At 35.6% G+C, this 122,660-nt stretch overlaps 3 protein-coding genes, 1 long non-coding RNA gene and 1 other non-coding gene across 11 annotated transcripts; 3 read left to right on the forward strand and 2 right to left on the reverse strand.

Annotated features, from left to right (window-relative positions):
• Window positions 1–6,762: 6,762 nt before the first annotated feature.
• On the reverse strand, window positions 6,763–38,349 carry LOC127874484 (thioredoxin domain-containing protein 12-like). 5 transcript variants are annotated; one of them, XR_008046941.1, is made up of 8 exons: window positions 38,192–38,349; window positions 28,500–28,560; window positions 28,225–28,277; window positions 27,296–27,369; window positions 26,202–26,271; window positions 25,307–25,387; window positions 21,071–21,947; window positions 6,763–9,260 (listed from the first exon to the last, which is right to left on the reverse strand). XR_008046941.1 is itself a non-coding variant. In XM_052418841.1 (7 exons), the coding sequence occupies exons 1-7, from the start codon at window positions 38,265–38,267 to the stop codon at window positions 10,067–10,069; spliced, it is 486 nt and encodes a 161-aa protein (XP_052274801.1). In that variant the 5' UTR covers window positions 38,268–38,349; the 3' UTR covers window positions 6,763–10,066. The 5 variants fall into 5 exon arrangements, 2 of the variants coding, with proteins under 2 accessions (XP_052274801.1, XP_052274800.1); XR_008046944.1 differs by having other exon boundaries at window positions 6,763–8,827; window positions 20,714–21,947; XR_008046942.1 differs by having other exon boundaries at window positions 6,763–8,102; window positions 19,993–21,947.
• On the reverse strand, window positions 24,367–24,438 carry Trnac-gca (transfer RNA cysteine (anticodon GCA)). Its single transcript has one exon. It is a non-coding gene; the product is annotated as a tRNA-Cys (tRNA).
• Window positions 34,014–36,294, forward strand: LOC127874485 (uncharacterized). Its single transcript, XR_008046945.1, has 3 exons — window positions 34,014–34,239; window positions 34,377–34,496; window positions 36,111–36,294. It is a non-coding gene; the product is annotated as an uncharacterized LOC127874485 (long non-coding RNA).
• A 263-nt stretch (window positions 38,350–38,612) lies between the features above and the next one.
• Window positions 38,613–84,988, forward strand: LOC127874483 (exosome RNA helicase MTR4-like). The gene is made up of 25 exons (XM_052418839.1): window positions 38,613–38,779; window positions 42,070–42,168; window positions 46,082–46,148; window positions 48,536–48,711; window positions 50,069–50,243; window positions 52,358–52,448; window positions 62,372–62,595; window positions 63,075–63,177; window positions 66,265–66,399; window positions 67,068–67,147; window positions 67,652–67,762; window positions 70,666–70,767; window positions 72,259–72,384; window positions 73,281–73,431; window positions 73,765–73,868; window positions 74,010–74,150; window positions 75,080–75,205; window positions 75,873–75,983; window positions 76,489–76,581; window positions 77,992–78,087; window positions 79,489–79,652; window positions 79,994–80,159; window positions 80,759–80,921; window positions 81,941–82,045; window positions 82,453–84,988. Exons 1-25 carry the CDS (start codon window positions 38,652–38,654, stop codon window positions 82,503–82,505), a joined length of 3,090 nt encoding a protein of 1,029 aa, XP_052274799.1. The 5' UTR covers window positions 38,613–38,651; the 3' UTR covers window positions 82,506–84,988.
• Window positions 84,989–93,747: 8,759 nt separating this feature from the next.
• LOC127874009 (neprilysin-like) lies at window positions 93,748–113,196 on the forward strand. Of its 3 annotated transcripts, XR_008046495.1 has the most exons (13): window positions 93,748–94,196; window positions 103,857–103,985; window positions 104,411–104,509; window positions 105,012–105,089; window positions 105,887–106,028; window positions 106,831–106,889; window positions 107,910–107,961; window positions 108,882–109,015; window positions 109,725–109,790; window positions 110,082–110,186; window positions 110,387–110,463; window positions 110,902–110,969; window positions 111,351–113,196. XR_008046495.1 is itself a non-coding variant. In XM_052418117.1 (5 exons), the coding sequence occupies exons 2-5, from the start codon at window positions 103,923–103,925 to the stop codon at window positions 106,013–106,015; spliced, it is 369 nt and encodes a 122-aa protein (XP_052274077.1). In that variant the 5' UTR covers window positions 93,748–94,196; window positions 103,857–103,922; the 3' UTR covers window positions 106,016–106,111. The 3 variants fall into 3 exon arrangements, 1 of the variants encoding a protein (XP_052274077.1); XR_008046496.1 differs by lacking the exons at window positions 108,882–109,015; window positions 109,725–109,790; window positions 110,082–110,186; ... (1 more) ...; window positions 110,902–110,969; window positions 111,351–113,196 and adding an exon at window positions 108,451–108,460; XM_052418117.1 differs by lacking the exons at window positions 106,831–106,889; window positions 107,910–107,961; window positions 108,882–109,015; ... (3 more) ...; window positions 110,902–110,969; window positions 111,351–113,196 and having other exon boundaries at window positions 105,887–106,111.
• Window positions 113,197–122,660: the final 9,464 nt, after the last annotated feature.

The raw sequence follows: 122,660 nt of genomic DNA on the forward strand, positions 1-122,660 counted from the left end.
ACTGCACGCTACTATGAGCCTAGTTCTTGGGATACTGCGCCCAGAGCCGGTGGTGTTCGCACAGGCTAACAGGCTCATCAAGGACGACACGTTCCGCTTTTATGGAATTTTTGTTGAAAGGGAGACCCTTCTTAGCGAAAATCCAGTGTAGGCGAAAAGCGTAGTCCCTTATTAGCCTATGCACAGGCTAATGTAGGACGACATTGAACGCATGTGCATTAAGCCCAGTTTTCCCAGAACGAAGCTCAAATCAACCAACTACAAAACTTATCATGAAATAGTACCGACACTTGTCGTGAATTTCACTGAGGAGTACACGAGTCATGCTTTTGGCTTGCGATCATACTTCTTTTTAATAAAAACACGCTCTTTAGTTTGTCATTAATTGGACTTGAATTTTAACATGAACTATTCGACTCATCTAAAAAAATGCTGTACAATAGACTCCCGGCCATGAAACTGGCCATACAGAGACAATCCCATTTTCCACAGACATTTCCGATTTCCAACCTTGGCAAAAATTATTAAGACTTTCATATTGCTATTTAAATTGACAAGTAAACTTGAAATATATCTGGCATGAACATAAAACGTTCATGAACTACTTGAGAATTTTCACTACTTCAACTACTTAAACTAATTGTATCATCTTTAATATCGACTCTTGAACAATTACGCGCCATAACGATTATTAGGCGGAAAAATAATGGCACAAATGACGACGCACAGTCAAAGATTAAAGCAGGTCTAGCATAAAAGGCACATGTGCATATTGAACCGAGCACGGTGGAATTTAATAATCACGAGCTTTATATTGACACAGCAGTGCGTTCAAAATGTTGATATTGAAAATTTAGCAAAATAAGCTTAAAGGTATTTACTAACATTTAATGACACAACGATCCCATAGGTCACATATTTCCAATGGTAAACATTCATTTTCAACAAATCTTGTTTACAGAAATATCCGAGTATTAATATTTGAATAGCACAATGGAATAACTTTCGGATGGTTTATCTTTTAGACATTGTAGCAAGCATAGATACTGACAGATGCCACCAAAAGCCGCCATTCCAACCAAACGTCTTACGAAAGAAAATATCGAAAGTCACAGCGAGGAAATGGCTTCCCGGAAGTCAATGGACGCTGGTGCTATGCCGCTACCGCAGACGACACAGCCGCAGATGCGGCGTCAGTCAAAATGGGATCCGCGTCTCTTGGCACACGTGAGCGACAGACGATATTCTACCGTTTCTAGAACGAGTATTTCGGGTACGTCGCAGACGACAAAGCAGGGACCTCCTGTGAAATATGAAAATACGTACCGAACGGACCCGGATGCAAAATTCGAGTCTCACAGAGCTAAGAACATAATGTCACAAACACTCAAAGAATGGCTAACCGGTGTGGAGTATTCGGCCAATGTTCGGAATCTGACCACTGGATTGACGGAAGAAATTAAAAAGCGTGTTAAAGCGCTGGGTTTCAATCGGTATAAGTATGTTGTAACAGTAACAATTTGCCAGGACGCTAAACAAAGCATGCAGATGGTGTCGCGTTGCATGTGGAATAAGGACACGGACACTTTTGCCGAGGCGGTGTTTCACACTGCTGATGTTCACGCCATTGCCACTTTGTATGCTCTGTATTTTGAGTAACATGTGTATATGATTGTGATATGTATTTATTTCAGCTGACTAACATTGAATTTGTATATCACACATGGCTACAATATCTTATTATCTCATGTTGAAACATCGTCATATATAAACATATTTTATTATTCACATATTGTATACGTTTTGCTAAAATCATTTTGGAATAGTTATACTAATAGATCATAAAACTTGTGATGTATGGAATAAACGAGAAAAAATGTTTGCAGACAAAATTAATTGACCTTAACAACTGTATTACTATGCCTTTGTGTTCGTCGAAGATGTCGTTTGACCAAGGGATTGATGCCAATGGATTGGTTTGCGCAAACGCGTGTAGTTGCATAAACCAACAAATTATACGAACCTATAATTGGTCAACACATTTATATTTTAACAATTATCAACCGGTCATTTGTGAATGTGACGGTTCTTACATTACAAGCAATAGGGAATACAAATTAATAAGGGATATTAGAAATTGGACTTTTACTAAGGGCAGGCAATTATCGACTAAATGACAGCCCCCCTACGCTGTAAGGATGACAGGCATGCAACTACGAAATAAATTATTCATCGTTAACCGAGACAGGTCACTTAATTACATTCGATTGTTATAGCAGCCCTTGTGACTAAGTGGCTTTCGTAGGATGTGATTATAAATATAATTATCCAGCGTTACATACCTTTCATCATGCGTTTCTTCAAGTGTTGCAACTTACCAATTAATAAGCCACGCTCTGGCAAAATCGGGCTTAATGCATTTGCGTAACGAGTCGTCCCATAATAATCAGGGACGACACTTGCCGTGTAGATTGGCGTTTCGTTTAAAAGATACTTCTTTAAAACGAAATATTCAATGAAAGCGGATGATGTAGTCCTGTGCGGACTGCGGCACAAATTTAGTTAAACGCGTAAGATACGCGTGGTCATGGATGTAAGCAACAGGTATAGTTAATCTGTCATCTTCTTTATGGACATACGTTGCCAAAATCTCGAAACAAAACATTAACTCTATAAGCAAACGTGAACGAAACTGATCTTGATTTAGATTCAGGTCGATGCTAGCAGCAATTGTATCAGTGTAGGCTGTTATCTTACACTGAGTGCATCGCTTCCATTATTTATACAAGTGGACAGGTTGTCTCCAACGAATCAGGTACACTATAATTGCATTCGATGGGGAACATGTTTGATAGTGCAAATCAATGTAATGGTCAAAGTTGAAACGTAGATGTCTTCAAACACAATCAAAGTGAAACATCAGCTGCACTGGCAGAAGTGAAATGAGCCTTGCTCTGTGAAAACCGGGCTTAATGCATGTGCGTCAAGTGTCGACTCAGATTAGCCGGTGCAGTTCTCACAGGCTAATCGAGGAAGACATTTAATGAACATGCATATGAGCCGCGTTGTGAGAAAACCGGGCTTAATGCATGTGCGTAAAGTGTCGTCCCAGGTTAGCCTGTGCAGTCTGCACTTTCCACTTTTATGGTATTTTTAGCTTCAAGGAAGTCCCTCTTAACCGAAAGTCAAGTTTAGGCGGAAAGTATCGTCCCTGATTAGCCTGTGAGGACTGCACAGGCTAATCTGAGATGACACTTTACGCACCTGCATTAAGCCCAGTTTTCTCAGAACAAGGCTCAATTATGCATTAATCCCCTTTTTCTCAGAGCGAGGCTCAAATGTTTCATAGCAAGAAGTCCTCTCTGTATTGCAAGTAACCGATTGACAACAATCTGATGTGGCTCACGGACACTAAACACAACACAAAATATGCAACAAACCTTAACTTTGCAATAAGATTTTCGTATTTGATTGGCTGCCCTCTGGGAAAACGGAGCTTTTTTATGGGCGGACATGTCGTTCCAGATTGGCCTGTGCAGTCCGCACGGAAATATTGGACGGAAATATGTTCATGCACTTACTATGTACATCATCAAATCTATTAAACAATGCTTATTCACCGGTATAGTGAACCAGTTTGAATCATTATGTGCAAGTATCAATAAAACAAACCATTTTGATTCATAATATGAAACAACCCGTTTGATTTATTATGTGCAAATACCACAGTGAAACAGACGATTTTGATTTATTGTGTGAACATATCACAGTAAAACATGTCATTTCGATTGATTATGATTGTGAAAATATCACGGTGAAACAGACAACTTTGATCAAAGATCACACCATTAAACGATACTGGTTGGACTTTTCGCCATTATAACCTTTTCCCAAAGTTTTTAACGAAACGCTTTACGATTTTTGTGAGTCAACCTATATGACCTACATATGAAGTTAGCAATTCGTTCCCGTCCATTGTTTTTTGGCGAATTTTTGGGTCTTACAATTAGAAATTTTCTCTATGATAACCGTTTTCCGGATGTGTTTTCTACGCAACGCTTTCAGATATTGAGCCGATATTTGGTACGTGAGTCTACCTATATGATCTGCATATGAAGTGTGAAATTTGTTTCATTTTTATGCTCCCCCAAAATTAATTTTGGGGGGAGCGAATTAGTCGCCGCTTCGTCTGTCCGTGCGTCTGTCTGTCCGTCCGTGCACAATTTTTTGTCCGGGCTATTTCTCAGCAACTAATGACCGGAATTCAATGAAACTTTATGGAAAGCTTCACTACCAAGAGGAGATGTGCATATTATCAGCGGGTTTTGGTCGGATGATTTTTCACAGAGTTATGCCCTTTTAAATTTTCCATTAACTATACATATAGTGCAGTTCTTGTCCGGGCTATTTCTAAGCAACTAATGACCGGAATTCAATGAAACTTAACGAGAAGCTTCACTACCAAGAGGAGATGTGCATATTATCAGCGGGTTCTGGTTAGATGATTTTTCACAGAGTTATGGCCCTTTGAAATTTTCCATTAACTGTACATATAGTGCAATTCTTGTCCGAGCTATTTCTAAGCCACTAATGACCGGAATTCAATGAAACTTTATGGGAAGCATCACTACCAAGAGGAGATGTGCATATTATCAGCCGCTTCTCGTCGGATAATTTTTCACAGAGTTATGGTCCTTTGAAATTTTCCATTGTACATATAGTGCAATTCTTGTCCGAGCTATTTCTCAGCAACTTAATACGGGAATTCAATGAAACTTTATGGGAAGCTTCACTACCAACAGGAGATGTGCATATTATCAGCCGGTTATGGTCAGATGATTTTTCACAGAGTTATGGCCCTTTGAAATTTTCTATAATAAACTGTACATATAGTGCAATTCTTTTCCGGGCTATTTCTCCCCAAATACTGACTGGCATTCAATGAAGCTTTATGGGAAGCTTTACTACCTTGAGGAGATGCGCATGTTATTTGTGGGTTCTGGTGAGATGATTTATTTAGAGAGTTATTGCCATTTGAAATTTTTAAGTTGCTTAACCATCCATCGTATTATTTTGTACAAAGTTATGCCCCTCAAGACGTTTGCTTTTATCTGAATATACATGTATATTGCAATAAAAAACCTTTGAGGAGCATCACCCGTCTCCGACGGTTTCTTGTTGGCGAAGTTATGGGCATTGGACTTAAAAATTAATTGTATTGTTACCTATTTCAGGATTTTTTATTACGCAAATGTTTCAGATAATGTGATGATTAGTGGTATTTGAGTCTATCCACATGGCTTTAAGATGAAGTGCGAGCTTCGTTTTGGTCAACTGATTTTTTTGGCTAATACTTATGAGCCTTGATTTCTCTAAAATTGCTGCTGTATGACTTCAAAGCGCATTGTGTTTAACAAACGCAGCTCTTGTTCCAAATGATATATGGGCCGAATGCAAAACTGTGTCACGTGGGGTCATAAACTAGGTCACTAGGTCAAATTAAAAAAAAAACAAGTCTATTGTTTTGCCAAATTATCAAGAAACTTGCTCAGAATATTTGTTAAACATCGTAATATATAAACATGCCTAGTTAAAAATGGTTCCCGTCCGTTGAAAAACATGGCTACCAGAGGACAAGACAGTTTTCCTTACATGGCTATAGTGATACCTTGTGAACACTTTAGACCTCACATTCTTTTGTCCGATCTTCTTGAAACTTCGTGTTCTCATCATATCTCAGGTCAATCCAGTTTGTTAAAAAAAACTATGACTGCGAGATGTTTCAGCTTGGCTATAAATTTTGTCAAATGTGCAATTTTGAGACACATGCTGCTTCTTTCTGAAGATAAGAACAACTATTTAAATGAAAACTATATTGTGTGGTTTTGTTGTAATTAACGATGATGATGATGATGATAATGGTGGTTTACTGGTTATGGAGCATGAAAAATGGACAACAAACAAATTTCTCATCATATTAATTTATATTCCAACTGAATATTCCAATTAATTAATTTTTTCCACACATTTATTGGTCAAACATCATGAAAGCAGATCATGTCAGAAAATATTCATTAAAGCGAGTATATACGATTTTTTTATATGTGTTAAATTGTAATAAATTGATAAAATATGTTACAATAACACAAAATAGGCAAGAAAAAGTATATGTTAAATACGAATTTCATAAAATGCAGCAAATGCGCCCCGAGTCGATTGTGACAAACATATTTTCTTACAATAACCGAAGCATTCGTATTTTTATTAGGAACACAGTTAGTGTTCGTGTGTCGTTTGAATAAATATCTTTGAATACATTAAAAATGAACCGTTGAACTAAGTTTAGATTCACATTGTACATGAATGATATACATGCTGGCGAATTTGACTGTACAGCCGTTTTTGATTTCAGAATTAAATATCTGGCTTATTTCGCATTTTTCGACACATGTTCTTCTGAACTTTTATTTTATTTTATATTGAAATATAAAGTTTTTTACACATCTTATATAAATTCATTTATATTTGACAAAATCGTATATACTCGCTTAAAGTCCCAGTGGAGTGCATTGGAATCATCTGCACTGTCGTTTCATTGACATGACTGATATTTATGTTTTATGGCGTTCGTTTTATTTATTCATATAATTGAAAGCAATAAAACATAATGTCAACAAATAAACATTTTTCATTTCTTCATATTACAGTTGCTTTTTAAAAGATGCTGGTATATGAGGAAAAAGCAAACACAACACATTTAAAAACACAGGTGAATTTTCATGTATTTCGTGACTCTATAATTGAAATTAAATAAAACATATGTTTAAGAAGATGTTCCACAATAATTACTCTACATTTTCCATTTAATGTCTTTTAAACAATGCTACAATATTATGGCTAAAGTTGAATCAATATTAATGCATTCATTGAGACACAAAACATGACAAATTCAAAATTTGTACATTTCCCCTCCCAAGACTGACCCAAGAAAATTTGAGTGACCCCACTATTTTCTTATTATTGTTTTTCTTCTAAAATTCTTGGGTCCCATTCCACTGCATCAGACCCATATCCCCGGTACCATGAGGTGGTGCATAGATGGAATCAGTACTGAAATTGTGTTGATTTATCAAGACAAGAGAGACTGATTAATCCGTTAATCATGATGAAATATGTGTATTGTATTGTTGACTTGAGCATACATATTCATGCTATAAATTTAACCACACTTAGTTTTGATATACCTTTAAATAACAACCATAAAAAGACACAAATGGTATTGTAAAACATACACAAACAATAGATAGTATAAATACGTCATAACATTTATTTATTTGTACACATACAAAGGCGTTGAATTAAAGACTGGGAGATAAAGACATACTGTGGTGGAAACGTCCCAAGCATGTTTTAGTAACAATCTCAATGCAAGATTGACATAAGGTCTATGCATTCCCGTTGTGACCCAGCCTTAAGTATCAATTTAACAGACTACATAAATATTGAGCAGATGAATATTTGCGATATGTAACTACAAAATCAAATAAGATAAAATGCTTCATTACAAACATATGTTTCGTTTTGTTGTATCTAACCAAAACATAAACTTTGAAATGAAATGGTAACATAATGTGTGTTAACATTCAGGGGTTTGGGTGTACAAAAGTCAAGCTTTCGCTATACAATTTTCATTGATACATTTGTGAGCAGGTCAACTTAATGAGACATGTGCATAAATGCTTAACATTAATATCTGATGTAGAATACCTTTAGTTTATAATTGGTTGCTTTTATAAGTTCATAATATGTAACATGATCATTATCTTTTTAAAGCAACATGTTCACCAAATAAAAATCCTTTATTATGAGGCACACTCTGTGAAACGGGACTTTAATTCATGTGCGTAATGTCATCCTATATTAGCCTGTTCAGTCTGCACGGGCTAATCAGCAAAACAAATTTTTGCTTTTATGGTAATTTTCATTTCTTAATGAAAATCCATATTAGGCAGAGAGTGTTGTCCCTGAGCCTGTGCTGTGCAAATCAAATTTTGGTACAAAATTAATGTTCATTTACCCACTGAATGACAGATAAACAAAACCTGTTATTCAAACACAAAATTAAAACAAGAGGGCCATGATGGCTCTGAATCGCTTACCTGACAGAAGTTTTACTATGATTTGACCAGATGACCTACTTTATGACCTCAGATGACCCATAAACAATCCCAAGTCAGATTTGATCAATTAATACATTCTGACCAAATTTCATTAAGACATGATGAAAACTGTAACCTCTATTGTCTACACAAGTTTTTTTTTAAACTTTGACCTTGTGACCTAGTTTTTGACCCTAGATGACCCAAATTCGATCCCAACCCAGATTTTAACAAGACAAACATTCTGACCATATTACATTAAGATCTGATGAAAACTGTGACCTCTATTGTCTACACAAGGTTTTTCTATTATTTGACCTAGTGACCTAGTTTCTGACCCCAGATGACCCAAATACAATCCCAATCTAGATCTCATCAAGATAAACATTCTGACCAAATTTCATAAAGATTGGATGAAAACTGTGACCTCTACTGTCTACACAAACAAATTGTTGACAGACGCACGCACGCACGCACAACAGACATCACACAGTCACATAAGCTCACCATGTCACTTTGTGACAGGTGAGCTAAAAAGGATAAATACAACAAAATACCCTTTTCTTCACCTGATACAATTTGCTTGCTAGATATAGTGTTATAAAATAGGAAGAGATAGATTGTTTCATATATTTACAATATTTGTATAACATCATATTTAGTCATACCTGCATCATGTTTGTTGTGTTATTTTGGCTGTGTACAATAGTAGGTATGTGTCAAACAAATTTACATAATTTGGTTTGGTTTTTTACTATAAAATCTTCCACCACCACCTTAAAGTATGAATTAAAGAACTTCATCATAAGAGTTGTTCATAAGGTAACACCATGTGGTTATCATTGCAAACACACCAGAATTTGGTCATGACCACTGATACAAAATATAGTCTTATGAGATGCATCATGCAAAAATGGGCATTCTTACATATCTGAAGAGAGTAGCTCCTGCTATGTCTCTGTATCTATATACTCTGATAGTGACTCATAATGTCAGTGAATGGGACCAAAAACAATGTGTAACTTTATAGCAGACAGGTAAGCTCCTCACAATCCAGAGGATTCTAGTCTGGAGCTACACTGGCAACATATTGCATAATACCTATTTTAGCAAAATGCAGCTAACATTTCTCTATTGCTTATGTAGAATTTGTTCATGCAAAATAAACAAATCACAATAAATAATATTTACGGAAGAAAAAGCTTTATAAAAAAAAATAACCTTTGCCCAAATAGCTAACATGTATTTGTAAATAGTGAGTAAATTCAAAGTTGAAATATAAAGTTATTAACATAAGAAATTTGGAAAAAAATGAAACAATAAAAACCCTTCTTCCAAAAACAAGTGTATAATAAAGTCTTAAATAGAAACCTAGCTTAGAAAAAACAAAACAAATTCTATATGAAAACTTTTAAGACAATGGAATGCCAATAAATACTTTAATAATATTTAAACCCATCATAAAATAGAATATCATATTTGCTGTTCTACTAGTTGCACACATATTGTTGCACTTCATTATTGATTTTAAGCCCCCACTTTGCCAAAACTTGTTCATTGAATATTAAAATTTGGTATTTAAGTCATAAGGAAGGAACATGTTGTTTTTATCCCTGAAACTGTTTTGTTTGAAAGATATACCTTAAAAGTATGTTTAAGTTCAAAAGCTCTTGGCACAAATGAAAACTATAGTCAACTGCACAAAATTAGTGTCCTCTTTTGTATTTCCCCCAGAGGCATCAAAAGCGTGCACATGTATGGAAACTGTATGAGCAGGGCATTGGGAAAAATGCATGTGCATTAATTGATGTCCCAGATTCCGAATTGTTTAATTTTCTAGTATTTCTAACAGTGGAGCTTTACGCAATAACAAACTTCACTGCAGTATGACTAGACTGTGAGATGGTCTACAGTTCATCTGATACATGTGAAAACCCCTCTTCCAGCTGCTTCAAGGCTCTCTCCATGCTGCTCATAACTGAAACATACCCCAATGAAGGTGTCAAAATAGGGGAAAAGGGTGTGATGTACATGTGCCTCAAGTGTGGTTCCAGATTAGCCTGTGCAGTTCCTCTTGACTAGATTTTCTTAAAGAAGAGATTTCTTTTACACGAAAAATACAATAAATGCAGAAAGTGACATCACTGATTAGCCTGTGTGGACTTGACAGGCTAATCTGGGACAACACTTTATGCAGATGACTTAAGCCTGTTTTTTTTAGCACAAGGCTTATTAATAAATGTTGTGCCATAGTACATGTATGTTAAGACAAGTGAACATTTTACCAAACTTTATAGAAAATTGCTTTATGGACAAGTCAAAAAAGCTTTTTTTTTCAAACATGGGCAAACATGAATATTGCCACTCCAGAAAATATTACATAAGGTGAAAATCTACAGATTATACCAGCAACAAACACAGAAAAGATTATACTTAACCTAATTAGTAAAAATGTTAAGATATACCTGATTTGTTTGTAACAGCACATCATAGACATGAAGGTTAACATAATATTTTCATGTAACACATTACCACAACCAGCAAGACTGATGTACATGTTCTCAGAACACATTACTAGTTTAATCTTCCATTTATTTTTTTAATTTGTTCCACATATTTAATTCTTTAAACACCAAAACAAGTGTTTTTCAATACCCAATTGTTGAAGCCGACTGAACATTTGTGTCTTGTTCTGATAAAACTGGGCTTCATTCATGTGCGTAAAGTGTCGTCCCAGATTAGCCTGCGCAGTCCGCACAGGCTAATCAGGGACGACACTTTCCGCTTAAACTTGATTTTTGGTAAGAAGGGACTTCCTTCAAACTAAAAATACCATAAAAGCGGAAAGTGTCGTCCCTGATAAGCCTGTGCAGACTGCAAAGGCTAATCTGGGATGACACTTTACGCACATGAATTAAGACCCGTTTTCTCAGAACAACACACATTTGAGCCTTGCTCTGGGAAAACCAGACTTAATAAATGCACACATACAGTGTAGTGTTGTCCCAGACTATCTTGTGCAGTCAACAAGGCTTCAAGGCTCATCTGGGACAAAATTTTCCACCTAAACTGGCATTTTTATAATAAGAGACTTCCTATTAACCAAAAATACAAAAAAAAACAAGGGCTGTTTGTAAAACATGCATGCCCCCCATATGAGCTGTCAGTTGTAGTGGCAGCAATTGTGTGAGTACGTTTTTTGTCACTGTGACCTTAACCTTTGACCTAGTGACCTGAAAATCAATAGGGGTCATCTGCGAGTCATGATCAATGTACCTATGAAGTTTCATGATCCTAGGCCTAAGAGTTATTGAGTTATCATCCGGAAACCATTCGGTGGACGGACCGACGGACGGACTGACATGTGCAAAACAATATACCCCCTCTTCTTCGAAGGGGGGCATAATAAGAAAGTGTTGCCCCTCAGGTTAGCCAAAGCAGGTAACAAAGGCTAATACACAAAGCATTAAGCCCCATTTTTCCAAAGCAAGGCTCATTTGCATTCACATCAAGTAGTGAGGCTGTAAGTATGGTAAGTATGATAAGGAAACAGAAAACTCTGGTAGCAAATATGGTTCCGTGTATTGGAGTATTGAATACAATAAATGGGGGGGGGGGGAGGGGAGGGGGTAATAATACTAAAGAAAAACATTTCACTATGTCTCTATACTTCTCAGTCATTTTTCTTATAAATTAAGATGCCTAATACAAAATTTAAAGCAACAAACTTCAAATGTATTAAACAAACGGTTTAACATATTCTGCACTAATGCATCTACTGGTAAAAAATATGTCTTATGTCATGGGAAGCATAGCTCCTGTCTCATGAGCTCCTGTCTCATGAGCGGACAGAGTAGCATCTGAGCAGACTGCAAGGATGCACAGTTTGGTCGGGGCAACGCTGGGCATATATGGTATAAGATCCATTTTCGCATGACGACTGGGATGTATAAATTACATTTTGTCCCGACACATGCTATTTGGAAAGCGGTTATCATAAATAAGCAAAACCTTAGCACGGATAATCATAGACCATCGATAATCCACTGTATGTCGTTTTACGCATCCAGTGGGTCGCATTGTATATAGCATACTATATCTAAATAATGCAAGCTCATATGATACTCTGGTCGAGCCTCCAGCTCTGGGCGCATAGAGAATCACTGATACCCGTATCAGTCAAATTTATCTCGCATTGTTTTATTTATACAGGTTCTGTCGTTGCTATAGAAGAAGGCACTGCAAATAAATAAACAGATGTAGTGTGTAAATCAGTTTTTTGACGCAGGTTTGCAATAGAATTTAGGAATTTAAGAAATTAAAATCACTTGGACTATCAATGCAGGTAAGCTAAGATTTTGTGTTGTAAGAAATAACAAGTCCCTGTGTTATTATTGCGGACGAAATGATACTTTTTCCGACTACTGTTCGATTGGTGTAAATATGTCCTTCACTAAGTGTTAGGAAATTATGAGCCTAAAACAATTAACGCTTTAACTGCACGCTACTGTGAGCCTTATTCTTGGAATACTAGGTCAAGATTAGCCTGTGGTGTTCGCACAGGTTAACAGGCTAATCAAGGACGACACTTTCCGCTTTTATGAATTTTTTGTTGAAAGGGAGACTCTTCTTAGCGAAAATCCAGTGTAGGCGAAAAGCGTAGTCCCTTATAAGCCTATGCACAGGCTAATATAGGACGACATTTAACGCATGTGCATTAAGCCCGGTTTTCCCAGAACGAGGCTCAAATCAACCAACTATAAAACGTATGCCGACACTTGTCGTGACTTTCACTGACGAATACACAAGTCATGATTTTATCTTGCGATCACACTTGTTATCATTAAAACATAGGATCTTTAGTTTGTGATTAATTGGACTAAAAATTTAACACGAAATGTTCTACACATCTCAAAATTGCTGTACAATGGACTCCCGATGAAACTGGTCATGCAGCAGACAATTTCCACGGACATTTCCTATTTCCAACCTTGTCAAAAATTATTAAGACTTCCAAAGGCTATTTAAATTGACAAGTAAACTTGAAATATGTCTGAACTACTCATTATATCCCATTTGGGTACTTAAGAATTAACACTACTTAAACTACTTCAACTAATTGTATCATCTTAAATAGCGACCCTTGAAAAATTACGCGCCATAGAGATAATTAGCAGGAAAAATAATGGCACAAATGATGACGCACGGTCAAAGATTGTTTAGCATGTCTAGCATTAAAGGCCCGTGTGCATATTGACCCGAGCACGGTGGAATTTAATAATCATGAGCTTTATATTGACACAGAAGTGCGTTCAAAATGTTGATATTGAAAATTTAATAGCAAAATCAGCTTACAGGTATTTACTTACATTTAATGACACTGCGATCCCATAAGTCACATATTACCAATGGTAAACATTCAATTTCAACATATCTTGTTTACAGAAAAATCCGAATATTGCTAAACAAAGCATGCAGATGGTGTCGCGTTGCATGTGGAATAAGGACACGGACACTTTTGCCGAGGCGGTGTTTCACACTGCTGATGTTCACGCCATCGCCACATTGTATGCTCTCTATTTTGAATAACATATGTATATGATTGTGATATGTATTTATTTCAGCTGACTAAAATTGATTTTCTATATCACACATGACTACGATATCTTATTTCCTCATGTTGAAACATCGTAATATATAAACATATTATTCGCATATTGTATACGTTTTGCTAAAATCATTTTGAAATACATGTATTTATACTAATAAACAGTAAAACTTGTGATGTATGGAATAGACGAGAAAAAATGTTTATAGACAAAACTAAGTGACCTCTACAACCCTATTACTTTGCCTTTGTGTTCGTCTTAGAAGTCTTAGATGTCGTTCGACCAAGGAATTGATACAAATGGATTGGTTTGCGCAAACACTTGTAGTTGCATAAACCATCAAATTTTACTAACCTATAATTAGTCAACTCATTTACATTTTTACAAGTATCAACTGGTCATTTGCAAAATGTGATGGTTCTTACATAACAATCAATACTACAAATCAATAGAGTATATTAGGCATTGAACTTTTACTTAGTGCAGGCAATTATCGACTAAATGACAGCTCACCTACGCCGGAAGGATGACATGCATGCAACTACGAAATAAATTATTCATCGTTAGCCTCTGAGACTAAGTGGCTTTCGTAGAATGTGATTACTAGTATATCCACCGTTACATACCTTTCATCATGCGTTTCTTCAAGTGTTGAAACTTACCAATTAATGAGCCACGCTCTGGCAAAAGCGGGCTTAATGCATTTGCGTAACGAGTCGTCCCATAATAATCAGGGACGACACTTGCCGTGTAGATTGGCGTTTCGTTTAAAAGATACTTCTTTAAAACGAAATATTCAATGAAAGCGGATGATGTAGTCCTGTGCGGACTGCGGCAAAAATTTAGTTGAACGCGTAAGATACGCGGGTCATTGATGTAAGCAACAGGTACAGTTAATCTGTCATCTTCTTTGTTATGGACATACGTTGCCAAAATCTCGAAACAAAACATCAATTCTATAAGCAAACGTGGACTAAACTGATCGTGATTTAGATTCAGGTCGATGCTAGCAGCAATTGTATCAGTGTAGGCTGTTATCTTACACTGAGTGCATCGCTTCCATTATTTATACAAGTGGAAAAGTTGTCTCCAACGAATCAGGTACACTATAATTGCATTCAATGGGGAACATGTTTGATAGTACAAATCAATGTAAAGGTCAAAGTTGAAACGTAGATGTCTTCAAACACAATCAAAGTGACACATCAGCTGCACTGGCAGAAGGGAAATGAGCCTTGCTCTGTGAAAACCGGGCTTAATGCATGTGCGTCAAGTGTCGACTCAGATTAGCCGGTGCAGTTCTCACAGGCTAATCGAGGAAGACATTTAATGAATATGCATATGAGCCGCGTTCTGAGAAAACTGGACTTAATGCATGTGCGTAAAGTGTCGTCCCAGATTAGCCTGTGAAGTCTGCACTTTCCACTTATATGGTATTTTTAGTTTCAAGAAAGTCCCTCTTAACCGAAAATCAAGTTTAGGCGGAAAGTATCGTCCCTGATTAGCCTGTACGGACTGCACAGGCTAATCTGAGATGACACTTTACGCACCTGCATTAAGCCCAGTTTTCTCAGAACAAGGCTCAATTATGCATTAATCCCCGTTTTCTCAGAGCGAGGCTCAAATGTTTCATAGCAAGAAGTCCTCTCTGTATTGCAAGTAACCGATTGGCAACAATCTGATGTGGCTCACGGACACTAAACACAACACAAAACATGCAACAAACCTTAACTTTGCAATAAGATTTTCGTATTTGATTGGCTGCCCTCTGGGAAAACGGAGCTTTTTTCATGTGCGGACGTGTCGTTCCAGATTGGCCTGTGCAGTCCGCACGGAAATATTGGACGGAAATATGTTCATACACTTACTATGTACATCATCAAATCTATTAAACAATGCTTATTTACCGGTATAGTGAACCAGTTTGAATCATTATGTGCAAGTATCAATAAAACAAACCATTTTGATTCATAATATGAAACAACCCGTTTGATTTATTATGTGCAAATACCACAGTGAAACAGACGATTTTGTTTTATTGTGTGAACATATCACAGTGAAACATGTCATTTTGATTGATTATGATTGTAAAAATATCACATTGAAACAGACAACTTGGATCAAATATCACACCATTAAACGATACTGGTTGGACTTTTCGCCATTATAACCTTTTCCCAAAGTTTTTTTACGTAACGCTTTACGATTTCGATCTGATTTTCGGTATGTGAGTCAACCTATATGACCTACATATGAAGTTAGCAATTCGTTCCCGTTCATTGTTTTTTTTTGGCGAATTTTTGGGTCTTACAATTAGAAATTTTCTCTATGATAACCGTTTTCCGGATGTGTTTTCTACGCAACGCTTTCAGATATTGAGCCGATATTTGGTACGTGAGTCTACCTATATGATCTGCATATGAAGTGTGATATTTGTTTGATTATTATGCTCCCCCAAAATTGATTTTGGGGGGAGCATATAGTCGCCGCTTCGTCTGTCCGTGCGTCTGTCTGTCCGTCCGTGCACAATTTTTGTCCGGGCTATTTCTCAGCAACTAATGACCGGAATTCAATGAAACTTTATGGGAAGCTTCACTAACAAGAGGAGATGTGCATATTATCAGAGGGTTCTGGTCGGATGATTTTTCACAGAGTTATGGCCCTTTTAACTTTTCCATTAACTATACATATAGTGCAATTCTTGTATGGGCTATTTCTCAGCAACTAATGACCGGAATTCTAAGATACTATATGGGAAGCTTCACTACCAAGAGGACACGTGCATATTATCAGCCGGTTCTGGTTTGATGATTTTTCACAGAGTTATGGCCCTTTGAAATTTTCCATTAACTGTACATATAGTGCAATTCTTGTCCGGGCTATTTCTCAGCAACTAATGAGCGGAATTCAATGAAACTTTATGGGAAGCTTCACTACCAAGAGGAGATGTGCATATTATCAGCCGGTTCTCGTCGGATGATTTTTCACAGAGTAATGGCCCTTTGAAATTTTCCATTGTACATATAGTGCAATTCTTGTCCGAGCTATTTCTCAGCAACTTATTACGGGAATTCAATGGAACTTTATGGGAAGCTTAAAGACCGTGAGATGCGCATGTTATTTGTGGGTTCTGGTTAGATGATTTATTTAGAAAGTTATGGCCCTTTTAAATTTTTAAGTTGCTAAACCATCCATCGTATTTTTTTGTCCAAAGTTATGCCCCTCAAGACGTTTCCTTTTATCTGTATATATAGTGCAATATTGTGACAAAAAAACAACCTTTGGGGAGCATCACCCGTCTCCGACGGTTTCTTTTTGGCGAAGTTATGGGCATTGGACTTAGAAATTAATTGTATTTTAACCTATTTCCGGATGTTTTATTACGCAAATGTTTCAGATATTGTGATTATTGGTATTTGAGTCTACCTACATGGCTTTAAGATGAAGTGCGCGCTTCGTTTTGGTCCACTGATTTTTTGGCTTACTTATGAGCCTTGTTTCTCTAAAATTGCTGCTGTGTGACTTCAAAGCGCATTGTGTTTAACAAACGCTGCTCTTGTTCCAAATGATATTTTGGCCGAGTGCAAAACTGTGTTACGTAAGGTCAAAAACTAGGTCAAATTAAAAAACAAGTCTATTTTTTGCCAAATTATGAAGAAACTTGCTCAGAATATTTGTTAAACATCGTAATATATAAACATGCCTAGTTAAAAAATGGTTCCCGTCCGTTGAAAAACATGGCTACAAGAGGACAAGGCAGTTTTCCTTGCATGGCTATAGTGATACCTTGTGAACACTTTAGACCTCACATTCTTTTGTCCGATCTTCTTGAAACTTCGTGTTCATATCATATCTCAGGTCAATCCAGATTGTTAAAAAAAACTATGACTGCGAGATGTTTTAGCTTGGCTATAAATTTTGTCAAATGTGCAATCTTGAGACACATGCTGCATCTTTCTGAAGATAAGAACAACTATTTAAATGAAAACTATATTGTGTGGTTTTGTTGTAATTAACGATGATGGTGATAATGGTGGTTTACTGGTTATGGAGCATGAAAAATGGACAGCAAACAAATTTCTCATCATATTGATTTATATTCCAACAGAATATTCCAATTAATTAATTTTTTTCCACACATTTATTGGTCAAACATCATGAAAGCAGATCATGTAAGAAAATATTCATTAAAGCGAGTATATACGATTTTTTATGTGTTAAATTGTAATAAATTGATAAAATATGTTACAATAACACAAAATAGGCAAGAAAAATTATATATTAAATACGAATTTCATAAAATGCAGCAAAGACAAATTAGCGCCCCGAGTCGATTGTGACAAACTTATTTTCTTACAATAACCGAAGCATTCGTCTTTTTATTAGGAACAGAGTTAGTGTTCGTGTGTCGTTTGAATAAATATCTTTGCAGAAATTTAAAATGAACCGCTGAACTAAGTTTAGATTCACATTGTACATGAATGATATACATGCTGGCGAATTTGACTGTACAGCCGTTTTTGATTTCAGAATTAAATATCTGGCTTATTTCGCATTTTTCGACACATGTTCTTCTGAACTTTTATTTTATTTTATATTGAAATATATATATAATAACACATCTTATATAAATTCATTTATATTTGACAAAATCGTATATACTCGCTTTAAGTCCCAGTGGAGTGCATTGGAATCATCTGCACTGTCGTTTCATTGACATGACTGATATTTATGTTTTATGGTGTTCGTTTTATTTATTCATATAATTGAAAGCAATAAAACATAATGTCAACAAATAAACATTTTTCATTTCTTCATATTACAGTTGCTTTTAAAAGATGCTGGTATATGAGGAAAAAGCAAACACAACACGTTTAAAAACACAGGTGAATTTTCATGTATTTCGTGACTCTATAATTGAAATTAAATGAAACATATGTTTAAGAAGATGTTCCACAATAAATACTATACATTTTACAATTAATGTCTTTTAAACAATGCTACAATATTATGGCTTAAGTTGAATCAATATTGATGCATAAATTGAGACACAAAACATAACAAATTCAAAATTTAAAATGTGTGCATTTCCCCTCCCAAGACTGACCCAAGAAAATTTGAATGACCCCACTATTTTCTTATTATTGTTTTTCTTCTAAAATTCTTGGGTCCCATTCCACTGCATCAGACCCATATCCCCGGTACCATGAGGTGGTGCATAGTTGGAATCAGTACTGAAATTGTGTTGATTTATCAAGACAAGAGAGACTGATTAATCCATTAATCATGATGAAATATGTGTATTGTATTGTTGACTTGAGCATACATATTCATGCTATAAATTTAACCACACTTAGTTTTGATATACCTTTAAATAACAACCATAAAAAGACACAAATGGTATTGTTAAACATACACAAACAATAGATAGTATAAATACATCATAACATTTATTTATTTGTACACATACAAAGGCGTTGAATTAAAGAATGGGAGATAAAGATATACTGTGGTGGAAACGTCCCAAGCATGTTTTAGTAACAATCTCAATGCAAGATTGACATAAGGTCTATGCATTCCCGTTGTGACCCAGCCTTAAGTATCAATTTAACAGACTACATAAATATTGAGCAGATGAATATTTGCGATATGTAACTACAAAATCAAATAAGATATAATGCTTCATTACAAACATATGTTTCGTTTTGTTGTATCTAACCAAAACATAAACTTTGAAATGAAATGGTAACGTAATGTGTGTTAACATTCAGGGGTTTGGGTGTACAAAAGTCAAGCTTTCACTATACAATTTTCATTGATACATTTGTGAGCAGGTCAACTTAATGAGACATGTGCATAATGCTTAACATTAATATCTGATGTAGAATACCTTTAGTTCATAATTGGTTGCTTTTATAAGTTCATAATATGTAACATGATCATTATCTTTTTAAAGCATCATGTTCACCAAATAATAATCCTTTATTATGAGCCACACTCTGTGAAACGGGACTTATATTCATGTGCGTAATGTCATCCTATATTAGCCTGTTCAGTCTGCACAGGCTAATCAGCAAAACAAATTTTTGCTTTTATGGTAATTTTCATTTCTTAATGAAAATCCATATTAGGCAGAGAGTGTTGTCCCTGAGTCTGTGCTGTGCAAATCAATTTTTGGTACAAAATAATGTTCATTAACCTACTGAATGACAGATAAACAGAACCTGTTATTCAAACACAAAATTAAAACAAGAGGGCCATGATGGCTCTGAATCGCTCACCTGACGGAAGTTTTACTATGATTTGACCAGATGACCTACTTTATGACCTCAGATGACCCATAAAAAATCCCAAGCCAGATTTGATCAATTAATACATTCTGACCAAATTTTATTAAGACGTGATGAAAACTGTAACCTTTATTGTCTACACAAGTTTTTTTTTAAACTTTGACCTAGAGACCTAGTTTTTGATCCTAGATGACCCAAATTCGATCCCAACCCAGATTTTAACAAGACAAACATTCTGACCATATTTAATAAAGATCTGATGAAAACTGTGACCTCTATTGTCTACACAAGGTTTTTCTATTATTTGACCTAGTTACCTAGTGTCTGACCCCAGATGACACAAATACAATCCCAATCTATATTTCATCAAGATAAACATTCTGACCAAATTTCATAAAGATTGGATGAAAACTGTGACCTCTACTGTCTACACAAACAAATTGTTGACAAACACACGCACGGACAACAGACATCACACAATCACATAAGCTCACCATGTCACTTTGTGACAGGTGAGCTAAAAAGGATAAATACAACAAAATACCCTTTTCTTCACCTGATACAATTTGCTTGCTAGATATAGTGTTATAAAATAGGAAGAGATGGATGGTTTCATATATTTACAATATTTGTGTAACATCATATTTAGTCATACCTGCATCATGTTTGTTGTGTTATTTTGGCTGTGTACAATAGTATGTGTCAAACTTCATCATAAGAGTTGTTCATAAGGTAACACCATGTGGTTATCATTTCAAAAACACCAGCATTTGGCCATGACCACTGATACAAAATATAGTCTTATGAGATGCATCATGCAAAAATGGGCATTCTGACATATCTGAAAAGAGTAGCTCCTGCTATGTCTCTGTATCTATATACTCTGATAGTGACTCATAATGTCAGTGAATGGGACCACAATACCACGTGTAACTTTATAGCAGATAGGTAAGCTCCTCACAATCCAGAGGATTGTAGTCTGGAGCTACACTGGCAACATATTGCATAATACCTATTTTAGCAAAATGCAGCTAACATATCTCTATTGCTTATGTAGAATTTGTTCATACAAAATAAACAAATGACAATAAATAATATTTACGGAAGAAAAAGCTTTACATAAACAAGAATAACCTTTGTCCAAATAGCTAACATGTATTTGTAAATAGTGAGTAAATTCAAAGTTGAAATATAAAGTTATTAACATAAGAAATTTGGAAAAAAAAATGAAACAAAAAAAAACCCTTCTCCAAAAACAAGTGTATAATATAGTCTTAAATAGAAACCTAGCTTAGAAAAAACAAAAATTCTATATGAAAACTTTTAAGACAATGGAATGCCAATAAATACTTTAATAATATTTAACCCATCATAAAATAGAATATCATATTTGCTGTTCTACTAGTTGCACACATATTGTTGCACTTCATTATTGATTTTAAGCCCCCACTTTGCCAAAACTTGTTCATTGAATATTAAAATTTGGTATTAAAGTCATAAGGAAGGAACATGTTGTTTTTTTCCCGGAAACTGTTTTGTTTGAAAGATATACCTTAAAAGTATGTTTAAGTTCAAAAGCTCTTGGCACAAATGAAAACTATAGTCAACTGCACAAAATTAGTGTCCTCTTTTGTATTTCCCCCAGAGGCATCAAAAGCGTGCACATGTATGGAAACTGTATGAGCAGGGCATTGGGAAAAATGCATGTGCATTAATTGATGTCCCAGATTCCGAATTGTTTAATTTTCTAGTATTTCTAGCAGTGGAGCTTTACGCAATAACAAACTTCACTGCAGCATGACTAGACTGTGAGATGGTCTACAGTTCATCTGATACATGTGAAAACCCCTCTTCCAGCTGCTTCAAGGCCCTCTCCATGCTGCTCATAACTGAAACATACCCCAATGAAGGTGTCAAAATAGGGGAAAAGGGTGTGATGTACATGTATGTGCCTCAAGTGTGGTTCCAGATTAGCCTGTGCAGTTCCTCTTGACTAGATTTTCTTTAAAAAGAGATATCTTTTACACGAAAAATACAATAAAAGCAGAAAGTGACATCACTGATTAGTCTGTTTGGACTTGACAGACTAATCTGGGACAACACTTAATGCATATGACTTAAGCCTGTTTTTTTAGCACAAGGCTTATAAATAAATGTTGTCCCATAGTACATGTATGTTAAGACAAGTGAACATTTTACCAAGCTTTATAGAAAATTGCTTTATGGACAAGTCAAAAAAGCTTTTTTTCAAACATGGGCAAACATGAATATTGCCACTCCAGAAAATATTACATAAGGTGAAAATCTACAGATTATACAAGCAACAAACACAGAAAAGATTATACTTAACCTAATAAGTAAAAATGTTAAGATATAACTGATTTGTTTGTAACAGCACATCATAGACATGAAGGTTAACATAATAATTTCATGTTACACATTACCAAAACCAGCAAGACTGATGTACATGTTCTCAGAACACATTACTAGTTAAATATTCCATTTATTCTTTAATTTGTTCCACATATTTAATTCTTTAAACACCAAAACAAGTGTTTTTCAAATCACAATTGTTGAAGCCAACTGAACATTTGTGTCTTGTTCTGATAAAACTGGGCTTAATTCATGTGCGTAAAGTGTCATCCCAGATTAGCCCGTGCAGTCCGCACAGGCTAATCAGGGACGACACTTTCCGCTTAAACTTTATTTTCGGTAAGAAGGGACTTCCTTCAAACTAAAAATACCATAAAAGCGGAAAGTGTCGTCCCTGATTAGCCTGTGCGGACTTCTCAGAACAACACACATTTGAGCCTTGGTCTGGGAAAACCAGACTTAATAAATGCACATATAGTGTTGTCCCAGACTATAGTATTGTCCCAGACTATAGTGTTGTCCCAGACTATAGTGTTGTCCCAGACTATAGTGTTGTCCCAGCCTATAGTGTTGTCCCAGACTATAGTGTTGTCCCAGACTATAGTGTTGTCCCAGACTATAGTGTTGTCCCAGACTATAGTGTTGTCCCAGACTATAGTGTTGTCCCAGACTATAGTGTTGTCCCAGACTATCTTGTGCAGTCAACAAGGCTTCAATTCTCATCTGGGACAACATTTTCCACCTTAACTGGCATTTTTATAATAAGGGACTTCCTATTAACCAAAAATACAATAAAATAAGAAAGTGTTGCACCTCAGGTAAGCCTGTGCAGGTAACAAAGGCTAATCTAAGACGAAACTTTACACAAAGCATTAAGCCCCATTTTCCCAAAGCAAGGCTCATTTGCATTCACATCAAGTAGTGAGGCTGTAAGTATGATAAGGAAACATAAAACTCTGGTAGCAAATATGGTTTCGTGTATTTGAGTATTGAATACAATAAATGGAGGGGGGAGGGGGCACTAATACTAAAGAAAAACATTTTACTATGTCTCTATACTGCTCAGTCATTTTTCTGTGAAATTAAGATGCCTAATACAAAATTTAAAGCTACAAACTTCAAATGTATTAAACAAACGGTTTAACATAATCTGCACTAATGCATCTACTGGAAAAAAGACAAATAAACAGTTTTAACAGTATGTGAAATAAATTATACTACATATTACCAAGGCAACGTTAACAAATGAGGCCCGTCTATACATTGCTCTATAATGTTTGCACCAGTAGGTAACTCTACATGTTTATATCACAGATAAAATAGTTTACATGTAGCAAGTGCCTCAACATATATCTTTCTATGGCCATTTTCATAGTTCTCACAACTGAAAATGCACAGAAAACACAGCATAACATAACAATATCACATTAATATATAAAAATTGCCATAGCAGAATGCTAGCACGTGCATCTAGTAACACTTGTAACTAGTTTTGTTGAAGTAGGTTTAAGGCCTTATGTCCTGCATTTAGTTTACAATAAAACATAAAGCATTGCATTGTGAAATTGTATTTGTGTATTGTGTTGTACCTTAAAACTATTCCTGTTGGTTCAGAAACAAGTTTGTAACAAAAGAAAAAATATTTTTGAAGTCACATAACATTTATAATAAACAAGATTGATTTTCAGTTAAATTTGCAAAACATTTTTAAAAATGTACTATTATAAAATATTCTTTTTCCACAATTAGCCATTTAAGAGAAAGTTCAATACTTTAACAAAATGTGTATGCACAAGCATATGCAAACTGAAATGCATGATATTGGAAATATCTCTTAAAGAAAAGGAAAACAATAAAATATAAGTTCTTAACAAACATTACAGAATTTTTTGCACAAACATTGGCATCTCTTTAAAAAAACAAAGAAAAAAAATTAGGGGACACCCGGGTTCGAACCGGGGACCTCTCGATCTGCAGTCGAATGCTCTACCACTGAGCTATATCCCCAGCTGATTACAAGCAGATATGTATATGATTAAAAGCAGAGATATATCAGTATATAATCGTGCATTCATAATTATTTCATTATAGTTATGTTTTTGTCAATATTTATTGTTAATTTTTTGGCTTTTTCCTACATACAATTCAGCAATTGTTCTATATAGAGATTTTATATACAAAATATAAACTAACAGATTGTTTTGACAACTATAAATACTACCTGCCACATCATAACATTCTTGGCTATTTATAGAACATAGATTTTTTCTACTTAAATAATTTAGGGGGAGTAACTCAATGTTTACCAGATATTATGTATTGAGTTTTAACTCCCTTTGTATATAGATGCTTACAGTGAACCACATTTTATAAAAAAAATACATACAGGAAACTACATTATCATTTTTAACACAATAGTTTAAGAGTAAGGGAAACAACATAATCATTTTTAACACAGTTAAGTGTAACAGAAATCTGTTTAGCAGAAACATTTTTTTGTATTAACTAATTACATTTAAAATACTTTGTTTACACTGCCAATTAAAAATATAATCAGTAACTTTATGATTAAATTTATTTCAGCTGTATAACCTACTATTTCTGTTTAACCCTTTACCACTTATATGCATATTTTGAAGCATTGGTAGTCCCATAGTAAGTTAAATATAATAAAAGACCTTCATTACTGGATACAAATTTTAAAGGCTTCATTTTCAACCCTTAGATACTGATGAGCAGCAAACAGCAAAAAACCTGAACTGTGAGTTACTCGCAGGCTGTTCTGGTTTTATACTGTTTGCACATAGCCATTTTCACTTTGCTTGAGTGTTAAAGGGTTAATTTAACAACCACACAATGTTACTGTGCCACTTACTGTGATCAGGACTGTGATAGTAATATTTGTATTTTGGGTTCCCAGACTCGTTGTACAAGTCTTTCATGACATCTCCATGATCTGAAAGGGACATTGTACATATAAGTTAACATACAGACATATAAGCAACCATAATAAAGTAAGTATGAATAAAGTAAGTATGAATATCTCACAAGGGGCCTTCAATACCATATACCACAAATAAAAATTGAAATGCATTATTTTAATTTTATTTGAAACGGTTCCCGATTATATTGACTAATATATTAAATATTTCTATTTGGCCCATCGAATTACAGGCTTCTTTTACCTTAGAAAATTTATCCTGAACTGGATTTTTAAGTTAAGACTTCCTTTAAATGAAAATTCCATATAAGAGGAAAGAGTTGTCCCTGATTAGCCTGGATGGACAAATCTGAGATGGATTTTTACCTTTACCACATAGATACGTATTTTGACACATTTGTAGTCCAATAGAAAGTTCAATTAAATTAAACAGCTTTCTTATCAAATTCAAGTTTAAAAGGCATCATTTCCAACCCTTAGATACTGATGAACAGCAAACAGCAGAATAAAACCTGCACCGACATCGAGTTACTCACAGGCTGTTCTGGCTTTTTTGTTTGTTCGGATTTTTCACTGATTCCAATTGTATTTCAGTCCTAGGATAAGTTAACCTACTAACACTTTCACTGGGGTAGCTTGTTGAAATTCTTATCTCATTTATGATTAACTGACAACTGCCCTATTTATATCAAAGGTAGGGCTAGAATGTCTGTAGAAATAAGATTATGACCAAATCCCTAAAATTATTGAACTCCACATTACGCACATGAACTAAGCCATGTTCTCCCAAACCAAGGCTAGTTTGTGTCAATCATAAATAACATAGTACCTATGAAAAGAATGCGGGGGATGTAACCACCATCAGGCTTGTACTTGGCATCTTCTGGTTCATCATCATCCTAGAACACACATACAAGAACATATTCAAACCTCCACAATCACAATCAAATCTAGATACATTAACAAATGCAATATTTTCAAACAAAAGTGCTTGGTTAGATTGTGTACGTCTTAAGCGGTGAACAGCTTACCTTGAAGAGCAAATGCATTTTAAATATGATTTGGAATGAAAACATAGTAGTGTTTTTCATTTCAGAAGAATGGAACATTTATCTCTCAAAATAGTTCAAACTTTTCTGGACGAATTCTGATCAATCTATTCCCGCCATTACTTCATAAGTGATAGTACTCATGTATCTAGGGACAAAAACACAAGTAATATACTAGTAATAATCATACACTTTAAAAAACAGTTTCTCTCAAATAAAGCAAACAGTTTAAACTTTTGTTAAAGATGATGATGGTGAAGAATAAGGAACACATAGAGTAGCTTAAAGTATAATGAGATCCATCCTTGGCAGTATAGAGTGATGACCCAGAGCATGCCCCAGCAGATCTACCTAGTTTACTTCCTAAACTCAAGTTGGGACAAATCTTGATCTACATTGAAAGATATTCAAATTTATGTTTGGTCAAGTTTTGTGGGGAGAAAACTTAAGTACACTGAGGAAACCACATCTGTCTTGTATTGTGACCACCAACCAAACTCATATGTGTCAGAAGTAGGCCTTAAACCTGGGTTCCCTAGGAGAAATTCACTGCATTAACCCCACTGTCCTTATTGATTGATTGCCCTTTAATAGCGATATAGAAGAGTTTGTGTCTTGCACCTGGCTTTGATGTTTTGTAACAATTTTCATTACCAGTGAACTTGACCTTTAACCAACCCAATTACAATCACAAAATATGAAAGTTTGCTTTATCCAAAGTTTAATCATGATCAATGAAAACAAAAGTAATTGAATGTGATTACACTGGTTTAAGTCATTGTTTAAGTATTTTATCAACCATCCACCTCTGAGGTACAAAAGCCTGTATAATTATATAATATACAGGTAAAAGTTTTGGCCTGATTTTACTTACCATCACATTCACCATGACAAAATTCTTTGAAAGCGTTGCTATTTCTTCCGACTCTGCAAATTTGGGTTTCAGATCTGAAACCAAAAATTTAAATCAGTAAAAATATGAACACAAGTATAGAAACAATTAATAGATGCAATTAGGTATATAATCAAGATAATAAATGTATGCATTCAAATGAAATACACATTAATAATGACTAGCGTTGCATGGCGGTGTGAATACGATGTATTACTCGCAATAAGTTATTTTAATAAATAACTAATAAACACAACCGTAACCGTCAGATGTCTTAAATAACAATACAAACAATTGACAGATAAAATAAATAAAAGATTCAAATAAGTTACCTGCAGGAATATAAAATGTCCTACACAAATAATATAATGTTTCAATCAAAGATTGAATGGCTGTCTGAAGCAACCTTCAGCAAACAACTGAATAAAGGAGGGAAAGTGTATGATTGGTTGTTAAGTGCACATGCTAAATTAGGTTAAATTCAACTATATGTTAACTATAAAATAACTAAGACTACAGACTTTATATCAGAGCTACCTAAAACTACTGGACATGAATAACAAATAACTTACTAACAATAAATATGAATTTATACCCTGTGACACATCTAAGCGGGAAAGGTTAAAAGAACAAGATTCAGAATAACAAATTCCTTGGATTCATAAACTACTTAGAACATTCACAAGACTAGTCTCGCCATCTACTCTGTTCCTATTTTGCAGCATCATGTCACAGTTTTATTATCCTAGATCCAAGATCTTCCTCAGACAGCTGTACTACAATCTACAAGGCATTGATTTCTTCTCAATGACTGATCTAACTTAGAGAATGGCGCATTTCACTTTACAATGCTTATCTGTTTCAAGAATCAATATATTATCCTAATAAGTACAAATTCAGGCTATGCTTACTTTTACACGCCCCGCACCATGATTTGTGTATCAGCAACATCACTGGCTTATTTCTGAAGAAAAACAACATACACTTAAACCAAGGCTGTTCCAAATACCATAGCGTGGACAGAGAGATTTGTTCATATTCCTTATAACTTACTAAAAATGTTTCATCAGCATGATCATTATCATGCCTGTATTGGTCTCTTAAAATTTTAACTTAAGCTCATTTGCAAGCAAAACTGTTTAAATGATCTAGTGCTTATATTTAGCTACATGTGTAAGTCACTTACTCTTCTTCTGCTATTTTAAAAGCATCATCAAATTTCTGCCAATCAATATGTTCACCCCAACCTGAAATAGAACATAACAAAAGGTACAGTACAGTCAAAGCGGAACAAACGTATTTCGCGATCCGCGGCGGCAAGGCGAAACGAGTCGATGCCGCGTCAGTCGTTGAAGCCGCGTCAGTATGCGGCGGCAAGTCGCATTTCGCCGCGAAACTTCGCATCTGTCCGCCGAGGCATGCCGCGGTCCGCGACATGATGCCGAGTCGATGCGATCATGAATTTTTTTTTTTTTTAATTATTAGTTACATGTAGTTAACAAATTTTGAAAGAACAATTATAATAATAATTAAAATCATAATAAATTTATTGTGCGCGGATTGTATTAGCATATACATGTAAGCATGGTTAAGTCTGGCCAATTATTAAGTTTGTTTCCCGCCCGTAGCGTATGTATTTCACACATAAACAAGGTCACGTAATTATGTTTTCGCACATACAAGTGGTCAAGGCTCCAGCATATGGTGGATTTATAAATTAATTGCATGTTGATTCCGCTATTATATTTTAGCTGAGAAAATTAGCAGTTTGAAGCCACATCAATAATCAAGACGGTGACGACGTATTTGTAGTTTTGTTAATTATCAGCTTATTATAACTATTGTTTGAATATGCGTATATAAACACGTTTTATTTTGTTCATATTATACAGTTAATATCGCTACTAATTACCCGATAATCCCGTATATTCCAGTTTTAAAGCAAATGCTGGTTAATATTTACGATACACAAACATTCTCGATATTTCCTTAAGTATCAAATACATTTTGGCATTTGTTACTATTTATAGAGATGATGAAATAACGTCTAATCGGGGCGTTTTTTTCTCCACTGAACACGCGATTTACGCCTGACGTGATGTTCATGTATTTATACAACACAAAATACACCCAAACTTTCCAAACGACGTTCTACATGTCTGCATAATTTTCGCGCGCTTTTTATGAAACAAAGGATATTTTAGCACTGTTTATTTGACGCTAGAATTTGCCAAAGGACGCGTTAGCATTAAAATTCGGAAGTGTGTTTCGGATTACAAATTTAATAATGATAATCGAACGAAACATAAACAGTTGCGCGTAATTAATTCTACGCTACACATACATGTATGTACATGTAGGTGGATATCTTTTCACTCGATCCGCCGCGTACGTATGCGGCGGATTTACTCCGCGAAAGTACGCGTGGTTAATACAGACTCGGCGTCGTTGCGCGGATCGATGCCGAGTGCCACGGCGATACGCCGCGTGAACACACGATTCGGCCGCCGCGGACTAATAATCTGGCCGTGGCGTAGCCGCGGATTATGTTTGTGCCGCTTTCATCTACATGTACGAAAGTGCTTGGTAAATGACCAGTCTACATGTACTTAGTCAAAAGTAGGCTTTTTCATGATTAGGGGATGAAACATTTTGCCACTATTTTAGGGAGATGGTGTCTCTGGACTTATGGTGGAACACTGCATGATTTGACAGATTAGTGAGAAGGTTACACCTTATAATAGCCCAATTATAGTAAAGACAAAGTCTCATAATATTATCTGGTATATATAGGATCTGGCGTGAGTTGTCATATCATACCATATTTTATTAAGCGAGTTTAGGAATTTTGTTAGTAAGCGAGCCTTTGGCGAGCTTACTAACGAATTTCTTGGACGAGTTTAATAAAATATGGTATGATATGACAGCGAGTGTCAGATCTTTTTTATCACATGCTTTTAAATGAGTAAATTAAATAAATACATGTATTTTTGCAAACATAATGATTAATCCGGAATGTTGTTTACATTTTGTGATGTCATTGGACGTTGCAACGTCATTTCAGCAACATAACAAAATGCGATTGGTCAATAAACGAGAACTAAGCCAATGAAAACGCTTAAAAATGTTGTATTACACATGTGTAATATAAAAAAATATGTAATGGTTGTATTTCGTGGGAAACAGGGTATAGCATGTGATAAATGGTATTATAGCATTTTGAAAATTTGGAAATTGTTAGTTAGTGTCTTATAGGGCTAGTAGTTGGTTATGTTTTTTGCAAGTTATTATGGCACTGAATATGTTATGAACAGTTATTGAATTATATTTACCAGGAATAATCAATTATCAACAATTACATGTCTACAGCTACTCTAGAAATATGTCAATAGGAGCATTCCTAACAGTAACAGCTGTACATGTTTTGATGAATTATTCATTACTAAACTACTGAAAATATCAATAACACAAGTGTAAAGAACTACAATATAAATCAATTTAGTTAAGGAAGGGATTGATTTTTCTTTTATACAGGGCCTGAATTTGTCTTTTTGCCACTGGCATGTTTTTGTTAGGCATAACTTTTAAGTCATGAAAAAAACAATAATAAAGATTGAAAAACCGATGTGTTAAACAGATAACAGATGTAAATATTTAACAAAAAACAGTTACAAGTGTAATCAACCTGTTAGTTTAGTTGTTAATGTGCACAAGTCTCAACAACAGGTTCCAGAAGAGACAACCAATAGTTGTACACACCAGTCCTAGTCTTTACGTGCCCATATAGCCAATCAACAAACATAAGACCAAACAAGAGATGTGTTTGTCAGAAACACAATGCCCCCTAATGTGCCGCTTTTTTTTAACCTTTGACCTTGAAGGATGACCTTGACAATTCACCTGTCAAAATGTGCAGCTCCATGAGATACACATGCATGCCAAATATCAAGTTGCTATGTTCAATATTTCAAAAGTTATTGCAAAACTTTACTGTAAGGTTAAAGTTTTGGGACAGAATGACAGAATGACGGAATGACAGACAGACAGGCCAAAAACAATATGCCCCCGATCATTCCATCCGGGGGCATAAAAAGTTATGAAAATTTATATTTTATGTGTTGACCTTTGACCTTGAAGGTTGACCTTGACTTTTCACCACTCAAAATGTGCAGCTCCACGAGAAGTAAGTAAGAGATTGAATGGAGAAATGAAGAATATATTTTTTATTTTTGACCTTTGACCTTGAAGGATGACCTTGACCTTTCACCACTCGAAATGTGCAGATCCACGAGATACACATGCATGCCAAATATTAAGTTGCTGTGTTCAATATTAAAAAAAATATGAAAATTTAAGTTTTTTATATTTTGACCTTTGACCTTGAAGGTTGACCATGACTTTTCACCACTCAAAATGTGCAGCTCCACGAGAAGTAAGTAAGAGATTGAAAGGAGAAATGAAACATTTTTTTTTATTTTTGAACTTTGACCTTGAAGGATGGCCTTGACCTTGACCTGTCACCACTCAAAATGTGCAGCTCCACGAGATACACATGCATGCCAAATATGAAGATGCTGTGTTCAATATTTAAAAACTTATGATAAAACTTTAATGAAGGTTAAAGTTCAAGGAAAGAAAAATACAATAATATTTGACCTTTGATCTTGAAGGATGACCTTGACCTTGACTTTTCACCACTCAAAATGAGCAGCTCCATGAGACACACATGCATGTTGGTATGTTCAATATTGCAAAAGTTATAAAACTTTAACCAAGATTAAAGTTTTGGACAGACAGACAGACAGGCAGGCTGGCAGGCAGGCAGGCAGGCAGGCAGGCAGGCTGGCAGGCAGGCAGGCAGGCAGGCAGGCAGGCAGGCAGGCAGGCAGGCAGGCAGGCAGGCAGGCAGGCAGGCAGGCAGGCAGGCAGGCAGGCAGGCAGGCAGGCAGGCAGGCAGGCAGGCAGGCAGGCAGGCAGGCAGGCAGGCAGGCAGGCAGGCAGGCAGGCAGGCTGGCAGGCAGGCAGGCAGCAGGCAGGCAGGCAGGCAGGCAGGCAGGCAGGCAGACAGACAGACAGACAGACAGACAGACAGACAGACAGACAGACAGACAGACAGACAGACAGACAGACAGACAGACAGACAGACAGACAGACAGACAGACAGACAGACAGACAGACAGACAGACAGACAGACAGACAGACCAACTGACAGACCAACTGACAGACCAACAGACAGACCAACAGACAGACTGATCGATCCTGGGGCATAAATAAGCAAAATGATGTAATGAAATGTAGTGGTAAACTTGATTTAAGTAACCAATTTATGTATGCGAGTGTTGAAGTATGTGCTCTAAAAAAATTAAATAGGGAGTCAAGTTTTACACATACTGACATTCACTATCTTATAATTTGTGTTGCTAATAGGACCAGAAAGACTTGGGCATTCAATATTATATCTCTTTGAAAAACATTTGAGAAGTTTGAAAATGGAAGGTCACAATGATTTTTGAAAATGACAGGTTACATGGAAATTTTCAGTGTTTTGTCAATGTTTTACTAGCAATTTTTTTAGCATTAAGACTCTGTACTCACAAACCTTTGTTTTAAACTCACATTTTGTGAATGTTATTTTTTTTAGACCTTATTCAATATTCATATACATGTAATTGTTGTTTCAAAATATATTATGGTTTCTGTCAAGATCATAAATTTTCTCTGTCTTGAAAAGGATATACATTAGAAAACATCTGCTAGTTTTCCGAAACAAATATATAGGAACATAACCAGGGGTATGATTGAGGTGTTAAGTCTGAGGGGAGGAAAATTCTGTAGACTGATTTTGACTACGCGAATCACATTGCATAACGCAATGACCACCCTTAAAGCAGACATTTAAATAAACACAATCTTACACTTACCAGTATTAACAAGGTTTATTTATGAAAACCTTTTTAAATGAACATTTAACATATTATGAAAAGTCACCAGTTTTCATTCTGATCAAAATCAATGTGTGTTAAAAATCCCCATGAACAATGACGGCAATCTTTCGTTTTAGCTCAATGTCTTAAAATTTGAAATAAGGTCAACAATGTTACAGTGTTCAAATATAAACAACAATTTACCACAGGATCCGACATTTAAGATTTCTTCACATGGAATATAACTTAAGCCTCACCAAGACAGTCGATCTTCTGTATCCATTCAGAAAGTGGTATCTCATTTATATCCACTGTTGTTTCTTCCCTTTCCCATTTATTTTTTTTACGAATTTACGCCAATCGCTGAAATGACCCCTGTACAACCCGATTAGCGGAAAAATCACACCCCTGCATAACATATTAAAATTACATTTTATTAAATACATTCCAGGCTTAATATAAAGCTCTGTCAAATTGTGGAAATTGCTGCTTTCTGTTTTACTATTGGAACTGAGGTGTTATAACATTCTTATTGAAGGGGCAATATTGCTTTTTGTCATGCCTGATTTCAACTCCAAAAACAGCTGTATATCAAACAAACATTTTTGGAAGTGCATATTTATTGTTGAAACACTTAATTCAATACATCATCAGACTTCCCGAAACTCTGTCGGACCTACGGACATGTCCGACACAACCAGTAAAGGGCCGATCGAAATTCTTAACTCGTCAGCCCAAAATGTCTGACACAAATATTTTCAGGTTTTCCCAAGAAATTGAAAGTATTTCTAGAACATCGGCAAATACGGCGGAAGTCTTGTCAAAAATCAGAAATACTCTGTCCACATTAGGTGAAGAATGTTCTAGAAATATATTTGGTTCCCTGCATATTGTCGACGAGTAAATAAGTGCATGCTTCAAGCCAAGATCAGTACATTTGACCTTCATTCGATCAACTTTTAGTTTAAACAAAAGTGAAAGTTAAACAAAACAACAGGACAGGTAGGAGATTTTTATTTTTATTGAAGATTGCACATTATTTTTTTATACATAACCAATACTTACCAGTCTTGCCGTGACAAATTTGTTATATAATTTCTTAGCAAATTTATAATACATAATATCTTTTCTTACTGCAGCAAATACTCCAAAGGATCCCTAGCCTGGGCAATCACAGAACGATGCAGAAGACAACGACACAGAGGACAGTGAAGATGACATTAAAGGGACTGTCAACCACGAAGACGAAGAAAAGAAAAGTTGTACAATACCGTATTTCTTTACAATTATTAGTTTATATTGATTAAAATAACACGACTGGTCTATTACATTACTTGAAAAAAGTTGTTAAGTTATCATATTTTCAGTATATTCGGTAATACATTTTACTGGGTATGTCTACCAGGTAACTACCAGTTAACTATAAATAACTATAAATAACGCCAGTAGATTGATCATCATCGTCACGTGGTAAACCCAGGAATGCAAATTGTGCATGCGCAGTGAATTGTATATATTATATATATATAATTATCAATCTTCTTGCATTATTTATAGTGTGCAGTGTTCTGCCAATCTGTGCTGTTGGGGACAGGGACCTTTTAGGGTTAAAAAAGTGGGGACAAAAGGGAAAAATTTGGAGACAGAGAAATACATTTGTAGCAGAATTAAATTTTCAGAAACTAATTACCTTTTACTTGCACTCTTAAACTGTCTAGATTTATTCCTACAGCCAGTCCACAGGATGTAACATTCTAATTCAAACTTGAACATTTTTTAAATTTTTTAAAACTGCCAAACAATTGTCAATATATTAACAAAACTTTGAACAGTTACATGTATTTAATGTCTACATCTATGTCTGTCTACATCTGCTTCAATGGAATTAGAGGCAAAGATTCACATTCGCTTTACACTTCTCCATTGATCTAAATTTTCTAACTTTTCAAATTAGAATTACCGATAGTAAAGGCTTTTCTTGTTTGGGCTTTATGCACAAATTGCATGTCATTTTGTTGTGTCAAACAGTAAACAAGAAAATTCTCAAAGCCAATTTGCTTGGAATGTACGTTTAGGGGCAGACTTTTTTCGTCATTGCTAAACGATGTTGGTACTTGGGAAGACTCTGTTTGGGTGTTATTAGTTATAAAAGTAACTTATTACTATCGATATATTTTCTTATTTTACTTGCCGGAGGAAAAAACTCAAAATGGTTTTTGTTTTCTTCGGCTGGTCACTTTCCGCCATTTTGATAGGTGTGGAAATTTCCTTGATAATTGATTGGTTGTTATAGTCTCATTTTACCAATGAAATAAAGTGTTATTTAAGAAAATTAAAGAATTTGGCAGCAAAATGACGTCATGTCCAATGAAATAATTCTTTCTAATTACACATTTACTCGATTTCTTTAACAACTTTCAAATTTAATCGATTAATTTTTATTCCTAATTTCTGTGCGCCCGCGGACCCATATACGGAAAACGGGTGGGGACAAATCTCTTTTTTTTGTGCCAATGACGCAAGGGTGCATCCACAGCAGAACACTGGTGTGTATATCATGATGTCACCTATTTTCGATTTCACATCGCAAAATTTAATTACCGAATATACTGAAAATATTAACTTTTTTTCAAGTAATGTAATATACCAGTCGTGATATTTTAATCAATATAAACTAATAATTGTAAAAAAATACGGTATTTTACAACTTTTCTTTTCTTTGTCGTCGTGGTTGACAGTCCCTTTAAGCGTTTAATTCGGTATGATAATTATAGTGATTTCTGTAGCGACTTTCAAGATGAGGAAGTGAATTTAAACAAATTACTTTGTTACTCAAAACAATGTGATAAAATGATGTCATCTTTTCTTAACAGAGCAATTGCCCCTCAGGAGCCCGAGCCTGGACACTCGCAGAACGGCAAAGAAGACTGGGAACAAGATGAAAGTGAAGATGACATTAAGCTTTTTAATAGATACAATACAGATACTGTGATTTTATTAGTGACTTTAATTATTAGGAAGTAGATGTTAACAAACTTTGTTACTTTTCTTTGTTAGTCAAAGTAATATGATAAAAAATAAAATGATAAAGCAATATTTCCGTATTTCGAATTATTTACATTTTTTTCAGTTTTTCTGACAGAATAACCTAAGGTCTTATAGAAAATTCTGACCAGTCAGACCAAATGTCTGACTGAAGGCTGTTGAGTTTCAGGAAGTCTGCATCATTGTGCAACTATATATGGCTTATTCTAAGATGTGTATTATTTGGAGAAATACTGTGTATATTTTCATCTTGAACATCAGAAAACAAATTAATGAATTATTTTACAAAATTCAGTGATATTTTTTATACTTTATAATTTTTAAAATTTGATTTATCTTATCTGATTTTTTTTTTTAAATCCACAGTCAATACTAAGGCAACATTCATATAGGCCATATATGGTGTGACCTGCCCATGATGGTTCGTGGTTAAATCAATATGGGTTGGACATATGGGACCCAGATGGCAGTGTTTTTTTTCAATTTTGAGGTTAAGGTTGTGGCCTTTCAGATTGGGAATTCTAAAAAAAGAGTGGAATTATATTTTTGATAAGCATGATAAAATGAATTCCACTTGTCATATCGTTTTTACTAGCTAAAGAAACTTCAGCGTACAGTTTATATAGTATTGACATACCTGTATGCTGAAGCCAACCCCGTATCAAAAGTCAACCAGAGTGGTAACATATTTATGTCACGCTATAAATCAAAGAAGGCTCATTTTCTTGACTACATTACTACGTATATTGGTGAATGAATATAAATTTCTGCATCGGGGAAAATTTTAAGGTTCAAATGTTTCAAATGCATCTTACAATAGATTAAAATAACTCATCAGTCTGAAATTCACAATTTTGATGCCATTGTCGCTTTGTCACGTGACAACTTTTTATTTGGATACTTTCGATCGACCTTGACATTTTTTGCTGAAATTGTAAACATTACTTTCGTTTTCTGAAATCTATTATTTGTGATTAACAACTTAAGTCTGGTGGATTATAAGACTGATTTCAGTGTGAATCAGGTAGTTTTAAATAATATTTACCTTCAGCTCGTATTTACACTACAATTTGTTTACAAAACAAGCCAGAATAATCAAAAATACCGGGAAATGTCATTCTGAATTTGAAAACAATTGAGCACAAAAGTCATGGTATGTTACTAAAAATAGAAATAACGTAATATGACCATGAAATCTCGGGAGATTCGCATTTCAAGAAAGTCTGTCACATTGCTGTTTTTCTCGATATGCAACAGCAGAATAGATAAAAAATTTAATGTTTAAGATAGTATTTTTGAAAGAATATATCAGTTAAATGTGAAAAATGTCAATCTTTCCGATCAAGTGGTTGATTTGAGTCAATAACTGCATTTAAAAGCTGTTTTGGACCTGTTTTTGTTAATTGTAAACTTTTCAGGAATTTCTGGTTGACTTTCCTAATGGGGTTGGTCCATAACTATAAAGTTGCGCCTGTCAAAAATCATAAAAAGCGACATTTAAAGTTATGGTAGCCAGAACTAGTCTGTACGAGTTAAATCTTGAAACGCGAGTGAATTTCCTAAAACATTGAGTTCAACAGGATAAGTGAATTAAACCTGATGTTAAAACATGTATTTTCTGACCAGCTAGACTCTTTTAAATAGAATTAAATTCCTTTGCTTAAAGCAAATATATTCCTGAGAACTCATTTTTTCTCAAGAACTTAATGTTTTATCCGAAATTCGTAACTAACTATTGATCAGCTTACAAAGTGCACAACATACATAACAAAATATCACCGTAGTCGTTTTCATATTGTCCGAATGTTCCATCCGATCTAACATAAACTATATTAAAAACGACATAATTTGATAATTCATTGTTATTTAAACAGGCTGTCTCCAAAAATTAATTACTTAGTTAAATTACCATTTGACAAATCACTTCCCAGCGAAATTGATACGCAGGATAAAAGAAATATCGAACAACTGCTAGCAGACAACATGTTCCTGCTTTCGTTTTATGACTTGTTGTTGTTGACTGTTTAATGCACACAATAAAGTTACGATAATAGACAAATATTTGTTAAATTGTTTCAACCGAAAAATATAACGAAAAGCGAAATGTTTACCAATATATACCGGGTATGTATATTGGTGCGTTTTTTTAATAAAAATACAAATTTTATGTGTGCATTACAAAAAATATTTTGGATAAAATATACAAGAAAAAATATCAATATTCATACAGATCAGATTTCATGGAGTTAATGCGAAATATTAAAAGAGGCATGGAGTATAATTTATTTTTTCGTTAAAACAAATATGATATTTATTTTTTCTGCATTCACCGCTTTAGCCAAAACACGTTTTATCCACTTCCGGTCGAAATGGCAGATGCATTTGAAGAAGATCTTTTCAATGTTTTTGATGCTGACACTGCAAGTTCTAGACCGGTACCTGAACAGGACTTACCAGAAAATGACAGGGATTCGACTGAGAAAGATGACAGTCAAAGGTTTTTGTTTTAGAGTATAAAATATCATTTTGTTGAAACTGAAAGTGAAAACGGGTTATCCATTTTTCAATATATGAATTTTATTTTTATGTAACTTTCATTACTATCTCACATGCCTGTGAAATCCCTGACATGTTTCTTCTTTATAATTAATATAAAATTAACATGGATACAGTCAAGTTACCATTACCGGATCATTATCCATAGCGGATCACTTTGATGTTCGATGTTATGATGTTTTTTGCAAACAGCATTTTGCAAGGCCTGTTCTTTAAAACGCATTGATTGAGTCGTAATCGGAGCTACTTTTTGTAAAACATTTTGGTAGAGCTGTAACGATTTACCAACAGCTCGATTCGATTTTGATTTCAGACAGTCCGATACCGATTGTTCTGATTCGATTCATCTTTCAACCTAGTTTTATCATATATTCACACTTCTGCCTCAAAATAAACATTTCTGTTCATATGTGTTGCATACCTAGATATCTTGTTTGAGCACTGTGTACCATAGGCACTAAATACAACGCAACCTGGAATGCCAGGCAGAATCTCACCACTGGGCATGTGTGTCTTTGTTGGTTCAACAGTGTTTTAAAAACTGTTGAATGTGGGTTTAATTAACATTTGTAAGAAATATTTAGCAAGAAACTGCCAATTTTCTGACAAACCCTGTCATTATTTCAATAATACACATAAAAAATAGCAAATTATGAACTAAATATTAATATCAATAAATTTCTGACTAGAAGATTGTGTTGACTACACAATAATAAAATAAATAAATAAATAAACAAGGGCTGTTTGTAAAACATGCATGCCCCCCATATGGGCTGTCATTTGTAGTGGAAGCCATTGTGTGAATAAGTTTTATGTCATTGTGACCTTGACCTTTGACCTAGTGACCTGAAAATCAATAGGGGTCATCTGCCAGTCATGATCAACGTACTTATGAAGTTTCATTATCCTAGGCCTACCATTTTACTGTTTCGAGTCACTGTGACCTTGACTTTTGACCTAGTGACCTGAAAATTTACAAGGGTCATCTGCCAGTCATGATCAATGCACCTATGAAGTTTCATGATCCTAAGCATAAGCATTCTTGAGTTATCATCCGGAAACCATTTTACTATTTCGAGTCACTGTGGCCTTGACCTTTGACCTAGTGACCTGAAAATCAATAGGGGTCATCTGCCAGTAATGATCAATGTACCTATGAAGTTTCATGATCCTAGGCGTAAGCGATCTTAAGTTATCATCCGGAAACCATTTGGTGGACGGAGGGACCGAAGGACTGAGGCGACCGACCGACATGTGCAAAACAATATACCCCCTCTTCTTCGAAGGGGGGCATAAAGTAACCAATCGTGCGCGTTGTAATTACAGGTAAAGATAAAACCTATACCTTCCCTTATCAAATAGTCAGAGTACAGCGCGCTTTACGTATCTATGTCTATATGTTAAAGAATCCAATCGAATTTGGTAGGGTAGGTATCGTTATCGAATCGACGCATTTAAAACCGATTTTCGATGCATCGGATCGAATCGTTGCAGCTCTACATTTCGATATGTTTTGCAGACATGTATATACGACTTTGTTGACTACCGTCTCGTTTCAAAATCGAGCTTGAACATTATTTGCGGCCTTATCCTATAAGTCTGTTGGAAAGTAAGAGGTTAACACATTAATTTAACGCCCATTTATTAGTCTTTCTGCTTGTATGAGTCCATTTCAGTTATGATTCGTGTTTAAGATTTTGCAGCACCTTAAATGAAATGAAGAAAATTATGGCAATAACGGATCAAGCGTGATAATATGCGTATCGAAAATATAATATATTCAAATATATGCAAATCTTGTTGGTTCTTTATCTCAATCTTAACGTTTTATTTATGTTGTATGTTCAATATCGATAATTAAATATGATTCAAACAATTTACATGGTTTATAAGATACCCACGTCTAGCTGTTCGATCTATTTAGGATTTTCAACAGATGATTCATAAAGAAAGTCATGCGTAAGTGTAGATAATTATAGAAAACAATTAATAACAAAAAAATGAATATAATTTATAACTGGCAATCTAACTTGGTTATTGTAAACAACACAGTTCAGGTGTCAACAGTTCAAATAGCATGTTGGATGCCCTCCTGAATGGTTTCGATCACGTGATCCGTTATGGCTAAAACTGATCCGTTAACTTTATGCATGAATTCTCAGGCGAAAAAAAGGTATCACAAATACATTTTGCCTGCGCTTAAAAATAAGACTGCGCTGAAACAGTAAGCAAAGGTAATATTTCATCAAACGGGTGTAAAAGAAGTCTCAAAACATTTATTGCTTTTCACCAGAACAACTTTATTACGCTACTGAACTGGTAATGGTAACTTGACTACATGTTTGGGGATATGAATGAGCACTGCCCAGTGTCCACTGTCTGGCAATCAAAATCTGAGATGGACAAGCGAAAATTAAGTCTGAATATATTTGATATGTGCTTTCAGAATCACTAACAAAGACCCCATGTTTTTGAGAGATGGAAATGGAAATATTTTAGTGTGGATATCTACTGCATTGAGAGATTACATTTAAGACTTGCTTGTATTACCTTTCATTTCATTACTACTGTCATGAACTGCAAATCAGATTGGAGTGTAAACTTCCTGTGTTAAGTTGATTAAATAGTTTAACAGTTCCTGGATATCATGGCTTTCAGCCTGTAATGGGATAAGGCAAAGAACATATTTAGTTTGTTTGGTCTGGTGTGGTGGATCACAAGCTACAAGTACACATTATTGCTTAATTGGTTCCGGTTCCTTAATCCACTTATGTGGTTTGATACAGTTCCTTTATTAATTTCTAATGATTTTAGTCAGTTCAATGCTGCCTTATTGTGCTGCCAATATGTTCTAGGCCACCTGATGGCAACCAGTCATAACCTTTTAAGTTGTTTGTTATGTAGTTTTCATGAAATATTCCAATGAACGTGCACTTGGAAACTTTATTGAAAACAATTATTTGTGCTCAATCAGGGACAACACTTCCTGTTTTTATGCAACTTTTTGTTAAATGGCAGTCCTCTGTAAACAAAAATTTAGAATAGGCAGAAAGTTTGTCCCTGATTAGCCTGTGCAGATTGCAGAAGCAAATCTGGAACAACACTGAACACACTTGCTTTAAGCCCTGTATTCCTGGAGTGATGATCATATAATACTCGGTAAGAGTAACTTGCACTTTCAGATTTTTGTAACTAGGTCTGTTTGTAACAAGATGAAGTCCTGTTTTCCAGGGCTGAGGAGTTGCTGCAAAGTATAGCTGGTAAACGTCCAGTTGTTTTGGAAGATGAAGAGGAACAGAGCACCAAGAAACAGAAAACAGAAGCAGCAGGGTATACAATCACTTTAACTTTTAGATATAATTGTTCAGTGATTTTCTTTGCATAATATTTTACATCCTTTCAGCCATCTTGTTGTAGAGTTGTCTATTATATAATTTAAAGAAAGTATTAGATACACATGACACTAGTCTAAAGCTGGGCAACCAAAATACTTAAGATGGTTTCCCTTGTTGGCAACCCATTGTAAAGCGCAGGTTTCCATCATTGCAGTCTGTCTGGCATTCTTTTTCTGGAGTTTTTTTCAAAAACGCTTACCGTAGGTTTCCAGGTATAGCGCGCTCCCGTGTATAGGGCGCAGGCTGTTTGTTAAATGCAAAAATGGGGAAAAAGACAATAAAACCACCAAATCGGACCGAAAATGGCCGCCATTTTACTATTGCATAATCCAATAATCCGGGGCATTGGAAAGCTTAATTAAGCATTCAAAATAGGAAGCGTCATTATGATTAGGAGCATGGGTTGCATAGCACTATACTTTTCTGACAATTTTGTAATTTTCTAGCATAAGATTAACAGTCCACGTGCATTTCATGAAAAACGTGAGAAAATAAAAATTAGTGTACATCGTGTGATTTTTCCTCGGGGGAAATAAATGGGCATTACCGGTAAATTTGAATGTCGCATGGGAGACAGGGATAAAGTTGTTGAGGTACACCACTGTTGAACGTTCAATATTTATACTCACAAAATGCAATTGCATATCTTCACGTTCTCAAGTGTCAATTAGTGTCTCAAATGTCAATTAGCGTCTTAACAAGTCGCTGCACATATTACTCAATAATATATGCCAATTACGAAGTGCAAAGTGACCCCCTTTCACACCTACCGTTACCCGCAAAAAAGACCTCGTTCGCACCTACCCTTGCCTGCTCTCCGGAATGTAGACAACAATGCCCATCGGAATTCATCAATAAAGAAGTGTAAAAACCCAAACAAAGAAATGTCCGCAAGTTTATTAAAACAAATTTATTTTTGACCAAAACTTCTTCTACTGCATTCATATCTCCCAGTAGCGACTTCTTGTTGTTTCGACAATGGCCCCTCAGTCTGTACGATTATAGGGTGGTAGTTTTCTGGAAAAAAACATGGCGGCCATTTGATTATTTACGATTACACCAACCAATGCGAAAGACATCGGACCTCGGACATTTCCGATAAAATTTGCGGAGGTCCTGTATTATTCCCGACATTGTCGGACCTTGTGTCCGACCAAAAATAAATTGTGTGTTTAGGTAAAAAAAATGAGAACGAAACTAGAATATGAACAAATACCGATTTCAATGTTCAAAACCAAAATATGAGCAGTATTGATGCTAATGTGTTTAAGAATTTTATAAACACAATTGTCCGCCATTTTACGCAAGCGCTTTTGAAAAGTGAATATTCGGATGGGATCATTCCCATTTAACATATTTTGTTATAACAACCAATCAATTAGCAACTTTAATTTAATTTATTATTCGTAAATTTACGTATTGTGTCTATAGTTTCAATGTGTCAATACTATCTCATTGTGTGCATTAATGCCGATGTATTTTTTCATTTAAAAATACTACATGTTCCGAGTTGCACGTCTATATATATATATATATATATATATATATAGTTACGGCACATGGTCTGTTTTGACATGTACGCTTTCCACGCAAGGAACTCAACTATGTCAGCAAAAATTTCGCGGGTTTACATGGCATCATGTGTAGTGAATGGTGCAGATGCGTACAAAGAGATTTAAATAATATTCTCACGTGGCTTTAGAAAAAATGTGTTATTCAGTTCTAAAAATGGACATGATGAAATATACTTATACTTTAAATTAAATTGTTACCGCATGCAATTTGTAACGGGTATTGTTTTCACAACTTGCTCGCTATAAGTTATTAATTGCTAACCATTTGCATTTAATTTCTCATAAGGAACAATAATTGTTTAAGTAATTGTTTATGGTAAAAAGGTGCGATGATACCCGACACCGTCTTTCATGTACTGATTTATTACCATTGGTTATTGCCACGGATTGTATATTGTCATCAAGAGTCCGTGGATATTGCGTAAATTTAAAATCTGTGATTCCTTGTAAATCAATCTGCGATAAACGCTTACTTCAAGACTGACGTCAATCAAAAATAATGATCGCCGTCGCCAGTTAACCCTTCCCTTATGATATGCATTCTTGTTACGGAATGGACGCTGAACAGCACAGTTTGGCGTCTGGAAAATTACCTGAAAAGTTTTTGTGGTGCATCTGTGTCAGCATACATGTGTTATGTGACTATTATTCTATATTAGACAAGAATATGAGTGCGGATTATCGGATGTCAAGTGACTTCTGCCATTTGTTAAAAGGACGTAATACTGCCGATTTTGGGCGTAATTTACGATCGGAAGCGCTGACTGAACGGGTGTAAATTTCGTTATTTTATTGTATTTAGAATTGTTAAACATTGTGAATGTCATAACGATTAAACACTATACAATTTATTTTATTGTTTGTTTAAAGCAGAATAAGATCCGGTAAAATGCGGTGAGGTCCGGTAAATTTTAAAAGTTATCGGACCTCATGTCCGGTAAGATTTTTTTGTCTTTCGCATGGGTTGATTACACAACATATTTTTTACCAATTTAGCAGCCAGGATAGCGTTGTATCAATGTATAGCTCGCACCAGCTTTTTAATTTGAATTTTGGTGGGTAAAACACTGCGCTCTATACGTGGAAACCTACGGTAATTGGTATTGAGTCTACCTACACAGTGTTTTTTTTCACCATTTTGGGAATGGGGCCAGGTCACTTTGGATTGGGAAAATTCGCAGCATTTTGACTAAAATTGGGAAATTAGTGTAGTTGTTGTTTTGCTCACAAATGCTTCAAAATTGAGGATACAAGTGTGTCCAGTATTATATTTACTAAGGTTGATCTTATATGGATGGGAGATTAACAAAATATTGATCTTAAAAAAAAATGGGAATGGGTCCGGTCACCGGACCTGATTTTGAATGAAAAAAAAACACTGCTACATGACCTACAGATGAAGTGTGGGTTTCGTTCCAGTTAATTGATTTTTTTGCCAAGTTATGGGCCTTGGACTCTTCTTGGATTTTTCTCTGAAATAGCTGTTGTGGGGCTTCAAAGCGCACAATCACAGGTATTGCATTTGTTTTGGGAGATTTAGTCAGATTTTTGGGGAAAATGTCACTTTGCGTTATTGGGAAAAAATCCTTAGTGAGGCTGTAATTTTGGGCAAACTGATTTAAAAGCAGTTACCCTAGTATTTCACTGACCTGATGGTATGTAATAATAATGAAGGTAATACCTTTTAAAATAAACATTAACATGTAATAAAAAAATGGTATTTGTATTTGTTTCTGAAAAATCCCTCCTATTTCTCAAAGTTAGGGGCGAGTCCCCCCTCTCCTACTTTTGGATTTCTAGAATGTATACTGCATTTTTCTGCTTTTTGTGATACATTTTCAGATGAAATTGTGACAGATTTGTGGAGTTTCATATCTTCTACTGTACTAGTTTGATGCCAAAATTTGCAAATATCTTATAAAATTGGCAACTTACGGTCCATAGAAAAATCTTGTTGATGAACATTTTACTGTATCTTAAGCTGGCGGAATCAGCTTGAAATGTTTGTATTTCCCGTGTTAACCCATTTATGCCTAGCGTCTAGAAAAAAGGCCTTGGCAAACAGCGTAGACCAAGATGAAACCCGCATGATGTGGTGTCTCATCAGGGTCTGCGCTGTTTGCTTAAAGGAATTTCTGTAAGAAATGTTCTAAAAATAGAAATAAATATACCAGACATCCCTAAGGTTGGAAATAAATTGATCATATTGAGAAGGATGGGAGAGTCCACTAGGCTTAAATGGGTTAAACAGCTCTCCATCCGTGATTGTTTCAGCCGTCTGGAGGTGATGCAGCGTATACAAGTGCACACTGTGGAGACGGTGGAAGCCTGCCTGCACGAGGTCAGTCACATACAACAGGCAGTCTGTCAGAGGCTGGAGCTCTTGTAGTTGTCATCTGTTTGCTCGCTACCTTTCTAGATGCCTTGGTTTGGGCTCAATCTTGATGAACTTGATCAGAATGTTTATCTGAAAAATATAGAGGCCAAGTTTGACTCTGAGTCAAGTTGAGTAAAAAAAAACTAGGCTATCTCGTCAAATTTTAGAAAAAACATGTTAACCACATTGATGACCATTTTGGGAATGGGGCAGGTCCCTTTGAATTGGAAATTATTGCGGCGTTTTAACTAAAATTGGGAAATTAGTGTTGTTGTTGTTTTGCTAACAAATGCTTGAAAATTGAGAATTAAAGTGCTTTAAATGTTATATTTACTTAAGTTTGATTTCAAACCTGGATTTGAAATGAACCAAATGTAATTGTTGAGATCTAAACCAAAACACCAATTTTTTTATTTATTTTTTTGAAACCTTCAATTGGAAATTGTTGGTCCAATATGTGAAAAATGTATGCATTTTGCTGTTGGGAATGTGGACGGTATACCGGCCCCAAATTTGAATGTAAAATACCATTGTGACTGCAGGTTGATCTTGATAAATCATTTTCATATTTTTTTCTTGACATTATTGAGGGCAAATTGTGTTTGGCAAGTGATGATTTTCAATCCAACTCTGACAATTATTTGAGGAAAAGTTAATCTGATGCCACTTCCATTGTTTTGTTAAAATTAAGGTCTATCTGTTATGAAATACAAATTGGATCGGGCCTGAATAACTTGTAACTTTATTTATATTTTCATATGAATTAAGTGCTATTGTAACATGTACATGTATGTCACTAATTGTGTTGTTTAACAGTTTCCTAAACATGATGCTTAATTTCGATCATTAAGGTCTGTGCTTATTTTTTTTTAGGCATTGCATTATATCAATTTGAAACTTATGTATTTTCATATATATATTTTTGTCAAAATCTTTGGCCCTTTTTTTCAATTTCCAGAAAACAGTTGTTTATAAAAATATTTATTTACTTGTGATTAGTTACACTTACAGAATGTTTTCAGAATTAATCATACTGCTTTGTTATGTAGGTCTGTAGATTTGTTAAAATTGTGTTTATTGCGTATACTATACGTCATAGTCATTAAATCCACCATAGATTGTTGTGGGCCCTGCCTGTACAGGATTTCTGCATAAAATAAAATCATACTGTGGGTGCATAACAATTACTTCTGTGGGGCAGTATTTGTTCTCGTGAAAATGGGGGAAAATGCATTGTGACCCTAATGCTTTGCATAGTCAATTTTCAATGGCTGGACAAATGCTTTCATAGACATGCAGCTGTGAGTTATCACAAGTTTCATAAATTTGTATGTAGTAGAACACTAAAAAATCCTAGAAAGTTGAAGTCTTGAGATCTAAGTATTTTTGCTTTTAATAAAATATTGTTAAAAAAGGAACAAAATATTGCACAAGAAAAAAGTCCACTCATTTTGTGACTAGTGGACCCAGAGTTCATAATGAACTTAGCTCAAAACGAACAGTGGTTTAACAAACATTGTTCAGTGTTTAACAATTTACCACTAACATACATATTTTAACGCATTTATAGTCAGTTAGAAAGTTAAATTTAATTAAAGGCCTTTCTTACTAGATCCAAGTTTTAAAGGTTTCAGTTCGAACCCTTTAATATTGATGAGCAGCAAGCAGCATAAAACCTGAACAGACAGCGAGTTACTCGCAGGCTGTTCTGGTTTTATGCTGTTTGCACATAGCCATTTTCACTTAGCTTCTAAGTGGGAAAGCGCTAAGTTTGAAAGCATTGAACCAATAGTTTGAGAGGCACATGATGATATTGCAATCCAACGCAGACGACCTCTGTTGAAGTAAAATATATGATGCTTGTTTGAGAGGTAGACTCAGACTACTATATTTGTTTCTATTTGAGCTGCTGAACATTGTTCATCTGATCTTTTTAGACGGTGAGGATAATATTTAGACCAACTTCAATAAAAAGTCAAATGGCCGCAGAAATTTGTTGAAGTATAAGCATTCAATTTTACATGTTTGAAAGGCTTGTTTGTTTATGTATATATATTTTACTTGTTTGAAAATACTTGGAATTTTTTTTGTTTTTTTAAATACTAAGTATTGTTACAGTCTATGACAAAAAGTGTTTCAGCTGACATTCACATACATTTTACAGTCAGGGATGTACTTATGTTTTCAAGTACACATATTGTACACAGTTGCAGATTTGAGTTATGCTTTTAATAGTTTCATTGAGTAACTGGGTGTTGTTTAATATTTTGATCAGTATAGCACGTTGATATACCAATTTCCTGGGGCTTAATGAATCCCCAGCATAAACATGTATATTTGCACATTTCTAGGTTGCCATTCCTCCTGAGGCTGACTTCGTACCTCTGAAGCGTGCGACAACTGAGCCGGCCAAGACGTACCCATTCATCCTTGACCCTTTCCAGAAGGAGGCGATCTTGTGTCTGGAGAACAACCAGTCTGTCCTTGTGTCAGCACACACCTCAGCGGGGAAAACAGTCGTGGCCGTGTGAGTAGAATGTGGCATCTGTCTTTTACATTTTGTGATTAGTGTCCTGTGTGTTGCACAAAATGTGTTACAGATAGACTGACAAAACTGTCATCAAATATGCAGTCCTTCCTAAAATTATAATTTATTTCCAGCCAGAAGTTCCTATAATCAGGCAACCATTGCCACTGAATAGATGTAAGCAGAATTTAAGGAGATAAAAAAAAGGTTGTCTTTATAGCGTAGATAATGACTTTGCAATCCTACGCAGAAAACTTGTGATGAACTTGATCAGTCTGATGCCTCTCAAACATAGATAATGCACTACCATGTCTGGGAGGGAATGAGCTCTTTACAGCAACAAGCCACACTCCCATGTGTGTTTTGTGATTCTGTCTCACTCTTATTGTTCTGTAATACTTACTTCTTAGTTATTTAATTATTAAAGACTTGTCTCAGTTTTTTTCTTGCATTTAAACCTCTATGCTTTGAACAAGTTTAAACAAGGAATTTGCATGTAGTATTTAAACTTGCAAACTTTTTTGAACAATTTACAATGGTGGCAGCCAATAAATAAACTCAGTAAATAAAGGTTATATTTTCATGTCAGACAGTGTTACAGATTTAAAAGTAGTTAGTTAAAGGATAACATTGTTCCATCATAGTTTTTTGTTTAATAACCCATGGTCAGGTTTATAGATTAATTGGAATTAAATCTCGAGTGCATTTTGTTATCATAGATCTATAATCTTGCATGGCACAATAAGTTTCTTCAAGTTGACGATGTGTTTCCAACTGTATTATGTGAACTTAGTTCCTGCAAGGCAGATGATGATTTTGCAATCCAACTCAGAAAGTTACTGATGAAAGTGTTTAATCTGATGCCTTATCTAGTATACATAGATGTTTGGCCTTACCAATTTGTTTGACCACTTTCAACTTGTTTAATAACCTGAAACTCTGTCTCTTTTCTATAAAAAAATAGTAGTTTGCATATATCTATGCATATATCTAGGAGTAATGTTGGCTTAATTTTTCATATCATGTGTTTCATACATCATAAGCAGGGGCCTTAGTTTGTTATTAAAGAATTAAATTAATCGTGAAAACCCAACTAGTACCAAAACACCACCTTTACCCCTTGTTTCACATCAGTCAGATGCAGGCTACACTACACTAATAATCACCATTTTAGGTCACCATGGCGTAGTGGATTTCGTGTCCATCTAGTGATCACTGTGGGAGTGCTTTAGAATTCCTCCAAAGTCACAAAGTACTGGTTTTAAGCAGGAAAAGGACTAGAGCGTTTTAAATAGCCGTTGGCTTTAGATACAATTGAGCTTAAATAAATGGTTTGAACTAACCACCATTCCCCCAGGTATGCGATTGCGATGTCCCTGCGTGACAAGCAGCGTGTGATCTACACAACGCCAATCAAGGCACTCAGCAACCAGAAGTACCGGGAGCTGTTTGAGGAGTTTCAGGACGTGGGACTGATGACTGGGGACGTGACCATCAACCCCACAGCCAGCTGTCTCGTCATGACAACAGAGGTACAGGCCAATTAAGAAATTGATTTGATTCATGTGTGTAAAGTGTCATCCCAGATGAGTCTGCACAGGCTAATCAGGGACAACACTTTATGCCTAAACAGGATTTAAACAAAAAATGACATTAATGCAGAAAGAGTCGACCCTGATAAGCCTGTGTAGTCTGCACAGGCACAGGCTAATCTGGGACGAAACTTTATGCATATGCATTCAATGACTGTGGATGTGACCATCAACCCATCTCCAGCTGCCTAGTCATGACTGGAGATGTACTGGACATTTCAGTGTGTTGCCTTTTGGGAAATATAGCCTCACTCTGCGAAAATGGGGCTTAATGCATGTGCGTAGTGTCATCACAGATGAGCCTTTGCAGTATGCACAGGCTTATAAGTGGTGACACTTTCCACCTTGCCTGGATTGTTGTTAAGAAGAGACTTCCTTTAAATGAAAAGAACTGTTAGCAAAAAATGTGGTTAAAGCCCGTTTTTTCATAGGGAGGCTTTTAACCCTTTGCATGCTGGGAAATTTGTCGTCTGCTAAAATGTCATCTGCTGAATTACTAAAATTAGCATTTTCTTCAATTTCTTTCCAAAGAATACTATCAGAATAGCAAACAGTTTGGATCCTGATGAGACGCCACGTTCTGTGGCGTCTCATCTGGATCCAAACTGTTTGCAAAGGCTTTCAAAATTCGGTTCCCGCACTGAAAGAGTTAAACATTTAAAAAAAATACATGTATTGTTTGCAAACATGAATAGTTTTCCGTAGTAGTATTGGCATGTTAAACAAAGAATGATAAAGGATTAAAACAAAAGTTTTTTTTAATACCTCATCTCCTTTTTACCATTTACAGGGTTCTTTCCACAGACCTCTTTCTATTCATAATGCATATTATTAACCAGGTTTTCCGAAGGAAAAAACTGGTTATTAGATTGGCGAATGCGGGCGGGCTGGCTGGCTGGCGGGCTGGCGGAATAAGCTTGTCCGGGCCATAACTATGTCGTTCATTGTCAGATTTTAAAATCATTTGGCACATTTGTTCACCATCATTGGACGGTGTGTCGCGCGAAATAATTACGTCGATATCTCCAAGGTCAAGGTCACACTTTGAGTTCAAAGGTCAAAAATGGCCATAAATGAGCTTGTCCGAGCCATAACTATGTCGTTCATCGTCAGATTTTAAAATCATTTGGCACATTTGTTCACCATCATTGGACGGTGTGTCGCGCGAAATAATTACGTCGATATCTCCAAGGTCAAGGTCACACTTTGAGTTCAAAGGTCAAAAATGGCCATAAATGAGCTTGTCCTGGCCATAACTATGTCATTCATTGTGAGATTTTAAAATCATTTGGCACATTTGTTCACCATCATGGGACGGTGTGTCCCACGAAAGAATCACGTCAATATCTCCAATGTCAAGGTCGCCACGACTAAAAATAGATTTAAAGAAAAAAAAAAAACTTACAAAGGGGGTTAATTTTTTTTGGTCATTTCAAAAGTTCAGTTTGAGTTTTCTCCCTTTATCAGATTTTTTTTTCACAATGAAAACCTGGTTTTGTGACAATTTTGTCCCTTGTTTTCCTAATTAAATTGCTATCATTTCTAAATCGTACTGGCTAGCTCAGTAAGTAGAGCATTGCACCTCAAATCCAAGGATTGTAGGTTAAATCCTGGGCTGGCCAGATTACTTCTTTAAGGATTGGTGATGGCATACATCTAACAGCCTATTCTCCCCCTAAGTGTGATGCACATAGGGCTATTGTCAGTTTATAGCATATTCATATGTATGTGCAAATCTTACTGATTAACCAGCTGAGCCAGGAAAAGTTTATTTGAGTAAGTGAGTCAACTGCTCGCTTTGATATGACTGTTGAAAACGGCAAATTAAAACTAAACAGTGAAACAAAAAAAATTACCCATTTTTAGTAAAAATTAAGTTCATAAACCATGTACATTAATTTTGTCAATCATGATATTAGTTTCATAAAAACAACATAAGAAATATGATGTTTAACTTGTATGGCCTTAAATTATGGAAATGTGTATTTTTATTTATCACTGTTGATACCATGGTGTAGCTATCCCCAATTTGGCATGTACTGACTCTATTTCAGATCCTACGTAGCATGTTATACCGAGGCTCAGAGATCATGAGGGAGGTGGGCTGGGTTGTCTTCGATGAGATCCACTACATGAGGGACAAGGGTGAGTGTACGTTTGAATTGAGTCTGGCAAATCTGGACTTTATGCAAGTATGTCAGGTGTCCGCACAGGCTAATCAGTGACCACACTTGCCGCTTTTATGGAATTGTTTAAATAATGTGTATCTTAACAAAATCCAGTTTAGGCGAAAAGGGTTTTTCCTGATTAATCCGGGACGACACTTTACATAAATCAATAAAGCCCAGTTATTCCAGAGCAAGTCTCATATGATCACCATGTGGTGACAGTGTGGCATGCAAAACTACTGTGTCCACATCTCTAACATCTAGGTCACATATCAGGTCAAAGTTCTAGTACGGATTTAAATAGCTTGTCAGGACTGTAACTAAATTTGACGAGTTATCAAGCAAAATAACGTGCCAGAAATGATAACCATGTGAAGATGGTGTGTTGTGAGCGATATCAGTGTCAACAGGGAAAGTCTTATGTATACATTGTCAAGGGTCATAAATGGGACCAATACGGATTGTTAAGACTAAAACTTAATATTTAATCAGCCAATTTTTAGCTCCACTGGCCAAAGGCCAGCGGGGCTTATGTCATGGTCCTGTGTTGGTCGTGCGTGCGTCAGTGCGTTAACTTTTCCTTTAAACATCTTCGCCTAAACTACTGGTCCTATTCTAATGAATTACTCAAGAATGTTCCTGGGGTGAACCTCTTTCAAATGTGTTCAAATTATGCCCCTGGGGTCAAATTTGACCCTGCCCCGGGGGTCACAAAATTGAAAATTTGCTTATATAAGGGCTATTTTGTTAAACTTTCAAAATCTTTTCGTCCATAACCATTGTGCCTAGGGAGATAAAATTTGGTATGTAGAGACATCTTATAGTCCTCTACCAATTTTTTTCAAATTATGCCCCTGGGGTCAAATTTGACCCTGCCCCGGGGGGTCACAAAATTGAACATATGCTTATATAAGGCCTATTTTGTGAAAACTTCAAAAATCTTTCTGTCCATAACCATCCGGCCTAGGGCTATCGAATTTGGTATGTAGTGACATCTAATAGTCCTCTACCAAATTCGTTCAAATTTTATCCCTGGGGTCAAATTTGACCCTGCCCCTGGGGTCTCAAAATTGAACATATGCTTATATAATGCCTATTTTGTGAAAACTTTAAACAAATTCTTGTCCATAACCATTAGGCCTAGGGCTACACAATATAGTATGTAGTGACATTGTTTAGTCCTCTACTTAGTTTGTTCAAATTATGCCCCAGGGGTCAAATTTGACCCTACCCTGGGGGCCATTAAATCGATTATATGCTTATATAGTGCCTATTTTGTGAAAACTTTAAAAATCTTTCTGTCCTTAACCATACGGCACAGGGCTACCAAATTTGGTATGTAGTGACATCTAATAGTTCTCTACCAAGTTTGTTCAAATTATGCCCCTTTGGTCAAATTTGACCCTGCCCGGGGGGTCACAATACTGAACATACGCTTATATGGGGCCTATTTTGTGAAAACTTCAAATTATGCCCCAGGGGTCAAATTTGACCCTGCCCTGAGGGCCACTAAATCGATTATATGCTTACATAGTGCCTGTTTTGTGAAAAACTTTAAAAATCTTTCTGTCCTTAACCATAAGGCACAGGGCTACCAAATTTGGTATGTAGTGACATCTAATAGTTCTCTACCAAGTTTGTTCAAATTATGCCCCTTTGGTCAAATTTGACCCTGCCCGGGGGGTCACAAAACTGAACATACGCTTATATGGGGCCTATTTTGTGAAAACTTTCAAAATTCTCTTGTCCATAACCATTGGGCCTAGGGCTACCACATTTGGTATATAGTGACATCTAATAAACCTCAACCAAATTTGTTCAAATAATGCCTCTGGGGTCAACTTTGACCCTGCCCTGGGGGGTCACAAAATTGAATAAACGCTTATAAAGCGCCTATTTTGTGAAATCTTTAAAAAAAATCTTCTTGTCGAAAACCATTCGGACTATGGCTACCAAATTTGGTATGCAGTAACATCTTATAGTCCTCTACCAAGTTTGTTCAAATTATACCCTTTGGGTCAAATTTGACCCTGACCCGCATTTCACAAAATTGAACATTATATACGCTTATATCTTGCTTATTTTGTGAAAACTTTAAAAATATTCTTTTCCTTAACTCTAGGACCTAGGGCTACCACATTTTGTATGTAGTGAGATATAGTAGTCCTCTACGAAGTTTGCTCAAATTATGCCCATGGGGTTAAATTTGACCCAGCCCAGGGGGTCACAAAAGTGTTCATGTGCTTAAATAGGGCTTATATTTAAGTATTTGCACATGCCGATAATATTTGTTTCAGCCTTTTTTTCAGCAGTGGAGCGATACAGGGTCATCATGGCCCTCTTTTTTTATTAAGTAGCATAATAAACTACCATAGGGTAACTGCATGTCACATGCAAGTCTTGTGCCCATATTTCTAAGATTTTATCACCATGTTGAGACTCCTGTGTCACACTTGTGTAAACATATGTCATGCTCACACTTAGAGGTACAAGGTGAAATATGGACAATATGTATAATGTTACTTCATTATTCACCAGGCAACTTTTAAATAAGTTACTGCAAATGTTCTCAATATGTAGTCTCTATAATTCTATTATAATGAATATTATTATTTAGTCTCTACTCCAATGTGGAGTCTATAGTGTCATGTTTGCAAATGTCTACAATGTCGACCCGGTGTTATTATGTCTTCAGATGTTTACAATGTGGAGTGTGTGTTTTCACAGGGGTTTTTCTAGCCATTTTCAGAAAAGGGGTCTGGTCAAATTGGGAATTTTTAAATCAATAAAATGGTGATTTTTTTTAAATATCAACAAATATTTGCACATCAGGCATGGCCATTTTGATGTCATAAATACTGACCTGTTATCGTATGCTTATACTTTCCAAGGGGAAATAACTTATCCGGAATTTTAACTGGGAATCCGCCACCTCAATACCGTAATACAGGCCAGGTTAAACATAGTGCAATGCAACCTAGCCAAAAATCGGTAACCAACCCTCAATATCTTTCCGGATCAACCAGGTGTATACGTGTCTTTTACGGCTCTGAATTAAAATATTGTTTTTCACTTGGTTGATTGGGGTTTTGAATAGATAAATTGTGTTATTTATCTTTTTATTTCTCATTCGGATTAATTTGTGTGGATTTTATGGATTTTGTTTCATTTGTAAAAGGTAAGCCATGCTTGTTTTTATCGAACAATGGTTTATTTCTACCATGCTGGGTGTTTTCAGGCGCGAACGACCACGTGCAAAACGTGCTCTTCTAATACATTGCTAGAACGTGCAAAGCATGTTCTTCTAATGTGTTACGAGATCGTGCAAAGCGTGTTCTTCTATTGACAGATTGTTTATCATTTGCCATTGTGTGCAATAATGATTTTAACGTTCCGTATGACAATCTAATTGATCGTCATTTTATTTTTCATCTGTTTTGAATTAAACTTTTGTTTAATTTATGATCTACGGCAGTATTATTATAATTTTCATTATGGTCAAATAATGATTTTATGTGCCGTATGATAATCTGGTCTGTGACCAGTTTATGGTTGAATATGCTTTGCTCTTGTTTTTCATATATTCGACTACATGATGGTCGCAGAAACAAGAGTGGATAAATACCCGGTGACTTCGCAGATCATGGATGATAGTTGCAGTATCAGTCACCGGGTATCGGGCACGATCGCGACCGTACTATGCTAAGTCTCTTAGACAGTCGGTCAACATCAGACCATATGGCGACACCCGTCAGCCGGTCTTTGCCCGATGGCATTGGTCAAGGACATAGACCAATGCCGGACCATTTGGCATCCGCCATACGGTCATTATCCGGTGACAACACTGGTCATGATATGACCGGTACGTCACCGGGGACGTTGATCACGGACCATTGATCGACGTCTGACCGGCCGGTCCGGTCATTGATCACCGGTCCGGTCACCGGTCATGTGTCCGGTCCGGTCACCGGTCATGTGTCCGGTCCGGTCATTGATCACCGGTCCGGTCACGGGTCATGTCACGGTCCGGTCACCGGTCATGTCACCGGTCCGGTCATTGATCACCGGTCCGGTCCGGTCACCGGTCATGTCACCGGTCCGGTCATGTCACCGGTCCGGTCATGTCAACGGTCCGGTCATCGTCCGGTCATTGATCACTGCTCCGGTCACCGGTCAACAGTCATCAGTTAGGCCTGCCACCGATAACACCAGTCACCGGTCAAGAAGAAGAACTCGGTCTTCTTCATTGAATTATTCTCCTATTCTTCGTTGAATACATCGTCTTCATCAAGGATTAGACATCGGACACGCTCTTCTTCGTCGAGCAGTTCTCATCGTCGCGGCTCTCGTAAGCGATCACGTCGTCACTCACGGAGACGTTATTCTAGAAGATCTCGGTCTCATCGCAGCCGATCCACATCTCGGCCGATCCAGATCTCGACATCGCAGGAAACGAGGACGTCGTCAACCTTCACGTAGACATCAGCGGACTGCATTGAGCACCACTGGATAGTTATCGAACATACCTCTCCTTCATTGAGCAGTTCTCGGTGTTGATACGCTCGTAAGCGATCATGTCAATGCTCACGGAGACAATATTGTAGAAGACAATATTTCCAGCGTAGCCGAACAATATTTCGGCATCGAAGTTATATGGATGTCGCCACTTCTCACGTAGGCGTTAATGAACCTACTGGTCATATCGACGTTCTCCATTTTATTCCTTTAGGAATATCATGTCTCCATTCCACGTGTGATGGTTCTTCTTATGGCATCCACACATGTTGCAGTCACCGAGCCGTAGTTGTATACGAACACTAGTTCGTTTAACATTCAGGCTTCGGGATAAGCTGTTCTTTTCTCCACTACGACTACAAGGACACTTATGCCTATTAATACTGATAATCTACCGTTGTTTTCTGGTTAACATTATCAGATGACTTCGTGGATGGTCATTCTTCTGCACCAGATATTTCCATTCTGACGCAGTTATATTATACCGGTCCCGATCACCGGACATCGGTCACCATTCATCGGTCATATCACCGATCACTGATCACCGGTCAGAATAAGTGATGTCTCATCGCCATCGGATTGGATTTTTTGGCATGATCTTCTTTTCCGAGCAGTGCTTGACATTGATAACAGACCATATGGATTCCACCATTTTTCGGTCTTTAACTGGTAACGTCACCGGTCATATTATGACTGGTCCGTTCACCGGGCTACAGTTACCGGTCATTGACCGGTCCGGTTCGGTCACCACTTACCAATTACCGGTATTCCACTGTGTTTTCATCGGTCAATTTTTAGTATCACGGGTATCGTCTACATTACATAGTTGTATACCCCTGGCTATGATTGTATTGAATACTATATTTTATGGATTCAACAATCTACATGACTTTTTGTGTTTTTCAATACTGATGTTCTACTGGCGACGGTTACCAAATCATGCTATATCTGTTATTTGTACTTCTATCTCAACCGGCTACATGCAGACTACTGGTCTTGCAGATAGATCGGCTGAAGTGGGCTCGGAGACTAGCATTGAGGTCGAACATTACTATTTGACCTCTATTTATTTATGTTCGAGACCCGAAGGATGAATTGTTTTAACCGCCTTTACCTGTTGGCTACAGACTTTGCAGTCAGTGTCACGGAACAGTTGGGACACATTAATGACAATAGCAGGATTAGCAAGACGACATTTGTATCGACTTCTGCTTTTCTATTGCTCCTACGGCAGTGCATATTTTCAAGCTACTGGAATCAACAAGAGTTCTGATACATAGGATTGCCTATCCGATTGACCGCATAGCGGCTACAGTCTTGTAGATGGCTTAGGACCTATTGAACTCAGATCTTAGATCCTAGGATCTGGAGGGACCTCATCTTAAAGTTATTCTTCTATTACACTTCTGGCCATAACAGGCCGTCTTCCTATAACTGGTCGTATTCCTTTCGGAATTCGTCCAGGTTAGAAGTCTTGAAGTAAATGGATTAATCAAGTCAGAATTTAAGACTTCCATGCATTCTACCGGCATGCGTGGACCCGCTTAAGGTTACCCCTAGGGTTTTCACCTTTTTCTGCCATCACACCTCCGATTCCGGAGGTACCACTATCAATCATATTTCCGTACTTCGCAAATCGATGACTTCGCGACCTGTATTATCCAGGATTTTAAAGGCGCCTGTTATTGGTTCAAGAAGAGGCTATATTCTGTAGATAGGTCATAAACTTATAAGTGTTAAACACTGTCCTATTCTACCAATTTTCAAGTGTGTTTGGAGTGGGAAAGTTCGGCTTGCCGTGGTTTCTTTGCCCACCCATCCTTGACAAATGGTTCCGGTCACCGGTCGGTATTTACCGGTCTGGTCACCGGTCCTTCTGCTGAGACGTCTTTTCTTACGTCCGTTTCAGCTTTATTTTTAAGATAATTGTATTAATCTCGGGATTATTTAATGACACAGATTTCCATCTTTTTGTCATTATTTACCACTATTCAGTGGTGTCTAGACTAGAAGATTATCTTGGCAAGAATATAGTTTATTCTACCACAACCTTCCTTACATCTTATACAGATGTGAGCAGATAAGGTTATGGACGATCACATAGAACAACGTATCTTGATTTTCTCAATTATGTGGTATCCTAACGAATATCACCTGCACATCTACATCTTGAAAAGCGAAAATTCTTTTTAGCTGTTTTTCATTTACAACACATTTTCACGATTCCTTTGTGATGGTTTCAACTATCACACATCGGTCGTGGTTTACTTACAGACACGGAGGTGATCATATTATCACTCCTTGTAACTGGAAATCAGGAACTTATTCGTTCTTTGCAAGAACAACAAATTTTCTCTATCGTCTTTCTCATACCAGTTCGTCTCAACGCCCTGTTGGACGTTTTGTCCTGCAGTTCTTTCTTTCGAATTATTTTTCCGTTGGGTTGAATAATGTAATTGCGCATGCGCGGCAGTGAAGTTGCAGACGAGTTGCATGGTGTACATAGTATATCAAAGAATGTTGTTTATCATCAAACGCTAGTTATTAGCGTTATGCGATCGTATATCGCAGTGTATACCGGTATGCTGAACAACGTCAACAATGCAGTTCACAGAAATCGATCCAGCAGGGTGTGCAATTGTTATACATTCGTCCATTGACATAAACTGGAATATCTTGCCTTCTTGGTGAGTTTTTGCAATAACTGAGTTTTTGCCATAATTTCATGAAATATACTTAATGAACCATGGGATTATGGTTCTACGACCTTTTAAGTATCCTGTACAATTATTTTCAGGAAACTTCTTCACAGGTCAAATATCATATCTCACTGAGACATATTTTTACTGATCCAAACATGTGCCACTTCATGTCTGGCCATTAATAACTTTTAGTTATCTCTACAGAAGAACGTTTTTCTGTTAGAGTTTCAATCCTTGTTACTTGTGCAAGGATAATTCCATCAGAACTGTATAAAGGTTCTATGGAAATTCATTTTTTACTGGGTAATTGAGAGCATAGTTATTACCTTAATCACTCTGCTAGATACATAGAGGTTTTTCTCATCTTTTTCTTGATGATAAGAAATTTGTTCTTTTCTTCATCAAAGGATAGAGATTATGCTTTCGTATACCTTGTTTTGTGTAAGTCATCGCAACTCTGTGCTGTCTTACCTATTTTGGAACTGATCCAAACTATGGAACGTCAACACTATGTTTTTCGTTCCTTTACCTTCTTAAGCGGTTTTGACTTGTGTAACATGTTGGGATGCTTAATGAGCTCCCTATGAACCTTTTTCATCAGGCTTATTAACAGTTCCAATATAATTTTAAGACGGTTTTCCTTCTTATTATGGCTTTTACCATACGGAGAAGTGAAATTCATGCTTTTTCTGTTGAATACGACCAATTCCAGTTGGATCTATTGTCGTTTTCACTTTGTTGTGTCAGCCAGGATTCCTTGCTTAATATCAAGTCCTCTATATGGCTTCTACCTTCAAGTTTCCAAGTTTTCTTAAACTGGTAGTCATGAAGATGAGGATAAACTTCTTTGGGCAATCAGGGCTTTGAAGTTCTATCTCAGCAGTGTTAGTCAGAAGTCCATTCGAGGTTCTCAAAGACACTCTTCATTTCCCCAAAAAGGGGGGGGGGATGTGTCTGCGGCTTCTATTTCTCGGGGTTAGACCTCGACTAAGGAAAGTTAATCTTATCCTATCTAAGGATTCATTCCTTTTTAGGATCTGACCGCATGAATTAAGAGCTCTGTCTGTTTTGTGGACATATATTAATCACACCCCACTTTTTGACGTGCTCTAAGCTGTTTACTGGAGGAATCCGACCACCTTGTCATCTTTTTATCTTCGTTTTCTGAAGTGCCAACAACACAATTTGTATACGTTTGGGCTTGTTGTGGTTTCACTAACGGTAGTGTCTTCTTTACGACATAGACATATTACTCTGTCCGAGAAGTCATAATTAATACCGTTTTAACGAAGATTACTTGATATCATTAGCTGATAACCCTGTTTATGGGTTCTACTGTGTTGGGAAAATATATACGAACCTTCCCACCGCAGCTGCAAAATCAGCATACGATAACAGGTCAGTATTTATGACATTAAAACAAATTTTTTAAATAAAATTCATTTAAATTATTAAATACTTACCTGTTATCGGTAAGTCCCACCTCCCACCCCGCTATTCGATTAATATTTTTGTATATATATTGAAAGAATATTGAGGGTTGGTTACCGATTTTTGGCTAGGTTGCATTGCACTATGTTTAACCTGGCCTGTATTACGGTATTGAGGTGGCGGATTCCCAGTTAAAATTCCGGATGAGTTATTTCCCCTTGGAAAGTATAAGCATACGATAACAGGTAAGTATTTAATAATTAAAATGAATTTTATTTAAAAAATTTGTTTTAGGAAAAAGATCATATAAATTATAGTTTTATACCATGTTACATATTCATGAAATAAAATTGAGATATAATAATCTTAAGACACTTTTTTTTTCTTTTCTTTTTGAAATTGGGGGAAAAAATTACAATTTCAGTTTCGGATCGGGTCCATTTTCTTTGAGATTGGATCCTTTTTACAGCCTTTTTTACATAGCAGAAAAAACCTGTTTCATGTCTGCAAATGTTCGCAATAAGGAAGTCTTTTAACTATTTTAAGTGCAGTATAAAGGATTTTCATAAAACTGAACGGTAATGTTAATTAAATTGAGGCAATATGAATGGCATTTAGCTTTTTTATGCCCCCGGATTGAAAGATCTGGGGTATATTGTTTTTGGCCTGTCTGTCTGTCTGTCATTGTGTCAGTCAGTCATTGTATGTGTGTGTCACAAACTTTAACCTTGGTTTTAGTTTTCTGACTTTTGCAATATTGAAGATAGCCACTTGATATTTGGCATGCATGTGTATCTCATGGAGCTGCACATTTTGAGTGGCTAAAGGTCAAGGTCATCGTTGAAGGTCAAAGGTCAAATTTATGGCTTCAAAGCAGCGCAATAGGGGGCATTGTGTTTCTGACAAACACATCTCTTGTTTTGGACTGCCTTGTTATATTGAATTATTGCAGAGTGAAATTTTACAATGCACTTGAAACACAGACTGCACTGTGAGTTGAGCCACATTATGGGAAAACAGGGCTTAATGCATGTGTTTTAAGTGTCCCAGATCAGCCTGCAGCCCACGAAGGCGTATATGGGACAACACGTTTGGCATTGACTATATTAACATTTACAAGAGATTTCCTTTAAACAAAAAATACCATTTAAGGGGAAGTTTGATCCCTGATTAGCCTGTGCGGACTGACCAGGCTAATCTGGGACAACACTTTACACACATGCATTAAGCAAGGCTAATATGTACTTGTCAGAGCGAGGTGTGGTATGGGAGGAGACAATCATCCTGCTACCAGACAACGTGCACTATGTGTTCCTGTCCGCCACCATCCCCAACGCCCGCCAGTTTGCAGAGTGGATCTGTCACCTGCACCAGCAGCCCTGCCATGTCGTGTACACGGACTACAGGCCCACACCACTACAACACTACATCTTCCCTGCCGGCGGGGATGGCATACATCTCGTGGTGGACGAAAATGTGAGTACTTGGCATTGCTGAATAGAGCTGCTGTTAGTGAATGTTATCATTAATGACTACAAACAGCTAATTTTAGACAAATGTGCAGTCATTCAAATAACTAGTTTGACTAAGCAAGTCCGAAGTTTTCCATTGTTACATAAGGCTAAGAAAATGTTATATGAAACTGAAAATTAAAGCAAGCCAGGTTCTAAATTTATCACTGCGGTGCTTGCAAGCTTTTGCATAGTTGAATCACTAAATCTGACAAGATAAAATTGTACATGTTGGAATATGTTGGGTTAATTACCGTAAAAGGCAGTGTTAAATACCCTACTATTATACTTCTTGAAATGTGTGTATTGTTTTAATGAATATAAACAATATAAATTATTCTGATCAAGATGCAATGGCTTATTAGATAGGTTTAAATCACCTCATGACAAATACAGTTCAGTTTGTATGGTAAACCTATCCTTAGTTGCCTGAGCTGTTTGTAGGGCGAGTTTAGAGAGGAGAACTTCAACACTGCCATGTCTGTACTGAAGGATGCAGGGGAGGCTGCCAAGGGGGACACCAAGGGGCGCAAGGGGGGATTCAAACGTGAGTCGCTAAGCCGCGCTATGAGAAAACGGTGCTTAATGCATGTGGGTAAAGTGGTGCCCTTGATAAGCTTGTGCAGCCATCTTAAGTTTATCAGGGACAATACTTTCCACTTTAATGGTATTTTTGGTTGAAAGAGTCTTGTAACGAAAATCCAGTTAAAGTGAAAATTGTTTTCACTGATTAGCCTGTGCACAGTGTAATCTGCGAGGACACTTTGCGCACATGAAATGCCCAGTTGTCCAAGAACAAGGCTTATTAGAAGGCAGATGATGGCTTTGCAATCCAACACAGAACACGACTGATGAACAATTTCAGTCTGATGCCTCTACACCCTCTTAATGGGTTTGGATGTTGAGGTCACAAGCAACGCCACTGTTAATGATTTGTATCTCTGTCTTATTATACTATTCTTGGAATAATAAATATTTGAATTGTTTAACTTCTTTGGAATCACATTTTCTTATATTCATATTGTTATCCATGATAAGGATTGTGATATCGACACTAGCAATCTTTTTGTCTAGCTGGAAATTGTTGCATTCTGTAAACATCTTAAATTTTCTACTTAACAATATTTGGTTAAACATCAAAATATTCACTTGTATCTTCATGTTGTCTCTAATGTTTGGGTTGAGATGTTCTACTAGGCAGATGATGATTTTGCAATCCAACTCAGATATTTAATGATGGAAGTTTTCAATCTGATGCCTTATAAAAGTTAACGTACATGTGTAACTTCACGGTTTTCATAAGGGAGGTCAATGAAGGTTAGAAAATGAATTTTAGTTTTTGGATATCAAGTTAGTATCTGAATATTTATATAAAAAATATGATAACAATTAAGCACAATAACTCTTGTTTATTATGCAAGCTAATACCCTGTTGTTTTACATATGGTATATTGATTACATCCACACAAGCTATAGGTCACTGCAAGAGGTCTCTACTGATACCCTGAAAACAACATTTGTTCCTTGTCTGGTTAGGAGTCAATAGTTTGCATTTTAGGAAAAGTGTTAGAATGCCCAGGAATTCAAGCAGTTCTTCAGTTTTTATACGCCCGTTTTAAAAAAACAGGAAGTATTATAGTTTCACCTTGGCGGCCAGTCGGGCGGCGTCCACAGCAGTGTCCGCTCTCTAATTCAAATAGTTTTCATCCGATCTTCACCAAACTTGGTCAGAAGTTTATCTAGACAATGTCTAGGTCAAGTTCGAATATGGGTTATGCCGGGTCAAAAACTAGGGCACAGGGTCACTTAGTGCATTTCAAGCATTTAGCATGGTGTCCGCTCTCTAATTATCTCCCGCCAGAGGCGGAGGGATATTGTTTTGGTGTTGTCCGGCCGTCCGGCAATTTTGTGTCCGGAGCCATATCTTGGAAGTGCTTTGGCGGATTTCATTGAAACTTTGTATGAGTATATATATGCATAAGAGGATGATGCACGCCAAATGGCATTGTACACCATCTGTTAAAAACAGAGTTATGGCCCTTTGTATCTTGAAAAAATGCTTTTACTATAGGCACTTTTGTGTCCGGAGCCATATCTTGGAAGTGCTTTGGCGGATTTCATTGAAACTTGGTATGAGTATATATATGCATAAGAGGATGATGCATGCCAAATGGCATTGTACACCATTTGTTAAAAACAGAGTTATGGCCCTTTGTATCTTGAAAAACGCTTTTTACTATAGGTACTTTTGTGTCAGGAGCCATATCTTGGAAGTGCTTTGGCGGATTTCATTGAAACTTGGTATGAGTATATATATGCAAAAGAGGATGATGCACGCCAAATGGCATTGTACACCATCTGTTCAAAACAGAGTTATGGCCCTTTGTATCTTGAAAAAATGCTTTTTACTATAGGCACTTTTGTGTCCGGAGCCATATCTTGGAAGTGCTTTGGCGGATTTCATTGAAACTTGGTATGAGTATATATATGTATAATAGGATGATGCATGCCAAATGGCATTGTACACCATCTGATAATAACATAATTATAGCCCTTTGTATCTTCAAAAAAAGGCTTTTTTTAGTGTCAAATATAACACTTTTGTGTCCAGAAGTATATAGGCGGGGGATATCAATTCAACGAATTTGCTTGTTGAAGTAGTTTTTATCTGATCTTCACCAAACTTGGTCAGAAGTTGTATCTGGACAATATCTAGGTCAAGTTCGAATATGGGTTATGCCGGGTCAAAAACTAGGTCATGGGGTCACTTAGTGCATTTCAAGCATTTAGCATGGTGTTGGCTCTGTAATAGAAGTAGTTTTCATCCGATAATCACCATACTTGGTCAGAAGTTGTATCTAGACAATATCTAGGTCAAGTTCGAATATTGGTCATGCAGGGTCAAAAACTAGGTTACAGGGTCACTTAGTGCATTTCAAGCATTTAGCATGGTGTCCGCTCTCCAATTGAAGTAGTTTTCATCCAATCTTCACCAAATTTGGTCAGAAGTTGTGTCTAGACAATATCTAGGTCAAGTTCAAGTATGGGTCATGCCGGGTCAAAAACTAGATCACGAGGTCACTTAGTGCATTTCAAGCATTTAACATGGTGTCCGCTCTCTGAAGTAGTTTTCATCTGATCTTCACCAAATTTGGTCAGAAGTTGTGTCTAGATGATATGTAGGTCAAGTTCAAATATGGGTCATGGTAAAGTTATCAAGTTGTCCAAAACCGTCAAACGGGCGTATCTTGTGACAGTTTAGCACTCTTGTTATGTTTTATTTTGTTTCAGTGTAAGAACACTGTTTGTTCATTGATTTGACCCTTGTTAAAATGGGAGCTACACCATATAAAGTGGATTCTGATTGGATCACATTGCGTCTGGGTCTTGGAAAACGGGGCTTAATGCATGTGTGTACAGTGTCGTCCAGGATTAGCCTGTGCAGTCTGCACATCCTAATCAGGAACTACACTTTCAACTTATACTGGATTGCTGTTTAAATGAGACTTCTTGATTAAATTGTTTTGACTGCACAGGCTAATCTGAGAAAAACTATATGCACATTCATGAAGCACAGTTTTTCCAAGGCGATGCTCCATAATATACCATTTATAATATGTTTCCCTTTTTAAAGAACAAGAGAGCAACTGCTACAAGATCGTGAAGATGATTCTGGAGAGGAAGTTTGCCCCGGTGATCGTGTTCAGCTTCAGCAAGAAGGACTGTGAGGCCTATGCCATGCAGATGACCAAGCTAGACTTCAATACAGGTAGCCATGCTAAGCTGAATTTCTAAAATAAGCATTTTCTTTGCAAACAGTTTGGATCCAGATGAGACGCCACAAAACGTGGCGTCTCATCAGGATCCGAACTGTTTGCTATTCTGATTGTATTCTTTGAAAAAAATGTTTAACCCTTTGCATGCTGGGAAATTTGTCGTCTGCTAAAATGTTGTATGCTGAATTAAAAAAATTAGCATTTTCTTTATTTTTTTTCAAAGAACACTATCAGAATAGCAAACAGTTTGGATCCTGATAAGACGCCACGTTCTGTGGTGTCTCATCTGGATCCAAACTGTTTGCAAAGGCCTTCAAAATTTGTTTCCAGCACTGAAAGAGTTAATACAAGTTTGGTTCAACACTGTTTCTTAAGAGGGCTATGAATCTTCTGCAGAAATCTAGTCAATCTTAACTAAGCCAAAGGAAATTACTGGATGCACAAAACTGATGACATATATTGCATATTATGCAATGATTAAGTCAAAATGCCTTTTTCATGAAAACTATCGTAATTATTTTTATACCCAATTGGACCTACGATCTCTCGATTTTCTCATGATTTTCGTTGTTCATAACTAAATTTGGACATCTTGGGCTTGTGCCTTATTTCTCAGACTGCATATAAAAGTTAAACTCTTTTTGTGAAATTGTTGTTACAGAGGAGGAAAAGATCCTTGTACAAGAGGTCTTCAACAACGCCATAGATGCCTTGTCTGATGAAGACAAGAAATTACCTCAGGTTTTTATCTCTGTGTACAAACTCTTGTAGAATAATAAGCAGTTTTAAAACTAAGCACTTTCCAACTGTATTACTTTTTTTACCTCCTTCAAAAGGTCAAAATTCTTGAATTAACCCATAATGACCCGTTTGGTCTAGCATCAATACCGCTTGCTAAAAAGCTTTGATACTTGCATGGATGAAAATTATAAACATAACCATTTCCCATAACTTGACTTAAACCTTGCCACTGACCTACTTTAGGACTTAATCGGAAAGTTAAAATTCTTGGTAAACACAAGAGTGTGCATTTTATCTAACATTAATATCGAATTCCAAAAAGTTTTCATACTTGCATGGATGTTATCTATGAAGACTGAAAATCTGTGAAAACTATCAACGGGCTAATCTTGAATGAAATTACACACATGCATTAAGCTCCATTTTCCCATATTGAGGCCGATATCAGTAACATGTCCAACTCGTGTTGTACCCCATGCTGACATGATTATGTGCCATTGGCAGGTTGAGCACGTGTTGCCTCTACTCAAGAAAGGTATCGGCATCCATCACGGTGGTCTGCTGCCACTACTCAAGGAGACCATTGAGATCCTGTTCTCTGAAGGACTTATCAAGGTCAGTGCTACAGTGGAACACTGTTTTATGTTGTCCAGAAATGAGCTGCCCACTGGGAAAATAGGGGTTAAATCTGTTTGGTTTCGTTCCAGATTAGCCTGTGCAGTCCGCTAAAAAAGCCTGTGTTGACTGCACAGGCTAAACTGGGATAATACTTAACGCACATGCATTAAGACAGGTTTTCAGATAGAATGGCTGAAAACCTTTGTGCTCCGTTTGGAATGCAGCCCATTTCTCTTGTTGGTAGGAGTAGTGGGCAATGTCGGAAAGGATTGAGTGGTAAGGGTTTGGTGCCTGTTTTTTTAGGGTAGTAGAATTGTGGTATTTTGTTATAAAACTTGGTATACATGATAAAAGTAATTCGAGTATTACACATATTACAACTTTTCTGCACATGTAAAATGTCACATGAATATGAGTAAAAATAGAATCACACAAAATAATGCAATTTTTCTAAAGGTATAGTCATGAAACTTGGTATGTACATGAACAACCATGATATAGTAATATATAAATATTAATGTGACGGTAATAAGTACAACTTTTTTTGTGTTAGAGGTCAGACTTCTGTTGAATGTTAAAATTACAAATGGAATATGTTTGTGCTGAATGGAAGAGGAATTTAATTATTAAACATTACTGGTGTACCGATAAAGAGCAATATGAACATAAATTGATAATGCACATGATAAATTTGTTGGGTTTTACTGTCAAAGTCTTGATTTACTTCAGTATTTTATTACTGTTATCTATTTTCGTTGAACAAAATTTAATGTGTGAATTTTTCAAAAATTTTACTGGTTTTGACAGAATCTTCAGTGTGTTGATACACTTGTCCAGTGGGTGGATACACTTGTCCAATCTAGTTGCAAACAGGATACAGCTTCCTTTACTGCCTTGTGCCTGAAAAGTTTGATTTGTGCTTGAAAAGTTTGATTTGTGCTTGAAAAGTTTGATATGTGCTTGAAATGTTTGATGGTGTGAAAATGTATCAGTGCCTTAGATGAAGGGAGATGTGTGACGTAGTGAAAATGTATCAGTGCCTAAGATGAAGGGAGATTTTGAGAAGAAATTTGAGGACTTGTCTGCATAATCAGTAAGAGCTGTAAAGAAAGTGGATTGTTTCCAATTAGTTTATTTTTAGCTCACCTGATTGCTCAGGTGAGCTTTTGTGACCGGTCTCTGTCCGTCGTCCGTCCACATTTGTTCGTAAACACTCTAGAGGCCACATTTATTGTCCAATCTTCATGAAACTTGGTCAGTAGCCAAAGATGAAATCTTGGTCGAGTGCGAAACTGGGTCATGCCGGGTCAAAAACTAGGGCACTAGGTCAAAAAAAAGAAAAAACTTGTAAACACTGTAAAGTCACATTTCATGCCTAATTTTCATGTAACTTTGTCAAAATGTTTGTCTTAATGATATGTTGGTTGAGTTCAAAAGTGGTTCCGGTCTGTTGAAAAACATGGCCGCCAGTGGGCGGGGCAGTTTTCCTTATTTGGCTATAGAGTAACCTTGTAAACACTCTAGAAGTCACAATTTTTGCCCAATCATCATGAAAGTTGATCAAATCATCATGAAAGTTGGTCAAATCATTGGTTTTATTGATATCTCGGACGAGTTCGAAAATGGTCCAGATCGGTGGAAAACATGGCCTCCAGTGGGGGGGGAACATTTTTCTCTATATGTATATAGTGAAAACATGTGAACATTCTAGAAGTCACATATTTGGCCCAATTTTCATGAAATTTGGTCAGAACATTTGTTTCCTTGAAATGAGAGTTGAGTTTGAAAATGGTTCCGGTCAGTTGAATAACATGGCTGCCAGGGGGGGGGGGGGCAGTTTTCCTTATTTGGCTATAGAGAAACCTTGTAAACACTCTAGAAGTCACAATTTTTGCCCAATCATCATGAAAGTTGGTCAAAACATTGGTTTTATTGATATCTCGGACGAGTTCAAAAATGGTCCAGATCGGTGAAAAATCATGGCCGCCAGTGGGCGGGGCATTTTTCTCTATATGTATATAGTGAAAACATGTGAACTCTCTAGAAATCACATTTTTGGCCCAATTTTCATGAAATTTGGTCTGAACATTTGTTTCCTTGATATGAGAGTTGAGATCGAAAATGGTTCCGGTCAGTTGAATAACATGGCTGCCGGGGGGGGGGGGGGGCAGTTATCTCATATTTGTATAGTAAAAAAAGCTTGTGAACACTCTAGAAGTCACATTTTTTGCCCAATCATCATGAAACTTGGTGATATTATACAAAATCCTTGTAAACACTCTAGAGGTCACAATTTTGTTTAAGATTTTATGAATCTTGGTCATAATATTTATTTTTGTAAGCAAAGTTTGATGTTTGGTAAAGGGTGTCAACTCAAAATATAGGTCACCAGGTCAAATCTTCCAAAAACAAAATCATTCCATATGCCAGAGTTTTGGTTCAATAATGATGAAACTTGACTAGGATGTTTGTCTGGATAATATCTAGGTCAAGTTTGACGTTTGGTAAAGATTGAATGAACCGACTCCTCTCAGGCGAGCGAACTAGGGCCATCTTGGCCCTCTTGTTGTTCAATATTGTAAGTTTATATGTTATGTCACAGCTTTCCAGTCTTGTACTGAAGTAGGTATGAACCTTGTTTATGGAAAACAGACCTTAATGCATTTGTGTTAAGTGTAATCTCAGAATAGCCATGCACACAGCATAATCAGGGATGACGCTTTCGGCTTTCATGTTTTTTTCCCTGAAACAAATTCTCGTCTAAACAAAAATCTGTTGAGGCAGAAAGTGTTGTCCCTGATTAGCCTGTGCTGACTGCAGATGCTAATCTGGGATGTAACTTGATGCACTTGCATTAAGCTCAGTTTTCCAAAAACAAGACTTGTATGCTGTTGTTTCAGGCGCTGTTTGCTACAGAGACGTTTGCCATGGGCCTGAACATGCCAGCTAGGACTGTGCTGTTTACCAGTGCACGCAAGTTTGATGGGCAGGACTTCAGATGGGTACGTGTCTGGTCTCTCATAGAGCAAATACATGTATCCAAGTAAAGACTATCATTAAGTTGGAATGGGACTTAAAGAGTTAATAATAGTTATCTTCTGTGGATGCAAGTGGAGTTTCAATTCGTTAGTATTTAACTACTAAGAAATTTAAATAGTTAACAGAAAATAAAATTATTTTAACCCAGCTTGGTGGAAGTTTACATTTATTATGTTTTTGTTTTGTTTTTAAATCTGGGTATCAACTAGAAGACAAAATCATAATTTTGTATTTTAATATTGATATGAGCTGTTTCTGGGAAAACTTAAATTATTGCATGTGCCAGAGCTCCAGATAAGTATTTGTGAAATTAGTAACGGTACTGCCACTGACATAAAGAAAAAGAGTAACGCTGAAAATCAATTAGTACATGTACTACCATATCCAAAGATACAGGTAGTACTGTACTACCAGTGTTCTTGGATATTGAAGGGTGTATAACTGACTTATTTGGGTTACAGATTGAATGTCAGGATGGTTAGACGACCGTATGTAGCCATTATAATTATGACCACAACGTGTTTCTTTAACAGCTTTCCGTTTACCCGCCCTCCCTGCGCGCAGGCATATTGTTTTTGACCATTCTATACATAGATGGTGACGTCACTACGTTATTGTCACCTCTATACTAAGAGGCATCACATTCCCCTTGTTTGGGGAATTATGCTTCCGCCAAAGTAGTTCTGCATAGGAATGAAAATGTTAATAATGAAAGAAAAACCGTTTTTATTGTGTGTTTTAAGCGGAATGTTGTTAAAATAAATGTTATTTATTTATTTTTAAATTTGATTTTGAATCTCTATTAAGACTGCTAGCGATTATCAGAGGCACGATTACCTAACCTACTTTCACTTTTCACTGGTAAAAAAAGTGCTTCCCACAATTACTTAAGTGTTAGTACACAGGTCAGTAAGACCGGTGTGTACACAATGGTCTTTGACGGGTTAACAAGTTACCGGAAATCACACAACAGATTATACAATAAGTCTACAACTTTTTGGTAATTTAAATTAATGAAAAGCGCCATTAGGTTAGAGACCAACAAATCACGCCGCGCTGATGCGGACGTATTGGTACGGCCAGATTTTGTTCGTAAATGCGTAATAGGGATATTAAAGTCATAATTGTACGTCCAGTTTATAAAAATAAATGCGTAAACCTTCATGAAAAAGCCGTATTAACGGCTCTATGGCCCTTATCTGGAGCTCTGATGTGCATTAAGTGTTGTCCCAGATTAGCCTGTGCAGTGGACACAGGCTAATCAGGGTCGACACTTTCCGCTTTTATGGTATTTTACGTTTAAAGGAAGTCTTAGAGGAATGCACATTGATAAAACCCTATTTTCTCAAAATGAGGCTAATATTTAAAGTTCCTTGTCCGTATTTATTTGGACAAAGCCCTACATTGTAAGCATGCCTCTACACAGTCTCCAATTGTTGCCATGCTTGGTGCAGGTGACATCAGGAGAGTACATCCAGATGAGTGGGCGGGCCGGACGTCGTGGTCTGGACGACAGAGGCATCGTCATCCTCATGATAGATGAGAAGATGCCTCCAGCAGCCGGCAAGGCTGTTCTCAAGGTAATACAAGCCTCGGCTTATTTGATCTTTAGTCTGGGAAAACTAAGCTTAATGCATGTGCATAAAGTGTCATCCCAGATTAGCCTGTGTAGTCCGCATAGGCTAAACTAGTACAACACTTTCCTCCTAAATTGGATTTTCGTTAAAAAGAGATTTCTTTGAAAATTTTTTATAAAATCAGAAAGTGTTGTCACTGATAAGCCTTTGCAAACTGCACATGCTAATCTGGGACGGCACTTTATGCACATGCATTTAGCCCAGTTTTCCCAGACAGAGGCTTATATGATGTCGATAATAATAATGACTATGTTATAAGACGGAGATATTTCCTCTGCTGATTGTGTGTACAATGTGGCAAAAATTCCGTTTAACCAGTTTTTTGTTCCTTTCAACTAATATCCTAGTTTTTAATGAAAAGACAGTTTAATGAAGTTTAAAATTTGCTAGATAAATTTGAATGTGAAATGCTAAGGTGAAAAAATTGAGGGTATGTGTGTTTTCCTTCCCTGAGATATGTTCAAAATCACTGCTCTGAATAACGTATTTGAAACATTTACTCTTTGAACTTCAACAGATGAGTCTCTTGTCATAAAAACTCAATATTATAATGCTATTTGCTAAAAGGACCAGGGGGATTTTAAAACCAGAAGTTATGGCCCATTTATTAGCAGAATAAAAGATTTGTTCACGTGTGTCAAGCGTATATCTAAAAGTATTTCTGCGAAAGGGCTGAATCTTTGTGAACATTTTGAATGGGCCTGTGAACTTATGCGCTGCTCTTTTTTGGTTCAAATATTATGGAAACTACCTGGTTGTGTTAATGTACTTAAAACAGAAATAAGTTTCTGCTTTATTTCTGTGTGCCTTGTCTGTGATCTCAAGGTTCCCTATTGCAGGGAGCTGCTGACCCGTTGAACAGTGCCTTCCATCTGACCTACAACATGGTGCTCAACCTGCTGAGAGTGGAGGAGATCAACCCAGAGTTCATGCTCGAGAGGTCCTTCTACCAGTTCCAGAACTATGCAGCCATACCAGGGCTTATAGATCGTAAGTTTTGGCATTATGTGTCCTCACATATGACTGTTCGACCAAGCAAGCCACAATTCTTATACATGAGATGAAGGAAATCTGACAAGTCTGAAATGATTTATCAAGAATCTGAGCATACCCATTTCAACATTTACCAGCACTAGACTTATGGTCTTATTATGCCCCCAAAGAATGGCATACATTAGTTGCACCATCTGTTAGGTGGTGGGTTTGTTTGGTTGAAAGGGTGGATGTTAGGTTTAAATGGTGGTTCCACCTGTCATGTCCGCCCTTTATTTTTTTATATGCTTTGAATAATTTTATATTCAGTGATTATGTGTGGTCTTGCAGAGTTGAAGGTGACAGAGGAGCGGTATGGCAAGTGTGCTGTACCCAATGAGGACCAGGTCACATCCTACTACAAGATACGGCAACAGCTCGACCACCTGGGAAAGGTAGTGTTACTGCTTGACAGACAGTATGATATTGAATTCCAGTGAATTACTATACACATATAGCTGTTGTATTATTTAAGTTTAGGCATCAATATATTATTTTAAGTGCTTGACTCCAATTCATTTTCTCTTGTGTTCCAGGAGCTGCAAGCGTACATACAGAAGCCCCAGTACCTGCTGCCGTTCCTGCAGCCTGGGCGTCTAGTGCATGTGAAGAACGGGGAGGATGACTTCGGCTGGACCATGGTCGTCAACTTCCAGAAGAAGGCTAATCAGAGCAAAGTAAGGGAGTGTGAGATCATAACTGGCCAATCAGAGCAAAGTAAGGGAGTGTGAGATCATAACTGGCCAATCAGAGCAAAGTAAGGGAGTGTGAGATCATAACTGGCCAATCAGAGCAAAGTAAGGGAGTGTGAGATCATAACTGGCTAATCAGAGCAAAGTAAGGGAGTGTGAGATCATAACTGGCTTATCATAGCAAAGAAAGGGAGTGTGAGATCATAACTGGCTAATCAGAGCAAAGTAAGGGAGTGTGAGATCATAACTGGCTTATCATAGCAAAGAAAGGGAGTGTGAGATCATAACTGGCCAAATAAAGGGGGGGGGAAAGATCATAACTGTTAAAGTTGGATGGTTGTGAGATTGTAACTGGACAAGCATGGGGTTTGTGAGATCATAATTGTACTTTATATTGTTAAAGCAATTATTGCGAGTTCCTGCCTAGTATTTATGTTTTTATGAAATATAGATAAGGTGTCTTCGCTAATCAAAACTTCTTGAAAACAGTTCTTTAAGAATTGTCCGCCAAAGCCTGGTCTTGGACTTAAAAAGACGAGGCTTCATGTAAATTATCATTTAATTAAACAGGTAAAAATCAAAGCTAATCTGTTACTACACTCACATTTATTAAACGTTTTTAGTAACTTAGGTTTGCATAAAGAAATAATCTGAGTTGTGCAACCTTTTTTCCATCCACAGAGAAAATAAAGCTTGCCCACAACATGTGCATAGAGTATCATTCCAGATTAGCCTGTGTAATCTGCACAGGCTAAGCAGGGATTACATTTTCTGCTTTTATGGATTTTTTTTGTTTAAAGGAGGTGTCTTCTAAACAGAAATCCAGTGTTTGTCTAAAGAATTGTCCCTCATTAGCCTGTGTGGACTGCACATGCTACCCTGGGAAGACACTTTACGCACATTCCATGTTTCAGAGTGGTGACGATGGCCCGGTGTACGTGTGTGAGGTGCTGGCCAATCTTACCAAGGACTCGGCCCAGAGCAGGAACTCCGCCCTCATCAAGCCACACAGGCAGCCAGGCACCCTCGGGGAAATGCAGGCAAGTTACTGTTGCAGTCAGAGAAACTTACAGTTGTGAAAAAGGGACAAATAGTACTGTAATAAGTTCATGTAGTAGGAATATTGACATGTTTATACAAATACAATGTAGTAAAATAGTTCTAATAGCACAGCAGTTACAATAGCTCAGCTACATAGAAAACTTTCCATCTCAATGAAAACAGCAGCCAATAGCAAAAAAGATCTAATAACTTATCTACAAAAATTAATAATACATTTTGCAGCACCAATTGCACAACATAAACAATAGAATTGCTAAATGTTTATACAAGGTTACAAACTTAACATTTTGGCTTAGTTTACCAATGTTTGTTCCATCAATATTTTCCTCCGATAATTCCAAGATGATATTTTCCATTCCTGTGAAAAAAGTTTTAATGGTAAGTCCTTGATGTATAAGTTCTCTAATTACTATGCATCAGAATGAACATTTTAGAATATTTTACTCTGATGCATTTAGTTAGGGAATACCCACTGTTGTTATTGGGTAGTTTTCAAATCAGTGAGTATCAGGTAGTACAAGGCAGTGAAAACTCAAGATTAAGATCACTTACCTGTCATCAACATTTATACTTCTAAAGTCTCAAAAGTCTCAGAAAGATGTCAAGTATTATAACTTTGACTAAGAATGTCTAACCAATTTTCAGGTTATACCAGTGCTATTGCATTTAATACAAGGAATCAGTGCTGTCAGGTTGTACCTGCCTAAAGATTTACGTCCATTAGATAATCGACAGAGTGTTGGAAAATCTATACAGGTAAATAAATATATTTTTTAAGTACTATTTAAGAGTGTTTCACGTGATGAAATAAGGGAACTAAAAAATCATATAATGGTGGTATATTTGTCTGTGAGAATTATCTTTGCAACAGCATAAACATTGATATCCACCTTTGATTGTTAAACTGATATCAAAAGTTTTACAATACATATTTTTCTGTATCTAAGTATTTTATCCTTCATGATATTTGAATATTCTAGCCACGTTCTGGTATGACGAGGCTTAACACATATACCTAAAATTGTCGTCCCTGATTATCCTTTGCAGGCTGTAGAGGCTTATCAGGGACAACACTTTCAGCCTTGATTGGATTTTTTATTTTTGTAGAGACATCCTTTTAAATGAAAAATTTCGTTAAAGTGAAATGTGTAGTCCCTGCTCAGGATAATACGGAACAACTCTTTAAGACATGCATTAATACCAGTTGTCCCAGAAAGAGGCTGATTACATTAAAATTGTCTGTCAATGTTTCCCCATTCAGGAGGTAGAGAAGAGGTTCCCTGATGGTCTGCCCCTGCTGGACCCAGTAGAGGACATGGGTATCAAGGAGAAATCTATGAAGGACGTAGTCAAGGTAAGAACATACCTGTTAGAGGACATGGGTATCAAGGAGAAATCTATGAAGGACGTAGTCAAGTTAGCTGCACAACTTCAGACTTACCTTCTCAGCTCATTTGGAAATAATTGACTGTTGCCTAGGGCCATTTATTCTAGCCTGTTGCAAAATATTTGCCTTAATTATTTTAATTTGTATTTTAGTGAAATTTTGTTTAGGGTTTGATATAAACAAGTGCCAGTGGGACTAGTGTCCCTCAATTTCACTTTTCCTAACCTTATAAGTAATATAAATTTGTCACTAACGGCGTTGGCGTTCCGTTTCCGTTAGCGTGCAAATGTTTTCGTACTACCCCAATTATTTTCATTGTCCCTTGACATATTGCTTTCATATTTTGCATACTTGTTAACCTACATGACCCCAACCTATAAACAAGAGCAGACAACTCTATCAAGCATTTTGTCATAATTATGGCCCCTTTTCCACTTAGAATATGCAGCAAATGTTAGTTTTCGTACTACCCCATTTATTTTCATTGTCCCTTGACATATTGCTTTCATGTTTTGCATACTTGTTTACCAACATCACCCCCAACCTATAAACAAGAGCAGACAACTCTATCTAGCATTTTGTCATAATTATTGCCCCTTTTATACTTAGAATATGCATATAATTGATAAATCTATGTTAAAGTTTGCGTACTACCCCAAATATTTCCTATATCCTTTGATATATTGCTTTTATATGTTGCATACTTGTTTACCAACATGACCCCAACCTACTTTTACACTTAGATAATTGAACATTTTGCTTAAATTGCTATAACTTCTTTATTTATGATCACATTTTATTATTACTTTGACAAAACAACACTTACCTGAATACCACAATGGATTCCACCCAAACAATACCCCACGCCCTTTTTTTTTTAAACATCATCTTATAAATTACCCCACCCCACATTATACCCCCCTCTCATCCCCCCTACCCCCCCCCCCCCCCCAAAAAAAAAAATAAGATAAAAAAAATTCTTTAAACATCATCTAATAAATTACCACACCCCACATTATACCCCCCTCTCACCCCCCTACCCCCCCCCCCCCTCCCCCCAAGAATTTTTTTTTTCCTTTTTTATTTTTAAAAGATCGTCTAATAAATGACAAAACCCCACATTATACCCCCTCTCAACCCCCCCCCCCCCCAAAAAAAAAAAAAATATTTTTATTTTTGAGAGATCGTCTAATAAATTATTGAATATGAACAATTTCCCCATGATGGCTTATGTTATACTGTCAAGCACTTGAATAGTCGAGCGCGCTGTCCTCTGACAGCTCTTGTTTTGTTTTTGCGCTAATTGGGTTCATGTATAACCAGTGAGCGCATCAACTCAGGTAGTCAAATTGTGTTTTTTTTATGTATTTTGTCTAGAAAATAGAGGCGTTTGAACATCGCCTGTTTTCCCATCCACTTAACAAGGACCCGAATCTTGAGGAGTGGTACAGCCTGTATGAGAAAAAGATGAAAGTAAGTTAATGTCCTGACTGTTTGGAATTGTAGCATATAACTTAAATAAATTATATGTGTTAATAACATGTACAGTTGCTGCACTAAGTATTTAAAATATTAATTGAATAGTATTTTTTCTGCATTTCATCAGGGTATGAACTGTTGGTTACATAACACCTAATTTGCATTTACGCCAACTGTAGTTATGCATGAGTTCGGCATAATGGGTCCAAATACTTCATACACTGATAAATGCAGAAATATGTTGTTCAATACTTACAATTGCCATAATAAATAAATAAAATTACCAGTAATCATACATTTCTAAAGGCCAAATGGATTATGAATCTTGTTTCAGTTTCTTTTTTTCATTTACGTCAAATAGCATATACATGTTGTAGTTGAACTGAGCACTTAACTTTGGCATTATTTTCCTATGATTAAAGAAACAAATGTGAAAACGATTTGCACAACATATTGACGTCATTTTGCAACTTGTTTATGAAAAAGAAGTACCGTCATGAATATGTACTTTTAATTTAGCATGGGGAGTAGATTCATGAGGAAATAAAAAACGGTCATGTGATCAGATTAATGTGAAAGTAAAAGAAGTTTTAATCTTCAGATCATTAATGCCTTAATTATAGCACCACAGGGAGGGCTACAGTGGATTCACTTTATTGTTTTTTTAGTCTGTCTGCATAAGTTTGCAGAGTGAATTAAATCCCACATTTCGTAAGGAATTGAATTGATATTTGGTATATATGGTCACAATAAAGTGTAGATATGCAAGACACTTCATGAGCAGTGATACACACATTCCAGAGTTGCCCTTGAACGTAGCTGACAAAGCAGTGGTTTTGTTTTTTATTTAAAATATGCCAACAATACATTCATGTACCGTAAACCACTGAAATGTTCTTTTAAGTCACTAATTCATCGTACGCTTTCTTTCTGTATATTTTGTCATTTATTTAAAGTATAAGGCTTTCTTTTTTATGCCCCCGGTAGGGTGGCATATAGCATTTGAACTGCCTGTCAGTCCGTCAGTCCGTCCGTCTGTCCGAAAACTTTAACATTGGCCATAACTTTTGCAGTATTGAAGATAGCAACTAAATATTTGGCATGCATGTGTATCACATGGAGCTGAACATTTTGAGTGGTGAAAGGTCAAGGTCATCTTTCAAGGTCAATTATCAAATCCAAGGGAAGTAACAGGCTTTAAAGGGATATAATTTCTATTTATCATTTGGCAGGTACAGATCATTTTTACAAGGGAAGTATTATTTTTTTAAACGATATAATCAGAAACAAAAATTAATAAATCAAAGCGACACAGTAGGGGGCATTGTGTTTCTGACAAACACATCTCTTGTTTATCGACATGTTACCAAGTACACAAAAAACATTGTATTGCAGATAGGTAATGAAGTTAAGACAATAAAAGCAGAACTGAAGAAGAAGAAGTCTTTACTGCAAATGGATGAACTGAAGTGCAGAAAGCGAGTGTTACGAAGACTAGGTTATTGTACTGCATCTGATGTCATAGAACTGAAGGGTCGAGTGGCATGTGAAATTAGCAGGTAGCAATTTGTTCACTGTTGTAAACTGACTTTTTCTGGGTATTTAAAATTACTCTTAAAAAGACAATTATATAAATGTTTTCTTTGCAATTGATAAAAAGTTATAAAAATTACCAAGTTCTCTCGGTCTGTCCCAACATGTGTTTCGGAGGCATCAGTCTCTGTTAGTGTTACTCATCTAGGATTGAAAAATGTTTCTTACATTATGAAAAAAGTTTCATGACATTAGATTTGAATCTTTCAAATGCTCCTCTCTTCCATGTGATTGACATTTGAATTGTTATGTCCCTCCATCCTCAAGTTGAGGTGAGGACACTAAGATTGTAAATTCTCTCTTTCAGTGGAGATGAGTTGATGATCACAGAGCTGCTCTTCAACGGTGTCTTCAATGACCTGACGCCCCAGCAGTCCGCGGCCCTGCTCAGCTGTTTTGTGTTTGATGAGAGTGCAGGAGACGTGACCATGAAACTCACTGAGCAGCTGGCCGGACCCCTGCGCTTATTGCAGGTAGGGCACTAGAGGCTGATATTTTATTGGCATTATCAGTGGAAGAATAGCAGACGTTCTTGAAAATAATTGTGGCTCAGGGACATTTATGATGCAAATTTTGTCTTAGTAACATTTCTGATGCAAGACGTGGCTTAGTGACAAAGAGGAATAGATGAAGTAATATTTGTAATTGCCTATTACACCCCCAAAAGCACAGCGGATAGCTAGCTGGTCTGTGCAGTTTTACTCCAAATTCAAGTTAACATTAAAAAATGTCTTCCTTTCTCAAGTTTTCTTTATATAGTTTTGTCAAAATCATTACAGCCTTTACATGGTAAACTGGGCTTAATGCATGTGCTTAAAGTGTCATCCCAGATTAGCCTGTGAAGTCAGCGCAGGCTGATCAGTGAAGACACCACTTTATGGAATTTTTTGGTTAACAGAGGTCTCTTATAATTGAAAATTTAGTCAAGGCAGAAATTGATGTATTGATTAGCCTGTGTGGACTGCACAGCTCTGATTAGCCTGTGTGGACTGCACAGGCTAAACTGGGACAAAACTTTACACACATGCATTTAGCCCAGTTTTCCCAGAGCGAGGCTGAATTATAATTTCAGGACACAGCCCGTCGGATAGCTCGTGTGAGCAAGGAGGCCAAGCTAGAGATAGATGAAGAGAATTACGTGGGCTCCTTCAAGGCACAGATGATGGATGTCGTCCACGCCTGGTGCAACGGCTGCAGCTTCCTCGAGATCTGCAAGATGACAGATATATTTGAAGGTCAGTGCTTTAGGTGGTCAAAATTAAAGTTTTATTAGATCTGTTTGAAGGTCAGCGGTTCATTAAGTTTTTACTTATGAATTGTCAGATCTGCAAAATGATTGAACATTATACGATATGTGGTTTTCTTTTAAGCAATATGAATTGAATGCAGTTCTAATTGTTCATTTTTCTAGTGTTTTGTATTAAAGGACCATAATTATCCCCCGCCATAGTCGGAGGGATATTGTTTTGGCGTTGTCCGTCCTTCCGTCCATCCGGCACTTTTGTGTCCGGAGCCATATCTTGGAAGTGCTTTGGCAGATTTCATTGAAACTTGGTATGAGTATATATATATATATGGATAAGAGGATGATGCACGCCAAATGGCATTGTACACCATCGAATAATAACGGAGTTATGGCCCTTTGTATTTTGAAAAAATGCTTTTTTTGTGTGTCCGGAGCCATATCTTGTGTCCAGAAGTATAATGGCAGGGGATATCAATTCAACGAATTTGCTTGTTGTATATGCAATGAAAATGTCTTATTGCTTGCACATATGTCTTCTACCGTGTTTATGGTGTATTTTTTTCTTGTTAACATCAGTGTATGCTAATGTCTTTCTCCATGTTGGTTGTGTGGCCTAGCTCAGTTGATATAAGTGCTGGACTTCGCATCACAGGAACATGTGTTGTGTTCCAAGCCTGGCCACATAACTTGTTTGTTCAATGGTCACTGTCTCCCTACCTATAATTCAACCAGGGCTAAAAAATAAAAAATAAAAACATATGAGCTTTGCTTTGTGAAAACCAGGGTTTAATGCATATGTGCCAAGGCTAATCATGGACGACATTTTCCCCTTAAGTTTGTTTTTTTTTCAAGGAAGAGACTTCCATTAAGGAGACTTCCTTTAAATAAAAAAATCCCCAAAAAGCAGAAAGTGTCGTCCCTGATTAGCCTGTGTGGATTGCACATGCTAATCTGGTACAACACTACGCACATGCATTAGCCCTGTTTTCAAACCTATTCCATGTTCAGGGAGCATTATCCGGTGCATGCGCCGGCTTGAGGAGACGCTGAGACAGATGGTGCAGGCAGCCAAGGCCATCGGCAACACAGAGCTGGAGAACAAGTTCAATGAAGGTAACCTAGCAACCATTACCACTGTGTCTGCTTCCTCATGCATGTGAATAGGGGGTGGGGGTGGAATTAGAGAATATTTCAGAGCCTTGCATAATTACTGGAACCTCCTTACTTGAATTTTCTACCTGCATGACCTACAGATACAGTTTGAAGATTTGTTCTGGTCCATTGATTTTTGGCGAACTTACCGGCCTTGAACTTTTGTTAAAATTTCATTATCTTTCGTTTGTTAGTCTATCTACATATCTACATGATGATATATTGGGCCTTGGACTAAGGAATTATCTCTAAAACAGCTTTTGTTTTTTTCTGTTATTTAGCTTTTATTTACATCCATACAAATGAAAAATATTCATGTTTGTAATTCTTGAATTAAATAATTAATACAGGTTTTCATTTTATTTCAGCAATTCGATTGATGAAGCGTGACATAGTGTTTGCTGCCAGTTTGTACTTATAGATTGAGAAAGTGTCTGGCAATTAAGATGATCTCTCTAGCAGCAATGGAGTGAATAGCTGTGCTTCATGAACAGCTGATTATACAACACACGTGATCAGGCCTGTAGTGGGCAGGAAACACATGGTTTAGCTGCTTTGATCTGATGGCTGTACCTTCATGATGAGAATATATGACCGGTCTTCTAGGAAAAAGGGGCTTAATGCATGTACGTAAAGTGTCATCTTAGATTAGCCTGTACAGTCCTTTCAGGGTTATCATGACCGACACATTCCACAAAAACTGGATTTTAATTAAGTAGAGATTGCCTTAAATGAAAATTTCCATAAAAGTGGCAAGTGTTGTCTCTGTTTAGTCTACTGTCTGCTAAGGCTAATTTGAGATGACACTTTATGACGGACATGCCTAAAGAACGAGGCCCAGATCTTGTTATTTCTACAGGCTTGCCATGTATTAAAAGTTTAAAGGCTCCATGAGCTTTCATGCTTTGGCAGAACTGTACAATCTGAGAAGAATTTCAGGAATTGATGGCCTTGCATCAGTCACAATGGTTGACTGTCTGTGGTACTTGGTGTACAAGAACACTGTTGCGAAGCAGATTAATTGTGGTAATCATGCTTAAATTTAGGATAGATAACTGGTTGTAAAGATTTTTAATGATGATTAAATATTGAAGCGTTAATGCTTGAAGAGATTAAATTAAAAATGCAACTTATTACATATTAAACATTTGTTTTCAAGAAATAGACTTAGTAAATACAATGTGTGTTTTATGTCTCAACAAAGTGAATCCATTAATCACTTTAGCACTGTCCAGTTGTTTATTCCTCTAGATTTTGTCTCGGCTGTTTTGGAGAAAACCCGAGCTATTGTCATAGCCAGCTTGTCAGCCAGCTTGTCGTCCGCCGTAGGCGTCGTGCTAAAACCTTAACATTGGCCATAACTTTTAAAATATTGAAGATAGCAATTTGATATTTGGCATGCATGTGTATCTCATGGAGCTGCACATTTTGAGTGGTAAAATTTCAAGGTGAACATTATCCTTCAAGGTCTAGGGTCGAAAAAACAAAGTCAAGGGAAGTAATAAGCTTTAAATGGACATGGTTATCTGACCTGTCCACGTATATATTTTTGATTAATAAATCAAAGCAGCGCAGTAGGCGGCATTGTGTTTCTGACAAACACATTGTGGTAAAAGGTCAACGTCAAGGTCATCCTTCAAGGTCTACAGTAAAAAATACACATTTAAGGGAAGTAAAAAGCTTTAAAGGGAGATAATTATTCAATATTGAACATAGCCTTTTTATATATTTGGCATGCATGTGTATCTCATGGAGCTGCACATTTTGAGTGGTGAATCTACAGTCACGGTAGTGGCTTTTAATTAATTGCTATTAAAAATAGAGATTTGTTAGTGACAATTATTTTCAAGGGAAGTAATTTATATAATTATAAATCTCATATTATATATTTCCTTACCAAGAATTGAAGTTCTTTTCACAGTTACTGTACAGATTTATTATTTTGATTATTTATAATTCAAATGATTGATTTGACAAAGTTTTTTTTGAAATGACATAATTATCATTTCTTTCATGTACTTAGTTGTTAATTGTAGTGTTCATTACATACCTGTGGATTAATGTCCATAGATGCATGATGAACTCTGTCTATTATCTCTTTGTTAACCCCCCCCCCCCCCCCCCCCCCCGTTTGGATTGGACAAAATCCAAGGGAAGTAATAAGCTTTTAAGGGAGAATATACCTACCAAATGATAAATAGAAATTTTATTTCAAAGTGGCGAAGTAGGGGGCATTGTGTTTCTGACGAACACATCTCTTGTTGGGTCACTAGGTCAAAGGTCAATGTCACTGTGACCTCTAAAAAAAAATCTAAAAAGCTTTCGCAGCCGAGCGTGGCACCCGTTATGCGGTGCTCTTGTTTTTAATTGACTCTGCTGACTAGCTGCTGTGTTGATTTCTCACAATCATGAACAACCTTAATGTCTACTTTTTTTGGTTTTCATAAATTTTTCAGAAATACTGTATGATGGCTTTTGTTCACTGTATATATTTCAGATAAATTACCTTTTAGAAAATATTGGGCCAGCTAAACTGTACCTAAAAATCTATTTGTATTTACTTTTAAAAACATTTATAAAAAAATAATGGACACTTTTTCCTGACATTCTGTGTTGGAACAATGTTTTGGGAAATCTTTTTCAGTGGTATCAAACTAAGTAACATTACTGGTGGAATATTGAGTAGAATAATAACATTTACCAGATAAATTTCGTATACTTTTTGAGTTTCTTTTATGTGTAATGCATGGGAAATTCATAATCCGCTATATCGTTAATTTAAGTATTTTGTCCCTGAGATTTGAACTGATTGCAGCCAAATTGTTTGTAGTTGTTGTGTATATATATATATGTACATGTATGTTTGTTTTTGAATTGTTTGATATTAATAAAAATGCCCTTATTCGTTGTCTGGTTTGACTATATTAATAATCTTAGAACATGAGATGTTCACACAATGGTTATTGTGAAAATATTTAATGATTACATACCAATATTTATAAATCGCATGCAAATTGAAATTAATCTTGCTATGAGTTAATTCCTTAAATAATAATTGTATTATGAAATAATGATGTTTTGCCCATTTTTCGCTTCTTTGCAATGGATAAAACATTCCTAGCTGTTTTATCAGCCATGACTTGAGAGAAAAATTGAACAAAGGAATACAATGAAATCATATGATTAATTATGTTAAAATGAACCCATTAGGCAATGATGATTATACGAATATTGTTTATTATGGAAAAAAAGTAAACCTCATTGGTTACTGATTGAAATGGGCAAAGAGGGGGTTATGAAAACCTTCATATCCAATGAATTGCCAGCACAAGTTTCCGGCCTTCAGCCATCATTGTATCTTGCATATTGACACTTCATGGGGATAATATATCTAAAGTTTCAATTCAATCTCTTGAGCAATTTAGAAGAAGTTCCCTTTACAATCTAATAAAACTATCTGTGGACAAAGCGATCAGACAGCCGATAGTGACTTCAGTATATCCCATCATAAAATTTATTTTCGGGGTTATAATCAATAATTCTTTGATATATATATCACTTTTTACGAGTTTTTAAATTAACTTTAGAATAGGAAGAAAGTTTCGATTACAAAAACTTGGGTAACAAATAAGTTACATTCAAGAGCCTATTATTAAACAGCGCAGATTCGTTTCCAAGTTTTCCGCCCCATGCTACATATCGTATCTGTTGATGATCTTTGGAAAGGACTTTTTTTAAATAAAGAACACATTAAATACCAGCAACAAAACATTGAAATCCTTTATTGTTATTCCAGTATAAAACTAAGCTCCAGAAACAATGTTATCCAAAATAGTATCTGCCACGAAATTTTGAAAGGTTTTTTGACAATCGGTAACATAAAGAGTATGTTTTCTCCTTATTACAAATTTTATAAGTCTTTCAACGCCCTTTCACATGGTGTATGTTATGTTTATATCTCTATCGTTTCTGAGTTACTTTCAAGCTTCGACTATGTGCACTTCGTATTTTTTGTTCAAACAAATGGCAATAACTCTATAAAGTCCAATTTGGCTGGTTATAAAACTGTACTTCCATTTTATAAGAGCAAAATATCTGCAAGTTTTGTGAAGTTTCGGTGAAAACTGAATGAGCTGAAACGGCGAATTTCATATGTTTCGCAAAAATATAGGTAAATAAGTCTGAAGTTTCTGGTGCGCATTGGAGGGTGTTCGAACTTGGTCTTCATGTTTTGTTAGCAAACATTTCCAGAAAGATTGGTGGAGAGAGAAACAACGAATGTGCCTCCCACTATGGATGTTTGTATAATGTGTCCCGTGAACAGGCCGGCGTATAAAATAAAAACTGACAGGCTACAAAAATATTGAGCTCACTGCAAACAAGTTAAGATAGTGACAGTTTCTTACTCATAATAGCCGCAGCCCTACGGTGAGCACCTGTCATTATCTGTTTCACGTCAATACCATCTGCGCGCACAGTAGCTATTGCCTTAGCAAAGCCTTTCCCTAGATCAGACTAGACTTGACGTCAGTTTCACGCTTATCGACGATTTATATGTGCTTGGTGTGATCTCAGCGCATATACACAACTACAGTAAAGGTTTACAAGTGTCACACAGCTTATTTATAATAAAACAATCTGTCAATAGTATTACAATTACTATACTCAACAATGCTAATATCACGGTCCCCCTCTGCTTCACTGATCCTCAAATCTGACAAGTACTGGTTGACTCATAGTACCACACACTTGTTCTGCACCCTGGTGAACGACCTTTGGCTTAAAAATTTCAGTCCAAATTACATAGCAAACACACCAGTCGTCACATAGTATATTTATTCTTGATGTATTTGGAAATTTATTTCTCATTTGAAGCGTTAGGTTACTAGATAAATTTGTAAAAAGGAATTTTTGCTGACATTCAGGAAATAATAACCACGAGGTTCACATTAGCAGGGCCGTACCCAGGATTTTTTTACTGGGGGGCCCAACCGGGAAGGGTTTGGGAGGGGTCCCCCCTCCCTATATATATACTTTTTTTAAATTGTCACTTTGTAAGGTGAATTTTAATGCTTATAAAAACGTATTTTGTGATATGAATTAATGGAATATAACAAGTAAATCAGCACATTTCGGAAGTCTTAAACTTTAAACATTGGTGTGACTTCACAACAATATTAAAAGCTTTACATTTCCGAAACTTACGGGTTTAAACTGACGATTATCCACATCAACTCTCGTATTGCTTCCACCATTTTTTTCACAAATCAATAACGTCACAGGTTTTTTTAATCTGATTATTTGGGAAAGACCTTGTCATTTTTGAGGAAAAAAATGCGAAACGCCTAATTTTTGGGTGAAATAATGAAAGTCTTAAATAATCAATTTAACATATTTTACTGTTTTCAAACAAATTCAAGGAAAAAGATAATTTAATTATACAGTATTTTTCTACACTGAAACAGGTTAACTTATACAATGAGACTATTGTTTGTTTCAATTTTCATTTTTTTACCAATGAGCCATTAATAGGTTGATATTACTCAATTCTCGGTACTCAATTATTTTAAATACTGAATTCTGCCAAATTCTTATCTGTTGCTCGGCAAATTTATGAATCTGTTTTTCTTTAAACAAACATGTTAACTATCTCATCGTAGTCGTTTTCAGTGTTTTCTTCAAAAATGATAAATACATGTACTCAGTTTTAATAGTTAATACCTTTGTCAGTGTTTTTGTTCCGGTTCAAATTCAGGGCCCTATTCTCAATGCAAAAAGCATATATTGGGACCTAAAAATTCCCAATAAAAGGTTTAAAAAAAACTTTAAGAAGGGAATAATACGTCTAGGGCCTTCTCAAAGAAGAAAAAAAACTTGCGACGGCAATTATCAGACCATAGTCTAAGAACTCCTGTAGCAGTTGCTTCCATTCGCTGCACGTATCAAAATACATGTTAAATCAACCGTCGATAGATGAAGCATTCATGATCACAATGGGGGACTGATCTGGGATGTGTGTACAAGGCGATAAGAAAACATGGCCTAGAGGCTTATCTCGATTGGCGAGCGTTAATCCCCTTGTTTATCAGGGACAATAAAACATAGTTGCTCTTTTGTTTTGAGGGAAAGTATACTGTGGGCCCTTGCACGAGAGAAAAAAATGCAGTGGGCCTATTATTAAAAAAAATCATAGTTCGACAGCCAGCTGGGGGGGGCCCAGGCCCCTGGGCCCATGACCTGGGTACGGGCCTGCATTAGTCAGATGCATATTTTGTTAATATGTGAAATGGTCTAGTCAAAGGTAAATTATGTACACTGTGGATGGACAATACAAACTAAAATACCCAATGTCTTCATAAGTACTGAGGATTCAGAGTCCAAAATGCAGATATGCCACATTGTTTCTCATGCTAGGTTGTTTCCCTTTTACGTTTATAATTACATCTTACAAATTAACATGTTCAAAATAAGTTCCTTACCAAAATGACAATTACAGTACATCCAACAGTAATTGACTTATGATCCTCAACGTCATCACCACTCTCAATACCAAATACCAGCCCATCAGTGACCTCATCATCTTAATGACTACGCAGATTAAGTATTAAAAAATCAATACATACCGTACTGAGAAGGTAGTGTCATATACATTTTAAAATACACTCAGGTGGATGAGAAAACATTTTTAACCATGACAAACCAAACAACGTGTACAAGAAGTGAATAAAACATTTAAAAAAAATAAAATCCATAAGCTTGGAAAATCTTCTTAAACAATTAATAGGTCAAATTCACTTGGATGATGAGTGGAATTATCTGATTCTAATTCGGTCTTCAATATCCGAGCTTGGCCATTCAACATTCACCATGCGAACGTATTTTCTGCATGAAATCACATGTACACTATTTTATATATCACTAAACTTTAAAATGAGCTGTATTTGCAAGTTTACGCGTAATAAAGATCAAGAACATACCGAGCACTTATTTTGCACACTTGTTTTCTTTTTTGCCATTAAAAATAAAAATCAGTCATATTTAATCGATAACTTTTTATTATTTGTTTGCGGTTCAATAAAGACACGACAAAAAAAAATAAAGTAGAAAGTTGAAAAAAAAAATTTTTCACAATTTTGGTTAAGAGTACAAATGGGCAGTTACAATCCACATAACATAAAGAAGTGACGCAAATACTTGTCCAACATCATTTACACAATTGTATTATGTTAATCCAGATTATGTCAATATATAGCGTATGCAATTGATATTGTTGTTAGTTCAATACAAATATGCCCTCTGTAGGATTGATAAGAAATACAAAAAAAGTTTCAATAGAGCCACTACATACTGTACAAAACAATATCTTACTTTTCGAACCTTTAAGCGTTTTTGGTTTTCAGCGGTACCATTTCTCTTAAAGTCGACGGTACATATTAAATATTAACAGTTCTACTTTTGGCAGATTCAGCTTTAATTAAAATATCATGAAAAAATGTGATGAAAACACCCATGTTGATTGCTGATTTTAACTAAGAAAACTAATATGATTTAGATACAGAGTAATCGGGTCAAATTAGGTGTATTGGCAAAGAGTTAAAAAATACAAATTTTACTAAACAAACTTTGCGAAGATTTAATTTTATGATCAATCAAATTGTTAAAGTCTCAAGTGAACAATTCAAAATAAATTATAAACCAAGCAAGTACATAACATCTTCTCAAATTATAAATATACTTTCTTTTAATTGAAATCTACTAAGACAATGAAGTTTGCATACTCTAAGTCTCCAGTTTCCGACAGGTGACCGATTATGTTACGTCCTTCCGATAAAGAAGACAGGCAAGTATCGTGTGGCGGCCGATGACCGTGTATAATTGTAGAGCTTGTTTTTCTAATTTTGTTTATTTAATATAAAACATACAATGTATATATGTACATGATCACAAAAACAATGAAATTAACATCAAGCAACAATCATGTTTTAACATGTTATACAAGATAAAATTATGCTAATATATACATGTTTTGACCTCGTGATTTCCTTTAGATTTAAAAATTATTTATGTGTATTTGCTTTGCTTTGGTTGTTTGTGATAGATGCTTAAAAACACAATAAGTATAATTAAAGATGAATCACATAAGGTGGGTATTCCTACTGGACTGGTTTATTAAAGTTTATTATGTTTCCATTTATGTTCAAATATAAGAAGTGTATCGTTATTGAAGGCTATTTCTTTTTCAATTTCAATCTTAAGTCTTAGATAATTGATAAAGCAGTTCATAGTATGTGTTTGTTTTCTGTTTATCTTAATAATTAAACAATAACAAATGATTGAAATGAAATAAAAACAATACAAGCAAATGCACATCGGACCTGAATTTTGAGCTTTTTTATGCCGATCGGTTAACGAATTTTTAATATATCGTTGGAATACCTTCCAATTTTGGCGGATGTTGGCACTTCACCAGTTCACGACTTTTGCAGGGCTTTCCTTTCTCTGTCATGTTAACCCTCTGACTATTTGGACATTTATGTTACTGATTTTTGAATATTCCGTTTTACTATCCAATAGTCAAAGTTATAATATATATTAAAAGACGGAAAAGCAACAACAATTAATCTGAGCGATTAGCAGTGATTATAGGATATAAGACAACTTAAGGTTCATGTAGAGGCTTCAGTTTGAAAAATGTGGGACACCTAGCATTGAACTCAAATTTGACTAAACGAAGAGTGCCACATTGAAAATGTATATATATTTGCTTAAAAGGATGGTTTTCCTTCAAACTGTCACCAATTTTGTGCAGCAACGTCCCATACCATCGACATAATCAATCAAAATACAAAGCGATTTTAATTCAAAAATAGACATTATTTTCAAAAATCTGAATGATGTTTATTCAACGTATTTCGGCGGAAAATTATATAATCAGTTAATAATATCGACATTGATGAGGGAAAGTTACGCTTAAATAGTACTAAAAGTTTACATATCTAGAAATATCAAAACTCGAACACGTCATTTCATGACGATGGGGGCAGCCATTTTTAAATTAATAAAATCGAAAGAAACATGCTAAAAACTCAATCATCGCCTAATTGACATTCCAAACGGTTGACGATGACAAATGCATTGAATTGTAATCTTTCCGTTGATGTGTGCAAACTGCATGATCAGACCTCATAAACACTCCAAAAAATAACTTTGTAAGAAGCATTGCACCAATGTTTACAATTGTTGTCGAATCACATGCACTTGTATTATTGCGCACAAAATAGTACGCTTACAGACTGACAGAAAGATCGATACGAAACCCCGTTCAATTCATCACGTATACAATTTTATTGATAATATATAATAATAATTCGCTTTAACAACCTTAATGTAAAAATAATTATTTCAAACGGAGTTTTTAATAACGAAAGTGAAAACAACGGAAGTCGGATGGATATTCTGTGAGATGCACTTCGGCTCCAGAAAAAAAATACAAATACGCTAAAAAAAAGACGTGTGACCGTGGGGGAAATTTTCAGCTGGAAAATATTTGAAATGGGGTAAGTGATTATATCTCTGTGTGATCATTTCTGTTATTAAGCGCGATCTCTTCCTGATTAATGTTAACAGTTGTTTTACTAGTCGCGACCCAAATGTCAAAAAATGATGTGTTTTCTCAGGTATGTGTATACAAATACCACGTTTTCTTACTACTTCACGTGATTTCGACCGATTTGTAATGCACGTTTTTCTACGGAGCACAGCGAGTGCCACGCTTTGAAAATGGCTAGAAGGAATCGATATACAAATGTATAAAAAGAGTCGGTTTGCCAAAAGGAACACATTATTCAAAACGGTACAAGGACAGTAGTTGTTCAGAAAGGAAGAAAAAAAAACATGATACCTAGCTGTGTATTTCTATGTAAAACTATGCTTTCTAGAGTCGTCTGCACAAAACTCATAAAATCTTGTATTGATGAGCAATATCTCCTCTTATCACAATGATTTCTACCCAGCCAAACCTATTTCTTTATATTTATTTACAATTTTTTATGTCGTCTGCAATTTCTTCCAATTTGAGATGGTTTAACATTTTCCATTTGGTTATAGCAAAATGATTAAGCCCTTGAAATAGAATGGTGACTCTTATTATCCGCCATACCTGGATTTTTAAAAAGTAGTTCAGTTTAATTATTTTGAGAACTTTGTTTAGGAAAATTATCCAAAAAACAGTTGAATAATAACTCATTTGTTGTTTTCCGACAATAATTTTCTGTGAAATGTTGCTAACTTGAACTTGTACATGTATGTAGCTTTGTATTTATTCAACTTACGGTCGTGCATATCCTTCCTAATTTTAGATTGAGATTTTGTAAATTAGTGTAAAAATGTATTGGTTTTAAACAAAAATATGAATAAAGCAAAAATAAATTGAATGTCAAAAATGTGTTTATGTTATTCTATCCGTCTTTACCTTTAAAATGATATATAGTTTGACCATATTGTACCACATTGAATGAAGAAAAACCAAAGCAAAGTTTTAATGAATTTTATCCCTCCCATGAACCTTAAATAAATAGCAAAGATTATTATGATATAAGTGCTATTGAAAGCAGAGAATTTTCTTTAATACAATTTATACATGGCTATATATTAATAAGAAGTAATTTATTTGTAATTGTTTGCTTTAAAATGGCACTTAAGAACTCGAACATGCCGATTGCTGGATCAGATCACCATTGGCTGATACAGTATTGTCTTCTTAAAATGGATTCACACAAATTACAATGCTTAAATTAACAAGGGAGATTCATTGTAACACCGCGTTTTTAGGGCAACGAAAACTAAGTTACATATTCATATGAAATGATTCATTTAACAAATGACTACTTACAACAAAAGTTTTATATCATTTACTGTTTGTACTGACATTGTTCATATTAACATAGCGTGTCGAAGGCCGGACTCGATCAAATAAGACAAAAAATCTTATTTGTCGGATGAGAAACGGAAATTAAGAGAAAATTAAAATGAACTGAACAGTCGTGAACCAACTATGAATGAGACAAGGTAAGAGCTGTATCTGTATTATTATCAAGTAGTAGTACTAAAAGCAGCAGCGATAGCTGTTCTTGATTTAATTGCAATTTAAAATATATCATTTTGATGTTTAGCATTACAGTGTGGTGTACAATTGCATGTGATGATGAGAGTGCATTATACATGTTCTTTTAAAATGTACAGATGTCAGTTTAAATAGTCTTACTATGTAGTTCTATTTACAATAAACATATAGTGGGACACATTTTATAATAATTATTTGTATTACCTGACTGAAGGCATTATGCCGAAACGTCAATTAAAGGAGTATAATGAGAGAGTTATAATAATTTAATTTATTATATACCTGTTTAATGCTTTTAACAAAATACAGGTTGTATCAATCGTTGAAATGAAAAATCCCGTATTACGCTACTCGCTGTTTCCAATTCCGTATTACCATACTAGCCGGACTACTTTCTTCGACCCATTTAATGACGTCACATTACACGAACCGAAAATAGAAATATTTTATATTACGAAATATATTACGTAGTACATCGTGTGACGTCATTTCTGTGACAAAACACAAATGTTTTATCTAAACTCTGTAAGGACATGTCGGACGTGGTGTTTTTTAACAGTAAACTTTGTGTTAAAAACGTATTTTGGAGTGTGTGTTTATCATGCATTAATGTATCCCTATGTGACCCAAATTCGACGATGTAACGGTTACATGAAGCAATATTTAGCAAATAATGAAAGAAATAATGAAATGTTTAATAGCACAAAATAATAATTTTAAACTCGTCTGTATTACTTTGAAATGATTCCAAGACAATAACCATCCATTTAATCAATACAAATAGAACATCGTCGAATTTAGGTGTCGTCGAATTTGGGTTGCGGTAGGATATATTTCGATAGGAATACACTAAAATAGTGTGGTTTGAACTTAGTTCCGATAAAGACATGGAAGATAGAAGTGGATATCGTTTAAACATTTTTGTTATAAACATCGGATTAAAGTTGTCAACTTAATTGTTATAAAAATTGGATTAACGATGGCAATAAGGTAAGCGTGCCGGAAACCTGTGTTTTCCCGGTTCGAATGTTTACACGTTAATTCACATAAACTGTATTCATACGCGTCTTAAATAAACTATGGCGTACCGTTTTAGTAATTGTTTTGTCAGTTTTGTCAAAGTAAAAAATACATTTGTTAACTGTTTTCGTTAGTTGTTGTATATAATAAAAGGAATATTACGCTAGTCAATTGTTCCAAGAGTTTGTATCACTCTCGTGGCGTGTGCTATTTCGCATCACACTCGAGACTCCGCCTCTCGTGTGATACGTCATCACACAAGCCACTCGAGTGATAACAACTCTTGGAACTATTGACTAGCGTAATATTCCGTATATTCCTTGGGATAATTCAACTGAGCTTATTTGTATTACGTCAATAACGGCATAACGACACAACAGGCATATCTATAACAATATAAGACGATTGATCAGGTCATAATTATCGCATCCTTATTGTCGACCTGTATACTAATGATACATTGCATGCTCTTTCAAAGATGGTCGGATGGCCGGTTCATATATTATTTCGTGTCTGCACGATTTCTTGAGAACGCTTCAACAATGAAAAATGGAAAAAGAAAAGAAGGTTTATACATGAACCATATTTGCTATTTCACTTAGATTAACGGAACTACAACTAATACCATAAAAGTATATTTGTATTATTGTGTATAGATATTAATAATAATAATAATAATAATAATAATAATAATAATAATAATGATGATTATGATGATGATGATGATGATGATGATGATGATGATGATGATGATGATGATGATGATGATGATGATGAAAAACATACATTACGATTTACAGAAAAAAATAGTATTGTTCAATTTTTCAACTACATTTATTCACAAATTGACATGCAATGTGAAGAATAATATAAATGGAATTTTTTTGAAGTGCGTTGTGTTAATCATGATACGTGTCATTCCAGCAATTAATTGTTGCATTGCATCATTAAATTTGCCAGGAAAAAAATGTCCATTGCCAGTGTAAAATGGCGGTGTCGTGTTGTGCGTCGAGTTGATTGTCATGTTTTGATCGCAAAGGGCGATACGACACGCAACATTTCAGACAAGAGGCGACATTTTAAACATTATATCGCGTAAATGACGTGCAATTGTTAACTGTCGACTTTAACCAATAGAGCACGATATATGACATTCAACGACATTTTAAACGACACATTATATTAAGCAAATTTCGCGCAAAATATCGTGTGTTGATTTTCTTTATAGTAAACATAAACTAAAAGCGGGCCCATTCAAGAAATATTCTCGTTACACAAGGTCTTATGGAAAACAGATGCGATCATGCACTAAATGGTTCGTTCGGGTTTGTGAATAACATGATATATATCATATTTGATTACTTAAAAAAAAATCCATACACTTGACCAGTGAATTGAGAATGATCACAGTGACTCACGATAAATATGCGCCGCGCTCTGTGAAAAGGGGGTTTAATGCATGAGCGTAAAGTATCGTCCCAGATTAGACTGTGCAGTCCGCACAGGCGAATCAGGGACGACACTTTTCGCCTAAACTGGATATTAGCTAAGCAGAGACCTTCTTTAAATAATATCCTTAAAGCGGAAAGTGTCGTCCCTGATTAGCCTGTGCGGAATGCACAAGCTAATATAATAAGACTTTACGCACATGCATTAAACCCCTTTTTCACAGAGCACGGTCCATATACATGTATACGAGGCAGAAAGGTGTGGAAGGAAAACTACTTTACCATGTCTGTTCTAAGAACTATTGCGGACAATTATTTTAAATATTTATGATGTAAGCATTAAGTGTCAATAAACTTATGTTCTTACTTACTTTAAACATATTTTAAACATGTTTTTACTTCATTTGTACATACATATAATTTTTGAAAAATATGTATTTTAGATACATTAATCATTACAACTAGAATAAGGCCATTTTTATTAATTGATGGGGGAATTCATATGTTAAATATTAACAATATTAAAGATATACGGACACTAAATAAAACAATTTTGATATGTTTGATAATAACATACACAACTCATGTGAACACATGTTCTTTGAGCGGGCCTACAGTGTTTTGAACACTTAAGCAAACATTATACATGTTCTATGTATTTGAAACGCTCGTTAATCTGTATGCGTATCTTTAAGTTTATGAGGTCCTTACGCGCCTAAAGCTGCATTATGTGAGGACCAAGGGTGTGCCTCAGCACTTCTACCTAATTTACACATGAACGTTGAGAATTATTTTGAATCAGAGCTGCAATTTTCAGCTATTAAGTGTTAACTAATAGAGAATACTATGTTAGTGTGATTGTGTACTTAAATTTATCCCACGAGTGAAGAAAGGTTTACATGGCGAGGCTTGCCCCGCTCGTTTCTCTCATTCTGTCCCGAGATGTATACATAATAAAAAGTCAATTTATATAAGAATGTCTTCTATGGTTTAAAGACATTAGGTAACGTTTAGTGTAGGACCCGTGCTTCGGCTGCCAATATATCAAACTTAAGATAAAAAAAATAAAACGATGTGAACCTATACTTTCCTCAAGCTACATGGCTCTATGATAAGCAATCGTTACATGCAATAGATAAATTAATAGGTTGGAATAGTAACTTAATTAATAAATTATTGAAATGCTTTTTGACGATGCTGAAACAGCATCGTCCAAGGTTTGATAACCATCTAAAAAAATTACACAATGGCGACCTATGTAAAAGACCGAGCCAGTCCGATTGAGATAACTCGATTTTTTAGGTTACTTCCCTTTTGCATTCGCCACTGCGTAGGAGATTGCTCGTCATTGATTACATTCTCCTAGCAGAGTTGTCGTTCGTGTTTCAAAATTCAACAATGGCCGCCCCCATGAGAGTCTCGATTCAAAACTTTCTTACTGCATAAATTGGCTTGTTTCGCTATTTAGAAGCTGTCATTTAGGATATATGAATTATTTATTCACTAAATCTCCGCTTATGACAACACTAGTTTTGCGACTTATTGAATGACTATGATACCCGATATCAACATTTCATCGGGGATTTGCAGATCACCAAGCTGTCCTGAAATTCAACATTGATTTCAAACTCTTGACTGGTTTGTATACTCTTTCTTAGTGTTACTACTTTTTATCATTTTAAAATTAAATGAACTGTGTCACAGTAAAAGAGACATTAAGGCGATTGTGGCCAGTTTGGATCTAGATCAGCCTGCAGTCGCTTGAAAGCTGTTTGCTTAAAAGCGTTTTTCTGACAATAACAAATAATTTAATTGGATACTGATTTGACTGCGCTTTTCCTGTGACCTGGCTCAAATAATAGAATTGTCATTAATCAAATTATTTATTTCGAACATTAATCAATTGGTTTTCTTGTCCCTCGGGATCAATACCTCCAGCACTTTCCTGTTGAGAATTGAATACTGCTAAAGGCGATGCTAGGGGGCGTGAGAGATGTTGCACCTTCCAGTATCGCTCGATTGTTCATTGTCAGCTCGGGTACTACGTACATGTACCCCGGGTACTCTTAAGTATACTTACATGTATCCCGGGTACGGTAAATATACTAAAATGTACCCGGGAAATTTAACCCTAAATCAGTCGTTGTCGACTATTTTTTTGTAATAATTATATATACACATCAGGGCTTAACACTAACTTTTTTTCAACTAGCCCGTTCGGGCTAGTAAATGCAGAACCTACTAGCCCTGACCAATCTTTCATGTGCCCTGACCCAAGTATTATAAAAACCTTTATATTTATCATTCAACTCGTATTTTCTTGTGCTTGGAGATGCGCAATTATGATAAAATCTTTCTTATAAGCTTGCCTTACTAATGCTATTGAATTCAATATTCATCTATTTAAGACAACTATTTGTAATCTTCACGCCATTTCTGGAGAAATTTTCTTGTTTTTTTTTATTTCCTCATACTTTCTCTTACTTTCCTCCTTCCCTTTTCCTTTCGTATCCGAGGAACCCCCATGCCCACCCGTAAAGCCAAACTTAAACAACGACATGAACGTTAAAAACTTTTTTACATAGATTGCCGGGTTACCGTCTTACAAGAAATGGTAAGTGAATCTTAGCAAAATAACGTGTTACGGTAGTTGTAACAATTGTACAGGGTTAACTCTCTACTAAAAGCCGGGATCGACCATTAATATTAGTTTTGCTAATTTAATTGCGTAAAAAATATTGTCAAAACACTTCTAATCTAAATAAAGTCTCTATCTTCCTCTAAATGGATTTATTAATCGTCTAAAGGATGGAATAACTTTACCATAATGACAACAAATTAAAGTTATTTAAAATTGATAAATAACTATTAATTTTATAGTTACTTTGTGTTAATGTCGAGTTTTATACCTTCATCATTCCGGACGATCCTGGGCTACCCCGGCTTTTAGTTTCCAACGTATTTTCATTGAGAAAACACGTCACTTCGAGGAAACCAATCAAAAACCGTGTCTAGCGGCATTCCGTTTAAAAATAGGGACTGACGTGTTTTACCAGGAAAACCGCCGGGGATTTTCTGAATTGTCGGCCTCTATTTGATTGCAATCAGGGGGTTCCGAATCTATTTCGAGATACGATCCGTTTGTTGTCTCCGAACTCACTCTGGGATTTAATTGTCATCTGATCGTACTGTATTAAGATTTGTGCATCTTTGAAAAGCTTATTTAAAACGCAGTTTATTGATAAAGAACATATAATCCCGCCCAAAATACACACGACCGGTCGGGCATGTTCCAGGGACATTGGCTAACCCGGACCAAGGTACAGGCAGTGAATGTCGTTCGGACGTGCCTTAGTGTTAAGCTCTGCACATTTATGTCAATGTTCTGTAGAATGGCCTCTATATTATCGGAACACATACTCAAAAAGCATGTTGATGCGGTGTTTTTTTAAGAGAAGTGTGTTTAAGATAATCGGTTGCGGGTTAAAATACGACATCGGATTTTGGGCGCGAATACAACTCGGGTACAGTCTAATATGGACCGAGTACAATTACGTTTATTTACCGTACCTGGGGTACATGTAAGTATACTTAGAGTACCCAGGGTACATGTAAGTATACTTAAGAGTACCCGGGGTACATGTAAGTAGTACTAGAGCCGACAATAACCAATCGAGCTCCATTATCCCTCATGAACCGACTCAAAAAACCGAGTCGGCAATATTTGACTTAATTTTTGGTTTGGTAGCTCTCGAGGGATCGAAAATTTCAGAATCTTCCTAAAAGCCCTACGGGGTTGATCCCCAGAAGCGACATTGAAAACAAGCATACTTTGTTATCTAAAAGGCTGCTAAACCTGATATACAATGATAATGTGAATTTTCTCTCACATGATGTTCATCAGTCATATTATATAAAAACTTACAGCAGTAGTAAACAACTGGACAATAATTAATGAACGCTTTCATTTGTCTTTGACACTTTGATTTTGACATGGCCTAGATTTAAATATGTGACTGGACTTTACCAGCACTCTTGTAACAGAGCTAAAGTTTAAATGTACCATTGAAGATCACCTAAATCCAGATTTGCTATTATAGACGTGTGGAAAGTTTTAAGGGTGTGACAAGTAAGCAAAAATTGGTCATTACTTAGAGGCCACAACTGATCTATGACTGTATTAAAACAAGAAAAATCAGTGCCTGATTTAGATTTCCTTAGATAGTTCAATAAAAAACTAACTTCATAAGCCTGGTAACAGTTTAACGGTAATGCTACCAATGTGTCACACCAGGGCCTTGAATTTGAAATCTAGGACATGCATGGTCATTTCTTTATGAAATCAGGACACAAAATTGTATTTTAAGTCCTTAATTGACCTGGCTATAGTTCTCAGATTATTATAAGCTCAATCAGTATATTTATATCATTAGTTATGCTTTGTGTATTGTAAACATATACACAATCATGCAATTACATGATAGCAATAAATAATATCAAAGCTACCCATACTATAAAGGTCATTGACAAAGCCTATGGTCAAAATGTGAACACATTGAGTGTAATCGCCCTCTCGTGCCAGCAAAAACAACACGTTGACAGGTTGTCATTTTTGACAGTTCTACTTTCAGTTTCATTTTGTGATATCAAACTATTAACAATTATGTGGCTGAGAAAAATATCGCCGTTGCTTTGTAGGCCCCCGGTAGGATGGCCTATATCAGTTGAACTGTCAGTCAGTCAGTCAGTCAGTGTGTCAGTCTGTCCGTCCGTCCGAAAACTTTAATGGCCATAACTTTTTTAATATTGAACATAGCAACTTGATATTTGGCATACATGTGCATCTCGTGGCGCTGCACATTTTCAGTTGTGAAAGGTGAAGGTGAAGGTCATCCTTCAAGGTCAAATGTCAAATATAAAGCGTCTGTCTGTCTGTCCGAAAACTTTGACATTGGCCATAACATTTTCAATATTGGCGTGCATGCGTATCTCATAGAGCTGCACATATTGATTGGTGAAAGGTCAAGGTCATCCTTCAAGGTCAAGGTCAAAGGTCAAATTTTGCAAAATTGTAGATAGCAACTCCATATTCGGCATGCATGTGTATGTCATGGAGCTGCACATTTTTAGTGGTGAAAGGTCAAGGCCATCCTTCAAGGTCAAAGGTAAAATATATGGCTTCAAAGCTGCGCAGCAAGGGGCATTGGGTTTCACAAACACAGCTCTTGTTAAATATATTTTCTGCAAATTTCTTCAAAAAACTTACATCAATACACGATTTTCTTCGTTAATTCAATCATTCCTGACAGATTTGTGTAAATATTTCGCTTACATTTTGACGTGCGTAGGTAGGACCGCATTACCGCTTCCGAAATGTGTATTCATACTATTGCCTTCGAGGAACTTATCTGATGTTTGACGGAAAGGGCCGAAAATGTGCGAGTGTGGGTCAAGTTCCCCACAGGTACTACTTTCCCGTTCCCCCAATTTTTTTTCCGTACCTAAAATTGTTCGTACCCACTTTTTTTTTCGTACCCAATTTTTTTTTCATCCCCAATTTTCTGTTCGTACCCAAAAATTTTTCGGTCCCAATTTTTTTGTTCCCAAATATTTTTTCGTACCCAAATTTGTTTTCATACCCAAATTTTTTTCGCAAAATTTTTGTACCAAATTTTTTTTTCGTACCAACATACACAATTGTGGTGATTGTGGTGATGTAGATAAACTTAACTTGATGCTTTTATATCCATCCTCTCAAAAGCATCGTCACACCAGTACTGTCAGTACTTTGATTTACTTCTGACCTCATTCACTATATGCAACTGTGTGCACTCTATTTTGTGACTGTTTCTTCTTAACCTTTATTCTAGTTTTTTATTCATTAATGTTAAAGTTGTTCGTGATATTAATACTATAAAATATAGTGCATTATGTTTGGCTTTCAATAAAAAAAACTTATATTGCTTTATTAATCTATTACTCGTAAGCATTCGCTATATAACAGGTATTCACGAGGCAGTCTGCAAAACAGAAAAAACACACAAGTTTATCACGATAAATACAAAGTACATACGAACACTTTGAAAGTTCTTTAGTAGTACATAAGTAGTACAATCGAAACGACTGAAACGAGTTTACTTTTGAAAAAGGTGCAATATTCTTCCTTAAATCTGTACATACCTGGTATGCAATTCATAATCTTCTGGTATGCAATTCATTATCTTAAGAAAAATGGTTTAAAAACTATGTTTTCATTTCCTTTCATTTCTGCAAAACGTGAACTTTATTGCATTTGCATGTTTTCTTTTTCATCGCTACGTTGTATTATAGGAAAGGCCTAGTGAGTTCGCGTGTCGTTAATGTCGTCTAACCAAAATAGATATATCATTATGATAAATTAATTAGTTTAGCGTTTAAATGTTAAAGTATCATAACCTCAGTGATCCTTTTACGTAATGTCGTGAACGAATGTAAATGATTTGTGGATGTAATTAGCAATGTTCCTAATAATTACTGTTGACAAGTGACCTATAAAAATTAAATACACCTTAATACATATAACATGAATGTGTGATGTACTAACTGTATAATAGTGTGACATAACTAATGTAAATCCATAAAAACGAAAAAAAATACAAATGTTATTTTCAAAATAGTTCATCTAACACGTAATAATAAACACACTTTCATATGGATATCATAGAGGATATTTGTTGGATTCGGTGGATTATCGTTTTAAATTCACGAGTGATCATAGAAAATAATATTTTCACGAGTGGCGCAGCCACGAGTGAAAAAAATATATTTTCTATGATCACGAGTGAATTAAAATCGATATTCCACCAAATCCAACAAATTTTCTTTTTATTTTATGCTTTTTTTCACAGTATATATATACATTGTTCAAGAGTTTAACTAAAGAATTTCGCTGGGATAATGACGTCATTTCGTCAAAAAAATGACGTCATTTCACAGTAAACAGTGAAATTTATCGATAATTTTCACAATTAATTTTCACTGTTTAAAACAGTGAAATTATCAGTGTTAATTCACTAATATTTCTCTATAAACCACCGGAAAGAATAAAATAAAATTATTTTCGACACAGGACGCTTGTAAACTATGTTGTTTGGCTGGCAGTCGTTTCAACGATCGACTTTCTATCGCAAACATTTAAGGAAATCAAGCTTAAGTATAGCAAAGTCAGTACATTTCATAGATGGTAATATAACGAAATGGCAACTTATTCCTATTGGAAGCAAGCTTAAGTTCAGAATGGTAAGTACATTTATAAGATGTTAATATAACGTTATTGTCACTTTTGCTTTGAGGAAGCATTTGTCTTATAAACTGAACAGTACGTCAGTTGACAAACTAAACGAATGAAATTTAGTAAGGCATTATTCTATAAAATAGCCTTTATTTCCTACTGAAATTCTAACAACAAGGCCAATATGAAGTCAATTGTATAAGGAGAAGTAAATTAACTATATTAATTATATAATTTCCATATAAATAAAAACTTATATTCAACAGCTTTCTGCAAAAACATATTCATGAACTCCAGCATAGACTCATTATATTGTTTGAAATTTGAAACATCGAATACGTCATAAATGCTGACAAAAATGGCTTTCCCTTTAATCACATTGCAGCTTAAAATACTCATATGTTGTCAATGTGAATATGTTAAGATGGTTTTGTTGAGTTGGTAAAGCAAAAGCTCAGCTTACTCGCCGATTCCCTTTTATTTCCGGCGTGCATCTAATCCAATTTTACAGCAAATTTAAGCCAACAAAAGCACAAACAAACGCTAAAATTGAAGGTGGATGTAAATATTTGTTTTCTGGCTCGTTGTCGTGACATACTTTCGCAAACACGTTGTCCTCATGGTTTAACAATTCATTTTGTATACTTTCGCCAATTCATTTAAATAAAAAGTTCTATTACAACTTAAAGTATAAAGCTATTACGTGTTTTCAAAATGCCGCCCGGAAAAGCCATCAATTACTGACCGAACGAATACAGAACTAATCCTGATTTGTCGAATCATAGTATTGGCCGAGTTTTAAGATATAATGGCGATTTTACGTTAAATTAAGCGAACAAACGAAAAAGATTCTCTTCCTACATTATAATGTCAAGAAATAAAAACTGTTATAATTTACCCATTCTTTGCCAGGTGGTTTCAGGGACTTCTTCTGTTCCCGCCCGCTGGCAGAAATGCGCCTCCACTGTGAACGCTGTCATGCCGGAAGTGATTGGGCGGCTGTTTGTGGAAACCGCTTTCAAGGATGACTCCAAGACAGATGTAACATTTTCGTCTTGTTTCAGACCATTTGTTTACTGGTCACTGTCTACAAAAACCGAATGATGAGGTCTCTTTCAGTCGGATGAAGCTGAAACTTCACTTTGTTTATTTTTACCAGCCGTGTTCAAAATTTGATCAATTAAGGCAAAATAAAATTAATAAAACGAGTTGGAGATAAACGTTATACATTTTTATTAAAGAATATCGTTAACCTTGTTAAACGGACAATAAACAACGACTGATCAGAATAAATAGCTACGCATGACAAACACTCAAATGGTGTGTGTTATGGTGTAACGCTGATAAACTTACCACCGTATGCTTTACTTCAATATAGTGAATTATTCAACGGTAAACAACAAATGTATAAAAAAAATACACACAAGTTTCTGAATGCATATTGATTAAAATATTATCTATGTTAGGTATTGGATCTTGAAGACAAGATACGCGAGACATTCATGGAAATGATTGACCACCTCGACTGGATGAGTTACACAACCAAACAGTTTGCTAAGGAAAAGGTAAACAGACCACCGACCAATCGGTTGATAATTTAATGCTATCACTTGATCTTTTTGTTTCATACAAAAATAAGAACAACATAATTATGAACATATATCATTTCCCCAGACGACTTCTTTCTAAACTAAAACCAATTGACAAGTATACAATGTAAGTGAGCATGATGAGTACATACATGTGTGGGGACCTGTAAATATTTTCACATTCACATGACAACTTCATATGGAAATATGTAATATTACTCTATTTAATCTATTGTACACAATGTAACACAATAACTTTTGTATACTTATCTTAACCTTAAATATGTATATAGTCCATCATAGTATAACTTTAAGAAGTTATCTTGCTATTAACCTTTTGTAATATCGGCTTGCATGTGTATATTCTAATTGTGTTTATTTGTGGCTGTTCGTATGTGTAATGCTCGTCTGTATTACTATGACAGAAATGGTGTTGCTATTTTACTAAAGTGTTTATCTTTTTTATGTATTGTTCCAGGCCAATTACATAGACACACAAATCGGTTACCAAGATCTTGTCTACAAAAACGACGAACTGAACGATATGCAAAAACATGTAAGTAGTTATAACATATTTATTTTACTATTTATTTTACTGGATCTTTGATTAAACACACACACACAATATAAATAATCATGATGATAATTGTACTAATACTACTGATTATAATCATCATCACCAACAGCAGTATATTGTTCTTAAATTATTGTATATTAGTTGGTTAAGATATCGCATATGCACATGTATTTGTTAAAGGTACACAAATGAAAGAATAAACATCTCTTTATAAAAACAACGCAATATTCGGTCGTTGTTTTCGTTTGCGAATCAACGTTGCCTGTCCCACAACAGTAATTCTCACTGAAGTTAAATGTATGCGTTGTGTTGCCTATATCTTGACTACTAGGTTTATTCCTATGATTCATGGGTGTTAAAATATTAGATATAGACCTAGTACATTCATATCAAACAAACCATACTAAGATTGCGAATATACTTAAAAAAGTAATTCTTTTCAAAAGCATTTGCTTGAATACCTGCATGTAAGAAGCACGATATCTGAATATTTTTTTTTATAAACTACTGAACATATATACCACGCCCTCTCATGTGCCCCAGTAACTTTAATTCGATGCTAGATAAGCGAAAATTGGAATTAAAGTGCCTAAATTAATATGTCTCACGTTTATTTCAAGACTCAACTTGTTATGTGAAAACGTAACATGGATTATAGCTTCTAAATTAAGCAAAATAAATTTATTCGAAATGATTTGTGCTGAACAGTTGTATCTTATTATGAATGATGCAGTACGTTACTAAGGCTACTGATGATTTCGGTATTTGTTTCCAAGGTGACTGTAGACGACAGCGACCCTCTGAAGACTCTTGCCAGTTTCGAAAAGGCCTCGGTTATACGCAAACTTCTGCAGCTGAGGAAGGACTTTGACAAATCAGAATCGGCTCCTAGCGTCGGATTGTAGCACTCTGTATTTGGTGAATTGAAACAGGCTAACGCAGCACGTCCATCATGATTCTCGCATTTACTTTTCCAATGCTTTAATAAGTTTTCATATTGTATGCCGTATTGTAATTATTGTCTCGATTTAATCAGCCATGTCCATTTACCTTACACTAATTACCCGGTCGAGTTTTATCAACAGTTTCACTCCTGATAATGTTTCTAAAGTTTCAGTATACCTATATATGCATATTGAAATGCGTCTGAAATCCGGTACATGTGTATATCAAAATCTAGAATGCCGAAAACTAGCACGTAACTTGTACTGTGGCAGTTTTATTTTGTAATTTTTGTTTATTGCATAAGCTTCACTCTAAAAAAGTCCTATGTACAATATATTCCTCCTCCTTTCCTACCATTTCATAAATTGCAATTGCAGTTGACTTAAATCGAGAAAAAACATTATTTAGTCATTTCAAATAAATTGATCTTTTACTTTTGCTTTTATCGTGGAAGTTAAATAACTTTTGCTTAAACTATACGTTTAATTCGCACACATCTCCAATGTACATCCTTTTTGTATGTTTGAATATTATTTCAAAATTTTAAAGTTAATTCGCATAAAGCTGTTTTTATTTTTATTCCGTCGTCGTTGTCAAAACATGCGTTGAACGTATTCACAATCGCAGGTTCAATAATCTAAAAAAATAATAAAAAGACTCTAAAGCCTATGAATCAAAATGATAAATTTGTTGAAGACTTGGGTACGCGGTTCTTTGTTTGCTATTCTGCAAAAGATTCAGCATTCAGTATGGTCTTTTATATGTTTTTTTTTAGGTGGCACTTTTCCCCAGCAACCGTGAATGCCATTTATTCACCAACTGGTAATTCCATAAGTACGTATACTTGATTCAATGGTGTATTACGCTCTCATATCTTGACTAAACAGTATTTCGCACTCATATCTTGACTAAACAGTAACAGTTTGTCCACATAAGATAAAGGAAACAAATTTAACCGACACAAAATGTAGAATTCACCCAATGTCACATAATAATAACATAATGTACTAACTGTGTATAACTTGCGATAATTACACGTAGGACAACTAATCAGCTGTTACAAAAACTGCCATATAAACATAATAAACAAGAGATGTGTTTGTCAGAAACACAATGCCCCCTATTGTGCCGCTTTGAGATAAAATCTCCATATATCATTTGGCAGGTCTAGAAAATATCTCCCTTTTAAAGCTTATTACTTCCCTTGGATTTTATTTTTTACTTTTGACCTTGAAGGATGACCTCGACCTTTCACCATTCAAAATGTGCAGCTCCATGAGATGCACATGCATACCAAATATTAAGTTGTTATATTCAATTTCGCAAAAGTTATGGCCTATGTTAAAGTTTTCGGACAGACAGACAGACAGACAGACAGACAGACAAACAAGACAGACGGACGGACGGACGGACAGACAGACAGGCAGGCAGGCAGGCAGGCAGACAGGCAGGCATTCAGACAGACAGACAGACAGACAGACAGACAGACAGAGACAGACAGACAGACAGACAGACACACACACAGACAGACAGACATACACACACACACACACACACACACACACACACACACACACACACACACACACACACACACACACACACACACACACACACACACGGACTGACAGTTCAACTGCTATATGCCACCCTACCTGGGGCATAACAAGTATCTATTAATCCTTTGTGATCACTTTAAGCGGAGTTTGGAATTCAACGTAGACATAGTTTGTTTTTTTTTAATTTAGTTTAGGAGAACAGAAAAGTAAAGTAAGAATGTAATGCCTGTTGATGATTTCAAGCATAAACATTATTAGGTTTATCAAGTGTAATCATTCTTATGTTTCATTTTAGTATTCCATGCTGTCATTCTTCAACCGCCATATTATTCACACGACCAACCTGCGTACGTAGCTTAACCAGTTTACCTAAGTTGTTGCTGATAAAATATACTTGCCTTGTTGATACAATTGCATATCGTGTAATATAAATCTATCTTGGATTTGAATATTGCCATCTTATGGTAATCTTTGCTATACGTTTGCAATAGTTTTTTATATAATTATTCCACGAAACCTCAGACAACAAATAAGAGTTCTACTGTGCAACAGTTAAGCGAAACATAAAACAATTATAAATAAATGTGAACTCTCGTCCCATGTGTATGACAGTTATTAGAATGGAATATTTAATGCTGAGGAAGCATTCTTGTACAAAGGATGACATCATCCTCTGACTCATACACGACGTTTTGCCCTTGAAATGATTCACTTGATGCAAAACATATTCTATGAAAATATGTAAATTGTAAACTATACATGATAATTTAACTATTTCAAGTTATGCCTGACTGTATACAATGATAATGTTATGCGTGTATATTTGTGTACATTAGCTATTTGAACTACGGGGGAATTGGGTCCGTCATCGGTCACGAGATCACGCACGGCTTTGACGATCAAGGTATTCAACCTGTATTTTCCAAGTCACGGGATACAATTGTCGCGTTGCATATACGACATTTTTCGAGGCCGTTTGTATGAGTCAAAGGCATCCGAAAACCCTCCAACATATGGATGTTTCCATTTCATTTATACGTAGGCCACACGGATAAAATTGAAAAATCGAAGATAGTGAGCTGGTACATCATGACGTTCATTAACAAGGCTGACCTTATTTCGTGATTTGAATAAAATATTGAAAAATCTATAAGTAATTGAAAAAAAATGTTTAAAAAATAAAATGATGAATCTTTTTGTGTAAGTTTGAGTTCTATATGGAGTGTTATGTTCAACATCATATTAGTCGGCTTATCTCGCACTTCAGGCCGTAAGTATGACAAAGAGGGAAACCTTAAGTCCTGATGGGCGGCGGACGACGGCTCGAAGTTTGAGGAGCGTGCTCAGTGCATCATAGATCAGTACAACGGCTACGTGGTGCCAGGAACAGGCAACATGACTGTGGGTATACATGAGGATATATATATATATATATATATATATATATATATATATATATATATATATATATATATATATATATATATATTCATTTAATTCGCGACTTATAATAGACATTTATATTGTCACATTTGGCGCTGCCACGAGTTGAAATTTGTATTTACATGATCAAGAGCGGATTCAAATCGGTAATCAACCGAAAGCAACACATTTCATTTGAGTTAATTCCTTTTCGCCGTTTTTACATTTTAAATAAATGATTAAATTGGGGAATTTCTTAGAAATTGTAACTTTATACGTCGTTATAATGACTGCATGTAAAAACTAACTCAGTAATATTTTTCAATATTTGAACCAGTGAATAACCCGTTTTAAATCGATGGAACGGATAGAATAAATGTATTTACAGTCGACATGTATTAAAAGATTTTTTTAAACAAAATCGGGCAATGAACAGATAAGATGCTGTGCTTATAAACTATTAGTAACGTTCATATGAGATGTAGGCAGGGCTCTAGGTTAAATTATGAATACACTCTATACATCTTGGCTGTTAATGTGTTCACAAATTTTTGCCTTAACCCGAACACTTTTCAATAAAAATATTTATTTTTAGGTTGAACGTTAAGGTAACTTTGAGAATATGTTATAGATTCTATTCGAGTAGTACCACTATTATAAGTACAACGCATGAATGATGTCTTTTCAGATTAATGGTATTAATACCTTAGGAGAAAACATTGCGGATAACGGTGGCATCAAAGCAAGCTTCAAAGTAAGTTTGAAACACATACCCACTTTATTTAAACTTTTTTTTATTAAATTGGTTAGTTTTTTAATTTAATACCATTGTCGGAAGTGTAGACATCTAAATTAAGAATAGTGGATATGTGATCGTGAAAACATCGATTAAGCGTTTCCTGTGTAAAAATTACACATTGACCCATTCATCAAACAGTCCCTGCATACAAAAAAACTATTTTAAAGGGCTTCATTACATAATTACCATAGGCAAGCGTAAAATATCATGAATAATAGTTGTGTTTTTAAATAAACGTTGTTGAAGGCGTACCGGAAGTGGGTGAACAGTTCAAGAGGAGGCAAGGAGGAGCCGAAACTACCCGGACTTCCCTACACACCGAATCAGCTATTTTTTCTCAATGCTGCACAGGTATCTGTTTTAAAAGCTGTTTCTTTTGTTGGTAATTGGCTATTTTAAACGTATAAGCAAAGCATTCTGTAAAAAGCACCAATGTTTTTAAGAAAAAGAAAGTTTATTGGCGCCCATCCAGCTTAATTTAAACCCGAGAAAAGACGCACACACTAGAAAATATGATCGATTAAAATGCCAAATGTGTTTTCACTGAATAGATTTGGTGCTCAAGTACTAGAGATCAAGCGAAGATGGCGCTCATTCTTACGGGAACACATAGCATATCGGATTACAGGTAACACACATTAGTAAGATGAAACAGTGCATAAAATGTCATCCGAAGAGAATGACAAGAATGCAACTCTTCAATTAACAGCGTCAATGAACACTAAATGATATGATGTATATGTATGATGACTTTTTCGACTTAAAAAAACATTCAACTCTATCGACAGAAGTAATTTAAATGCGGTGCTTCATACAATTTGCTGAAATAAATATTGGCTTAAAAACATAATAACAAATATAGATCCTGGTAAATGTTCGACAATACATTATCACAAATCGGTATTCTAAACAAGCCGTCGTCCTGGCATGAGGCAGGATTGTATATTTAGCTCAGTTGTATCTTCAATGTGTATGTAAAAGTTGTATACGTTGATATGTACTGCAGAACAACGGTGATTTTTTCCCTGTGTACTATGTATGTACAAAAACTCTTCACCAAATTCAGGGTGCACGGTACCCATCTGAACAAGAATGTGCGTGTGACGCGACACACAAAACAGAGTCAACGGAAATGTAATTCTTAATTGTATTTTTATTGAAGTTCATCATATTTGGCGAAATACGTCCATTTAACATTTAACCTTGTATAATACACTCACCGCAGTATACAAAGTGCTTCCCCCCCCCCCCTCGGCACCTACCACGGACCCTCCGGAAGCCGACCAGTTTGAAATACGAACGGAGATTTCTTTTTAAAATGCATTTTCTTTTCAACTCAATAAGTAATATATTATCACAAAAACTATCCAAGCCACTAGGGGGTCATGGATTGGGGTAGAGGGGTCCGGGGAGAGGTGAGGATAAAATACAGTTATTTGTTGCCCTATACAATGACCCTTTGTTGTTAGTGTTAAACTGTTTTTGTTATTATTATATTACATCTTTGTGTTGCAGGACTATGAAGTTGGGCGTGTGTTTGATGTGACATATCGACTATTGATGAATGACATTTGATATTTAAAAAATTTGAACTATTTATGTCATCATCATAATCATCATCATCATCATTCCTGTAATAAGAAAAAAAAAACAGAAAAAGATCAACATCTTTATGTTCGGAAGTATAGACTTAGATGAATACATGTGCCATACGTGTGCAACTTCAGATTGAACAAACAACAATCTAAAACAATCTTACTAATATATTTACACAAATTAGTTAATATAGTTTACATGGTTTCCGAGATGAAGAACGCTTATCCGGTTAGGTCAAGAACAAGAAAATAGGGCGAGCTTAAGCGTAAACGAATAATCCTGCGTCGGTACGGTCATTCGATTTCGTAAATAAGTCAGAATAGTTTGCATTCGTTTAAAACGTTTTCAACGAATAGTGTGGTTTAAAATACATTTTTATAAATGGATTAAAGAACTGAAAATGGAAGTGCATACCGTTGACATTGTATTTTTTTATGATCATTGGATTAAAAGTGTCATTCCGGTAATCGGGTCGTTTACTTAATTTTGTTTTTATGGCCTGTGTTAAATCTCAAAGAAAGTCATTAATCAAATATATAGTACGGTTTCAGTTGAAATCAATAGTTTATTTTTTTCAGTATAAGAGGCGCGATCTGATTCTTTTCAGATATGAAAAATCGGCCCGACTATATACCCGCCGATACAATTGAGGTTTGTCTTGCTATTGCATTTTTTTCATTTCAAACCGAAAAAAATCACATTCTTGATTCGTTATTTTTTTTTCTCTGATTTTCAATAGGAAAGTTTTCAAATGAACATTTAAATATAACATTTAAAACATGATATTTTTACTTGACACAATCGGCAATCATTCGGTCCTCAAAAATGTTGTGTACATGTAAAAGGCCCGACCAGAATAATTATTAAGTTTAGTCAATTAGTCATTTGTTTTTGATAAAATGTGTTAACGGCATATTTTACAATTATGCCGGATATATCGATATCGTTATAGCTCGCCCTATTTTCTTGGTCTAGGCCTCACCGGATAAACTTTCTCCATCTCGGCACCAACTATGTATTCACTATATTTTTTTTTATAAGAAAATAATATCTACTTTTTTATTATGAACTATGAACGTGTTTACTTTAATGTTCCAGTTGATAAATTATATTTAATCTTAATAGTTTTCTTCAAATAAGACAACACAAAGATACAAAAGGGCCTTGATTAACTTGAAGACCCCACCTAGATTCAAGGGTCACCAATTATCCAAGACTTGACCAAGTGACAATTGTCTTAGACCCACTTGACCCAGATTCAGTTTCATCAAGGTCGAGTCTTTAGTGTTGCCTTAACATAGTTTTTCTAAAATTCGACATGTTTACCAATTTTGGACGCATGTTATCCACATTCAACTGGGTCCACTTATTGCGAAGATAAACATTCTAACCATGTTCCATAAAGATCTTATGTAAAATATGGTCTCATGTTTGGTGAAAGATCAATAATGACGACACACGACTCTCAACGACAGACGCCGAACATCGGGTGATCACAATGGCTCACTTAAAACACCAGCCGCATTACAACAAATATTAATAATGGACATATCAGCTACATAGCAAAACTAAACATTTTAAAATGAATAAAATTTGCCATGAAGTCATTAAGTTAGCTCATGTTGTCTGTGTTGGAACTAGTATATGCAGTAAACACCACATAACATTATTGTTATTGATTATTTGATGAAACAATTAAGAAGGCTACTTTATAGAAACAGTTATCAGTTTTAAAATACATTTTTCTTCATTCGCTGAACAATTAGCGCGCTACAACTTTGTCCACACGAACACGTGCTACTGTTCTTTAAAACATTTGTTGTAACATGTGCATTGAAATAAAATACACCAAATTGTTTCCTATTAATAAAAATGTGCTGCTATTTCAAAACAATGTGATGTAGTAAATCATTACGAAATAATGTTCCACCTAGTATTGTAATTATTTACGTTACATACCATACAATGCCCGACGGCGAGATTACGCGGCAACAGTTTGAGACACGTGCAGTGGCGTTATGATATTGTCGTTCTCTCGTATAATTGTGTATACAAATATTCAAAATAAACGCAACGGTGAATTTACCAAAACTATTTTTATTCCCGTAACATAGTACACATTACAAGTGTACAAAATCACACAAAAAGAACAACATTTTAATCCTCTCTGTTATATAATGTGTTATTATTGTCATTTCAACAACAACTATCTAGCAGGACATTCACCGCACATGTAAATGCATACGCAGTACGTGTTCTTTCTCGATATACTTATTCGAAAATTCAAAAAGCTTTGTCACTGTAGGTGACAAACTCCCGCGAAAATGTATTTCGATCTAAACAAATTCTAACGAAAAAGCTGTTAAAGGGGCCCTTTCACAGATTTTGGCATATTTTGAAGTTTTTCATTAAATGCTTTATATTGATAAATGTAAACATTGGATCTTAAAAGCTCCAGTAAAAAAATTAAGAATAATATTTAAAAAAGGAAAAAAAAGTAGCCGGTACCAGGGCTCGAACCACTGACCCCCGGAGTTCTGGAGTTAGTCTGAAGTAAAAAGGCCTTAGCCGTCTCGGCTATTCCGCCGGGTACACCAAGATTAAGTATTGTATACATTATATTAAGTATTGTATACATTAAATAAGCAATCTTCGTAGTTTCGTAAGTTTAAACGACAACAGAACTCTCCAAATTATTCAATCGTTTCGCGTTGCAACGCTTTATAATTTTTAGGTTTTCAAATCGTCAAAAGATACATATAATGGCTATATTGGACTATGGTTAATGTTCAGTAATACTGTTTCCTCACAAATATCATAACTAAAACGAAAATTTGCGAATCTGAAACATATTTTTTTAATTTTGTTAATATACCAAACCGTGAAAAGATCCCTTTAAGTTATAGAACTAGTATTTGAAGTTTTAAAAGACCTATTAAAATATGTGTTTGTATTTTAAATTTCGTCGAAACCTATTGATCTAAGCCTTGTACAAGAAAGTTAACCGAATGGGAAAAACACTTGTTTATGTTGTGGTTTGAGATTTTGACGAGTCCACTGATAAATCAATCCTCGTCGCGTATAATAAGTCAATAAAGAAAGTATGCTATAAAACAAACTGTATGGAAAGATATAACCAAATTATCAAATCTCAACCTTTAAGTTTTTTTTTGAAAATGAAGATTGTTATTATTGTCTACTACACCCAGTTGTCAAATTGTCTTTTTATTAATCAGGTTCTTATATACCTGTTATAGAAAATAGAAAAATAGAAAATTTCACGAGGGGCACAACATTTAAAATGTGTTAAGTAGGAAAATAGCAAGAACAAAGCCACGGACAACTGCATAAAAACTATCAAAGAATAGGTTACACATATAGGAATAGGTTATATTTAAGTTATCATACTTTGCAAGTCATTTAAACTGAAATTGTCAATATATGCGGGGTGGGGATGAGGGGACGGGTAATCACTTCAATACTTACAGGAAAGACAAAACGTAAAATATTTAATGCAACAACAAATACTAGTGCATGTATTCCTATTTACTCTTCCATTAATCTTTATAATTATATGCAGTATTATTTGTATCACTTTTGAGTAATGCTCTACACAAACATAAGTGATTATGTCATGCTCTTCACGTAAACAATAATCCATGGACAATAAAAAGTTGTAGAAGGAGTTCTTAATCTTGTAATTGTCAGTTATGTACAGCTTTATCAATATAATATAACTATGCGTTATTGTGTAATTCGTTCAATACAAATAGGCGTTATGAACGAGAGAAATAGACCAATTACTCCGTAACTATTGAAGAAAGAGGTATGGTCCATGAACAATCCCAATGCCTTCTATCAGTATATACGGTATCATTGTTATCCCTTAATATAGTTATAAGTGACCTACGCGCAGGAAAAAGTATGCCATTGATTTATCTTCAAAAACATTAAAGATATTTATGGGATTAACAAAACCATGATACCATTACACCAAGAATTACACACTGGAGAAATCCATCATTTCTGCTGTAGTCCTTGTTAGTTGGTGGCATGGCACAGATGGGCTTGACTAATTCATGACATGCGGCTTAATGAATTTTCACATTATTTAACAACTAACAGTTATTATAAATTAATGTATATTTTACTCTGATAATGACACAATATCGCTAAAGAACAAGAGTACGTGTTGATGCATGGTAAACACGAGATAATTTACTGAAGAATTGTATATAGTTGATGCACGATTACAAGTTATTATACAAGTTATATACATGTATATTATATGTTTTGCTGGTACTTTTGCTTTAGCTTTGAACTAAACAAGAATAAAGTTTACCTAAATTTCATGAGAGTTAATTGGCCATAAACCAGTAACTGAATGAAAGCGAATCATCTGCCAGTGTGTTTTATAAGTTATATATTCTTTCTTGCATACTATATTATAATAAGCACTCGTAAAGTAATAAAATGGCAAGTGTTACGTAAATATCGAATAAATAGTTACAGTAATTGCAGCCTGCTCCTCCTCTGTACTTACTCTTAACGCCCTCTTTTAGTACATTAACCCATTTATGCCTAGTAGACTCTCCCATCCTTCTAAATTGGATCAATTTACTTCCAAAATTAGGGATGTCAAGTATATGTATTTCTATATTTAGAATAGCTCTTACAGAAATTCCTGTAGCAAACAGCGCAGACCCAGATGAGACGCCGCATCATGCTTCAATGTCATTTATATATTTTTTTTATTAATTAGGTACTCATAATTTCAATTAATTGTGTTGATTTTACTGCCTTTAAGCTACATGACACAAGATTTAATTTGAGACATGTTGGTAGATACATGATGGCGGTGTCGGGTATAAATTCGTTTGCAGACGTACATTTGCTATTAAACAACAAGCAAGAGAAAACATAACGTCGTGAAAATGATTTTTCTGTGCTTTCCTTGTGATGACTTTCGCTGCTGCAGCGCCCGTCTCTGAGCCTGACACTACGCCGGTATCTAAGCCTGACACTACGCCTGCTACTAAGCCTGCTGCTACGCCCGTCTCTAAGTCTGACACTAAGCCTGCTGATACGCCATCTGAATATCCTCAAGGCCGTGAGGTTATTAGTATATACCGGTACTTTGTTAAAATATAATAAAAGTATTTTATAAATATTCGATGCTAACGCAGATTAAAGCGTGGGATTTACCTTTGCATGTGTAATAGAGAAATAAAGAGAACATTGGTATGTTTTAGAGTAGTTCAAAAAGTAGTCAATCTTGTATGGAGCCATAAATAACTTACATGTATTCTTAAAACGAACTGCAATACTGAAATTAACACTGTTATTAATTTGCGTTGAGGAAGCATGTTATTGATACAAATATTTATCAAGAAACCAGCAAATGTGTTGATATGGTATAGATTAATAAGTGTCATTCAGATTTAAGTCTAATACAAAAATGCACAAATTTATCTGTCAATTCCTTTCGTAACGTATTTGGCTGCTATCTCATTGACCGCTATTGGCATGTGTTCGTGTCCGTTTGCAAAAACAGTGGGGACATAGTATAAAAAGATTGAAAAACTCAACATTTTGTTCAATTGTAAGCTCTAAACGGACCTATGTACTCGTAAACGTTTGACACAATCATGGACTTTTGTGTCGGGAATAGATCGCAAACGAACGACAAACATTTTATCTTCACGAATTGGCACGAATTAAATCGTACCAAAGTCTTAACTATCAAATATAGTCCACGATCAGTTATGTGTTCTTCGTTAAAAAATAATACAACAGGCGAAACATAGCAATTTAAAGAGACAACAATCAGGAACAATTGTGCAACGTTGCGTCAGTGGCAGATCTTGAAACAATGGCATAAAACAAGAAAACACCAAGATCTTCGAAGGCGTGTTTCGATTTCAAAAATACATTATTAACAGTCATTCTAGTCAAAGATAATACTTAAGTCAGCGCACTAGCGATCGAGATTGCGGATATTACTATTAAATTATATTATATTTCAGATAAAAAAAACACACACGCTAAATTGTTACAAAAGAATAACAAATTAAACTTGTATTAATTAATCAAATAATTATTTTAAGTCATATTCGTGATTTCAGCGAGAGATATCGGCAGCGGCCGGACGTAGATAATACACTTGTCCGCTACCGGGTATATTTAATCCCATAAACAAGTCATTTCAAAGCGTGAAATAATGTTTAATGTTAATAATGTTTATTATTTCCTGTCTCCGTATGGCTCATATGTAAATTGTATATATTGCAAAATAGTAACATCCGCAAATTGAAGAACAACACGCTTTTAGACTCCCCAATGGAACTTCATGAACACCGGCCGTGGAAACAATAATTATTTCAAGTAGTTTAGTAATTAATGACGTTTATGTTTAACTAAAAGTTCGTTTCGGGTTTTCATATACATATGGTGTTTCTGCTCTTGGTTTTTATATATACTGTGTTATTGCAATACCCTAACAGCGGCCTAGCGCAGATATCTGCGCTTCGCCGCTAGATAGAACAAAAATTGTGCATTAATTTAATGCAATTCCCCTGTATAAAAATAGTTATTTTAAAAGGTAAATAAATAAACTCATATTTTGTCATCATAGCGATCATAAAAATCATCATCATCATCATCATCAACATCATCATCATCTTCTTCTTCATCGTCATCGTCATCTTCGTCGTAATCATCATTATCCTCCTCATCCTCATCATCATCACCCTCTTCCTCCTCCTCATCATCATCATCTTTATCATCATTATACTCATCATCATCATCATCATCATCATCATCATCCTGCTCATCACCATCATCCTGCTCATCCTGCTCATCATCATCATCATCATCATCATCATCATCATCATCATCATCATCATCATCATCATCACCATCATAATCATCATCATCATCATCATCATCATCATCATCATCATCATCATCATCATCATCATCATCACCATCACCATCATCATCATCATCATCATCATCATCATCATCATCATCATCATCATCATCACCATGATTATCATCTTCTTCTTCTTCTTCCTCTTTTTCTTCATCACCATCATCATCATAATCATCATCATTATCATGACCATCATTATCATCACTATCATTTCCACCATCATCCCCACCATCATCAGCATCATCATAAGCATCAGCATCAGCGGCGTCAACATATGCATCATAATCCTCACCTCACATTCATCATACAATCACCTCCATCACTGCTACCATCATTATAATTATCAACAGTGTACAAGTATCTTCATGATCAGCATCAATAACCATCATCAATTATTTTCTTTGTCAACATTATCTTCATTCTCAACGTTATCTATACACAAACATCTTTCTACTAATGGTCATCTGTTTACCACAGCAAACGCGCAACGACTCGATTTTGATAAAAAAAACATTCTTCGGGTTTCATAACTTTAAAGACAAAGCATAAACCATTTCCAAAATATAAAAGTTATTTTAACATCTTGTTAAAACGAAAAAAAATCAACAAAGTTAACATTATAAAATCGACACAGATCCAATAAAACATTTGAGCTTATTTTCTGTCAAATAAGTTTTTTGTTTAGGCATTCAATTCATACATTTTAAACGCTTTTATTGATACACAGTTTGAAAAAAAAATTACCTCGTACACATATGGAATTTATTAATAAACATTAGTATAGGAGAAGGCTTGCACATGTAAATGAACTTCGATAAAAAATCCTGGTTGCAAAAGCCATTTTCATTTTGCTTTTTTGGGGGAAGGGGTCAAGTTAACTATTTTCAAAAGCACCATAACTTTGAAAAACTAGTATTATTGGGTCGCACTGAAGTGCGGCGACTAGTATATAATACGTTTTTTTTCGCGAATGGGAGAAGTTATTTTACGGCTCAATGTATATATTTTTGTTGTCAGAATATCTTGCATAGTGGTGATTTTTTGTGTAAATTAGTGAAAATAAGTACTGCATGTGTGCCAATTACATTTACTACAACATTTATTGCCAATAATGCAAAGCTAATTCTTTTAATTAATAACTGATCACAGGGACTAGGCAATAATAAAAGATCACATGGACTGGGCAAATACGCGAACCGGTGAAACTTTCTGGTTTTGTATAAAAACAAAACATAATCAAAATATATTTATTCTGTGGTTATCTAAAAATAGCGCAGACTTTTGCTGTTCGACTTTTGGTTAACGCGTATTTTCTTCAATTTTACAAGACGACAGCGATTACACGGTTTATTGCTTTATTGATAACCGTTACACTACAGTCACTTATTAATATCTTAGTTAGAAGGTGATTTTTCAAGCGGTTCCGTAGTGTAGTGGTTACACGCTCGCTTCACATGTGAAAGGCCCAAGGTTCGAGCCGCAGTAGAATCAAATTATTTTATTTGTGTTCTATGTTAACTTTTTGTTTTGATGTAGACATTTTTGTTTAAATAAATATGCTGTTTTATTGTAACCATTTTTTGTTTTTATTATGCCCATGAAATATATGTGTGAGAGTGTGTGTGTGTGTGGGGGGGGGGGGGGGGTTCGTAAACACATTAAAACTTTTACAGTGTTTTCATATCAATGAGTACTCAACCCCTATCGTAAATGAGCAACGCAAGAATAAGTTCAGAATCTTCTCCCCTTGAAGTTGAGAAAAATATGAAATTACGCTTACAAGATGAAGCAGATTCTTTTAAAACCTGCACAGTTCTGTTTCATTCCATGAAAACTGCACACGGATGCCAGTTAAAAAAAGGAACCCAATGTAAATAAAATGAACTATGTAATATTTGGGGGTTACAACACAAACTCATAGATAATGGTTATTTGGGGGTTATAACACAACATCATAGATAATGGTTATTTGGGGGTTATAACACAAAATCATAGATAATGGTTTTACCAGTATCTTTTTCTATTTTGTTTAAAAAAATCGGTCAATATATTAATATTTACAGTAGAAAAAAAATCGTTTTATTTGTCTGCTACTTTGGATAGTACCAGAGGCCTAGCATTGATCTAAACGTACTAATAGTGTATAGTACAGCAAACACTGGCTAACAAACTGGGTCTTCTCTAATCTGCATCAATACTTAACATAAACCAAATGGTATAACTGGTTACTTTAATTTTTTAAACTATTTTAACAGATTTGTTATCGAACATTAACTGAACTTATATTGCGTTGTTAATCTGATAAACCAAGTTAATCAGTAATGTCATTTCTAAGTGTATAAAAATGAACAGATCCATATTGCACAGTAATTTGAAGGTTGTTAACCTATAGCGTTACATACGAATACAATTTAAGTATTGATGCAAAGCATCAAAGGGCGTCGGGAATTTCAGTGTAAAAGGCACTCAATGAAGTTATATGGAAATTTCTGAAACATATAACACTTAAGGCTTCATTAAGACCCTATAACCACAAACTACTGGCCCTATGGTCTCAAAGTCCTTAACAATGTATACCAGGACGTTGAAGAAAAATGATGTACTTGTTTGCCCTTTATATTCTCAAGATCCGTCACAATTGGTTAACATTAAAAGTTAACGTCCACCTGATCATATGTTATAACGTTTAAAATCATTATAACAACTGTGTAATAGTAGGCCATTCCTAGTGTCAAGTTTGACATAATTAAAACATTGTGGAAAGTTATGTATGTGGAGCAGAACAGATGCCATAAAGTGTTGGTAAACTACAAAAAAGCTACACTGCTTTGTAGAAACGATTTGTTTTCTTGTCATTCAACAAAAATATTATCCTGTCTTGAGCATAGCTGATATTCGTGTTGCTGGAAAACCCTGTAGGGGATCTGAAAATGGTTGTACAACGCAGTCTGTCGAAAATGCTGTGCACAATGTGCAGTTGTTATAAATCGTGGTATAATGCAAAGTAATTAACAAGTGACTCATTAGTCTTCGGCAATAGTCGAAGGTTGTCCTTTAATTTCTGTCATTTTCGGAAGCTGACATAACATTGCGTTCATAATTATCTAAAATGTGTTTTCTTTTTATAAGATTATTTATTCAAGTTAATACAATTGTTTTTCAAGCCATTTAGATAATTGTCGAAAAAGGTTATTGGACTGGGATTTCAACCCACAATAAGTAGGCTTCATCAATTTGTTATGATATATATTAAAGTTATAGCTTTACCAAACATAGATAACGATGACAAAAGTTACAGAACAACCATTAAGCATTAAATATCTATAAATAAGTACTGATTTTATACGGAGTAGAGTGCCAGGTTAATAATTTTGCATTATACAGAAAACAAATATCCATTTATAACAAAGATTCCAATTCCATTATGCGGGGACCGGCTTCTTAGATCTTCTCAAATTTTGCTCTCAAGACTTCTGTTGATTTCAATAATTGTACGGTTAAAAATTGTAAATAAACTTCAAGCGCTATATTGGAAATGACTTAATCGAAAAAATTAATTATAATGTGACCTGTCGGTTGCATATTGAATACAACATTATTTTAACGCTAAAATACGAAGACTCACGGGGTTCCGGGAAAAAATAAATAACAGTTTTTGCGTCAAATAAAGTTGGGTGCAACTTATAGTACAATTTTATTTTACTCGTGATAAAAAGTTGGGTGGGAACCAACGCACCCCCCCTGGCTACGGGTATGGCCCTATATATATATATTGTTGGAACGCATGTAGATTAATAGGGCTTCAGTAGTTCTCCATCGAAATTAAACCCATATAAGAACCTGACAAGATTTTATGGGTGCAGATGAAAAGGCGTTCTTTACGTATTTAATGAAGTAAAGACCGTACACGCATATATGAAAGTTACCCGGGTTCAGATTGAAGAGTGTAAGGACGAAGACGAATACAAATTAATCACTGTTCCGGATAATAGACCTGTTAACAATACTCAATTACTGCTGACGTACTCCACACTAGGTTATAGTCTGTCGGTTCGGCTTATTTACGGAGAGTCTACAACCTGCCACACACGCCGTATCCGCGCGAGAAAGAGTTGTATAATTTATGCAACAGGTTTGAGTTCTCCAACTTTATTCATTCACAATGGAAACATTATATGAATATCGTGTTAAATGTAATAGTTTCGAACGAAGCTTATATTGAAAAGAATCAATAAACAATGATTGTATTATACGTGTCGCGGAAGAGATTGTTCATGAATAATTAAAATAGTCCA

This window comes from Dreissena polymorpha, chromosome 3, assembly GCF_020536995.1.
Source record: "Dreissena polymorpha isolate Duluth1 chromosome 3, UMN_Dpol_1.0, whole genome shotgun sequence".
NCBI lineage: Eukaryota > Metazoa > Mollusca > Bivalvia > Myida > Dreissenidae > Dreissena > Dreissena polymorpha.

Bases quoted from the DNA above. Each gene is read 5' to 3' on its own strand.
- LOC127874483 (XM_052418839.1), top strand. From the start codon at position 38,652: ATGGCAGATGCATTTGAAGAAGATCTTTTCAATGTTTTTGATGCTGAC. The intron at 75,984-76,488 runs GTAAATAAATAT...TTCCCCATTCAG, and splicing joins GTGTTGGAAAATCTATACAG to GAGGTAGAGAAGAGGTTCCC. The intron at 80,160-80,758 runs GTAGGGCACTAG...TTATAATTTCAG, and splicing joins GACCCCTGCGCTTATTGCAG to GACACAGCCCGTCGGATAGC.
- LOC127874484 (XM_052418841.1), bottom strand. From the start codon at position 38,267: ATGTTGTCTGCTAGCAGTTGTTCGATATTTCTTTTATCCTGCGTATCA. The intron at 25,388-26,201 runs GTACTATGTTAT...TGTCCCTTTCAG, and splicing joins CCCCCGCATTCTTTTCATAG to ATCATGGAGATGTCATGAAA. The intron at 10,138-25,306 runs GTAAGTGGCACA...GGTATGTTTCAG, and splicing joins CTATCACAGTCCTGATCACA to TTATGAGCAGCATGGAGAGA.
- LOC127874009 (XM_052418117.1), top strand. From the start codon at position 103,923: ATGCCGGAAGTGATTGGGCGGCTGTTTGTGGAAACCGCTTTCAAGGAT. The intron at 104,510-105,011 runs GTAAACAGACCA...GTATTGTTCCAG, and splicing joins AACAGTTTGCTAAGGAAAAG to GCCAATTACATAGACACACA. The intron at 105,090-105,886 runs GTAAGTAGTTAT...TTTGTTTCCAAG, and splicing joins TGAACGATATGCAAAAACAT to GTGACTGTAGACGACAGCGA.